The 121,399-nt window shown below is 42.7% G+C and overlaps 1 protein-coding gene across 1 annotated transcript; it reads right to left on the bottom strand.

Annotated features, from left to right (window-relative positions):
• Positions 1–7,307: 7,307 nt before the first annotated feature.
• Positions 7,308–110,642, bottom strand: FER1L6 (fer-1 like family member 6). The gene is made up of 42 exons (XM_009471068.2): positions 110,586–110,642; positions 100,828–100,904; positions 74,342–74,424; positions 71,688–71,814; positions 71,105–71,159; positions 70,878–71,009; positions 70,077–70,139; positions 65,590–65,668; positions 63,920–64,076; positions 62,646–62,832; positions 60,831–61,023; positions 59,429–59,778; positions 56,123–56,231; positions 54,141–54,321; positions 50,478–50,598; positions 49,072–49,172; positions 48,318–48,408; positions 47,416–47,535; positions 46,135–46,287; positions 44,604–44,790; positions 43,898–44,022; positions 41,803–41,937; positions 41,104–41,253; positions 37,073–37,183; positions 34,697–34,858; positions 33,387–33,570; positions 33,003–33,187; positions 31,320–31,442; positions 31,148–31,187; positions 29,269–29,384; positions 28,036–28,167; positions 26,874–26,999; positions 25,707–25,834; positions 23,693–23,863; positions 22,475–22,635; positions 19,449–19,591; positions 18,783–18,871; positions 16,634–16,732; positions 13,979–14,220; positions 13,471–13,634; positions 12,093–12,193; positions 7,308–7,932 (listed from the first exon to the last, which is right to left on the bottom strand). The coding sequence occupies exons 2-42, from the start codon at positions 100,845–100,847 to the stop codon at positions 7,752–7,754; spliced, it is 5,577 nt and encodes a 1,858-aa protein (XP_009469343.2). The 5' UTR covers positions 100,848–100,904; positions 110,586–110,642; the 3' UTR covers positions 7,308–7,751.
• Positions 110,643–121,399: the final 10,757 nt, after the last annotated feature.

The following is a 121,399-nucleotide window of genomic DNA, read 5'->3' on the forward strand; positions in this document are numbered from 1 at the left end:
TTGCTCAGAGCCCCATCCAGCCTGGCCTTGAATGTTTCCAAGGATGGGGCATCTACCACCTCTCTGGGCAACCTGGTCCAGTGTTTCACCACCCTCATTGTGAAATTTTTTTTCCTTATATCTAGTCTAAATCTACCCTCTTTTAGTTTAAAACCATTACCCCTTGTCCTGTCACAGCAGGCCTTGCTAAAAAGACTACCCCCATCTTTCTTGTAGGCCCCCTTTAACTACTGAAAGGCTGCAATAATGTTCCATGTAAGATGGATACAACTGTCTGTTATCTATATGGACAGCAGAGTGGGGATAGTTAAACATGAAAGGCTCTAGGGTACCTTTAGGTGAGCAATACGATTCAAAGGTCTGGGTAATGCCTTCCTTTTTCTGATATGTCCTTAATATATCCTGGGTGGTGGTGACCACCTTTCTTTGTGCTGAAATCAGATTGGAAGTGGAGGACACCTTGCACTTACTGCATGGTGCCAGGACTGGCTTGAGATGGTCTAATACATGCAATGTAAAAAGGGAGACCTCCAGAGGGTAGGTGTAACCCAGGTATTGAACCTCCAGATAAACTAACTTCTGGAGCTATGATCACATGAACATCAACCATAATGCCTTCAAAACTTTTCACTCTTTACAGGTGAAATCTCTTTACAGGTAAAATCTCCTCAATTTGTCCAGAATCTTAACTTTCAAGAAAGTTTGGGGGAAAAAAAAAAACAAACAAACAACAAAACAAACGCCCATACTAAACAAAAAATGCCCAACTCCCCAAATCCAGGAGATCCAGGCTATTTCATATTGGCCTTAAAAAACACAGAGAATTAAGTCTGCCAAGAGGCACAGAGCTGTCGAATTTGTTGTCTCAGAAGAATGATAACTGCAGGATAAAGATGTATACAGTCTATTTTGGAGCTTAGCTTTTCCCCCTTCCTTTGCTTTGTAGGATGAATTGTTCTGCCAATACACAAATTCAATATTCAGTACATTAATGCAGTCTAGCTGTGAATGGCCACTCAGTATGGTAATCCCACCAAAACTAATTGAGTACGCTATCCACTATTTCTGCCATTTCTATCTTCACTTTTTAAAATGTTTGCAAGAAGCTAAGAAAATAAAAAGGCTAGGATTTCAAAAAAACTTATCCCTTCTTCACAGACTGAAAACTGGAGGATACATTTTTGAAAGCAGTCCTTTCACCTTCATCCCAATTTAGTCAATAGTTAGGTGTCTCTACATGTGAACTTTTACAGATTTAATCAGTTCTTGATGCTTTTCATGGTTTGCACGAAAACCTGACTCTCTGTGCCCTCTAAAAAGGCAAAGAGGAGTCCATGGCAGAGCCAGGAGATGATGTCAGATCTCTCTATTTGTGGTGCTTTTCTGCACAGAGAATTCAAACACCAGCACCCAGCCTGACACATGGTCATGTCCCTGTGTAGGAAAAGACTGCTCTGTCTCTTGGGTGAAGCCTGGTTTATCCTGAAGGCTTTAGTCTCTCTGAATCATTTCAAGGATACAGGGTGATAGTTTGTTTTCAATATCAGTCACAATTCCTCTGGATTGACTGGCTGAGTTGGCTGTTCTGTGACATTGCTGGCATTTCAGACCTGGTATGGAGGTGCAAGCTGCTATGAGGCAACCATGGCTGTGCAACCACGGCTGTGCAACCACGGCTCTGCAACCATGGCTCTGCAACCATGGCTCTGCAACCATGGCTGCTGACTGATACATTTGAGAGAGTTGTGGTTCAGCATGAGCAGCTGGGGGTCCAGCAGCAAATTAGATGCCAACTGCTGCAATGGGGTGGCTAAAAGGTTGGGGCAGTCAGTAAAACCATGTATTTCCATTGGTCCCTTGAAAATGGGAGGAACTACGTAAATGATAGTCAGCAAAGCTTCCTTCCCCTGTGGAAACAAATTAGAAAATCTCTGATGAGAAGCACAGTGTGTGAGTTGCTGGAGTTTCTCCCATGTGCGAAAGGGATCTTCTGACACTCCTGCTCCCCTCTGTGTCCTGCTCTTCCAGAGTCTGAGTAATGCAAGGCCAACATGCCAGGCTGGGCTGGTGCAGCTCCTGAGAGCTTGCCAGCACCTCTCATGGTGGCTGCAGAGGCTCTCCCGAGTCTCCAGGCTTGTACTGGTGTGGGGGGAGAGGCAGGCACACACTCAGAGCATGATGGCTCTCAGCACAGGACCTGGAAACATTTGTCCATCAGCTAGGTTGTCAGAAGACACCCCCACCCCCCCCCCCCAAGCCCATTTATTTTGGGAGGGAGGCAGACATGCTGCCTGATTCACAGCAGAAGCAAACCAGCCCTTTGCCAAGGTCACATGAAGACAGGAGAGGGATGTACCTGCTGCCAAGGGGTCCATGCCAGCGCCAAGGGGCCACATGGCAAAGAAAGGAAAACAGATCTCCAGAGAAGGTCTCTGGAGAGAGTACTAAGCTGCAGGTGTGAGTGTAGCCCATCTGGACAAACCAGCCTGGTCCTGCGCGCTGCTGGGACGCTACCTCGCTGTATGAAATGCAGACTAGCTGCAGAACACACAGAAACTGGCAGGGCCCTGGGGAGTTCTGCAGAAAGGACTTTGCAGATGATGGTAGGCATGTCCTGGCTGGCCCAGCATGAGCCTGGGCTTGAAACCTCACCCTCCAGCACAGCCTCAGGGCTGCACCTTGCGGGAGCCGGGGCTGCTTGGGATGCTGTGGCTGTCCTGGCTCTGCTGGCCAGCTCAGCATCAATGGGGACTTGGTGGGAACTTGGCTCACAGGGAAATTAAGTGCTGCTTTTCTCTGTCTCACTCAATGGACAGGGAGCAGGAATTAGAAATGATGGGTTTTTTCCCCCATCCATTTTTATCTTGTGGTGTTTAAGCTCCTGAATTGTGGTGGCAGTGGAGGGATGCCTATGCTTGAGTTCTCCTGAGGCTTTTGTGATGGGCTGGGACGTTATGAGTTGGGACTAGCTGGTGATGGGTGCTGCACGTGGCCCCATCCTTAACTCCCAGTGAGTCCAGTGATCATTTCACACTGCAGTGTGTTCCAGATGAGCACACATAAACAGCTGGTCTTCAGCAGCTGGGCCGGGGTAGCTTTAGCGTATGCAGGTAAATGTATTTTTACTGCAGACTTGTGTAGCAAGAGTCAGGAATAGCAAGTGTGTTCTTTGGGAGCTGCTATACTGTGCAGTGTGAGACAAGATTTTTTTGTTGTTCTAATTAGCTACATAGAAATGCAAAATTTTCAAAAGAGGTCAATACCCGTAAGACCCACCTTTTACTGTCATGTATCTGGTCACCACGTAGCCAAAACAGTGATAACAGCTCTTTCTGTTCTTACAGTAGAAAATCAGGCACGACTGCGGCAAACTCCACTGTGTTGGTGTTACTGGTAAGTGTGTGCTTTTACTGGATGAGCTCAAAACTTCTACTGCTTCTTAAGCATTTCATGCTCTTGCTTGCCTGTAGTATTACCATGCCACTGTGTGCTCCTGAACGGAGCCAATAGAAATGACAGAGGTAAAATGAATAGATATTTTGCTCAAGGACTCACAATTCAGTAATCCATTGGTGGTTTTTTTCAGTATTGTTCCCTTTTACGGGAGGCCCTGACAGCAAAGATCTGATAGTGATTTTCTATCGCTTTCCTCCTGCTCTGTTAAAGTGAGCCGTTTCACGTCTCTGCTCTGCGATGGCAGTAATGTGTCTTCCTTCTGACTCATGTAATAATAATGTTTTATAAAGAGTTCATTTTAGTGTGCCCGTGAATATGCCTGGAACTGAGCTTTTTCTCTGCAGAGAACCATTCCTCTTCTCATGGTTTACATCCTATCTTGATTAGGTTCTGTTTTGTTTTTCCTTCTTATAATTCCTTCTTATAATTCCTTCAATTTCCTTTACTCAGATGTTCTTCAGCTGTATCACCAGAGCAAGGCAGAGGTCCATCTTCCCCATTGCCCCATCTCTACCGCTGTGCTGTTGGACATCTGCTGGTAGCATTTATAAACCTGTACAATATTTCTTCTGGTGCAAAGTTTTGCCTGGTGATTGAAAATGCAGCACATCCACCTACAACAATGGCCGCATGCGTGGGTGACACCAGGCCGCTATTGGCTCTGTGTCCTGATGTGTCCTGTTGAAAGCAGCAAGGCTTTGGCACCAATACAAGTTTGCAGGCTAGACCTGGCTTCAGTCTGGTCAGCACAACCCTCTGACGTGTCTGCCCCCCGTCACCCATCTTGATGTGCCCATAGGTCGAATCAGCTACAACTGGAGTCTAGAGCAGGAAGAGGTGATCAATGCCCAACTTGCTCCACAACATTAAATCATGGGACTCTGTTCCCACTCTGCTCCTTAAATACCAGCAGGAGATGAGTTTGCGTCTAAAAATCTGACACAAGGTACCTGAAATTACGCATTCAGAAATTATTACACCCCAAACTTGAGTCTGTCTTCAACAGTTCAGGCATAAGTCTTTCCCTCTTTCAGGTTTGCCCCCAAGAAGGATAACATCTGCTCCCACCTGAGAAGATTTTTGTATGCAAAAAGCAGTGTTTCTCGCTGCAAGCCAAACATCTCAAAGCAGGACGTGCCTTTTTAGATCAGCAGTGGTAGGCTATTATTTCCAAATATTTTTGGGATTCTTGGCTAGCGTTCCCATTCCAAGAGCACAATCTTATATCCACAGATCTTGTATCTGCCAATGGTAGCACTCAGCTATTTAATGAGCTATTTGTGGTCAGAAACTAGTTGGTAAAACTCCAAGTTGTACCAGCTGGCCTCAAAATTGAGCCGGCATAATTGCAGACTAATGTTGAGATAACTGCTCAGGATAAGGATCTCTTCTTTTTGTATGAAATAGATAGGAACCCTTGACAATAACTACAATCCTCGGTATAAACTTCACTCCCTATTAGCCACAAAGCCCACGTCATCATGAATTCACTTAAGATGCAAAACCGTAACATCTGGCATCTGTATGAGTAGTCCAGCATTGAGTGCTGCTATATTTTGTCTCTTTAATACTTACTGGCAGCCCTACCTCTCCAGCTACTTTGCAGCCATCTGGAAGATCATGAAAAGGTATTTGATTTAGCTTTGTCCCATAAGACAATGCTATCCAGCTCAGCCTACATGCGTTGAGCGTAGTGATAGGCAGTTTAAGAGTTGTGGAAGTGTTAGCTTGCTTGCTTTTTGGCTGCATGATGCCCTTTTTAGCCCAGACTGCAGGGCTATGCAGGGGTAAGGGGACCTCGGTGTTCAGCAGTACAAGGGGCTCAGGAATGGTTGTTCTGCAGGGGATTGAAGACCCCAGGGCAGCAGGGGAGAAGGAGATGGCTATTTGCACTGGGATGCAAAGAACAAAGGGGGACAAGGGTCTTTGCATGGTCCCTGCTCATCCAGACTCAGACCAGGACTTGGAGGGGGATGTCATTTCAGCCATCTTGTCCTAACAGTGCTGCTGCCACTGTGTGCTTGCTGCTGGGGTCCAGAGCCAAGGCTTGGTCCTGGGGCCATGCAGGAGGACCCTCCGGCAAGGGCAGGGTACTCAAGCCACAGTCCAGTGCTTCACACAGTCCATGGCAGCAAGGGCAAACAAGCAGAGTAAGGACAGATGGACACAGCAGCTGCCATGCAGGATCAGGCCTACTGCCCTGACACACTGGAAAAAAATCAGAGGCATTGCCTTTATGGCTGTCACAAGGTACTCCAGTCGTCACAATTCATCTCCCACGTTTTGCACCAAAATAATTTTATTGTTTGCTCTTATTGGAGCTTCTAAATTGCATTTCCAAAATTAATGGTAGGGTGACATATTGGGAGAAATAACATTTCCTTTTCTGTTTCATACCAGCTCAATTCCAAAATAGCACAAAATTGAAAAATAAGGGGTGTCAGAGGACTGTGTCACACATGTTGTGTAAGCAGAGACGGCACCAGACGAGGGCCCAGTGCAGACGGATATGAGATGAAGAGGGACTCAAGGGTGGTCAGCACCTTTCCACATCACTGTCTTCCATTGCTACGTTTAACTAGTACAGATTCAACCATGTAATTGTGTTCTAATTTCTCGGTCGTATTAAATACACTTCTAAAGGAAAATAGCCCAACAATGAAATCCATCCAGTGTGGTCCTTTGCCACATGTCTAGTTGTAATGTAATTACTCACATACCTAAATACTTTAGTTATATTTATTTTATACTCAGAACATGAAATTTAGAAGAAATACTGAGTCAGAATCTGCTGGATGGGGTGGGGATGGGATGCTTTCAGCCTGCCTTTAGCCATCTGCCTCTGTCATCAGTGGAATGAAGAAGAGGCACTTTTAGAGCAATTCATCCCATCCAAAATAAGCCTCTAAAATGCTTTTTAAATGTGAAATATTTTCTCTGTGGAAGTTTCACTGACATCTATTTTTCAGAATAATGCAATTACCTGTGTTGTAGGCCAGAGGGGAATACAGAGGCTCATTGCACAGCCCTAACAGGCCAGGTACAAGCAGTACCACACAAGCTTCCCATAGAAGTGGCCTCTGAGAATGATGCAGATGCCTACATTTCTATTCCTGAGCTTGGTAAAATTATCAGCATTTTTCGGATTTCTTTTTCTTGCCTTTTGATACTTTAAAATTTGCAAAGGGTGCTCGCACTTTGTATGAGCAGAACATGATGGAAACCATTTTCTCAAAGGTCACCTTTGCAACATGTCTAACCATGGATGAGACTAGAGGAGATTTGTATAGCTACTTCAAATCATATTCACTCATTTTAAGAGCAAGTGGGGTCATTATTTATCAGGCCTTTCCTTGTGCATGACATAGGCTGCAGCATTTTCTGTATTCTTAAGTAGGATGAGGATTTTCACATTGACAACTGTGTAAGGTTTTATTCCTTGTTTTCTTTAATCCTTCATGATTTGTTCCACTCTGCAGCCTTTTTCTTTTCCATTCCTCTTTCCCTCTGCTCGTCAAGCAGCAGGATGCTCCCTGTTCCCTCTCCTTTACAAGGATCATTTGCTACCGCAGTGCCTGTGGCTGAGTCTTCATCTTTCTGATCCCTCTCCTCCAGCGACCTCCAGCACTTTCAAACTGCACCTGAAAAAAGTTCTTTCCATCTCTGCTTCTACCTCCCCCCATCACCGACACTTACCTCATTTATAAGTGTGTGAGATGTCCTTATAGAGCACAGAGCACCTACGGAGAGGTGCAGCGTGAATTCTGCACATGACACCAAATGAGACAATTTAACCTTGGATTTTTTTTTTTTAATAATCCTTTTATCTCAAAATAATCATGCTGTTATAAGGTCATTGAAAAATAGTTCAAATAATTAATTACAAAACTATGCAAAGACTGAACTATACATTTACCTTTGTGTACAGATTTTGCTCTTAATATTTAATCATTTGTCCACAATTATAAAAACTTGACTGACAAATCAATTTCTGCATAGCATTAAGGGATTTACTTTCAAACTCAATTTTAGGTGCAGAATCAAACTTTCATTGTCAATAAAGCTGCAGCAGCATGTTAATGAAAACGTACATTAAAGCTGGGTCTGAATGAGCAGCCAAAGAAGATATTAAAATATTCTAGGAGAGCTCCAGTTTCTGATATGAATAGTTATGTTTTCTTTTTACAAGGAATGAGATGTGTTTCAAGTTGATTAATTCTGTATGCCTGACTTTTATTTTTAACTGAAGTGTTTGTTAGTATATGATTGGCTACAATGAGAGCCATAACCTATGCTCATCCTACAACTATCCTATGACTGATCGCACCTGGCAGCGTGTAGATGAAGAGCACCAGGAAGACAATGAGAATAAGCAGAATTATGCCGATTATGATGTACTTCTTGTAATTTCTCCAGATCAGGTGATACAAACACTTGAAGGGATTTACAAACCAAGAGAAGGATGTGTCTGGTCGGCTAAAGGGGAAGAAAGAAAAAGAGAAAAACTTTTGTAAAGGCAGATCCAGCTATTTGCAAAGCTACCCCACTGCAAAATATATATTTGAGTCTAAAAAGGACCTTTAACTCCTGGGAACACACTAAAGAGTTTAGAGGGAACTTCCACGAGTTTCACATACTACTGGGTCACTCTTCTTCCATCCGTTCCCAAGTCCAAGCTCCACACACCACTCAGAATGAAATTGCAGTTCACACTTCATAACTACTCCAATTTAAGGCAAGATATGGGGTTCAAAATTACAGACAAGATCATGACAAATCCTAAAGAAGAAATGCAGCCATCTTGAACTTGAGTACAAAAGCTTTCTAATCGTTGCAAGGAATTTAGCACTGCAAAAGGAGTAATGAGCCACTACAAAAATTTGATTGCTCAGTGATAGTCACAGTGCCATAAGAGCCAGAGCCAGCTCAGGCCTGGCATATGGCCCAAAATGGCATATTTTCAGAAGGAAATTCAAAACAGGCCTTCTGAAAACAGGAGATGAGATGAAGCCTGAAATCTAGGTAGTTTGCCTGGGTACATAAAGAAGAGCCACCTTCTTCTGGTGGAGAATATCTGCACGCCACAATCCTAATTTTATTCCAAACGTTGCCCCATGTCGTATTCTCCTCCATAACCAGGTGTTTCTTTACACTGTATAGCAAAGCTGGCTGCATACAGAGAGGAAAACAATGTTCTCCTTAGGAAAAATGTTGGCATAGTGTCTCCTCTGGCATGCCACCCAGTTTGGGAGGTCACTATGTCTCTGACTTCAACATCCCTACCCCTGCGATGAGCTGAGGCAACATCTGTCAGCTTTGTATGATGGGATGACCTGCAGAGTACAGTGGTGTGGAGCAACATTAACACCTGCAACATTGGGCACAGGTTATCATCTTTCGCATCCGAGCTCACTGTAATTGTGCAGATGGTGCAGCAGTAAAGAGAATGAAATTAAGACTGAGGGTCACAAAAAGCAACGGCCGTGTCTCACTCCAGAAAGCTGTTTAAGGAATTTAAGCAATGTCTTAGTTATCTGGAGAATTCAGGATTCAGCATGTGGAAGTGAATGCCACTGTGACAGAAAGTCTATAAATCTAAAAGGCCAACTGAATATCTTTTAATTAAAGACTGTGTTTTTTACTGGGGTGGAAATGACTCAGAAATAAATCAACAAATAAGCCCTCCAGGTTAAAATGAATTACTAAAAAATGGATACTCTAAAGAATAAAACTTACTGAATCACAGACTTGAGTAACAAAACCATTAGTCTGCATGTTCCAACTGCTTAAGGGCTTTTCATAACCTTTAAACACAGGGAAAAAAAGCCAGACTCTTGCTTGTCTAATTTGCAACATAGGCAATAGAATTTGGTAGCAGTTATAGCAGCGTATTTGTTATAACAGAGTGCATCCAGAAAAGCATCCTGTCTTGATTGGCAGAGATGAAGACATGGATAACCTCATGGTGCTTTGGCCAGCAGGATACTACACTCACTGCACCTTATTTCTCAATTGCATGTTTCTCTTTAGTTCCCAGACATTTAATCTTTGTCCACCTTTGCTTTGGTACATTAAAGAGTCTGTTACCATTTAGTAGCTCCTAGAAGATAATTTTGGTTTTGAAATTATTTTGTTTCTTAACTTAAAAACTTAATTATGCAAAATAATCTGAAAATTTCTCTGCTCCTCTGTGTGAGTCTACATGATTAGCAAAAAAAATGTGAACCTACAGTACTAGCATAGAGATATGGAGGTCCTGACACAAAGCCTCTTGAGATCCAATTGTTCCTGAAGAGAACTCACTTGAAGTGCAGAAACAGTTATCTGTTCTCTCTGAGTTGATTTTGACTGCTCTGCATGTATGAACCACATATTCCATCACTCGGGGGCACTGAGCTGGTACCAGCTTTATGTCTTAATGTCTTCAGCTATGAGTTTATTTTCTTTCCAGTAAGTGAGTGTCCAGCTAAAATAGTATTTACTATCCACATGCTGATATTGCTTTAGTAACCTTAGGATTTATTTTGCCTAACTTTAAAACTTAGATGCCCAGCCTGGTCAGTCATGTGGGCTGTCTGCATGTGTAGAGGAAGGACCTTCTAGAGGACAATCCATCTCTTGCCCCAGCTCCCATCTTAAGATATATGTGTTAGGTAAATGGGATTCCTAATTTTAATTTAGTTGAGGCATACATCTCAATTAAGAGTAGAACTGGGTTGAGGCATGTGTTCACTGTGTATTTTGTCATAAAAACCTAGATGTGGAGCCTCTGTGCAAGATCTGGAGGAAGACTCTGGTTTTGTGGCTTCTGGGTCAAAACACCTCCAGGCTGGCTGTGCAGCAGAAAAGGGGACACCAGGCTAGTGACAACCTTTTGGCCCAACAGCACATTTGCAGATAAAATACCCTTGAGGTGAAAATGCAGGGAGCCCTGGAGCCCCGGAGCCCCAGGCTACCTGGGGTGCATGGGCTGGGCCTGAAAAAATGAGAGGAAAATGAGAGGGTGCCTTTGCACGTCCTGTTGACAACCTTCTGGACATGTAATCTTTCTGTTACACACTGCACTCCCTCTTAAAACTGCCTAGGCTGATTGCTTCCCACCAGATGTATTTCAGAGCTGTCCTAGTCCTCTCTTCTCTTTAAGACACTGCTTTAGTTTCCATTATTGGGAATCTTTCATACAGACATCTGTCAGGCATAGATCATCCTGCCTTTGAGTAAAGGTGTTGGGTGAAATGATTGATTGAAGTCTTTCCAAGGCTAATTTTCAACAAGTCTCTGATACATCTAATTTTCAGGCTACATTTATACCCTTTGTAGGGGTATTGGCAATTCCACCTTTATGCTGTCTTTTCCTTTTTCATTTTATCCCGAGATATATTTCAAACCAACAAAATTAAACAGAATGTGCAATGATTGCCATTATGATTAGCAATTGATTTTTAGAAGCTTTGGTAGCAGGAAATACAACATCAATTTCTCTCTCTCTTTTTTTTTTTTTTTTTTAATCTAGCTCATTACTTTAGTAGAACAAAGTACTTGAGCCAAAATAGATTAGAAGTACATTTTTTCTGAATGCAAAAATCTCAGCTGATAATATTTTTTTAATGTGACAAATACTGAAGGACAAAATGCTCCTCTTCTAGGTCATCTGCCTTTGTCAAACCACTTAAAATGTCCTCATTAAAAAGTCTTATGATGAAAAATAAGCATCTTCATTCTTTGATCATGAAGGACCAAAAAATTAGAGATAGATTTGTTAAAGTTGTGTCATTCCTGTATGACCCGATTTTCATGTTTTATGTGCTTTATCTGAAAGTGATTAATTCCTGCAAAAATAACTAGATGTAAGCATAAGTCAGTTTTCCATGGATATGTAGCAACTAAGACACCTTTAAATGTGTACAGGTAATTCTTAGAATCATAGAATCACAGAAACACAGAATCATTTAGGTTGGAAGAGACACTTAAGATCATTGAGTCCAACCGTAAACCTAACACTACCAAGTCCACCACTAAACCATGTCCCTAAGAGCCACATCTACAAGCCTTTTAAATACCTGAAGGGATGGTGACTGAACCACTTCCCTGGGCAGCCTGTTCCAATGCTTGACAACCCTTTCACTGAAGAAATTTTTCCTAATACCCAAAATTCTTGTTTCTTAATACTAAGACTCTGTCTCCTAATGGTCATATTAAAAAAACAACTAGACAGAGGAAATATTTCATACAGTCATTTTAAAGCACTTAAACATTAATGGCTTATAATTATCCTCTTAATATAATAAATATCATCCATCTATGCATAAGTTATGATGGTTTAAGAGGTTATCACGTGCCAGGTCAGCTATGGAATGAGCCCACATATGAACTATAGTTGAGGACAAATGGGCAGATTTATTTTGGCTCCCAGAGGAAGGCATTTCTGCTAGCCTGGAAGGTGCTGCCAGCTATGAGTGCCAGCTGCCTCCCCTGTCATGAGGGAACCCACTGATGCACAAGTTGCCAAACGGCTTGCTCAAAGTTACAGCAGGAAAAAGGAGAAAAGCCAGGAGAGGAGCAAGGAGACCTGCTCTTCCCCGTCTCCTGCTGAACACCCCTGCCCCAGCTTGTTTAATGAGTGTGCTCCTACTCACTTGGGTTTTTCCAAGGGCTCAGGCTCCTTTCGAGCTTTGCCTACTGGATTCTTCTCAGCTTCTTCTGCTGTGACTAAGTGAAACTCAGCTTCCACTTTGCCCTGGATCAGAGAGATGATATGTAAGCATCCAGTCCTGGGTTATTATAATTAAATCACAGCAGGATTCAGCTTGTGGAGAAATTACGAAATGAGCTGAGGGTGAAGGAATTTGATTAAAGAAAATAAGAGGAAGTCTTTGCAGATGAAGAGAAAGCACAAAGCAAAACCCAAGCACCAAATTCCTGACTTATGCTCAAGGGCCATGAGGAAAGACAGGTAGTATGTTTTCTTCCAGACTCATAAATACCTTTTCTGTAACTAACCACTAATCCCAGAACTGGGCTGCACGGATGCCCAGGTTGGGGTCCAAGATCCCGAAGTGATCTGTGCAGAGTTAACTATTGGGATTTACTTCATGCCTAGATACATGCACTCCACCTAAGAAATAGAGGAGCAGAGCTGTCTTTCATTTACACTGAGGATCCCTGTACTGCTGTAACAGTACAAAGAAGCCTTAAAGACAGGGAAAATGGAGAAGTTGTGTTAAACACTGAGAATTTCAGTGTAGCTCCAGATTATACACAGAAAGCACTACAACATTATGAAGAGAGGCTGCAGCAGAAAACTCTGAGATAAATAGCTAGGTACACACTGAGTAAGATTTACACCCTGCTGCAAGCTTTGTTACGCTAGAGGCTTCAGGTAAATGAAAACTTGTGGGACAGTATGTATGTTCTTCTTAGGATGATACTTCTAACATAACAAGTCTTGTAGAGTTTGGAGGAAGCTGTCATTATCCTTCGCATTCCTTTATACCGATTGTATCCTGCCACTAAACCAAAAAAATATTGGCTTAGTGAGCACACTTCAATAGGAAGAGAGAACTGTGCTCTTTCTACTTGAGACGTGTCACTAGCAAGGACAATAATGGTAGACTCCAAAATCAGTTCCTTCACCCTGGTTGAAGTGAGAAATAAATAGAAGAGAAATAAATAGAAAAGAAATAAATAAGCAGGTGAGATTCCTCCCAGGATTTCCTCAGCTGACATAAAGTTGGCTGGAAACACCTGATTTTCCACTCTACCCATCTGGTGTGCTGGGAGACAAACAGCGGAAGAAAGCAGCAAAGAAAAAGTACAAAGTGCTCTGGTTGCCTGGGATTATCTGAACCAAATCTATGGCGGACCACTGAAGCATTTGGAGGAGTCCTATGCATTGCCAGTGGTGGTGGTGGTTCTTCAGATGCCACATGCAAAATTAGCATCTGTCTGTCTCAGGAACTCAGCAGAGCATATCAGCCCCAGAGAAACGCTGTTCATCTGTCATGAGCTGCCTACCGTGAGCTCCCCAGCTTTGACAAAAGGCCACCAGCCTCTGACTCGCTTCTGCTGAAATATGGAGATCTTTTTTTCATCACTTGCTGCCACAACCGTGCCTAGGTCACAGCTCTTGGCTGTCTTTGCTGCTCGAGGGAACCCATTCAGGTTCAGTTCAAGAGTTCCTGGAGGGAGAAGTAAAGTGACAACACTCAGAGACCGGACAGATATGAACACGCTCAAACAGCAACTTCCAGGTAAGATACATGGAGCAATGCAGCAGCTTGGGCCCAAGCTTCGTAGCCAGGGATCTCTCTGCACCACAAGCCAGTCATTTGTATTGCCCAGACATCGTCTCATCTGAGTTCCTAATTATTGCCTCTCCAAGAAATGTGTAAGTTTGCAATGTGGTAGTTCAGAGAAAAACAAGCAAAAGTTGGATCTCAAACACCTCTTTGTACATACCACTATAAAATACAGGTCTGGCAAGTCCTCAGGTGAAGTTCAGACAGATCCATTGCATACTTACCCAAGAAATCATCTGAAGAGAGTCTTTCGAAGTCCCACACCTGCAGCACCAGTTCAGCAGGTATTTTGCGCTCTGTTTTTTCCAAGGAAAATATGTTTTCTCTTTTACTAACCACCATTTGTTTCTCTGCTGGGAGATAGCAGAACGGGAACACAAAGCGCCAGTTGAAGTTGCCCTCTCCTGTCAAGGAGTTGTAATGTACGTCTGTCTCCTGCTTGTCCTCTTCCAGGCCCTTTATCCACCTATGGCAAGAACATAGTGCAATACACTGCTGTCACGGGGGGAGCTGGAGTTGTGGTTGTCGTTATTCAGTTACAGGCATGATAACGTACTAATTCCTCCCTAACCAGTACTAGGTAACACACCGTTCAGGACTGCGACACACAGTGACAGCCCTGGCTTGGGGATCTCAGCTACCTCCGAGCCATGGCAGAGGCTGCAGCAGTGGCCAGTGATGATCAAAATTTGAGAGTGAGAACGTGATTTTTATTTAGATCAGACCCCAAAATACCAGTTGGCCATTTACTATTGGCCAAGACGTCTGTCTTGTTTGGGACAGGCAAAGACAGCATCATTCCTTTATCCACTACTAACCGCCCTGTATTCATGTTGTGCCACACTCATAAACTCTGTGTCAATGTCCCAAGACTGATTTAAGTGCTCAGTATTAGAGTCTAAACCCTTTGCAGTTGCAGTTTGGGAATATAAATATGCCATAAATAAATTAACCTGTCTCCTTGTTTTTTTCTGGTGAGTTCCTCTTGGTTTCTGCTACAGTGTGCACAACATCTGATGTGCAATGCTATGTTACAAAAGGACAACACTTTCCTAAATATAATCTTCTTTTCTGAAGAGCTCCATCAAGGTAATGATCCACCTAGATATGTTTTAGTTCTGAAGATGATTTATCACAGCTTGAGTAAAGATTAGCATTTTTGCGCTGCATCCAGAGTGGCTCTTCCCCTGCAAGCCCCATTATTTCAAAAAGGAATTGGGAAAATCAGTAGCAATCCCAAGCACGGCACTATCCCCAGCGCAAATCCATGCCTGGTGACAGATTCAGTGCCACACACAGTGTGTGAACATAATGAGATTTGTGTCTTCATCATTAAGGCACAGAAGCAAAAAGTTATCCACTCCTGGCTTTCCCTGTCAGACCGCTCTGGCATTGATAGTGATGTCCTCATGATATCACACAGCTTAGCACAAAGGCTGGCTCCCTATTTATTTCCTCAATTTTGTGCTCTCAGAGCTACTCTGCTACTGCTCTGAGCACGTTAGTTTACTGCTAAGTTGGTTATATCTCTGTGAACACCAGTGATTTCAGAGTAGCTCCTCTCAGGGAACTGCAAGGGAGGTTTGCTCAGCCAGTGTGGGCAATAACCACGCTTGCAGCACGCTGGGGGCCATAGGGTTGTATTAGTGCGTGCTTCACCAGGGCTAATATCACCTGCTCCAAACGAGGGGTACCACTCCTGGTGCCCCACACAGCTTGGTCAGAGCCAATGCAAATTTCCCTGGTAAAATGCATGTAGATATACCCTACACAGGAGTAAGAGCTGCTACCAGACTGCCCTGTCCTTATGCTTACTTTGGATTTCTTATTATGTTCATGTGATTTTCAGAACCTGCAAAGTGGAAAACATCCTCCCTTCTCTGCTCCATCGGTCCCAGTGTTCCCTCCTCCAGCTCTTCGCATTTGGTCACTGGCAATACTGCAACAGCTTTTTAGGGAAATTCACTTTTCCATATGCCTAGTGCTCTACAAATTCAGATCTTTCCAGGACTTCACAATGACACAATTCATACTGGCATATTAATCTCACTCTCTAGTGGTGGAAACACGGCAAGAAATCTAAGACCGGTCTTGCACCTGAGATTTACAATACCTCCTACAACCACTTATGCCATAATTTTCCCCCACCCCCCTCTGGTACTTGTATTCAAATCCTGCTCAGAAGCAGCAAGCGCAAAGCAGTACTGCAAAACAGGCAAGTAATTTTAGAAGTAACCTTCTATAATCTCAGGAAAGAGCTGGTTTGTGTGTGAAGCTCCCCTTTCACTCTCTTTTCATTTTATTTATGTGATAGGGCTTACTGATTATACCAGTAACATCTGTGAAGCTGTCACAGATGTTTTGGCTGCAGCAGGAATGAGGTGGAGAGCAGAAAGTGCCCACGTGATGTTCTCCTCAGCACAGTCATGGTCATTCACCCACACATGCTTCCCACATGAGGTTAGAGAATATTTCCAATAGAAATAGCCTGGCAAACATATGCTTCTTGCTTCTGTTGTGGTCATAGTTACCTTTTCTCTGATTATATCAAACCTCTCTGCATCTGTGTAAACTCTTACAGTTCAAGTTCTGTAAGTGTTTGATCTCTGTTAGCTAAACTGTGGGCTTGGTTCTCTTCTTGCGCCATCTCTGCCTGACTGGGAAGTAACGACTGGTGCCATTTTACAATTACTTGATTTTAAGAGGGAAAAAAAAAAAGAAGCAGTATCCAATATAGATGAGTAATATGGGCAGGCATTTAGAGCAAAGTGCCAAGGTCACAGAAATAGCTTATCAGATATTCTTACAACACAATTTTTTCATCTGATTTTGAATGAAATACTACAGGTTCTTTTGAAGACAAGTCCTGAAGAACTTACCCTTTTACATAGATATCACTTGATTTTTGCCCCGTAAAGATATTTTCATCTTCTAGAATTACATCCTCGGTATTCCAGATTATGACCCTCAGTTCATAGCTGAAAAAGAAAGGAAAGCAGGCCTGTGTATACTCAAGCTCTGGTCAGACACTAATGTATACCTCTATCAAATCATGCTTTTATAATGTGAGAAATGCTGTGTTTGTGCAAAACTCTTAAAATATCACCAGCCTCAGGCCTCTTCTGTTTACAAAAGTCTAGTGATAGAGTGGGGATGGTGGCTCCTCTCAGCCCTTGGAGCATGCTGGACAACAGCGGGGTCACAGTCAGCTTTGGAGGGATGGAAAATTCCTTGCTTTTATGGGCCTGTTCCTTTTCAACTCTTTTCACAAAAATGCTGCAGTGAAACAAGGCAAAGTTGATCTGAACAACATCATCAGAGCAGTCTCCAAAAGAGTGAGCAGCTTGCTAATAAAAAACAGAGCTCCCTGGGAGGTGCTTTTCGGAAGAAATGCCCCAAAACTTTGTATTTGGTACAATCCAGTGCATTAAAAGGAAAGAGAAGCACTGTTTAGGGATATTTTCATTTAAGCAACTGCAATCAGCTGTAGAAGCAACAGTAAAAGGAATTAAAACTTTCCTATCCTTTCCACTCCCTATAGGAAGACATTTATGGTGACCATCCAAAGCTCTAGAAGCTTGAACTGAAATACAGGTCTTGCAGGTGACATAAAAAATTGATACTAAAAAATTTAGGTAGTCATTGTATGACTGCAAAATAAAAAAAAAAAAAAAAAAAAAAACCAAACCAACCAAACAAACAAAAAACGTGTCTGAGAACACCGACATATCATTTTTCAGATATGACATGTGGTATCTTGGAAATAGCCTCAATCTCAGGTGTGAAACAGTTTGCCCCAGAAGTTACCAGATACCCTACATCATGGAGCTCTGAAGGAGATGTCAACCATGAAAACCAAGCCTCTGCACTAGCCAAAGAAACTTTCATCTGCAGTGCTCCGTCAGCTCCTTGTTCAGTCGAAGATCGTCAATAAGAAATGTTTCACAAAGCGTCTGAAGTCTTATGGAGCCTGGAGTCTGTTTTGCTGCAGCAAACATGCATTTCTCAGCAAAATGTGTAACTCATGTTTGCATGTCTACTTTCTTTCTCATAATTAATGGTTTGACAATATTTTTCCCTGCTTTTGTAGGCTACAAAAACAGCAGCAACATTTTGGTTTTGTGGGCATGATTAGTTTTAAATCTTTTTGTATTGGAAAGTGCTTGTTGTTAAGGTCCTTTATAGAAAGGTCTGGTCTGAAGAAAGTAATTGTTACACAGGCTCTTATTTTTGTCAGATCTTGGCTTTTGTAAAAGGAAAGGAAAAGAAACAAGTTTTTATTACATTGTTTCTTGTTGAAACATAAATAATACAAGAATAGCACCTGATGCTGCTTCAGACATAAAATTCTCAGGAAAGGCCTTGCTAAAATATTGGAATAAAGTGAATACAGGATGGGCTGAGAACTCTGTTGCTCATTTTTGTGTTTCATTTACAAACATTCAATTAGCTTGAAGAACTATGTGTAGTGTTGCATATAAAGCAGCATAAGCATCTGTGTGAAATTTGAGAGAAGGTTATTCCCAACGTATCTCTTCTTTCTTTTGCTGCTTTATGTGTTTCTTGATCTTATCTTTGAACGAAGTGCTGGAAATCTAATAGGTGTAATACCATTGCATCAGACTGAAGATCTCAACCAGGGTCAAGTAAGTTATCTAGCTGAAAGACGTAGTGAAATCAGAATTACTTCTTTCAGCTCAACAAGTGGACGATAACATCAGAATTATTAAGGGACTCTTGCCTCTAGCCACCTGCAATCTCTATATGAAAAAGGTGTATCTTTCTAAAAGAGGTGTGTGATAGCCCTTAATGAAAAAATCACCAACAGTTCTTTGAGTTGTTTGATGGAGGAGACCAAACTAGATGCTCTCTTTTGACTTGAAGTCATGTGAACCTAAGAAATCTTTTCTCAGGATCACAGAAGGCTGTTTGTGATATTTCTTTTTATAGTTCTTTCCAGACACTTAAGAAAGACTCAGTCTTTAAAGATTTATACCACTGTGCTGGGAGGAAAGCATAGAGTATTACCCTTTGGGTTTTCTTGGTGAAATGTCCACTGGGGGTCCTGGCAGAGGCATATCTTTAGGAAACATGTCAACCCACATCTGTACACGACCCTTGAAAACAAAGAGATAAACATCTCTGTAACCCTATTTTAGAGAGACTTTAAAAGGCTTTAAATGTAGTTCTGACATCCAAACCCACCGCTTCCTCTGTAAGCACCAACCAGCTCACTATCCTGTAAGTATGATTTCATCTATAAACTTACTATACAATATATTTTTTTCATACAAATATTCTATCAGTCTCTCAGGAATTTTTGGTGAAGTTGGAACTGAGCTCGAACATTTGCAACTTCAAGGTAAAATCCATATAAAAATAGGATGTGATGAAAGGAAAAAAAAGAACCAAACCCAAATACAAGCAGAGTTTGTGTTAACTTAATAAACTAAAGCATTTAAAAGAATGAAAATATGCAGTCACACCTTGTGTGATTACTGTGCATTTAGGTAACTGGCTGTATACATATATGTGTGACAATTTCCAGGTTGATGCTGTACAAAATCTCATATATGGTACAACACTGGGATGCTGTCTCTGTAAGTCTGCAGGTACAAATAGAAACGACAGTAACTGGAGGAAAGGAAAACTGCTCCTGGGTCTGCCATCACCACCATCTCTGAGCTGCTCTACCTGTTCCATTCCTGGCTTATCCTTATGGTAGAGAGGCCGAGTCTCAATGTGCTCTGGGACCAGTTTGTTTCCAGCTCCAGGGATTTCTTCCCAAGCATGTAAAACCTTCAAGGAGAGATGCTCATACGATTCAACTGGCTCCTCTATAGGAAAGAATAAAACAAAAAGAACAAAGAGAGCTTAATTATAATGTTGAACCACTTGGTAATATGTTCCATTAATTATTAAAGATGGTCATTAAAAAATCTGCTTGAGTTAACAGGAAGGTTTTATGTATCCCAGCTAAGTAAAGAAGGGTCTTGAAGATGCATTTAGTTCTCGTAAATTAGGGTACCCGCCAGGGTAACTAGAAGATTAGCACTTAGGCAGTAGTTCATAAAACACGGTGAACCATTTCACTATTACAACAGCAGCTTCTAACAGGAAGGTGGAAGAAACCTGTGAACTACTCTTTTTACAGAAAATTGCAAATGTGAGGCTTTTTTATGGTTCATGAAAGACAAGGAGACTTGGATTTTGATGGAGCTGATGGTAAATAGGCACTAGGAGTTGTATCGACACCTCATTTTGCCTTGTGATGGCAACAGCAAACACTCCCCTGGAGAACTGAATCACACCTCAAAGGAAGAGGGTTGCAGGCCATGGGAAATAATATGTCACCTCCTGACCAGCTCAGCTTGGCCACTGGAGGAAGGGAGATGCCAGAGAATGGCACCTCAAGGAAGGATATTGAAGGTAGGGTGAGTATTGGAAAGCAGAGAAAGCCTTTTGAGCTCTTGAGATTCTCTTTCCTCCCTTTTTGTGTGGGCTCCACACAAAAGGAACCCAGGCTTTTGAAGAGGGATGTCTCCTAGATTAGGACAGGAGTACCCAAGTGAGAAGAAAGTTAAGACTTCGTTCTGTCAGCAGTTACCGCTTTTCCTGCAGTGTTGCTATCTCTGAGTTGCTGGTAGGAGACAAAAGGTTTGTTTTGGATTTAAACAGTAGGTATTAAACCCTTCCTAATGACTCAGAGAGGGAGGAAGGATGACCCCGTGGTTATGAGTCCTAGCTCCCTCTTGTGCACTGACGTGTTTCAGATGTGCTGTGTTTCATCTAATTTTAGCCAGCTAAAAACAAGGTCTTTAGCCTGAGCACTCAAGCAGCCTCAATAGCAAGGACAGATTGTCCCATGATAACACATAGTCACCCTCTGAAGATGCTTACTTCTTCCCATTGGCTGCAGGTAGTCCTAGACTACCTGGGAGTAGTGGTCAGGCAGTTGGACTAGATGATTGTTGTAGGTCCCTTCCAACTGAACTATTCTATTCTATTCTATTCTATTCTATTCTATTCTATTCTATTCTATTCAGTTTCTGTGCTCCTAGAGCAAAGTTAAATTATTCTTTCCCTTGCAATTTAAAGCTGGATGTAAGGCCCACAAATGTAATTTTCTCCACCTGTGAAGTGGAAATGGTACTGCTCCCCCTTTTTGGTACTCCTGTGTAGCTCAAATCTGTGGTCTTTGCTAGTTTTATAGACCCGAATGATGACCAGCACAGGAACCCAGCAGGAAATAAGGACCCAGATGTACTTGTCAGAACAGCAGTCTGGATAAGGATCATGCAGAAGACTGTATGCTGTAAACTATTTCTTTATAACTTGTTGAAAAGCTTGTGTACATAAGTACTTTGTATTTTGCCATCTGGTTCTGTATTTCCTTGCTTTTGATTTCCATCATCTTGTCTGATGTTGGTTTGTCTGAAGCTCATTTTAGTGAACCAGAATTTTGATCGAGAGATCCTGTTGCTGGCAGGCTCACTCAGTCATCTGCTGGTGAAGAAAACAAACAGCAATATTGGAGTCATAAATCTCTCTCAGGCCAAGAAACCAGAAATGGATCAACACTTCTCCCTTCATCAGTGCTACCTGAGCAGCCTTCCAGTTGAGGTGTGAGCTATATTTTGTAGCTGCCAAGGGGAATTTGCTCAAAGATGAATAAACACAGATAAGGGATTAGAGGTTTCCCTACGCTGCCATAGCGTCCACTACTGTCTCCAAGACCAGCTCCTTTTGTTCCCCCTTGAAAGCCTCCATCCTCACATTTCTTTTCCTTACCCTAAGTATAAAACTGAATCATAGAATGGTTTGGGTTGGAAGTGACCTTCAAAGATCATCTCATCCAACCCCCCTGCCATGGGTAGGGACATCTTTCACTGATAGCTCTGTCCCACTTCACTCCTATGTGATACGGACACTCAACTTCCTCGTAGCTTTGCCCTCTTTTTAATCTGGAAGCTCTGAAAGTAGGTTCTATCCTGCCCTCTGGATTCATGGACCCCACAGGTACCTGCATTTACACAGTGCTGTGTTAGTGCTTCAGAAGAGCAGTCAGAGTGGTAATAATCAAGAGGACAAAAAAATGCAACAGAGAGGAAAACCAAATAGGTAAGGTAGGACTGGCAGGTAAGTGGCCTGGAACTTAACTGTGGTCAAACAGAGGACTTGTCTGAGTGTGAGTTACTTCACATCTGTATTTCCCTTCCCCCTTCTTCTCAGTTCTTGGGTCTGTCTACACTAGTGTTTTAGTTTAGACAGGGAATGAATTTTTGAAAAGACTCTCCCTGAGTTCCCATGCTTTGATTTGCTGTGTGGAAGGATCTCAGAGCATGCAAATTGGACTCCTTTCAGAAGAAACTAAGCCAGAAAACATGTTCCAAGAGGGTCCCCTGCACTCCAACCAATCCTGGGCATCCCATCCTTGGGATCAGGCAGGAGCTAGTCCAAAGTATCCCCAGCACCTACCATGGGGATGTCAGGTCATCAGCAATACCTGTCTCACCCTACAGATTCTCTGCAATTAAGCTACAGCAATAGCTAATATAGACACAGCATTCATCGCCACAGCTATATGAGTATTTCAAAGCAGAGACAGGTTCCAGTAATCTGACTTTAGAGTGCATAGCACAACAGGGCCCCAGATACAGCTTGGGCAGGATCTTGGTACTGCTACAATGCAGTTATAGAATGATGAACTACTTCCTTACCGTTCTCATCTTCTGTGAAGACTGTTTGTCCCTTAAAGACTTTTGTTCCTACTTGTATCTCCCCTGGCCGCATGAAGGGTCCACTTATCCTATAGTCCTTACACAGCTTAGTGAGGATCTCGCTTGGTTTGGTTGCATCTCGCCATGCATTGTACCCTTCTCTGCAAGGAGGGAATAGAGACTGAAGAGAAATGGGTGAGGTTTTCCTTCAGCAAAGTGCACTGGCAAATCAGGACTCCCCATGCAGAGATTTGCTTCGTGGTCAGTGGCCCTGACATCTGCTCAGCCAAACTTTTCCTTTGACTTGTCCAGCACTACTTCTTACTTGAGACACCCACTCTGTCTGCTCAGGTCCTATGGCCAACCACTCTTTTCTCTTAAAACACAGGAGAAGTTGAGATAGTCTTACCCACAGCTTAGATAAAGTAGCCCAGGCATTGGCATGCTCCCCAAGAGGAAAAGGACCAAAGCTCGTTCCCCATTCTACCTAAAGGATTCAAGTCTACATGTTCTACATGTTGGGGTTTGGTCTGTGCTCCTGGATTGCATTGTCACGTTGTCCACTTTTTACTTATAGATAAAATAGAGGAACAATCACAGGAGAAGAACCCCAAACCCACATCTCCCAGGTCAGTGCTCCACCCCAGGGCAATGGAGTTATTTTAGTCTGACTTTCTCTGCATTAATTAATCTTTGCGCACAACGTCCTTGAGAGCACAGCTATATGACAGGGACCAGGAGCTCAGCACCGCCGCCCTGTGACTCATCTCTGTTACAGAGGCCATGCCAGCAGCCCCGCTCTGCTCCCATTCCCCCCAGTGCCACACCAGTCCCAACAGCCTTGCTGCAATCACTCCAGTTGCAGCTGAATAATGGAGAGCAGAGTAGAGCCCTGTCATAATTTCTCTGACAGATTTTTTTCCATTCGCCCTTTATGCCTGTCCAAAGGCAGCTTATCCAGCAGGTATGTTATACATAGGCTGTTTACTATCTAAAATACTTGGTGAACAAACAGTGTTGTTAATTTTAAGATATCCACTTCCTACTGAGGCGGCAGCTACCCAAAGCCACTGCTAAGCACTTTGATGAATGTTAATTAAAATATCTCCTGTGACACTTTCGTGCCAGAGAAAGCATAATATTTAGCCACATCTGGAATTTCACCTTCAAGTCAAATCATTCACTGTGTGCTCTGTTGCTGTCTGAAGATGTACTTACATTTCATATTGACTTTGTAACCCACAGGTAGCTCGATGCCTGCTGTAGAAACGATTTTCCAAATCAATTTTAGTCTCTCCAATGAGATCATCTGTTCCCACGAAGTCATGGTCGTAGATCAGGACTGTGAGCAAGGAATCCTTGGGGAATGTAGCTTGGATTTCAAATGATCTACAGCAAAAATTGATTGTGCAGTCAAATCAGTTTTGAAGCCTAAAAGACTAAGTTAATGAATGCTGTGCAAACAATGTGTGGACGGTCTCTCTTCTAATAAGCAGTGGGGTTTTTTTTGTACTGTTTTTTGTTTCAATGAAATATCTGAACATATTGGAAACACACAGTGCAAAAGCATTTTCTTTCTCCTGCTTCCCTGCCACCCCCTGTACAGTTTTAAGATTGCTCCTGTCCACAGTAGACAGAGCAATGGGACAGAGCAATGGGTCAGCTGCAGTGATTTATCCTGAATCCAATAGAGGTGGAAGTATGGAAATTACAAGGCTAACAAAGTTCTATGTAAGAGTTCTGACATGCTTTTCAGAACCCTTAAAAGGGACATCTGAGTCTTTTCTGTTTTCTTTCAAAAGCTCCAGGTTAAATATTGATATAGGAATCTGGGGGCACCCAACAAAATGATCAGGCAAAAGCTTTAAACAAGTCTCAAAAAAGCAAAGATCAGAATTCCCTTTTCACTCAGTGTATTTTTCAGAGACAGGAATCATTGTCGTTGAGATATTTAGGGGAGCTGAAAATAGAAAAGTGATTTTAAAAGGGATTTGACAAATTAGTGGAAAACAGGACATCCTCATCAGCACAACACTGGCTCCAGATTTCTCCAAAGCACAGGTAAAACTGAGCTTTGTCTCCTGAAGGACGAGTTTTGTCCTTTTTCTCAAAGTGACCAAAGTCAATTTTGTAGCAACAGCAGAGCAGTTTTTGGAGGAGAGAGAGGTTTGGGAACGGTCTGGGATTGCTAGAAGTTGGTGGTGCCATGCTGACCAGGGCTTCTAGGATGATGAGAGGTGGTTATCATGACTGATGCTACGGCTGCAAAGGAGTTGCTGGTCCAGTCACCCCAGTGTTGCCACTGGCAGCAGCAGCAAAGACTATCCAAATGAACAGCCCATTCCTAACCTTGTCTAAAACACACACAGTGGCAATTTCCCATTCCATCTATATGCATCTATAATGGCTATGCTTTACAGTTTATCGTAATGGTAGTTCGGTTGCAACCTCTACTAAGGAAGAGCTTAAATCACAGACACTGAGATGGCATGCTACGGAGGGACCACTCTGGTCTTGTCTTTTCTCTTTACACTTTTTTCTTTAAGTATCTGCTTTTGCAGACAGGACTAGGGGGCTTTCAGTCCAATATAGCATAGATTCTCTGTCTTAAGTTCTTACAGAATAACTCCATCCCAATTCAAAACATTTTCAACCTTCTTAAACCAGGGAAACTTACTGGCAAAAAATCACAGCTATTAGCATTAGCAATATAAATAAGTATAAAGCATTGATAATACAAAGTTGATGTTTACTGGCAGCTTGCTCCTGGCTCCCCCCATTCAGAAGACTGTGTGGCTTCAAAAACCTAGGTTTTTTGGTCTTAGTCCTAAAATTACGAGCTTTATTTGACACTCTGTTCAACCTGAAATAACAATAAAGATTGTGAAATCACACCTTACTGTGCTGATATTTATTTCAGTTTAAAGTTAACAATTCCATTAATTTGCACAGACAAGATCATTTGTTGCCTCATTTCCTCTGATGCATCATTTTACAAAACCTCTCATGGATTGCATTCCGTGATGTCTTTTGACTGCTATGAAAATGAAATAATTTGTAAGCATACAGGATGACACCAATTCTCAATCAACATTTTAACCAGTAGAATTACAAAACATCCAAACAGGCAGAAATCACCATATAACAAACACTTTGTAATAGTAACAGCAACAGTGGTGGCAAGTGATAAAGCAGAAATCACCCCTGAATTAGAAAATAAGCCATCACTGACCTTCCAAATACTGGGTTTAGCTGCTTGGGGATGTAGTTTTCCCTGTCTTTAATTTCTGTGTTGCCCAGTCTCAGCACAATGTAGGGATCTGATTTGCCATCTGGATCAGCTGGGCTGAGGTTAAACGCCTGTTAGGAAGAAAGACTGCACCCTCAAGAAGCTTGCTTAAATGCAGCATGGTCATGACACAGGAATGTGGGGTTCCTACCCAGTCCTGGATGTTCTGGAAGTGCAGGGGCTTTACTTGCCTTGTGTAATATAAAATCTGGCATTTAGCTTTTCAGGCTACTGGGAAAAGATGATCTGGAGGAGAAGAGAGTTTGCAAAGGTGGAGCAGATGTAAGTGCTGTCCCACAACTAAGATGGAGAAAAGAGATGAGCAGGAGAGGCAACACTGAGGAAGAATCTGGCTGCACAAGTGCATGTAAGGTTCAGGAAACGTTTCCCAAAAATATCAGTCCAGACCCTTGAACAGTGCAAAACAACTCTTCAGACTGTATTTACAAGATGGCTTGGAAGTCTTTATATTCAGGAAATAAAGCAACCTCTTCTTGTTCCTCTCTTCTGTTTTGTTTGCCATTGTCTCTTTGCATTCCATTCTTCCCCTCTTAGATCACCTGCAACTCTTTCATTTCTCTGAAATACCAGCTCCTTCTACCCCTTTCACTTCTCACATCGTGCTCCCTCATCATCTTGTCCTCTGTTTTTCTACCTCTTTCTCCACCCCATAACTTATTCACAACACCTACCGCTTTGATTACATGCAATTCACAGCACTCAAAAATAGGCTCCCATTTTCCCCTTACTAAGAAGGCTTTGTTTAAATGTCTGTCATTTTGAAATAACTCTACTGATTAAAACTGGCTGCATTTGCATAATGTGGCTGGAACAGGTTGTCCATACTATGTTAGTTATGTTTCTAGCCCTTTCAGTCTGAACAAGTAAAGTCATTCTCCAGTCTTGTGATTTATCATGAGGAATATGTAACATTTTCTATTCTGAACACCCATTTCCACAACATGAAACATTGTCTGAAATATGACAAAAAAAATTCTACGCCATGGATGAGGATTTTCAGAGGCTTCACCGCAAAGACATTGGAGGTAAACTGAGTTGAAGAGAAATGTCCAAGTTATTTTAAGGTTAAAAGAACATCTGTCTACTTACTGCCACAATATAAACCCTGATGAGGACTTTGACGGAGTGGTTTGGTGGTATCCCTTGCAGGATGCGGGGCTGCCCTCCATCCAGCAAGCTGCCATCCTCAGGACTTGGGTATATGCAGAAGGAGCCCTGGTAATACACTGTCTTTTATCTCTCTCAAACACAGATCAAGTGCAATGCAAAAACAGTCCTCTGAATGCAAATAAAACATCGTTCATGCAGCCTGTGCTGCAGCACATATATATACACAACATATTTTGTGGTACCACTCAAAGGGAATAAAGGCTTCAGTGAACTAAACATCATCTTTTAAAATGTCTTTGTTCTATAACAATGTACTATCATCACATCTAGATGATTGCAAGAAGTAGTTGCTCTTAGCTCTCTATTTTATTATTTAAAGGACTAACACCTGCAGGTGTTCTAAATCTAGTTTTCTTAGTATTGATATCCTAAATATAATATTTGGCCCTTAACTCTATATTTGCAAATTAATAATTCCACTGAGTTAGTTTCACAACAGTGTGACTGGAATCCAACTGTATTTTTGCAGCCACTGTACAACTCATATAAATCAATATTGACTCATGCTGCTGAGTAGCTCATACTGCCTGAGAGTAACTAGCAAGTCATTTGAACAGAAATTTGTGCTGCAAACTGATTGAGGTATCAATGAGTTTAATCAGTTCCTCTAAACTACAAAGTGCTTGAAATCCTACTAACATTATTCATGCTTTGAACTACATTTTCAGATTGCCTAATGGTGCCCCGGATCAGGCTGTGCAATTGTTTTCAACTGGAGTAGCTGTAAGTGCCTCCATTTAAATTACTGAATATTATATATAAGGTGCTGTAACTGATAGTGCGGTAATAAAGTTGCATTAGCAGAATCTGGACTACATAATATATCTCTTCTTCCCCTTCTGTGATTTGAAACATTTTTGTAATTCCTTGTTTCAAAACAAGAGTGAACACCTGGTGCTGGATGCTGCTTTTATCTATTAGATAATGGGAAAGGGAAAATATGACTCTAGATGCAATAAAAGAGATAACTATTTACAGCAGACTGTCAATGTCTTTTTCTTTCATCTTTGGCATAGCTGAAATATGTGTGAAAACATAAAGTCTATAAAGTATTACCCATTTAATCAACATTAAATCTCACCTTAAATTTTCCTATTATTCTGTCTTCAGAGTCAGCATGAACTTCATCATTAGATTTTCCTCTTAAGAGCTGGAAAGTTTTCACCCAGTCCTCAAAGTTATTAAATTCACTCTCCAAGTCTCCTTCATAAATCTTTGAAAATAGGAGAATGCTTATTTTTTGTGGTGCAGTGAATATATTTATAGCAACTTTTTTATTACGGGATGACTAGAAATCCATTTTGACTCAAAATACAGATTTTAATAAAACCAAGGTTTCGCAAAAATCCTTGAGGAAAAAAAGTTAATTCCTCACTTAAAACAGGAGCAGTTTTGTCTTTAAGCAAAGTCCTTCTCGACTACTGGAATAGCACGTTAATGCAGCAGGTAGAAGTGGCTCTAGAAGGGCCAGAATGAACATTTATAAGCACAGTGTGGATGTGCTGCTCTTTGCTTTGGTTTCCTCTCAGCAATGTGCCTTTGATGTACTGACCCATTCTGTTATGTTAATATGTCAGAACATGAGAGCAAAGTGGACTCTAAAAAAGTGCTGTGGGGACAGAGCTTTAGGATATGTAAAAAGGCCAAATAATTTTAAAAGGATGTTTTTTTCTTTCAACACTCTCCCCCTGTAATTTATGAAGTGTTATTCAGTGTGAAATAGAAGGGCCTAGAGTAGTGCCATCTCTTAAAAAATGGAAACAGTGGTGTCAAATTCCCTGTTATTCACCTACAATCTAATCCAAGCAGTCCTAATCTTTTAAAACTTCCTCATCTCTCCAGTCATTTTGCATAACCCATATAGTTTTCTTTGAATTCCTTCTGTCGTTACCCAACCAAATCTAATGTGAGCTGAATATTACCTCCCCATCAGGGAGGATGCACTAGCAATTGAAGCAATGCTTTCTATATTCTTTTTTAAGTCATTCTTAATAGGCTGTAATATTTCCAACATGGAATTTGGAATTTCCAAATTCAGTGTTTTATAGGTGACCGACAAAACTGAATTTTCACTTAAGTCTCTCTGGGTGTGTCTAAACTGGTAAATTGAAGGTCTAAAGCCAAGCGGGCCACATCCACCCTACAAGACCCCAGTTTCCTCTGCGCCCCATGTGCTGATGTGCATGTCACTATCGTTTTGTGTGGTTTATTCATTTCAAAGTGTCTGAAATAAATGTAAGGAGGGTATTGTTAAACTCAGCTTTGGGGAGACAGTGAATAACAGCCTTATGCCTCAGCCTTACTTCTCTTTTACCTGTAGCGTTGCTAGGTTTGGAGTGTCTTTCTGTTTCCTTTTCAACGTCTTATCCTTCTTCTTTTTGTCTGGATCCTCTTCTATGATCAGTGCAATGTGGTCAGAATTCTGCTTATCTGCAGAGATTTCATGACATCATGTAGGTTTTCAGTGAGTAAAGCACATCAAACGTTTCAGAGAAGGATGCAAAATACATTTTGAAGATTCTCCCTCATTCCTTCTCTATTCATTCTTCTACTGCCAAGCATAGGGTCCTCTCTTTTCCCACCACTGCTTCCAAGCAGAGAGGTGGCATTTTATCCCCTCTGTGGCTAACAGTCTTCATGATGAGCTTGGTGGACCAAGTGTGATGGTGTCCTGTATCAGTCCTTCTCTGATGGCCATCTCCCAGAAAATCTTTTTCCTTCCTTTCTGACTCCTCCCAGGTGCAAACTAACAAATCTTAACAGCTTTCACATAAAATTTAAGGCTTATTTAAAACTGGAAGCCATTATTTAGGTTGACTGGTACTTCAGATCTCAGGTGATCCAAGTCCTTCTCTGTTCAAAGGCATCACAAAATAGAGTGTATCTCACCTTGGGAAAGCTCAGTGGTATGAGAAATGGGAGGAAGTCTCTGACCAGCCTCAAGCCAGACTCCAAACATGGAGAGGGGACTTCCCAACAAATAGAGGGTGACCCCTCAAAAATGACACTGAGATGGTTCAGTTCTTTGGCTGAAATCTGGATTTTGAGTTCAATTTACTTTCATTTTTTTGAGTAGTTCATGTGTGCTTGGTATCACTAAATATTCAGAAATATATATATATATATATGTATTATTATATCAGTTCTGTCTTGTATGTATAAGGCTTATAATCATAGGTGAAAATATGTAACAAAAACTATCAGAAGATAATTTACAAGATCTGAAGTCATAGTCAAAACCAATATGCCACAATTGCCTGAAAAGCATGTGGGTGGATGTCACAACGTCAAGTAAATTTCTAATTGTAAGTGAACATCACACCTTTGTAGAACATTTTCTATCTAAATATTTCCTCCATGTGAACAAGTGAGTTTCACTCAGAAACTGATCTCTGCCTCATCTCGCAGCAGCCCTGATGATCACCGAAACACTGTCAGCCGCTATTTCCAGAATGATACCATCTGACATTTAGGTCGTGTCTTCCATCCAGAGCAATCTCAACACCTCCTTTAAAATAGAAATCACCTCAATCACTGGTGAAGTGCAGTCAGTTCTGGCATGGGAACATGCTATAGCAGCTCTGTGTAAACAGTAAACATTTGTTTTCTTTCCCAGTCTGCTCAAGCAGCCACATTTGTCAAAAAAAAAAATAAATTATAGAGTTCTGTTTGATTGTGGGATGACCTGTTAAGCCATGGAGCATACATGTATGGATACATATATACATGCACATACACCAAGCCTATTTCTGGCCAATTCTTTTAGGTTCTTTTGCAAAAATTTTTCCACTAGAACCTGAGCTATACACAAAGCTTTTCAGCTATGGAAGTAACACACATGACTACGGAGACTCGTAGCAGAAGCTGTTCCTACACCATTGATCCTGAATTGGATTCAGAATTGAGAGAAGCTTCTTTTTCTGAACCTGTTACAACTACAATCTAAGATTAGGATAATCTCCACCGTCTATTGTTTAGGACTACGACTTTGCAAATCTTTGAGCAAGAGATTTGAATGACAGGAAACTCATGTTAACCCAACACTGCCTGTGGATTTTTAACCTACCCACCATCTGATCAGCTGTAGAGGAAAGAATCCTTTACGCTGGCAGTACTCTGTTACCAGACATTAATTGTTGATGGTAAAGTGATAGTAGTACAAAATAATAGAAAAATGCAAATAATTTACTTACTGTCTTCAGGTTTTCCCTCACTGGAAAGAATTCCTTTTGCCTTTCAAAAGAAAAAGACGATGGACAAGCTCCTCATTATGAATGTAATACAGAAAAGGAATCATTCAGCAGTAAATCTACTTTTAAAACATTAAACAATCCATGAGAGTTTTGGGCATGCTGGGTGACTTACCTTTTGTATTTTGAGCACAGAAGCATAGTATTTTGACCACCAGTCAATAACATTTTCAGCTGATTCTTCTGCAATTGTTCTTTTTCTCTTCTTTGTTGACCGTTGGGTTAATCTTTTCATATCCTACCAAAGCATGGGGAAAACACTGTTGAACTCTAGAACTGATTAAAACTAATCACCTGACTCATGACATCAAGCATGAACAGATGAAGAAAATTTCAACCTCCAAGAGCTAAATAAATTACAATATGAATTAGTGTCTCTGTCTTTCATTCCAAGACACTTCATCAAGATCATCATATTATTAAAGCTATCCCTACATTACCTACTGATGACCTCAAAACTTTGAACATTTGAGACATTGCCACAGGAGCAACCCAGGCAACAGGCTACATAGAGGAATAGATATCTACATAGAGAAATAGATAATGATGTTTTAAGGGATCTAAACATTCAGGTACAAATTGGTTTCTTCCACTTAAGTCTGCAAGTATTTTAAGAACTCCCATTTCTACTTCATTGCCTTTTGGAAGGAGAAAGAGTCCCAATAGTTGCTGCAATTTGGCTGTTCTCTTCCCACAAAAAAAAGCTGAAATCAGATACTGAAGGCCACCTGCTCATGTGGCAAATCTTGCTAACTTCATTCTTGCCTAAAGATTGGCCCTTGTTAAAGAGAGTGTTTCATCCTACACCCTTGCAGAGAGTTGTCAGCTTGGCTGGGGAGGCCGGAGCAAAGATAGATAATTGGGAATGATAGATAGATAAGTGGGAATGATAATTAATATGATGGAGATGGTTAAATTACAGGTGTCCCTCTAGACCTCTTTTCTTACTGTACTTCGCTGTTGTACATTAAAATTGTTCTGTACCAGATGAAAGATCCAGACTGGCACGTACATCTAGGGAACAAGATATCCCTGCAGTTTCTTTGACCTCCTAATTATGAAGGATGCTGGAAACATCTGACCACTGAAACATCCAAGGTTAAAGGAAGATGCTTTATGTAGCTGCAGAAACAGCTTCTGAAATGAAACTCAGTCCTGCATTTCTGCTTTTATTGTTGTTAATAAAAGAGTGATTGTGATAGGGGAAACTACAGAGAAAGGAGCGTGTGCATCTGAACAAAAAATAATGTGCACAATCTAGAGCATATACTGTACTGTAAACACCATGCTGACCAGATTTGCTTTGTTTTCCTGTATTTTTTTATCTGCTTCTACCCACAGACTGACACCAGTTTTATACTTTGACCATAAGATCTTTTGGAAACAGACTCACTGTTCCACGTTTGTACTGCATCTAACACAAGGGGGCTTTCATCCCTCCCTAAACACCATGGCCACAGAAACAGTCATTCACAGTGAGAGTTTTGCAATTAAGTAGATCATTCAAGGCCAGGAAGAGCAAAAATCCTAATACTCCAGTAGTGTTTGCCCATGAGAAGACCATCTAGCTCAAAAGGAAAGAAAGGAAGTATATATTAATGGAAGTAATGAAATTATGTGGGGTCAAAGTCGCATTGCTAACTAGTTCTCTCAAGGACCAGCAAGATAGCATGGGTGTTAACATCAGTACCCAGAACCTCTAAGCCTGAGATAAGTAAGAGATTACCATTTTACAAGGAAGGGCTAAAGTCTGCAAGACTGCAACAGAAAGTTAGCTGGCAGCTTCAGCTATACCCACCTTCTGTTTTCTGTCTTTCCCTGGCTCAGAGGCAGAGCGCTCTGGTTCAGAGGCAGGAACTGATGTGAGATTTGCGTCTGTCTCTACCACTCTACATTTACCCTGCTCCACCTCGGCATAGATGTGATCAGCTAAAAATGGTTCTTCCTGGGATAACTCAGCAGGTTGGGATGACTCAGGTGAAGCTGAAATTGAAACTTTGCAAGTTAGGTAGGATTTTATCAGAAATGTTATCATCACATTGGTGATCATCAAATGATCATATCAATATGGGTTTGACCCTCCGTTCAACACAATAAAGCGTATCTTCCAAGTCCGTGCCTAGTGTTAGACCTCTGAGTCGGTCCTTTGTCTTTTTATTTGGGGTTAGGATTGGACATTTACCTTTCTCAATTTCTACAATGTCTAGTCTGTTTGGTGTAGCTTGAGGACCCAACTGGGTCTTACATAGGAATTGTTTAAGGCAATTGATGGTGTGCGTTCCAACAAGAGTACTCCTCCCAAAGGCTCTCCAGTCGACCACGCAGATGCTTAGTGGTGGATGCAAGAGTTCATTTTCAGGCAGCTCCTAGCGGAGGAGGACAAACAGCAGTATGAGAATTGCTAGAAAATATAGAACACGTACAGAATATGTCGTGCACAGCAATGAGGCTTTTACTCTTCCCTCCCTTCCCCTCCTCAGCTATTAATATACTCAAAATACAAAATGCATACGGCATAGGAAATATAGTTCTGTTCACAGTTTTCTGCAAAGTCTGGAGAAAGCCTTGTCCTTAAGAATACAGCATGGACCATATGGACTGTGCTACTGAGTTGAGTCCCATGCTGTCATATACAAGCATCTCTTGTTAGAATAAACTGAGAGAATCAGGAACATTCAGAATGAATGAATACTGTTTTGGAAGTTGTGAGTCTTTTAATGCCACTGCTGGTTTGTTGAAGGCTATTAACCCTCTCTGCCTCAGTTTGCCCAACCATAACATGTGGACACTGGGTGGTTACATGCTTTATAGAATGAATTGCAAAAGGGAAAACAGCTCTTTGGACATGTGACATACAATGGAAGCTAAAAATACTCTAGCAATTGTACTTCAGTATACAGGTTAGTGTTTTGAGATCCTTTTGTCTTACAAATAAACTCTCTCGATGCTAGCAACTAGAGCAAATCAGATTATTTTTTTCTGATGCTGACCTTTGTCCACTGAAAGTACCAGCTCCTATAACCCAGCCAACAGGCGATAATTAAATTTCATAACAGCTAGTGTTACAATATGAAAAGGTCCAGAGCTCATGAGCCAGAAATTATCAATCCCCATAATAGCCCAGTAACACACAAAGGAAAATTAAAAGAATTGAAAGAAAATAAAGGAAACTGAGCACTACCCTGCAAAAAGGGAAAGGAGGAGGAAAAAGATACAACTTATCAGTAAAAATCTGATTGCAACATATTTCCTTGCCTTTCCGTAAGCCTACTTGGGATATAACATGAGGAACATCATCTTCTTTTACCATACATTTGTAGCAAAATTCTTTTAAAGCATCTTCAAATCAGTAGCTTTTGCATAAGAACTGGTGTCTCTTAGTATTTAATCAAGACACAGAGGAAATTATTTGACAAGAAAGGAAGGAAATTAGTAATTAACACCTTGCCTAACCAGAGAACAGACAGGCAAGGAGCAGCATGCTGTACGCACCACTTCAAACCAGTCTGCAAGGCCACTGAAATTGGGATTTTTCTTGTAGCTCTGGATGACAGAGGATTTCACTCCTTTCCCCGCACATTCGATGAGAACCTGGGGGCGATCTACAGAGAGGAGCTGGACTTTCTTCAGCTCTCGAACACCCCAGAACAGGACCTGTGGTGGGCAGAGAGAAGCGTCAGTAGCCTGCAGAGACCCCTCAGTCTGGGGGAAGCTACTACTGGGATCCCATCACCTCGTATCCCTTTGGGAATGCAGGACTACCAGAAAAAAAAAACCCAAACAACTTAAATCTGATATCCAATAACCATCAGGATTATGGTGGAAGTTAAAGCAATTAATAACATCCAATTATTATCAAGGAGTTATTGCCAACAGGAAGCCGTAATAATCACGTTTGCAAGTGTTGTCTTTTCAGCAGGGCAAGGGGACTATTCATCTGAATAGCAGGGGCTCGGTTTGTTTAAAGTGTCAGAGCTGTTGAAGGAGCAAACAAATCCCATACAAGCAGAGGTGATTCACAGAGGTTTGCCAGCTGAGCTAGCCCTCAGGTCTGCAATGGATGGTGGGAAGTCTCCAAGCAATTTTCCTTCAAAGGAGCGTGCTCCTGGTCTGGAGGACAAGAAGGAGAATGGGTCTGTAAAACAGGAGTCTGCAGGAAAAATGAGACTATACAGCACACACTGGGGGGCCCTGAAGGAGAGGGTTGGGGCAACAAGAGATGGTTACGTTACCATTGGTGAGAGAAGCCGCAAGTCTCATGAACCTGAAATGAAGACTGAAACCAAAAGGGAGCATGGGGAGCTTTGTGGACAACTTGACCGCTGGCAGGGCTGGGGATTTATGTGAGTCAGGGAGTGGCAAGGGGACACTGGAGGGGTGTGAAGATCAGCAAGATCCTGCTCTGTTGCCGGAGGTTCCTGGTTAAAATTGGGGCACACTTCTGTAGTTACAATGGCTCCATGGCCTTTTCCACCAGTGTGAAATACAGTTTACAATGTCTTAACAAAAATAGTTGTGTTATATTCATTCTGTGTTGTTTCCTTGCTGGATACCCTCCAGAGTTCATATTTCACTATGTATACATGCACTTCAACTATAAACCTGTTGTTGTAGCAATTTAACTGTCTGGATCTGGATGCGATTTCCCTGATTTTAAGGCGCCCAAGGTATCAGACTTAGGAGTGGAGTTGTCCTGGGCTCCCTCCAGAAGCAAAGGAGACAGAGATGCACTTCGAAAACATAATTTAATCTACTTAAGATCTGAATCACTCTGGAAGGATTGCTGCTCTGCTCAGCTGCCCAAACAAGAAGCCTACAGTGAGGATGCTTCTAAGCTGGGTGCCTTAGAGCTGGTTGGGATGGATGTCACAGCAGTGTAAAATAGAAAATGGACAAGCAGCACAAAGCAATCGTACTGCAGAGGCAGTGGGAAGGCCTTCATAGCACAATACTTAGAGGAACACTTAAGTTTAAGGATTTAAGTTGGCCCGCTCGCATCAGTAGAGTAGCTCATGGGCTTATTTGCCTTGAAGGGTTTGGTGTAAAAAAAAATACTGCTAACAAAAACTCTTTTCTATGTACAGAGAACAAGAGTTTAATTAAATGATACAGCAGAGCTAACAATTGTTCTCTCCTTTTCAGCAGCTCAGTTGCTTGATCTTTGAAGGCAAAGCTGGAACTGCTTCTGGGCTCCCAAACAAGTATTTCTGGGGAAGGGCCACCAGGTTATGCAAGCAGGGTCTGACTTGGCACAGCTAAATGGGCAAATAAGCAGCTGGTGTGAAGGCTGCAGGATGAGCGACAGGGAGTGGTGAGGCTGGGCAGCATCTAGGCATTACACTGACATGAAAAGCTGCCACATTTGCCTGCTTTCTAACATAAGGGGACTTTGGGCCCAAATGGGAGCTGACTGCTCACAGGTGCAAGAGAGGACGGGAGAGAAGTTGCAAACTTTTGTACACAGGCAGGTCACATCGCTTGGCTGAAGTCTGGGACCCAGAAAAAGCCTGGGAAGTGACTGATGTAGAACTTCACCTCCAGTGAGGTCAGCTGCAAGGGGAAGTTCTCCATCTCCTGCAGACACTTCCCTGGGCTGCACAGAGCTCAAGTCCACCAGCCACGCTCTGCCACAGGAGCAATCCCTTCCCAGCAGGTCAGGACTGAGACGTAGCCTTTGCTGGCCGCAGGTGGAAGCACTGCCTCACGTGCCCAGCCTCTGAGAATCGATCTGATCTGAGCTTACCACGTCTATTTTGGTATCCATATGCTATTTTACATGATTACAGGATTTTAAAATCATCATCCCTTACTGTTAGAGTTCAGTAAGAGAATAAAGGGAGATGAGATCTGGAGATGGAAATAACTCACCTCCACTCTGTACTTGCTTAAAACAGGTCGGATGTTAGCTGGGACTGGGTAAATCTGGCCAACATCTGGTGGATCCAGTGGGGGAAGTCTGTCTGGATCTGACTCAGGAATCTGAAAAATTAAGCAGTCAAAACCTAGGTTGTTTTTTTGAAGAATAAAACCAGTATCAAAAGTATCTGTGAATGGTACATAGAACACACCAATTTAGTGCAGTTTTACAAGACCTGTTGCAGAGCAGAGAGGTTGTGCTGTGAGAGGAGTGTGACCTGAATTGCCATCTGTCATGCTGTGATGCTAAAACACTTGGCAGGAAGAGTATTCAATAGATTGGGTTTATGTACCTTTCTAAAAAATGTCTCCTTTGTCCTAGCAGGACATAGCCTGCCCTAAAGACATGCGTGTACTGAAGCATGGTAATTCCATTTATTAAAAATGGAAGGCATGGTAATTCGATTTAATGAAAATCCTGTGCAAAATTGCTTAGAAGATTTTCACAGGAAAATTCTAGATCTGATTTTAGTTAAAAAAGGCTGGTGAACAGACAGTACACATCCCCTAAACCGCACATTTTCCAGACAGACATAACGCTCTTCAGCCACTATGGAATAGTGGTCCTGCATCATTGCATGCTGTCAGCATTTGTAATTTTGCAAATTGCATCTCCAGAGTTAGGGCTGGGTCTTCTCTGTGCAACTACTAAAATCTTGCGGCAGGCAGCGCTTACGTTCTTTGTGTGTGATTGCAAGTAAGCCTGCCCCACATTCAGGAGCTTATTTGGGCGTACACGACTGCCCCATGCCAGGTGGGTGGGAGGAGAGCACACTCCACCGCAGCTCTGAGGCTTGACCATCTCTTTGCCTCTTGCTGTGCTCCAGGCTCTGCTGCCTGTTTGGTTCACCTTCTGTGGGAAAGCTCCCTGGCTTCATTTCCCAATCCCTTCCTAATTTTCAACAGTGTATTTATGACCTTCTCAGTTCATGCAGGGCAGATCTGAAGCCTGGCCCAATATAGCAAATTTCTACATGAAACAGCTGAAGCCAGGACCTGATGATCAGTCCTACCAGAAGCTCAAGTTGTGATAGCAGAGAACAGTGGGAACACAGGTTTCATGGGTGAGCTAACAACCTACAGACAGAGCTCTCCTCGGCTTTCACACGAAGTATGGTACATAAAGTGTACTGTACGTATGGCTTCGGGGAAAATGAAACACAACTTCTGGAGTGCTTCACCGTTCCTAAGCTAACTTGTCACTGTTGAAAGGTGAAGCAGCTGAGATACAGTTCTCAAAGGACATGTGAAGTTGAAGCTGTCTGCTTCTTTTAACTAGGCCATCTGTCTGTTATCTGCAGCTATGCCCAGTTGTGTGGGAGTTTAATTAGCATAAGGGAGAAAGGATGTGTTCCCTGGTACCTCGTAGGTGAAGGAGGAGATGGGTGGAAAACGTATCTTCTAGCATAGCACCTGCAGCATATGTGAGTATTCACATAATTAACAGCAATAATTCACATGCATAAGTTTACTGCTTCTTATCAGTAAAAATCCAAAACAATTCATTTAATAGATTTCATGGAACTTGAGGCCAGAGATCTAGGTCTAGTTTTGTTGTTCTCCAATGTATCTGGTTTCTATCAGCCACCTCTGTGATGCTGTTTAAAAAGCCAAACAGAAACACACAACTTTGTGAACAATAACTGCCTGTCTAGAAATCCACCTGTTTGTTTAGCTTTAATTATATTCAGAGCTTCCAACTCTATATTAACGGACATTAAACGCTCCAAAAGTTTACCCCATAATAGATTAATTGGTACTTTAAATAAAACAAGAGGCAAAGACCACCTGAACCACATCACATACCAGATGTCATGTCCCTGCACACCGTTCACGTCTCGGGGTACCCACTGTCATTGCATTATCTGACTTGGGTACTGATGATAGGTGATCAAGAAAAATATATTAATCTGCATGATACAGTGACTTACGCATATGTAATTTCTAAACTGCACCATCTATTTTAATTTTTTTTTAAACTAGGACATACATAGCTATTTGTGTCTCCTCTTACAGCTGTGAGAAGGGATTAGTTCCAAAGGACATGGCTCAGGAGAGGAAGGCTGCCAAGATCTCACATTTGAGGACGGAACTGCCTCGTAAACAGTTTTATTAAACTGCACTCCAGGACTGCAAAACCTAATACTGATATCAAATCAAGATTTCCTGGATCTTCACTTTTGTTCTTTTTAAGCATTGCAGTTAACTGAACAATTCTCCAATATATTGCAAGGAAGGTCCCCAGTTTTCCAAGATCTAACAATCACTTGTTTGAGAGTGCTTCTGTATTACACAGTGAAACTCTGTTAATGTCAGTGAAATTAGCTTGGTATAACTCAGAAAGGATTTTGCTTCGTGGCCACAGTGAAACTGCACAGAACAAGAGGTGAAGAATGATATAGCACTCAAATGACAGTAGAGGAAATAATTAACCACTAAGTGTGTTTTCAAGGGGATTTTGCTCTTTTGATTAAAAAAAAAAAAACAAACCCTCAGTAAATCGTGAGCCCACTTTGAGCAAAATCAAGATTAGTCTGTATTTTTTCAGTCTACTATTTTTCTAAATGCCAGGATGCTTAGTTATAAGAATAATTTTATCCCTCCAGCAAGACGCAGCATGACAGCATTCATTTTGAGAAAGGAGCATTCACTTCTTATACAACACTTCTTCAGCTGAACCAAATGGTACCTGCAGATCAGAGTTATCAAGCACAGTATGTCATAGGAAAGGTTATGGGCTCAGAATGAGCATAAATCAGTAATGAGAGATTTTTGTTTCCATCCTCACGCAGAGCATCATCAGGAAGCCCCTGATGTTGGAAGGAGCCACCAGCACATCAGCTCTGGGAGTGCTTTGAAGCCTCGCAGATGTTTATATATATCTTTTCCTGAAAATTTATTTAATGTCCATATTGCTATCATCTGCCATGTGAGACACTCTAGAGTGTTGGCACTGACAGGAGTAATACAGAGCATGAAAATAAGGACTGTAGGGTCTTTACTTAAAGTTCTTGTGAACTCTCTAGAGAAGTCTTAGGGGTATATTTGGATATATCCCCGAAGAAGTGCTGCTTCCTTTGTCCCAAAAGATGGCAAAACAAAATACAATGTTCCCTTTGTTCACCAAAAAGTGGATTTCATGAAAAAAGTGGGAAAATTATAGCTAAGGTACTAGACTCTGTCCCTGGGTACTCACCTTAATGAGGAAATGCTCCACGTGATGTCATATTTCTGGCTCTTACCAAGAACATAATTAGCCCATCATGCTTAAAAGCCTGTTTTATCCTGGGAATATCTCCAAAACGTGTCACAGAGTTCCACATTTTTCTTATTTCAGATTTCAGAATAAACTGCTGCAGGTTTTCAGCAGAGAGGTTTCCTCTAACTGGTGGCTCTGCAAATTCCACTGAAATTCCTTGAAATCCCAGGCACAATACACCCCACCGACACATCCGCTGGGCTAGCCCCAGAGGTATGCTGAATTTGCCTTTTGTCTTGCAGTGGGAAACCAGCGTAACATTTCTCTTAATATGTTGGGGGTATCTGAAACCTTAGTCTCCCTAATCCAATCCTTATTATTCACCGCTCCCTTTTACTAAGAGGGAAAGTAGTACTGAGAGCTTTGGGGCTGCTAAAGTCAGGGCCATGTGCTACTCCAAAGAGCAACTCCTTGCAATGGCAGTGGGATTTTCACAGTTGTTTCTCAGGCCAGAGCCTAATTTTGGGCAGGGCAAGTAATGGGCAAATGAGGCTCAGAGCATGCAAGGGGCTGGCAGTGGTGTATGCATGGGCAGTGGCCCCTGTTCCCCTGGCAGGGTGGAGGCAGTGACAGAGGTTGCATGGGGACTATGAGGTCCAACAGCAGAATGATCCTGCTCCAGTTGCAATTCCCACTAATTCAAGAGGGTGATGGGCCTTGATGCCACGGCTGCTTTTGTGAGCCAAGGGTATAAAAGTGTAATGGTCCAGAAAGTCTAGTTTACCTCCAGAAGCTCAAATGTAGCAAGAAGGTCTCCTCCTGAAAGATTTCCACAATACACTGGGTGGTAAGAAAGCTTAGGTGGTTCATAGTTTTGATCAGCAAGTCTCACCACAGGGGCAGCCACTGTAGACCCAATATATTCTGCTTTACCCTAAATAAAGGAGAAGATAGGTGTCAAATGCATTTGAATTTCACAGCTGTCACAGGAGCCAAGATGACATAGAGTTTAGTGTTTGTGAAAAAAAACTTCTCCTGAAGTAAACAACAAAGTAAAATGCAAGACAGCTATGAAAATGAAGGAGTTGAGTATTTAGTACTTCTTCAAACCATCCAAAGTTTCTGAGCTCTACATTCAACCAGTGAGACTGTGTCAGAGTTTGCATGGTCAGAGAGAAATCCATGTCTCTCCAGACTTAGACACAATATTTACACTTGTGTGGAAGGGAGGTGGGGACAAGATGCTTCTGATTTCTCCAAGCCAGTCTTCAGGAGCAAGGTTCACTTGGGAAAAAACAAGGCCACAGCTTTGCAAGGACATAAAGTGAGTCTCAGGGCTGTTTTCAGATGTCAAACTGCAAAACACTGAGTTCCATTCAGCAAGGTCATCCATTTAATGCCTATTCAGTGACATAGCTTTGTTTTCACACTGGCAGTAAGATGTAAGAGCCCAGGGTTTTATTAAGAAGGATCTCGAGTTTACCACTGCATCGTCATCGTACAGCTCGATGACGATCTCCGGTGGGAACTGAGCAATCTCCTCTCTGTCGCCATGAAGCACAATGCTGTTGAAAAGCAGCATCTGGTTCCAGGTGGGGGATAACGTCTGAGAAATGATCTAATGAAAGAGAGGAAATGTTTAATGAGCTATGAACTGGTTGGTTGGGAGTCCTTCAGCAGGATGTGCTGATCTGCTGGTGACGTCCTTTCCCACAGCCTGAACAATTCCTTGTCTGAGACACCGCATTTTTCAGCAGCTATTCCCAGCCAGAAGAATATGATTCTTTCACTTTGAGGCCAGTATCTCTGGTGTCTTCATTTCCCTGTTTGCCCCACAGACCCCTCAAGGGCATATCAATATATGACCACCAGTCTTTGTAGACAAAGATCAGTATTAAATTTAGAGGAAAGCTGTTGGTTTAGGAAGGCAGGCGCATGCCCGATGCTATTAAAACAAAGCTTTTGCCCTACACTGAGGCCAGTTTTCACTTCTCCAGGGTACATTTTTTCAATCTTGTTTTTACTTCAGTGTAATGACACTGAAGTATTTACACTTTAAAAAAGAAAAAAAGAAGAAAAATGTAATTTAATTAATCACTCATAATAAATCAACAATTTTTAATTTGTTTTAATTTGGCTTATGTGGATGTTTATGGCATTTCATCATAGACAATGTTTTAAGTGTCTCAGCAGGAAATACATTTAACAAAGATAACATTTAAAGAGGAAAAATATGCCAACTGCAAAATGACTCATAACCTGCTATCGTTCTTTCAAATGGAAATAAGGCTCTTGACTACAGTTTATTGGCACTTGGCTAACAGTCTTCTAAAAGCATGCAAGTTATTGGCTGCAATATTTTATTCAGGCAGTGAATAAACTTAACACTTCTGTGCCTATAAAATGCTATTTTTCCTGGGCCAAATTCTACTTTCCTGAATCTGGTGCCTCTAAACACTAACTTCATTGGCTTCATTCACCAACTTTTATTAGAAGTTATGATCACATTACAGGAAAAAATCAATTTATATCCTTGAGGCAAAAGCAGCACCGTCACCTATGACTTAGAGCAGAGAAGGGTTTTTGCTTCCCACTCCCTTAGGCACATGCTACAGAACTTGCTTCCTAAGAAAAGAAGGTGTCAGAGGAATGTTAGAATTAGTTAAATTAAAACAGTCTTCTTGGAGTTTTCCTGGGGAGGGGTTGGATGGAGTGGTTAAATACTTTTTCTGAAGCAAGACCATGTTTGGCCCAGCAAATTCTGCTTGTGGCACAGGTTTCAGAACTCCCAGTCCCATTTTAACTCCAGGGTAGTTGTAGAGGTCTCAGGACCTCTGAAAGTCAGTCCTCATGTTCTGTGAGAGACCATCATCCTGCTCATTTACCAGGGCTGTACTTCAACCCTTCTCGCTGGAGCTCTGTAGAAGTTCCCCCTTCTCTTTAGAGGCTCCATCAAATGTCTACAGGAGACCATTTGTCCCCTGGAGATGCCTGAGGGAGATGTGAAACCACTCCCTATGGGCACATTTTTGCAGCATTTAAGTGATGCAGAAAGTCTCACACCTCTCTGTTTTCAGCTCATTTCAACTTTGCCACTCTAAAACCACCAGTGTGCTTCGCCGAATTCCACCGCAAAGAGCTGCGCTCACTCACATGGCTGCAGAAGCCATATAAAGGTCTTCACTCTTTGCTCAATCATTGCACGCATAGACTATGGGAAAAGAGAACCATGAGGGTTCATCTTCATACCAAGCAATGACAACAGTCCAAACTTAAAACATATAGAAAAAGATATAGAGAAAGGTAGTTCACTTGCTGCAGAGGCCCAGCAGCCCCAGAGAATCTGACATCTGAAGGAGTTAAAGTAAACTAGTACTACTGCACCTCATGTTAGAGTAGCGGGTTACACCTAAACTTTTGCCTTGCTTGCAGCAGACTGTCAGGAGTTGCCCTTTAAGAGCAGGCATCTTACTTTTCCTGCTAGGTAACTCTTTGCAAAACCAAGAATTTTCCTTTTCGTGGATTAATTGGGAAAAAAAAATGTGTTTTCTTTTACTGAAAGAGACTTTGGAACTTACCTTTGTGGTCTGGCAGCGTGATGTGAAAGTAACTTTTGCAAAAGGATCGGAAAGTCCAGTGCTGTCAGCTGCAATGAGCCCCCTTGCCTGATACATGTGGGCTCTCAGCTGGAAGAAGTGCGGAGCTACATGATCACAAAGAAAAGAGTAATGTCAGCTTCATGGAAATGATGCAGCACACAGGTACGAAGGGAAGATTCACCACCCGCCATCCAACCAAGATCTGACAAGAGGAACTGTTGCTAGCACTGTCTAACTGATGAAACACCTGAGACACTCAGAAGTTGTGTAAGACTTCTGTATTCACTTGAAATCAATGTCTGATGTAAGTCTCTACTGCAAGGTTGTTAACTGACAGTTTTTATCTCCCATCACTGCTTTATCTACTAGGTGTTCAACACAGTAGCTTCATTAGGAGAACTGAAAGATGCTTCCTTGTTATGAGGAGACAGACCCATGGGACAGGGAACAGAAATTGCAAGAGGACAGGTCCTTTCTCTCCCTGACATCTGCAAAATGTCAGTGGCAGGACTGATGACTTGGCAATGAAACCAGCCTTTTCTGATCAAAAGATGCTAAGCCGTGATCATATTAGAACAGTTGTTCTAAACAGAGGTTTTGCAGCCCTCTGAATTAGGGTTTTTGGGGCCATGTGCTTCTTACAAGCCCTCTTAATTACTAATATGGAGAAGAAACAGTGCCTTACTTTTATACAGCAAGCAGGCAGGTGAGGGCACCACGCTGTGCCCTGAGCTGGTGTTGGATGGTATTTCAGTCTCATATCCTATGGGTAAATTCTCCATGATGTTATGGGCAAAGCTGGCAGGTCCAAGCCATAGGTAGATGTCCACCTTTGCCTGCACAGTCCAGCCCAGCGGGCGCTTGCCTGGTAACTGAAGAAAAAAAATCCACCCATCACCAACAAACTCAAGAAAGAGAGATGGCTGTATGCTGAGTCCGACAAAGACAATGTGAAATAAAGGAGCATTCAGTGAGTTGATATACTGAAAAATGGCATTTCTCCACAGTGAGTGGCCCTGAGACCCATTTAGCACAAGGAAATTCTGTGATTCTTAGGGAAGAAATGAGTAATTTGATTGGTTGAAAGTCTACATAAATGGTGTACTGGCTAATATGCAGAGGTTTGTGCAGACTAGCTAATAGCTGCAAGCGTATCAGTGCTGGCTGGTACCTTACTTTTCCCAGACTTCAGCCCATTTTATATTTCATGCAGTTTTTCTGGTCTCCAATAGTTAGTCCTGTGTATTACTAAAAATATTACCCCACTAGGTAGGTCATAAAACATATTCCAGTATAAAAAGTTATTAGTCTTGACAAACAATGCTACTATTTCCTTCCTCTCCCCTCCCACTTCATCTAGCTCTGCTTAGCTCAGTACTTAGTATTATCTGTTCTTAAGGTAATTCTTGATAACGAAGGGGCTGGAGAGTTAACTGGTATTTTTTTGGTTCGTGCAGGCAAATGGTACGGAGCTTAACAAGTACCTATGGCAACTATCAAGAGCTTAGATATTTCTATCTGCTCTTTAGTTGTGCTTTATGGGAGTGCTCCCAGCAGCTCCAGGTGAAAAACCACTAAAAAGACATTATATAAAGTTACTATTGTCTCGTGTTTGGGCTTTTCTTGCTGGCCATAGTAACAATTACATTGCATAACATTCCACTGCTAGGTATTACCAGTCACACTGCCTTTCTAGGAGTATATCCACTAAGACTTTCGTTCAAGATGAATAATCCCATAACAATATTTTGGACATATATTGCACGAACCTAGGCACATTTTAAATAGCAAGCATAAATAATTGCTGTATTACCTCTGAAAACCTAGGTTTCCTTGCTATGTGTGTTGCTGCATGCTGACCTCTTACCAGTCTCCTCCCAGATTTTCATGCGCTGCATTTTGACGTCTTTGCCACCAAATTGGTTGTACCTCTTCTATCTGTTTATGTATATAGCTACAGATAAACAATGCTATAAACTTGCCATAACAAGTGAGAGAATTAATTACACAGACACCAAAAGCCTGGCAATGATACAGTGCTTAAAAAAGGATAAGCATAAATATAAGTAGTAAACATTAGTAGATGGTGGATATAAAAGTGTACACATTTTTAGTATATTACAAAGATGAGCCTGTAAAATACAGTCCCTGGAAGAAATCTGAATACCGAATCCTCCGCAGGCATTACTTGTGTTTGCAGAGCGCCCCGGACTTACTTTCAGGAAATGGGTTTTAATCTTCCCACAGTCCTTGCCTCTCTGCTCTTTTGATGGGGAATAGAGTATGTTTTTTGCTGGGATTCTTGCATATGCAATTCTCTTGTTGCTGCTGAGCATCCAGATAAACACATCAGGCACTGTATTCTGTGGCTGTTAAATGACAAGGAATATTGAACTAAAACTGAATTCTTTCTATGAGCCACCACCATTATTTTTTGTTAAAACTCTCTCTACCAATAGCTGATTCCCTCATGTCTCCTGTGGAGTGCCAGATGTGCACCCGGAATAAAAGAGTCTTCATGTTTTGCAGTCCAAACCTCCATTCCTAAGCACAGCTGAATGTAAAGAGCCTTGCAGAGTAACTAAGGAGCACCCACTCTATAAATCATTTCAGGAGAAACTAAAACTAAAAATCTGGGTACAACTCTGTCTCAGGAAATAACTTACCCACAGACTGCATAAGCTGAAAGTAGATAGCATGGAAATACCATCAACTTCATGTATACCAGCAGACCAAAAAGGACCAGGGCCAAACTCAAGCACTGGCACACGATCATCTATTCTGCTTGTGAGGATGCGCCATGCCATGGCCTTGCCCTGCCCCAAATAACGTTTTCCCAAGGAAAGCCTGAGGGTGGTTCAAAGCAAAGACCAGCCCCGGGGCTGTTCCCAGGAGGCACTGTGAGCAAGGTCACTCTGTTTTGGGAAGGAAGAGAATTTGGGCATAGGATGCAAACCATGCCAGGCTGTGCCACTTGCTCTCTGAGCCAGGGAATAACCATGGCCCTGTTTAGTTTGCTAGCACAGAGAGGTCTCAGAAAGACAGCACTCCACTGGCTGGATTTTGGTCTGACCGAATATGGCTGTTCTGCTGTTATTCTCAGGCTTAATAGTATGTCTAAGCAGTGTCTGCACAGTGAAGTATAGTATAGAGACCCCTGAGCTCATACCAGTCCATACAAGTGGAGACATGAATTCAGATCAGAAAGCAGGCTGTCTCCAAACCACTAAGACACATATGGGAGGATCGTATTTAAAAAAAAAAAAAAAAAAGAAAAAAAAAAGACTCTCCGTACCTCATCCTCCCCATACCACATATCCCAGTGTTTCCTATACCAGCCTGTTAACAGCTACATTTAATGCAAAACAGAATTAGGTCCAGATATCCAAAGCAGAACTCTTTGGATTACCAGGTCAGGAGTTATTATTCACATGGGATTACGAAAATCAAAGTCAAGCTCTGGATTTTAAATTTATCTGAACTTCTGTGTGGATTACCTCATCAACCAAGAATCGAATTTTATCTATAAAGCTCTGAGTCTCACGCATCATTTCATCCAGTGGCATCTTCTTTTTCTGCTGCTGAACAATTCCCTTGGCATCACTGGACATTGTTTCCTGCAGTCAGGAAAGACAATATGTATTTTTTATGCATTATCAAGTAATTTGAACTGGACACAGAAGGAGAAAAGTCTTCGATTCAAGTTGAAAAGAGAAGATGGAGACACTTGGTTCAAGGTAGCAATTACCTTCTTTGTCACAACAGAAAGTGATCAACTCTTTGGAGCTGAATAACATAAAATGTGGATGTCCCCCATTTTCTCTTTGTATGTATACCGCATGTATGGAAGTCCTGAGAGACATGTGATTAGCACCTAGAATTATCAGGCCTCAGTCCTGACAGAAGTCCCAACCAAATTCTGTGCTATAAACAATAAATAAAGCTAATAAACATTCAGACGACCTCCACCAAGTTTGGTTTCTTCTCACTGGTTCCCTGGAGGAGGTGACTAGGTGCAGGAATATCAAATGCCAGACTTTACTAGTCTTGAAGTTCAGCCCCACCACAGTAATTAAATGCCTAACAGCAGTGTTAATTTGGTGTTTTTCCACTGAACTCAGCATCATCCCATTTTAAGATGCGTGGAAAAGAAAAATCAACTCATTATTATATATATGTCGCATTTATATTTAAAAACATGTTCTAAGTTATTTTAGGGTATCTTACAACTCTGTACTAAGAACAGCGGGGTTTATTAAAAAAATGCTCTTGGATACTATACTCATATTAATTACAAAGCATTCCAGTATGATGAAATCAAATATAAATTAAAATTTATACAACCAGTGTGCTTTCAGTTAACATCATTGCATCAATGCTTAAAGGAAAAAACACATACCAGTTCTTGCTTGAACAGCATGAGTCTCTTTTTGTCCAAAGCAGTGTAGTTCAACCCTTTGGGTTTCTTTTCAGCAATGGTAATGAAGGCCCTAGGACACGAGAATAACAGGTTCTTTAAATGTGTTATTTTTTTAATGTGAGCTGCTAAAATACACTGAAATGAAATGTTCTCTCTCTCTGCTGCAGTACGTGAACCAGAAGACAGAGATACTGAAATTCTCTAAAATAAATATTGAGCACCTATAAGATTCAAAGAATAGAGTCCAAAAACTCTACACCACATTTCACAGAAACAGGGTTAATATCTAGAAATTAAGGTTTATATCTATTTTGAGCCCAATCATGTCATCTGACACAGAGCCCACTGGGTGATTTATCCCAGCATGTGGAATCCTTTTTTTTTATCTTAACTTTGTCCTTTTTTACAGTATGTTTATCACACACTTTATTAAATCCTACTTATCACATATACATTCTGTTCTTAGAGTCCAGAAAGCCAAAATAATATTACAATGATTGGCAGTAGTCTACTGTCAATACTGAATATTGGAAATAACGATAAAGTATTTTCTCTGTGTAAATACAAACTGCAATTTGGAAAGGCCTTTGCTTTTATAGCAGAAAAAATAAAATATATATCTCAGTAAGTTTACTGTACTTTTTTTTATTATCATCAGTTTCCTTGTCTAGCCTTGAATTTGTAGCCAACATATAAAGTCAATTTTCTGTATGCCTCTAGTAAATGTAGTTACCTGCTTTGATTGATAAAATCATTTAGGGTCATCCTCATTTTCTCCTCAGATGCAACCTCTGAAACCTTGATTAAGTCCTTTGCTTGCTCTAATGATTCTTCCTGCAAAAAACACATGAAAAAGCCGTTATATAAAAGAGGACACTTTGTCATTCTGCCAGTGTTATAACACCATTATTCACCATATGACTAGCAAGAATGAGGCAGGCGACTTCGTAACCTGAAAGAACAGGGCCTTTGGTACATCACTACACTTGAAGTGCGCAGAGAAAAGACTCCAGCAGCATGATTTATTTTGACCTTTCACTAGTGTCTCCAACTACTAGTCCAAGCTACTACTGCTTGGAGCAGCTTTGTTTTCTCACTTCTTTGGTGAAGATCAGTTGGTGGGAAACATTCTCCACTAGGCAGGAGGAAAAACTGTAGTTCTCCTTGGTTCTGTTTCCATCCCTGCTGCTTAAATTTAGCAAGTTGCTGGAGTTAACTTCTTAAACTTCAGTGGGCACCTGAATCCATATGCAGGGTCTACCACAACACCTACTGTTATCATTGAGAAACGGAGTCTGTTCTTACAAACTAAAATAAGTGCTTGGATTTCCAGCAAGGCCTGGGGGTGCTCAGGTACACTGACAAATATATTTCTCCATATATATATTCAGATGTTTTATTTTCAAATACCTGGGTTTGAAATGTTGACCTATAAGCCACTGTCTTCTCATGATACAACCTTGCATGAGTATGACTTCAGTGTTGTTGCTCATGAGGTATATGAGGACAAATGAGGGATGAATCAGACTCTTAATCTGAGTGTTCAGAATTAAAATATTGAACATTAGAAGTCACTTTAAAAAAATACTACTACTTTCTTGAGACTGTTGATAGTCAACTTTCAACAAGTGTAGGAAAAAACATCATTATGGGAAAACACTATGACTAGGGCACCACAGTGACTGCCCATGAGATGATATGCCACTTTGTCTCTATCAATGTTTTTAGGAAAACTGAAACCAAAAAGTGTCCTTTAAAGAGTCTCCAGCATAAACACAGGTTAAACCATGTGGTCTGGGCAAGAAGACATCAGAGGAAGAGCCATAAGAGACAGAATTATTCTATATCTCATATTTGAATTGTTTGACTGTTCTTACAAAGAATAGAATGTTTCTGAGAACGAAGACAGCCCTATAGCCAAAAAAAATTAATTGTGGACAGGAATACTTGACTAGTTCTAATAGATCAAAGCAACTTGGAAAAAAAAAAAGAGAAGGGGATGACATCAGCTACTCTTTCACAAAATGAACAGCAAGGAATACAGTTGGGGGAAACTTTGAAGGCCTGTTTTGGGGAACGTGACCTCTCACTGCCATACTCTGCTGAATACATGAGCCTAGGAGGATGGTTGCCACTTACCAGGTGATCCGCCATTTTCTCAAGAGTGTTGGAAGAGTACAGACGAAAGGTCTGGTCGCCCCAGTAGCTCTTGACACAGATACAGGGCTTCCTCTCATCGTATGGCAGGTACTGGTAGTTCCTGTGAAAACAAAGTACAGAGCAGATCATAAAGGGGGAGGTGCAGGAAAGAAAAACTAGTGCTCTCTCACAGCACAGAAACCAAAGACATGACAGGATGTGTTCACATGTGCTAACCAGTAAATACTCGGAAAAATAAACACAAACATCACTTATGCTACCTGTGAGATCCCTGAAGAGAAAAAGCTTGAAGTCAATGGATCTAATTTCAGTGCTTTCCAGAGTGGGAGAAAAGCCAGGCAAAGAGGCACGCAGAGAAGCTCTGAAATACTGTTAATGGTGGGAGGCAACAAGGGAAAAAGGAGCAAAGATTAAAATCTGATCACCTCTTCAAGAGCAATGGCTCCACACACTGCACAGCGGGAGAGGCATGGCAGAGTCTCACCACCACGTTTCTTTCACAGGATGCTTTTTTTCAGAAGCAATAGCTAGTGGAGATTGACATTCCTTGGCAGAAGCTGATCTGCAGGACACTGCTTAGTAAAAGTGATAATAAGGAACTCATAATAACTCAGTGATAAAATGCATATGCTGCTCTCTTTTTTCTGACTTTTTATCTTAGGTCCAAGTTACCATATTGACTCTTTTTGTAATGCTGCTTTCTTCGGGTGTTCAGCTGTATGAATGTCTTGTACTGAAAAAAATGAGCAAGACACCAGCATAATCAGAGGCTCTGCAGTCTTTAATGCACACCTGCCACAAAGCCTGATGTTTTGATTAGAGTTGTGGCAGACACTATGTCAAAACCATGTACCTGATAAGCACGTTGTCCTCCCTTTATATAAATACTATAGCCCTATGAAACACCATGCTCAGACATACTGGATTTAACACTAGAGGTGTCATCGTTTTCCTTACTAATCATGGGACAGTGGAGAGCTTTTTAATGGATACGAAGCTCTATAAATTGCTTTATGTTCTTCTGGGAATGGCTCTAACCCAATGCCACCAATACATGCTCTGCAGCTGAGAAGAGGCTGTACTGGAGAGCTATTTTCTGGTGTATACTTGTGTCATGGTTTAACCCCAGCCAGCAACTAAGCCCCACACAGTTGCTCGCTCACTCCTCCCTGGTGGGACAGTGGAGAGAATCAGCAGGGTAAAAGTGAGAAAACTTGTGGGTTGAGATAAAGACAGTTTAATAGGTAAAGCAAAAGCCGCACGTGCAAGCAAATCAAAACAAGGAATGAATTCGCTAATTAGTTGGCATAGTAGGTGTTCAGCCCATCTCCAGGAAAGCAGGGCTCCATCACACGTAACGGTGACTTGGGAAGACAAACGCCATAACTCTGAACATTCCCCCCTTCCTTCTTCTTCCCCCAGTTTTATATGCTGAGCACGATGTCATATGGTGTGGAATATCCCTTTGGTCAGCTGGGATCAGCTGTCCCAGCTCTGTCCTCTCTCAAATCCTTGTGCACCCCCAGCCTACTCATTGGCAGGGTGGTGTGAGAAGCAGAAAAGGCCTTGACCCTGTGTAAGCACTGCCCAGCAATAACAAAAACATCCCTATGTTATCACCACTGTTTCCAGCACAAATCCAAAACATAGCCCCATACAAGCTACTATGGAAAAAATTAACTCTATTGCAGTCAAAACGACCACAACTTGCCTTGTGACCCTTCAGTATTTCTCCACAGAAACTGCTTCCCTAAGTAATAAAGAATAAAACTACCTGAACCTCCTGCTCTTCATGATATTGAACAACTGGCAGAAAAAAATGGTTGCATTTTCCATTTCCTCACAGCGAGGTGAGCATTACTCATTGAATTCGGTGCATAGCAGAGCTACACAGGTCTCGGGAAATCATTAATTTTGGTGGTTTCATAAGAAGGAAAAACAATTTAACTATGTCCCAATGCCAGAATGTCTTAACCCAAAATTCATAGAGCTTATGAATCTTTTCATAGGATTTACTAAGAAAATTATATAGCCATGAAATAACTTGCATGGAAGACAACTTTCATGTCTATTATTCCCTCTATGAGAATTTTGGGGAACCACTTTTTCAGTGTTAGTTTATTCCTGCTATACACTTTGACATAAATGTAGAAAATTCCTGGCAATTTCATGGTGTCTGCTTTAGAATTCTTATTGCTCTGCCTGCTCCTTTAATTTGTTAGTGGTTTTAATCTCCAAAATGGACTCTTGTTATTGTTTTCTATTGTTCATTTATGATTCTATAATGCAGAATTTATCTAAATTATTGGATATCCCATTAAGTACTGATCAATACTAAAAATATCCAGTGATGTGACCAGTAAGATGCCAATATGAGATGACAGTCATAAAGTCATTAGTTGGTATCTGCGGCTGGCCAAACTGTTTTAGATAGCACAGGAGAGAAAAAAAGATGCAGCATTTTACATACATTTGAGGGAAAGGGATCTTTAATGAGAGAAAACTTTGTTAATATTGGAGTGAGCCAAGAAACAAATAGCAGAATTGAAGAATGATTCATTCTTTTACAATGATTCTTTAAATCTAAATTCTTGTTAAGGGAAAAACTAAAAATCTCACAGTCTTTCAGGGAGGATAATAACGCAGCATGTACCCAAATCTGCAGTCCTGTTAATGAGGAAGGCAACTATCTTTCTGTCAAACATTGGTTTTTTTCCCCCTTCTCTTTAGTTGTTTGCTGCATAAACAAAAATTTCTGCTGTGGTATTTTCATTTTTGTTTTCTTCCACTAGCTCTTATTCAATCTGATTGAGCCATTCATTGCAAGAAAGGATGAAAAGTGCTTTCTGACTTTAGGGAGGTCCAGAAACCAAACAGATCCAGGCTGATATTTCCCACCTGGTCCTTATATCTGTAAACTGCTTGGCAGTGCCTGGCCTTCTAATGAAAGAGGTACCTTCTAGTCTTGGCACTCAGTAATATCAGGGATCATTCTACGTACCAAAGCAACAAAGAAAATATTTCTTTTTATTAGCATGTTTGAAATGAATTAAACCTTTACACTTCTGTTTATAAACAAGGCCATTTAGAAGAATTGTTTTCCATGTTTTCATCTGTTGCTCCATTCTTTTTTTCAAGGATTATTTCCTCCTACTTTTGTTACTACTAGCTATTTAAGTCTACATCTATAATTATTAGCTCTGGAAAGTGTTCTGGGAAGCTGACTCTGTCTTGACCAGATCTCAATATTATTGATGTGTTATTCTGCTTCTAGAGCTGGGCACCAGGTGGATGTTGCTTGCGTTCAGAGTATGGGACCCTAAACTACAGATAGCACTGAAAGAGTTCCACTTTCCTATAGCTTTCCAATGTATAGTTGGTATAACGCAGCCCTTTTAGAAACACCAGATGTTCAAGAGCCCATGAGACCAAGATCAGGAGATGAGTGTAAAATGGCTCAGAGCCCATTCACTTCAGTGGAGCCTAGAAAATTTACTGTTGTGAAAGATGTAATTGAGGATTTGAAAGCCTCAATTCCACACAACCTGTTTAATGCTGCCAGGGTTGATTAATGAGTCCTGCAGGATTATGAAATAGGAACTAGAGTCCTGCACGATAAGATTTTAAAACACAGATCCTCACCTGTTCCCACCTGTGATCAGTGGCTTCTCAGGGGGTGTGGTGGATATCAGGGGTACTCCAAGGTCATGAGAAATTTCATCCTCCCCCTCACGCAGCAGGCTTTCTTCTGCTTCTCCATCACATGTCTTCTTTTTCCCTCCAGCTCCTAATATCACCCCATCAGTAATATTTCCAAAGTTACCTAGAGACACAGGGTTACAAGTGAAGAGATGACTACTTGGAGGTGGTAAAACCTGAATGAGGTTTAAAAAAAGAGAAAGACTAGTCATACCAGTGGAAAATCTTTGTTCCCTCCTGTTCATTAGCTGTTCTGGCCATTCCACAGTTTATAAAGGTCCTTACAGGGTATGTTTGTCCCAGTGACTTTTCAGACTCCAGGACAGTGCTTCCTTACCTGCCCTATGTGATATATACCTAGTGTACTAACCCCATCACTTACTGATACCATCCTCTGGTTGCTGGCCCCCAGAACCTTCTGCTTTTGCTAAAGACATTCAGAAGCAAAAACAATAGTGCTGTTGATATTTCTAGATCCAGGAGCCCCGATATGTGTTTGATTTACACAGTAAATGTATGTCTTCTTTACAACGTATGGATGATCATTTCAAAGTCTGATCTCAGAAGTGCTAAAGCTCATTTTCAGAAAAGCAAATTTTGCATAGTAGGGTTGCAGAGTTAGTAATAACAATGCTTTGAGGCCCCAGCTTCAAGCCTAATGCCAGACAAGTCCGCTAAGGGTACAGCTGTCTCCTCTGATAGGATTTTGCCTTAAAGGGCAATTATCAGCACTGGGAAAGAGGTACATCCATCAGACTGGTAATTACAGATTTCATTAGAGACAGGCAGAAAATATTCCCTGCAGGAGAAGGATGTGCTGCATCACCCCATGCGACATCCTGATCTGGACTTTTGGTTCAGCCTTTCATGTAAATAATGGCCATTTGCCAAATTCAGATCCAAATTGCAACTGCACAGGTAGCTGGGAGATGTTCAGGTCCAGAATTCAGAGCCACATTCATCTTTAGTATTAATTCTGACAAGAATCAGTATAATTTCTTGCCCAGCTGTACAAATGAGTTTCTTGTCATTCTCAGCTCTGCTTCCTGCTAAGTTTCAGCAGGAATCAATACCACTCATTGATTGTCCTGTTTGTCACAGACATCTCTCCCTGCACACATAGCCTTACAGCTGAGCACACTCAGGTGCACAAGCACAAAGATGGGAAATGCCAGGGTGCTACTGTGCACTTGGACTCTAAGTGGGGCTAGTACAGAGATAAGCAAACCCTTGCAAGAGAAATGAGACCAATTCAAGCTTCTCTCTTAAGGGAAATCCCTTCTGCTCTGAAAATATCCACTCGATGTTCATGAAAATGTCTTCATTTTCTCTTTAGTCTGCCCCTGGGGACAATTCAGCCCCACCATGAGGAGGTCTCTCACACAGTACAGTCCTGCTTTACTCAGAAAGAGGACACGACTTACCAGGAGGATCTTAGAGGTCAAGCTGGTGCATGCATTTTGAGGCTTGGCTGTACATCACCCCCATGCCACACTCACAGACCCACATGTAGCTCAACGGGGTTGGCCAAGATGGTCCACATGGATCCTCCTTGCAAAGGGGCTCCCTCACAGCCAAGGATTAATTGCAATGGGCACCACAGAATGAATTCTGTCCTGAAGTAAATTATTTGAGTTTGGTCTCCCAAGAGACTAGGAGGCATAAATATTATACTAGGTGAGTTGCTGTATATAGTGGGTGAGAGGATTTGTATTAATACAGGGCATCTGGGAGCAGAGACAGCTAGGCATCAGTATGCCCAGCCGGACTGTTATCCAGAGAAATGATGATCAGGGTTTAATTCAAAAGTAAGCCCTACTCTGAAGCTGATTCCTGAGCCCTGAGGCACAGCTGTCAATAACACGTAGCATCCCCTTGGTCCTGAGACTCCCTCGCTGCTTTGGAGAAGAACTTAACACACTTACCAATGGAAACCTCAAAGGTTATTGGCTTGTCCCCAACCTTCCTATCAATCATTGTGGCTTCAAAAAATGTCCCAAAGAGAAGGAATTCCTCGAATTTCTCTTCATAGATCTATTGGAGAAGAAGGAGGCAGAAAAATTACATTTATTTTAGCTTCTACTCTTTTTTACAACACAGAGTCTTTATGAGTCTCTAGCAGCTGTGGTACTGTTGTAGATCTATCAGTCTGAGGTGGTCAGTGATGCACAATTTGTAGGAAGAAGTAATACCTCTTCTCTGAGAAACTGATATGATTGGAAAAAGAGGTAAGCTTGTGTGACTTTGGTCTTGCCAATATTGTCCAGTTATATCATAACTGGTTACATGAAAGTCATTACCCCTCACTTCATACTCTGCCTCACTGCTATTAAAAGATTTCAGCATCTTCACATGCTCTTATACCATCATTCAGACTAAACATCTATGGCAGTTCAAGAGCAGTTTAAGGGCACTCTTTTAGTGCAACAGCAACAAAATATCGCCATCCCGATATAAGTCATTTATCAATGAGTGTGGCAGTAGTCTTCCTTTGCATTGCAATAGTAAATGCTGCCATCGTAATGCATCTAGGCAGGGAAGTGCTTGCCCAGCTCTGCTTTCCCCAGGATGACTTTAACCTACTGCCCATGCGTTTGTACTATCAAGACTTTGACCTTGCTCAAAGTCAAGACTTTGACACTCAGCTCCCAGTGACACCTCTAAGACACAAAGATTTCTGGTATCCACATTTTAGATGGCAGCCCTGTGCAAAAGCCTACTGAAACCAAGCAGTCCTTCATTTTTTTTATCCTGCTGTGTTTTAAACCACAGGCCCAAAGGTGGGGTCTCAGTGTGAGAGGGTACGGTCCTCTGCTCTTTGCCTTCCCTGGCATCACAGCACAGAAAACAGTAACCCAGTAACCTTGTTTTCAGCTTTTGACAGAATTTGGAAACACAGGAACCAAAGGGTCTCAGCACAGCAGCACACCCTGAAAAGTGTAATGACCTTTTGTGGAGTTTTAAGGTTCTGCTAGGCTCTGTTTAAATCTACTGGAGACTCCATATCTGCTTGTCCCTGGCACACACTCTCACTCAAGGAAGGCCAGCTGACACCTCTAGCGCTCTTGGGTCATTAACAAAACAAGCTGTTAACCCCAAACCAAGACTAAGCTCAAAGGAGATATATTTTACGGTTTGAGTTCTCCCCAGATTTACACCCTGACTGCCAAAATCTCTCCAATGTAAACCCTACTCATTTCACAGCATGGACATGAGCATACTGAAGCCCATTAGGCAAGATCAGTACTAGCTTCTTTTGCAAGAGTGAGGCAATGAATAAAACATCACTTGCATATGAATATTTCTTTCCCTGACTTCTGCAAAGCAGAAACAGCTTTTGACACAGCCCATGATCATTTCATTTTGAAAAACCTCTGCTATACACAGTAAAAGGACATAGGTCTTCAGTGAAAGGGTTAGCAGCATCACATATCAAAGCTAACACCACAAACAGGTTGCAGCTCCAGAGTAGCTTTAGCTTCCCTGCGCCATGATTATTTTCAGCATGAACTCAGAGCATAGGGTGCCTAATAAAGCTGAGGCTCAGAAACTATGACAAACACATCTATCTCCCATTATAAAGAAAGCAAATTGCAAATGTTTAATGTCTTGCTGCCGGAATAGGTCAATAAAGTTGTGCTGTGGGGCTGGGTAATTTGCCTCTACTGTCTCAGAGGCTCTATGAGACATTTTTCGCCTTATTTGTAATGTCTCCAGTTCCTGCTTTTCCTTTCAGAGAGCTGTAATACAATTACTGTGTCTACTGTAGCATGAAATATTACTGAATGTCAAAAACAAAAGAATATCAAGCATCATGGTATTATGTTGTTGCCTTTTACTCATTCTGTGTTTGAAACTGAGGCACAGTAGCCAGAAATAAATCTTTATTACTAATATTAATATTTATTGGTGTTACAGCAGAGTTTGTTCCTCTACCTGGGGTATTTAGCTAGAACCTAAGACCATAGTGTTTGAGCCTCTCACAATAATGGATTTCTTCCATATAGAGGAAAATCTATATGGAAATAAATTTCTTCTCATGTCAACTCTATTACAATCTTCAGAGAAGAACTGAAGGACAGAGGCAATTTACAACTATATGAGTATATAAAGCAAGAGCAGGGCACAGGTTCACAAAACTGGCTTGCAATTACCCATGCCATTTCTCTGCTAACACACTCCTTGACCTGCTCCAGCTAGCACTCATGCAGGCAATGGCAGGGCACAGGCCAAGGAAGAACACTTGTCAAGTCTAGGCCTCAAGACCAAAGAACAATTTCTCCTCTCCTATTTACTTGTAGAGATGGAGTCAAAAGACCAAGAATCAGATCTAATAAAGGACATGAGTGCCTTAAGCACTGAGGTGGGAGTCCCACTACAAAAGCCAAAATTTTGATCAATGACGTACTGAAGTGAGAAGAAAATTGGTTATGAGAATATTTTTCTTCCTATTTATTGAGTAAAAAAAAAATAGAGCGTGCGTATGCACCAATGTGTAGTTGCTCCCAGACAGCGATGTGATGGAGCAGAGAATCAAAGCTCAAGTATTGGCTCAGCACCTGAGCCCACATACCCTGCCACAGCTGCACAACCTTCTCAAAGCATCATAGCACAGATCTTCCCATGATGTAACACAGTACCACAGGTGGAGTTAGGACAGTAATATCAGTTAATACCAATTAAGACTGAGCACATGATTTGCAGCCCCTCACCTAAAGAGATTAGCAATCTACAACTACATTGACAATGCAGGGTTAAAGGAGTAGAGTAAAACAGGCTAGGCTGTATCTCTCTGAATTTGCACAAATTCTATCTCAGTGATTCCCTACTGACTTCAGTTGACAACTACTGATTTTCTCAAATGAATGCAGGAAATCAGACTTCATAATTACCAGCTGCCCCCATCGACTCTCTGTCATTTAGCAGATATTACATCATATAAGTTTCTAGTAGGAACACATGGATGCAGCTAGTGCAGAAGGGACAATAGGACAGACTAAGTTTTATGGAAACCAAGTCCTACTTGAGATTTTTTTATGAGTTACAGGTACACATGAATGCTCCATTTGTGCTGCATTATTATGGGAAGGTCCCAAGACTATGGAGGCATGAAGAAGCGGTAGGAAGCACAGAAAAGCAGTATTACATGGCCTAAACCCAAATACACACATCAGTGCCATCCTCGGAGGTTTAGGGACACATGTCAATCAGTCTCTTAATATCATACCAACCTCTGAAGGCACATCAAAGGGCTCGACTTCCACTTCAGTAGAGTTCGTCTTATCTGAAGGAGAAGCTGACTTTCGATCCTCTCCTGCTTTCTCAGTTTTGTCTTTTCCTTTGGGTGCTTTGAAGTCTTTATCTTTAGATGGCAACTTGATATCCTTGATAATACTTGAAAACTTCAACTCACGGGCTCCTCCTGAAAGTATCTCCACAGCAATCTCAATGAAGAGACGTCCCCTGAAGGAGACCCCTTCTCCAAAACCTTCGTTAAGCTCCTGGTAGTCATCCATGAGGCTGTGGTTCCTGGGTGAGCCATAGAGATTGATCCAGGCAGGCCCAAATGTAGGCAAAAACCCTGGAGATAAAGCACCTTTTATGGCATTTCTGTTAGGTGTTAGCATGCTCTCCTCACTGTCTGCTCCAAGAAATCTCGCCTTTTGCACACCAAAAGCCAAACCTGGACCCATTTCTATGCAGGTGGGGACCACCTCATATACAGCATTGTTTTGCAGGGCAATTCTTAGGCACTAAGGAGCCTCTGCCAATACCCAACCAGGGACTCCGCTGCTATGGAGCTCTTTCTCAGAAGGTGTTTGTACCACACGTGCTGGGGCATGAGGCCTATTGCACCTCTTGGAAAAAAGAGCTTGCTCCCATAGACTGAGGGCTGGGACATGGTGGGAGAGGAATGGAGGCTTTCTCACCGAGTCCAAACTGTTCCCAAGCCCATGTCACTACTCAGTTTATATGTTTTCTCCTTTATTTTCTGATTAAGGACTCAGATACACATTTGAATTGCCAAGTTTAAGGAGTTACTGTGCCTTTGCTGAGCTGTGATAACTGACCATGTTCCACACGGAGATCACACAATGTAAATAAGGCTATATATGTAGCCTCAGCCATCAGTGAAAAGATTCCAGATAGTGAGCTTTACCTCACATGCATGAGGACAAACACACTAGTCCATGGTACCTCCTTGAGCTATGATAGCACCCAGCTGAGCCTTACCTAAACACTTTGCTCTTACAGGGTAGATCAAAAACACAAGCCTGCTCTGCCCATGATTTGCACTTTATGTTTTCATTGCCCAACAGAAACTCGCACAAGCTATAAACTTACATCAGTCATCCCTAATGGACTAGAGCAGACTATTGCCATGGTCACAAAGAAGGTACCAAATTATGTAGCAGCCCTGTAACAAGAAAGGCAGTGGCAGACCACCATGCACCAAGCACAACTTGATATAACTTCAAATTAAGCAAGAGAAGGTCTCTCAGAACCAACAAAAACTATGACAGTTCACTTGACCTCTAGGCATTCCTACAATGGGATTAGCCAGTGCCCAGATCCCAAGCAAGTAGTTTTTACTTTAAGGGCATATTCTGGAACAGACATTTTCCCCTTTACCTTTGTCACCATCTTGTTCATTTGATATTTTCTTCAAGTCAATGAAGTGGGTGGCTAAGGCCACATCATTCATGCTGCCTTCATCCCAGACCTGGATTTTGACTCTTCGGCAGAGTGGAGGGAACATTTCCTTGAAGATAATCTGTTCATGCCATACTGGATCTGCACAGTTCTTCTGCACTGTTGTGCGACCCTGAAATGAAAGTCCAGCAAATTTAATCTGACTCTGGGGTCAGACTCTGGAGAATGGCAATGAGTACAGTACAAATTGCACTTAGCAACATCCTTCCGGTCATTTTTAAAGCACAAATATCCTATATTGAAAGTACTTTGGCTTTTCTATTAGCTTGTTTATTTTCCCTTCCATATCTAATAAAAGACCATATTATGGCTAAAGAATTCTCACCTGCACACAGCAGAGCCTGGAATAAGATCTAATTCTTCAGGGCCCTTATGCACAAATCATATCTGTGAAGCCAGACTTTGGCATTTCTGCTACAAACTGCACATCTTCAAATGGCTTTTGAAATACCTGGGTAGTAGTAATGCAGTGCAGTTTGTCTCATAAAAGATGAAATTCATTACAGCTGTCAAGCTGCATGTACCAATGGAATTACCTTAAATGGGGCAATTTATCCAGTATAAAATATGATTACTGTGGCTCATGTTCTGGACATATGCCTGTGTGCTAGCGATGTAGAGACCAGAGTTATTCCTCCTAGTCTGGAGGAGATGGCAGGACTGTGTCACAGTCCGTGCAGCTGCAGACTGCGGTAAGCCTTCTATTTTCACATTTGGTGGGGAGAACTGAGTCAGGAAACCCACCAACGATACCTCTAAACCGGTATTTTACACACCAGTGTGCAAACTCACATCAGTGACCCATTCTTATGTCTTCTTCAGCCCTCTATTAAACCTGAAGTAGCTGCATGCATTGGGCTGTTTTAACCGATACTAGTTTGAGATGTAATGCTTTGCAATTTAGATTCACAACAAAATATGAAATCAGCACCAAGGGCCTCATTCTCATGCCTGCAATATCTGTAAAGGACTAACTGGAGTTCTCTGTAAGGCTTCCTTGCACACAGAAAGCATTGCTGGCTTAAAATCATTTCCAGTAGGATTCTCTCCTTATTTACACCAATAATCAAGACAAGCTCCCTGACACGGTGTTTCATGGGTGTACCCCAGAGGAACCAGGCCCCTGGTCCTCCTCTGCACTCCTCTTCCACCGAAGTCAGAAGGCCCCACTCAGCAGCTTTCTGTAGCACCATGTTTGATGTTGAAGGAGCTCTGGGAGCAATGAAGCTAGGCAACACTGAGACAGAGTCTACTCAAATGCCGCTTCTTGTGCTACCCACAGAAAAGCTGCAAGGGTCCTGAATTACAGCAGAATAATTCAGAAGTCAAATACACAGCCCTAAAAATCCAGACTGAACCATCTTTACTGATTTCAGCCCTGCTTCCTTTTTTCACTCTAGGGAGACCAGAACATAGCTCTTACCTAATACCACACTGGGTAATTCACTGTCTTGTAACTTGATGTTTTAGTAACAGATCTACAGCATTCTCTTTCCCCTCCTGCTGCCTGACTCTAACCTACTGCTGTGAGGCTGATATTAGATCTGCTGGCATTAAGTGTTTCCATTACTTTATTCCTGCATAATTTAAGAACTGAATTTTTTCTTTCTGATGACAGAAATATGTGTTTTACTTATGTAACTGTAAGTTAAAGGACATCAGCATAATCACCTGCCTCTAGCACAGCTAATAGGAAAGAAGGCCTACATTTGTGATCAAGAGGATCCCAATTACCATTTGACCTGCAAACATGACCACCACATAGGGATCCACAAGGTCCTTACTGTCGCCTATGAATGCTTTGGTGACATTGGCCATGATGCTAGAGTTCATCTTTGGAAGTCCTTCTGCTTTGTAAATTCTCACATAAAATCTTGCCCATGGTCTTTCAGATGGAAAGCCTTTGGGGATCAAGAGGTTCCTGAAAGAAAAAAGGAGCCATTTCCTTAAAATTGAAAACTCAGACAATGAAGTGATATTTTTTCCAACAAAATTGTCATCTCAAGTTAGCTTGCATCCTGAGAAGACACAAAAAGGTGCATGAATTTTCTTCTGTATCTAAACCAAAACATTTTCTGGTTACCATAAGAAAATGATACAGCATTATTCAGCAAGCTTGTCTATGTGATAAAGAAGCAGGTCCAGTTAGATCAGGTTGCTCAGGACTTTGTCCAGTAAATTCTGGATATCTCCAGGGACAGAGATTCCCCACTATCTCTGGGACTCTGTTACATTTGATCACCTTCATAGCAAAAAAAAAAAAAAATCTTCTATCTGTTCTGAAATTCCCTTGTTCTAACCTGTGTCCAAAGTCTCTCATCCTTCTAATGTATTCCTCTGAAAAGAGTCTGGCTCAGCCCTCTTCATGTAGGATACGCCTTAATGTGCTCTTCTTAAGGCTCAAGAAACCACCCCACCCCCCCCACCCTCTCACCCCCACCCCTTTCCCTGTAAAGCATGTGCTCCAGCCCTCCATCGTCTTGGTGACTCTCCAGGGACTTGGTCCAGTATGTCAGTACTGACCAGAAACACTGCTCCTATAAAATGTAAAGTATGCCGGCAACATACTTTACCACCTTGAACTTCTGTATTTTACAAGCAGAATGCTAATGCACTTGAGTTTGTTTAAGGATATGGAAAATATCCATGCACACACATCTGATAGAGGAGAAGAAATAGCTTTTCCCCATATTTTTTCTTCTTACTTCACTGCTTTTCAGAAATATTTAACTGGTTTCAGATCAATGAGCCTTCTGTCAGGGATAATCTGGCACTTAGCCACAGGGCATGGTCAACTCTATCAGCTGCAGAGAAGTGACCCTAACATGCCCTTCAATTTAGTTGCGAGGATTGTAAAAAACTCTCTTTGAGCACATCAGAACAGTCAGGTGTACAATGCTATCCTGCTATTAACTCTGAGTTAACAAGGAAAGGACTGAAAGGGGGGCAGAGGACTCTTGAGGTACTTAGTAAAGAAGAAAGCAGTAAAAAAGAAACCATTGCAGTACTTTTCAATCTGCTCCTCAGTATCAGCTGTTTTCTGCGTAGCTTGTATCGCATCACCTTTCCCAGTCACACTGATGTCACACTTCAAGTATCCCTTGGCTCCTGTCCTAATGTCAGCAGGGTCTGTGAGAAGTGCCCACTTGTCACAAAACTGATGACCTGTAAGATGGAGAAACTTAAACACCCAAATAGAGGATGCAAAAAATGCAAATGTTTCTCCTCTCCACTCCCAGAAAGGGCAATGCAAACAACATTTGTGCTTTCAGGAGGATCATGCTGAAGTACACTTTCTTACCAGGAACATCTAGAGGGTCCAAAATGTTGTGTGACCAAAAAGGCAAAGGATTGATCCAGAGCTCATCAGGAACAAGCTCATTTTCGTCAATGGTTACTAAGATCAGTGACTAAAGACCAGTGGAAGGTTGGGTGAGATTTCAGCAGCTGAATTAAGGCTGAGGCTTTATGAGGAAAGGCCAACTTTTTGATGAGAACTGTCTGAAGATCTCAGAACTCTCTGGCAGAAAAACCCTTGCGGGGAGCTATGGCCAGGTGTAACACTGGCAGCCAGCTGAGAAAGAGAGGAAGGAGGATGGACAGTCACCAGAGGAAGAAGCAGCAGCCAGAAGCAGGTTCAGCTCCATCTTTCCAGTGGGGAAATGCACAAGACAATTCACCCACAACAGCCCTTGCTGCAGCCCTGCTTCAGCAACCTCCCTCGAGCAAGGTCCTAAAAACCTTACATTAAGTCCTTGGCCATGACCTTGGGTGTGTAAAGGAGTGGGAGGGAGAGACCAGAGTGTACCAGGGATATGAGCTCAAGATCAACCCTCAGACACTACCCTCCTGTAAAAGTATGAGCAGGAAATACAGGACAGAATTCAGAGGCTAATGCAGTCTGAGTGCGGACGTAGACTGCTCACTTCAGTCAGGCCATTTCTCTCTGCTAAGTCTTGCCGGAGCCCTGAAGAGAGAGTGGTCTGAATGACTCTACACTTTTGCTGTAGCTGGGTGACAGCTATAGCAAGTGCCCTAAATATGTTCATTCCCAAAGACTGAGAAAAGACCAGGTCCTTGAGTAATTATGAAAGAAAGATACATGTTTTGTGGATGGTTGTAAAAGAAGGCCAAAAAAGGGGTAGGTGATCTTTTCTTAGCTTCAAATTTCAGAAAGCACTGGTCAGCTCTGAAGATGGCAGGTGACCCACGGTCACCTCTGTCATCTCCTTCTCTCTCCTGTTATGGTTTGCTCCTTCTCCCATCTTGTGCTCTCCTCACCATTCCTTCCATGCTTCATCCCGCTCTCCCTTCCCCCACCCCCTCTACCCCAACACATGCAGCAGAGCTTTGGATGCACTGTAACAAATTAGTTGAGGTGGGTTTGTAGAGCATTCAGCTGCCCACTCTGACCCCCTAAAGAAAAGCCATCCTTGACAAGTACTTCCCACCAATGGGCAGATTATCAAGGCGTTTTCAGTGTTGAACTTTCTTCCAAAAATTTGGCTGGTGCTCTGGTATCCAAATAGGAAAACATCCCTTCCAAAAACATTGTTAAGTTTATCCTTCGGCATAAACCACAAATATCCAAGTGGAAAAGCAGCACACCTCCCTCTCCTCTCCTTCCCTGCCTCACATCTCATTTAACAACAAAAAGGGCAGAAAATGCACCACTCACCTGGCTGACCATACACAGTCCCCAGATCTACTTTAAAGGAGCCTATCAGCACACTCCCAATCAGTTTGTTGTGCATAACCTGTTAGAAAAAGGCTGGTTAAAGAATGTCACTATCTCTCTTCCCAGTCAGCATAAGAAAGAGCAATCCAAACAAAGATCATATTTGGTTCAGAGGTAATAAGCAGCGACATCCAGCACTACTCAAAACTGGGTGTACATAGCCACAGCAGATACAACAAGCATTTGAAATCTGTTCTTTACCAAATATTGTTTCAATTTAAAAACCAATATAGTTGCATCCAAGTGGAATCACACAGGTTCATCTCAGGTCCCAGGACTATATAGAGCAGGAATCAGATGGATGTGTCTTCAGAGTAGATGCAGTTATATTACTTATCCTGGCAGTTTTAAATAAATCGTAATGAATATAAACACATGGGGCATCATTGGTTTCACACTAGGCTGCAGAAATCATATCACTTTCTGTGCAATAGCTGAATTGCCATAAGAACTGAATACACCCAGAGGAGAAAGAATTCAAGTGTTTCTTTGCAACACTTCAATGTGCACATAAACCAAGAGACTCAATTCTGATTTACCTCCCATAATATTAATGAAATCAGAGAAGAGATATAGATGTAAATGAGATGGCAAGCAGGCCCCAGCAAGTCTGTCTCCTTATCCTTCCTGCCAAGTAATGAATTTAATTTAATTTAATTTAATTTAATTTAATTTAATTTAATTTAATTTAATTCAAACTTAATTAATAATTTCCTTTGTCATGATTCCTGGATCTATGTACTTCTGTGCCTGGTTTTCAAATACATACATGTGCTTCACTTTACAGACAAGGCAGAGGCTAGCAACATCTTCTAAGGGAAGAATGGCTCTAGAACTGTATTTCTCAAAAAATATATCTCACCTGGTTTCAGAATAGCTTAAAAGATTGAAACGTATTCCTTGATTGTGGAAAAGCTTCTGAAAGCAGGCTGAATGGTCTGGAACACCTTGGCTGAATTGCGAAGAGAAACTAAGCCCATGGGATTCAAGTTCACAGAAGGTAAATCTAAATGTTGGAGCTAAACAACTAAGCCTCTGAGAGCATTTTAGGAATTTGGAAGACATCATACCCTGCCTTTGGACCTAGATAGGGATACAAGACTTCTGCAATTTTGGATTGGATTTGTCATGTGACTTCATTTTGTGCATTTTTCTTCAAGACCAGGAGAGATAAGTTCCAAAGTAAAGATCACTGACACCTTCATCAAGATCTACCAGAAAATTCAGGAGGCTTCTTGTTGCAACATAATGTCATTCCGTGTTAAAGGCCTGAGGCCACTGTGACCTGTCATTTAGGGAATACATTCAGTTGTCCTTGGTAACTCCTCACTTCAACATGGAAGGAAAATCAAAAGCAGACAAAGGAGCAGTTTTATTTTACTCTACTATTAAAGCTTAAAAATTAAGCAACCTTCATGTGGGAGAGGAGCCAGTGTGAAGCCAATGCTTCATGCACTAGTGTTGCTTTTCCTCAATCCCTGATGCTGCCAGGTCCCATCGTAGTGGTGAACCCTCGCTCCTATGAGGCTGGACTAGGGCACAGGGTGGTGGGGAAGAAGCCATGAAAACTGGTGGGTTTCATCCTGAAGCCAGGAAGAATTACAGCTTTGGAGGAACTCCATGGAAATAGGAGCTCACCTAAATCAACTCATCCAACACAGGATGGATTGAAGGGGGAACAAGGCTGTAGCCTTTCTGTAGCCAAAAAAAAAGAGTTTCTTTAAGACCAGAAACAAGAGGAGGATATGTGGTGAGTCCAAGTTGGTCCTGTCTCATTGCTCTTTGCATTTGCTCTCCAAGGCATGACAGCATTTTCAGAGAGTGTTAAATGTGTAAACCTCACTTCTCTGTCCTTGAGATTTGCTGTGTGAAATGTGGTGCCCTTGGGTAAATGCCCCCTGTTCCCCCTGAAATGATGGGGGTTTCCACTCCCTGTAGTACACATGTTGCTTTTAACTGCTGAGGAAATAACTCACTGCTTCTATTAAATCCTCTGCATCTTTCCTGGTACTTTTTTCCCAAGCATATTTTTTCTAATGTAACACAGCAAGTGAGCATGAAGCTTATAGCAAACATCTCTTGTCTTCGCTGAGAGGGAGCATCATATCTACATCACATCTAACTGAAGGTTTGTGTCTTTTCACACTTGACTGACTCTATAGATCACTGAAGGATTTTCTTCAGATTTTCTGAATGAGGACAAGGAGGTACAGTGTTAAACTGGGGAATATTTCAGTACTGGAGATACAGGTCTAGCATGACAGGGGCATCTCAGTTTTACTGTGGCATTACTACAAGGTTGCTGGAATGCACTGGAAGATATTAATGAAGAAAAAAATCTATTAATTAGCAGGTGCTGAGAAATCAAAAAACTCATTTTCCCCTCAAATGTAGGGTTTGAATACAGTTAGACTAACTGCTGAACTGATGGACAACGGCACTAATCTTTTTTGTTTTCCTTGAGCTTCCATATGCAGATGAGTTTGTTTTCACAGAGGAAGCTAATTCAGTGCATGAGCTGGTAATGGAGGCTGCCAATCCTTGTTTCTCCTTAAGTGAGATTCATACTAAGCAAGTGCTGTGAAACTTTCCATCCCCCAGCAGTTCCTTCACTCCCAGCACACGTATTTCCTCTATTGGTTTCTATTCACTTGATACATTGCATTCTCCAAAACTATGTTGCAAGGTAATGAATCTCTGTTTTCAGTAGCATACATGAGCATTGCACTAGGTTAGTTTGATTAAAAAAAAAAAAAAAAAGTAATTTTTATCTAGAAGGCCTTTAATTTCTTAGTGTTGCACCTTCACCAGCTATAAACCAAATAAGTTTGCTGAGCCTGATGAAACTACACAGATTTACAGCAGGTAATGGTGACACATTTCCCCACACCCCCAACACACTCGGAAAGCTGGCACTCTCCCCTCCACCACTGGATATATGGAATCCTTCAAAAGAATGTGAGATCGGAAAGACTGGCCATATCTTGGAGAAAAATAACTGTACATCTCCAAGCAGCAGTAGCTCACAAGAGTTGATGCCTCGGTACTGTGCTGATACTAACCATGTCAAAAACACATATGTGTTATATCACACTGTGATATAAGTCATAACAGTGAGACGATATCTATTCCCATGCAAAAGATGGGCCATTGTCAGCCTGTAGTAAACTCCGTCCTCAGGGATAAGTGAAGGTCAGATCTGCAGGTACCTTATGTAGGTATGAAGTTCATATATTTGAGATGTGCATGTGATGTAGTGGATTTGGACTGGAGCTTAGGATTCAGACTGTTAATTTACTACCAGCACTGAAAACATAGTTGTCAAGCTGGCCACATGTAAATTAACACTTTTTATTTCTGTAGCTGGGAAAAGTCACTTTACGAGCAGCTCAGCAAAGCAGGTACACAGTGAACATCTCTAAGAGGTTTTGCACAGATGTTTCCTATAGCTCCCGAGCACTGCCTCTCTCTGTCATGCACAACCAGCACAGACCCTTTCCTGGTGTACTTTTTTGAAATGGACAAAGCATTTCAGGGAAAAAGAACCTTTCCGAGGCCAACAACTCACTGCTCATTTCTCTGGCCAAGTGGTGGGACTTTTGGCAGTAGAAACGCAAAAAATAGCTCATGAATGGCACAGCTTGTGATATTTCTAAGTAAGTAATACAAATACAGTACTGTCCAGAGTCTCCTGAGATCTTCCTTAATTCCTTAGCAGTTTTGCTAAATGTGGTGATGAACCTCAGGAGCCTCAGGTAAGATAATTAGCAAGCCTCCATGGACCTGGCCTACCAAACTGCAAATCATTATCTAATTCCCCAAGTCCACGAGCATGTGTGTCTTCATCAGGGCTGTTCTGAGGTGTCACATAGCTTCGCTGGGACTTTACTTGCAGCGAGCAGTGGGAGCAGCACTGAACACTTGGAGCCCACTCCCATGCTAACAGCAACCAGCCACTGACACTCCCAGACAGCCCGAGAGCTGCTGCTGAGGATAAGGTACCTGGAGAGCTTAGTTAGAAACAGTTGTATCATCTGAGGAACTGAGATAAGCCAGAAGTTTCAACTCAGTCATTTGAAACAAGTGGCAGCTTGAAAATTAGAGGGATGAACAATGCTAACAGGAGTTAACTAAGCTGAATTTTCTCATTCTACCTTGCAGATTGCCAAGCCAGCAATGAGTGTCCCTGAAAATATACACTTAATCTTTCTTTAGGGTTACGTTCCTTCAAATCATTGCCCGCTGCCTTTTCTCCTTTTCCTCTCACCTATCCTTTCTCTCTCCTATACTTCATGCTGACTTTATAGCACTCTTGGTACCTAAAATTATTTTTCTTTTTAATTACATTAAGAAAAATCATTTAGAGCTGAAGTGACACAAGTAACAATGACCTTTACTTACTGTGCTAAGCTTTCCTAGGTACTTACAGAGATGTTGATTATTTTGTCGAACAGGAACACCTGCGGTCCAACGAAATCAAACACAAAGTACTGTGGGAAAAGGGGACAGCAGATCAGAATCGTCCTTGTGCTGGTAGCCAGAACTGTCAGCAGCAAGGTATAGCTTTTTGGGTTGCCGCACAGAGCCCTGGTGAGACTCGGAGGAGGTGGGGGGGCTGGGGAGGCAGTGGTGGACACAGCAAAACCCTTTTCTTGCTCCCTGGCTCATGTCTGCCATGGCCCAGACCTGTTTTGTACTTTCCTTCTTGCATGGCTGCACAGCATTGCCCTTCACAAATGCCCGTGGCCCTCACTGTGCATCAGAGGGTATTATCAAAAGGGACAGGAGGCACGAGGAAACCCAAAGGATCTTTTGTTTTGGGGAGTTGTGTTGGTCTCATTTGTCACCAGCTGGGACAAATACATGTCAGGGAAAAGCCAAAACAATGAAGTGGTAGAAAGGGGGGGGGGGGGGGGGGCAGTTTAGACAAAGCTCCCAAATGGATCATTTGAAAAAATGCAGAGGCAGTGGTAGTAGGGCAGGATGCGGTGGAGGGAGCGGGGAGCAGGATGGACAGAGATTGAAAAGAGAAAGAGCAAATAGACCTAAACCCAAGGGAGTTATTGCTGGTGCTTGGCCAAGCTTGAAACTCAAACTGCTCCTGGACAGACCTCCCTGCTCAGACATGCAGGTGCTACAAGCTTAGTTCATCCCCTTTTGAGCTACCAAGTGGTGAAGGCCACCCAGAGCCATTGAATAAAGTGCCTTCTTCAAGAGAAAGCACCTACCTCATTGTAGAAAGGGGCATTTGTGCCTTCCTTTACTGTCGTTTGCTTCTTCTCGTCACCTATCTCGATGATCACCACAGGGTCAATGTTCTCACCCACCAGCTGCCTGGCCTCGATGATGGTGATGGCAATCTGTGGGGCACAAGGACACCGCACGCACTCCTGGGCTCAGGTGCAGCCTGCCTGGGGATTTCACAGGCACAGAAGGGCCGTCAGCCCCTGCTCACCTGGTAGTTCTGGGATTTCATCTCCTCTTCATGAATTCTGGTCACCAGCTTTGCCCTGTTTGAATGACATAATGGTCATTGGTAATAGGGAATGGTAATAATAATGACATAATGGTCATTGGTAATAGGGAATTGGTAATAGGGAATTGTTTTGCATCCACACAGACCAGTGCAGCTACCTGCCATGCATGGGAATGATTTCACTTGTTGATCCCATCAAACCTGACTCTGTTCCTCCCCTGTATGAAAAAAACAACTACACAAGCTCTTGGCTATAGAGATTGCTGTCCCCTTTGGCTCATTTTCATTAGCAGAGTTCATTAGCACAGTTGAGGCACTCTCAGCATCCATTTCAATCTCTCCCTGCACTGGATAGCGCCTGGTGACAATCTGTCTTGAGGTGATAATATTTTGCTGACAAGTACATCCCACTCTGTCATTTGGGAGAGTAGGAGTGAAGGGCTCACTGCTGTCAGCAAATGGATTTTCTGTCAGCAGATGTATTGTTGTAGGGCAATGCCACTCCTGAGAAGGACAGAAAAGGTGTTTTGGGGGATGTTAGGTAAGGTACACCAAGGAGCACCTTTTCCTCTTTGGGCTTAAGGGTCCAAAAACATTGGACAGTGTGTCGCTGGTCATTAAGTCTTCCTCTCCCTCTTCTTGTCTTCTGAGAGTGTCATGGTGAAGATTTGCACTTTCATCATGATCACCTGATGAAGAAAACAATCAAGAAAGTAAAACTCACCTTTGAGTTCTACTAGCAAAAAGCTAACTTTGAGCAGATCAGTGAATTCATCAGCATGAACTGAATATTTTATTTATTAGGGTATCACAATCAGAGATACAATAGTGGTTTGTATTGAGCAGCATTGATTACAGCAGCAGCTCCCCTCCTGTGCAAAATCATATACCATATAAATCGTGGCTGTAGCTGCTCTCTTCACCCCATGTGCACCCACAACAGGCACATGCACACTAGTTGCATCCAACTGCCCCATCTCTCTAGAGAGATGCTAGAAAGACAGCGGGACAGGTTATTGCTGGGTTTTGCACGTATTACTTTGCAGCAGTGAGTCTGCCATCCATGGTTTGTCATAACAGCGACACACCAGTCCCTTCCAAGCGACCAAAGAGAAGCCTAGCTTAGAAATCATTTCTCACCTTTCCTCTTTGCAGAGATGATGAACTGGAAGATCAAGAACAGAAAAAGAGTTGAAGAGCATGATTCATGGGATCTCTTGTAGAGAGTTATACTCAGATGAGACAACTTGCTTCCAGAAGTGCTTATTTTTCTTCCTGACCATAAAGAAAATCTCAGCAACTAGCTCAGATGTACACATTGACATTTGGCCAGAGAAGCCCTTCTCACACTGCTCTGCTTTGTCCTTCCGGTCTGACAGAAGTCCTACCAGCATTTCTGCCCCTTGCTGAACCTGTCTGTGTTCAATACCTGCCTTGGGAAGGGAGCTGTGTGTTTTAGGTGAAAGTTTAAAATTTGGGTGCCTATAGTTCATTCCAGTAGTTACATTTATAAGCAAGAAATGTTCAGTGACTCTGGACATAAGTTATTTCTGGTCTAGAAGCTGTTGAGTGGTACCTGCAACAGTAAAGATGACTTGCCCAGCAATACCCAGGGGCTTAGGTGACCTTCATCAAACAAAAGGAAACACATCCAAGTGCATTTTCTGCAAGTATTCTACGGCACTGTGCTCCCACTACAAAACTAGACAAAGGGTTATAATAGTGCTTCCTTGTCTCTTTGAAAAGGTATGGTCACTTGGGTGTTTAGAAACTGGTGATGGCAGCAAAGGACCATCCATTGTACAGTAAAACTCACTTGGATATCTCTCATCAGGTCTGAATGTTCCTTTTTCGGCTGGCTTCCACAAGCCCCTACTCCGAGGCGAACTGCCAGACAGGTACAGACAGACACAACTTTTGCTTGTGTTGCAAGGCAGCCAGGCATGAGCCAGCTCCATGAAGGTTCCTCCACTAGCAATCTCATATAACACATGCTCAATGAAGGTTACTCCACTAGCAACCTCATATAACATATATGCTCCCCGACTGCCCCTCTGGCTCTTGTTCAACCGAACACAGGGAAGGTGAACTTGTCTCTGTATCTGTGTGGGCATAGCCTGATTTTCAGCCCTTGAGGCAAAGGCATCTGTCTATAGTTTTGCATCTGTAGCACCAAGTTCCCATGACCACCATACTGTAGAGCATGGTATATTTCATGGAGCGTAAGATAAATAAACTCCAACATATCTGTAATTAGTAGGAAGTTTAATGGTCTTTAGTTTTTTTCTGCTCCAAAAGCCCAAACCCCTTGCTGTAAGGACCAGAGGAGAATCTTTTTAAAAGTAGTGCCCTAAATGATGCTTATGGCACAAAACATGTGTTACTGTTTCTGCCCAACAGTGAGTCAAGACACACATGGCTGGTTTATTACAACACTGTAATTCAAGGGCTGCACTAAACATATTGTAGTCCATGTTTTCAAAATTCCGTGCAATTTGAGGCATGAGACTGCAAAATAAAACTACAGAAGGTGAGGACTTTGTTGTGGCTGAACTACAGGTTTTGCTGAATGGGAGGACTGTGGTGACAGGAGAAAAATGACAGTGGTAGGATGTGCAGGGGAACGTATCCTTAGCCTGGAAACTAATGGTGTATTAAGGGAAAGAAATAGGAGACTCTGCATGTCTTATGGCTATACACACATCTGTTAAAAATAAAAAATAATTATGAAAAATAAAAAATAAAATAAAAGAACTGCCGTACATTTAAGAGGAGAACTGCTGCTAAGTAAAGCTCCTAGCTTTATCAAGCCAGCCTGTCCAGCCATCAGACCCTACTCAGGTTGTGTTCTTATGGTTTCTAGAAGAAGCAGATCTTCTGGAGGAATTACACACCTGTAATGAATTATCTATCTCTAGAGTAGAAAAAAAATTTCAGAAATGTGTCATCTCTCTATGGTAAGAGTCAAGCTGACATTTTTGTTTTACTCTACCAGATATAGCAGTCTGAACTCACAGAATCTGAAGATGGACTTAACGAAACAGTTAATGCAAAAAGAATTAGCTCTCTGTTTACTTGGGAGCGATAAGGAGTTTACTGCCGGTTGTATCAATACTAAGCCCTAAAACACAATTCAAATGAGTTCACATGAAATTAGATATAATATAATCCCCCACCTGCTCTTCCCTGTTGCAATATTGATTTATGAGGCCTTACCCAGTGCATCTTTATTTGCAATAGTCAACCCTTTCTCGCGTTTTTTCTTCTTCTTCAGCTTCATGCCAGCAAAGAGTCCCTTTCTGAAAAAGTAAAGCAAAGAAGTCAATGCAATATCTTCAAGGCCTTTGCTGTGCTGGACTCTAACTAAACTCAAGGAGCTGTTAAGAGGGAGTTTTGATTTCCAAGTGAGATCATTATATTCTGATTTTCCTTTTATTGAAAGCAACAAGAGAAAACTCTGGGTTTATGCATCATCTAATTTTGTTTATTTTTAAAATTTGGCTGTGTACATACTGAGAGAAGAGCCAAAACTTCTTTTCAAACCAAGACAGCAAGAGGCAAAGAAAGGAAATCCAAGATAAGTTTCCAAACTACTGACTTCCCACACACATAATTCTTATGCCTGTGACAAGACTAGAGATAAAAGCTTCTCATAAATTAGAGGTTCCAGATCAAAAGCAGTTTTCCAGTGAACTAAGATAAACATTTGTGTAAACTTCCCTGATGAGGACACCCACTGTGTCACTGGCACATACACCACAACTGCTTTTGCCATTTATTTAGTTAGTTCTCACTCCCTTCCAGCAGCAAAGCCATGAACAGGACTGGACAAGGGTTTCTCCTCAAGCTGTGTTACAGAGATGCTTCAGCCCAGCATCAACCCCAGCTACCACTGCGTAGGGCTTTTCTGCCTCCCACTTCTTTCTATACTGGATTAGGGAATTGATCCAGCTTAAAACTAACCAACCCAGTTAAAGCTTGATGAGGTCATTCTTCAGATCATGCCTGGCTAAAGTGGCTCTGTAGCCTCATTAGAGCTTCCTCATTCCTTGCATTCAACTCAATTTTAGCCACAACTCCTTGCCAGGAGCCTACCATAGTCATCCAGGAATGAGTTGCGTTCGTGGGGTGAGACACAGACAGGGAAGCATGGTCCCTGTTTGGTTGCCGTCACAGATAAAACATGTCAGGACATTCAGCAAGGACCCACGATGCAGTCCTGCTTCTTGGGAAACTGACGGCAAAACTCCCCATGGCCTCAAGGTGGGAGGTGGTACAGCTGCCGAGCTGATAAAGATAAAGCACCTCTCCCAGCAACAGCACAGGCCCAGGCTGGCTGTTCAGAGGTCTGTGCTGGTTGTCCTTTTCCTATTTTACTCTTCCATTGGTCCTTCAGCTCTTCAGTGAGTAGAGAGAGCAGAGAGAAAGAGCAGATGTGTTTTGTAGAGTTGGTTTTAAAGAGGGGGGTGAAAGGAATTATCTCTACAAATGTGATACAGTATTTTCCCCTCAACAAAGGGTCTCCTTTTTCCTCCCATAGCTGCCAGTCCCTCCTTCTTGGTTGCCAGCCAGCCTCATCCCACTAAATTCTTTGTTTGGCCCATGTCGTGGTTCAAGAGCACCAGTCCTGCAATAGGACACCGCTGCTGTTCTGACATTTTGCAAGCACAGAACGAAGTATGACTACAAGACTAATAACTTCAACAGCTTCCAATTCACGCCTGACCTACTGCTCCAGCTCCTGCTCTGCCATACCCTAGAGCCGAGGCAGGAGCTGATACACTGCAGAGAAGGAAAGCTGTGGGAAGAAGACAGAACTTCTTCCCCTTGCCCCTTAGCAGGGCTCAGCACAGCACCCCTTCTTAGCAACGTGGAAGAGAAACACCATTTTCTGCATTAAAGCTATGCCCAGAGAGCCCCTTTCAACCCAAGATTTTGGAGAAGGGGTAGGAAGCAGACGGCTGTCCTGCAATTGCCTCCTTGAGAGACTGAAGTGGGGAATTTAGCACAGTTATCCTTACACTTTGGGAAAGGACTGTCTGGTTTTTGTTTATCTTCATGTTTTTCTTATCTTTTTTTTTCCTTTTAAAAAGTGTGTGTTTTTAAGCTGCATGATTCATCATCCAAAGGGGAGTGGGGAGTGGAAATCAAATCTCTGGGCACTGGAGCATGCAGTTTAATTTTTCCAGGTTTCTGGAGGATTGAACCAGTGTTTAATAATGACCCTTAGAGTCTGCACATGTCTTTTCTTGCTGCCAGTCAAGGTCTGGTAAAACAGTCACAATAATGCAGGAAACATACACAAAAGTTCTTCCTTAATGGTAAACTGGGCAGTGCTTGGAATAGGAGTGGGTGATAATGCACTCTTGGCTTTGAATGCCTGAACTAAAACAAAAAAGAAGATATGAGAAAAGAAATCAGTAGAACCAAACCAAGCTTGAGAGGCTATTTTCATTAAATAAAAACCTGTGGAGTTACCATTTTGGATTAACCAGACCAACCTGACTTATATTCAGAAATCCAAGGTCATTGCAAATGATTCACTTGGCTTTATTCGATGGTAAAAATGTAAATCCCATTGTTGCAGATCTTACCTGCTTGCTGAAATCAACATAGTTCAGATTTCATATTATATAGTAGTGAAATACATGGTTCTATTTGCAGGCAATTTGGTCCTTTTCAATTGAAATGCCAAGAAAAACATTTCAGCATATCTGAAACTTCATTTTGAAATGTTGAAATTACATGGTTTTATATTTTGAAAATATACTTCTTTACACCTCATTTTGAGAGCTGAAACATTCACTAAATCCCCCGCAAATCTGTGAGCAGTGGTGCATTTCAACCCACTTAGAACTTCACTTTTATATAGTATATTGCTCTGTACTATTTTCCCAATTATTGGTCACATTAGTTCACGAGGAGTTCTCTGTGGGCATGATTTCATACTACAGTATTTCCAAGGAAACAAACACGCCACATATTTCAGAGGGAGAAACAACCTATGCTGCTCAAGAATTTTGTGCTATTAACTCTACTGACAAACAAGCCAGGTGGTGAGAGTGGAAACACAAAGGATTTAGTACAATGGCAACATTTTTCAGGTTCTCTGTTGGCCACAAGCATGCAGTGATAAACGTTCAGCACATTTTTTTTCCCCTATCATCAGAAGACTTGTTTGCCTAAATTGCTGTAGGAATAAAAACTTACCTGGGGAAGCACACAGCCCAACTAGCCCAAACAAGCAGGCACCTACGAGCTGAGCAAACTTGATAGCAATCAGTGCTCAAACATCTGAAATCGACTGCAAACTCGAGGTGCATTTAGCCATGGAGGAAAAGTTACAGCAAACGGGAAAGGGAAGCTGATAACATTTAAAAGTTGTATTCAGAGCAAGCAAATTAAGTTTACCAGCCAGGCCAAAGAGGAATTTCAGCAATGCTGGGCATGATCGCAGAAAATGCACAACTTCCATGTGCCAAAGAACTCCAAAACCCAACCAGTACGAGTGGAAATGTAGTACCAAGACAAAAAATGGCTCAAGCAAAGCAGGAGTCAGAGGGCAACTGGAGGGAATGGCTATTAATAAAGCCTGACATGGAAACCGGGCCATCTTCCATGATTTTTGTGTTTACATAACACCGCAGCTGCTTAAAGAGAGAACTGCAGAAGGTGCCATGGAGTGACAGAAAGAGAAACAGCCAAGCGTGAGATAACTCCACAGGTGCCAACAGCAAAATCTGTCTTTGAAGCAAACCAGATTTCAGTCTCATCTTTTTAGTCTGCCAGAGGTTTGGGCACAGAAAGGCTTCAGGGTGCGTCTGAGCTCTCCTGCGCCCCTGGCCCCACCGGTTACCTTCGCCAAGGGCAGCTGTGACCACGCAGAGAAGAGTCCCTCGAAAGCACTGGAGAGGCAGCAAGCACAAGCCACCTGCAAGGCCCAGCCATGGGAAAGGAGGAGAGCATGGGGTTGTTCACCAAGGTGGCAGGGCAGCGTCCATTATACACGGGATTTGCCAGAGAGAATCTTCTCTGTAAAGGTCTAAGCTAAGTAAATGAAGTTTTCAGGGAACTGAAGGCATCAATCCCTCACAACAGAGAGGCTCCATCACTTTGCTATGTAAACTGCTTGTTGTCTAGTGTCAGTGTACGTGCTCCAAATACTGTGCACATGGGTAACATCCACGATGCTTAATAAAATCATTTAGGCTTCTTAAAAATGTTCTGTGAATATTCTTTTTGCGACAGAAAGTTTGTTCTCTTGGAAAGACAAAAAAAGTAATCTTTCTTCAAATTTCCCCAAAGAATGTTTCTTTTTACCACAGCTTCGACATAAATTCTGCTAAAAACTTGAAAATTACTCCTTCCCCTCTCCCTGAGATTGTGAAAATTTTCACAGGAAAATCTTGCCAAGAAGGGAAAGTTTCAGGCTTCCATGCAGTTTCACAAGATTTGATAATGTCCCCAAAATTATTCACACCCATCTGTTATCCCTGAGCCAGGCATAAAACTGTGTGCCACCTCTAGGTAGACCCCAAAGATGTCGTGAGGAAGTGTCTCCCATGTTCCCCACAGGACCTCCTGACTGTCAGCAAGGCACAAACATGGCACTGCAAGAACCTGGGAAGTCAGGAGAGACTTGGGGTGCAGAAAAAGCCTTTCATCTGTGACCCGTGGTGAGGTTGGAAATTGTTAGTATCGTGGTAGTACTGACAAACTTCAGTGAAGATTTAGTCCCCATATGCTACATGATACACAAATACAGATAAGGATTTTGTTCCTTCTTGGAGCCAACAAGCTAATTTAAGATACAATAAAACAAATTCATGTCCAAAGAGAAGGTGGAGGAAAGAGTTCCTACAGGCTAACAACATGCTTACCTTGGAGGTCTCCCATTGTAAGTGCCTTGATTGGAAGCAACTAAAAATCAGCCATCAGCTAATCAAGAACATTGCTTAGTTCAAAGAGGACTGAGTCTCCCAGCTCCTTCCACAAGGGAATTGTAAAAAATTCTGGAGTAAGGACAACCTTGTGCATAGGTACAATGACAATGTGGGTCCTATTTTATGACTGTGATTCATTGAGGTTTCCCTGATACAAATAGTAAATGAGTGGGACACCAACCATACCACAGCATTTGACTATACTCAGACTGTGTCAGATTTGCACCAGAAACCTGTAAATACAAGGGTTCATTTCCCATTATCAGTGCCACAGGCCCACTGGCTCTCTTAATTAATTTTCATACTCTTTGAAAAAGACTCACAAACTATGTTCTACTCTCATCAAGATCTATCCGTGGCAGCTTCCAGCATTCCAGCTTTGTTAGCTTTCCAAAAAATCCTTTCATGCCCTTTCTTTTTCATTTAAGCTGTCCCGTCATCACAGAGGCTTCATGATCACTTCTTGCACTGCATAATGTTCTCTCAGATATCTGATAATTGCAATTTGCAGTTTAATTTAAAGGAAAGCTGGCAAAAAAAAGCACTTCAGAGTTGTCAGCAAGAGAGTACAAGTGACCTTTCTAAATACTGAATCTCCTTGGAGTCTTTCTACATTGTTTAAACTTAGTTTCTTTTCCCAGCAAAACCCTTCCAGAAGTCCTCAGAGTACTGATGTATGAGGAGAATAGCTTATTGCTGTGGGAATGGTCACACATCATCCAGAGACAAACGGGCACTTCTAGGGTACAGGTTATATCTGACTCACTCTAGACATTTGCTATAGGATGGCAGAAATCACTTCTCCATTGGTTATAAAGTCAGAAGAACAACCTGAGCCATCTAAACACAGGAACACGTAGCTTGAGGAGGGACTTTCTGTTCTCTTTCACAAGGCCCCTCTCAGTGCAGCTTTCTACCTCTTGTTCAAGCAAAACCCAGTCTTGGGCTTAAACTGCATTAGACCGAGATGATTGTCAAGGCCCATTTTTGTGGGATGCCCTTCCCTGGTGCTCATGTGTGAACTGCTCATGGTGGGCACAGAGGAATGAAACCAGGGAGGTGGGAGTTGGGGATACTTGGAAACATAGAGGGCAGACACAGAAACAAACCCTTATCCAGTATGTCTCCAGAGACCATCCAGAAGTCCTCATGGGGACAGGGTGAGTGAGCTGCCAGTGTGCTTCTGGCAGTGGAAATTCCTTATTGGAGCAGCTGCCCTGCTTTTCCCCCCTCCAAGTCTCTTCCTCCCTGGAAGCAGCAGTCTCAGCAAACTTTTCGGCACCATCAGAATGATTTACTTAGGGATGATCAAAGGTTTGTGCAGCTCAGATCTGAGCCAGCTCCAGTGCCTAAGGATTGAAAAGCTATGGGTACAGTGACTGCCTTGACTGAGAAAGCGTTAGAGAAAGTGCAGAAAGAAGAAAAACAGCTTTCAGCCTTCTTGCACGTGAATGTAAAATTTGTTAGGTGGGTTTGTATCTTTGCATTTTGTTATTTGCATTTTGTAAGGTGGTTTGTACCTTTTGCAGCTCCTTAAAATTCTTCCTCTTTCAACAAGACTTAATTTTCCAAAGAGTTTTGCAGTAGATCAACCAGTATTGCACCAGGTGAATAATTATCTCCACACAATTAGTTCCAATTTTCATCAAACAAACACAAGCAAAAAGAACCTAATTGTCAAGGTGATAAAAATGTTTTATCTTTCCTTTTTAAATGCAAAAACATAAGAAAGACTATTGGCTCATTTTATCACTTCCACAATATGTACTAGTCAAGGAAATTGAAAGGAAAAGTAAATTATCTCATAATTTAAACCACTCATCCCGAAGAGTAAAACATAATTACAATACAAAGATGGAGCTTCCAAATAAAAAGCCTAATCAATCTAAAACTATAATGCGAGCATAATTGCTTAATTCAGAAACATTTTTTATTAAGCTAGTACATCATTTGTGATAATAAATAAAGTCCCAGGGAAGAAATTTATTGCATTACATTTAATTGTCAAAGTGGGTTGAATAAAATAGCTTCTGTGTACTTGGTCATATGGAAAGCAAGAAACACCTTAATGAATGGTTAATGATGTACTCATTTCATGCATTCTTCTCTCAGGATTACAGAAGTTAAGGGAAGATTTTTTTCTGTTTATTTATTTAATTTATCTCCTTTGTCAGTGCAGAGTTGCTTCACACAGTATATTGTCAGATAGTTTATCCTGATTCAGTAATGAAACTCCCTTTATCCCCAAATCCGTTATTTCTGCTGTGGTTCTTTCACAGCCCGGAGCTCTCACTAGCTGTCTTAACTTGTTTCCATTTTTCCTGATTTCCCACTGGTTCTGCTGTTTTGACAGGTTCAAGTATTTGCAATGGAAAAGCTTCAGCTCCTCAAGAAGGTGAACACACAATGCTGTATGACAAGCTGCTGTTTAAAAGCCAGCTGTGGCACACACACAGGCAGCAGTTCTGAAGCCTGGGGTTTTTCACATCTGTGTGACGCTATGACATTATGTGTCTTGTCTCAACTATTAATATCTCATCAGCAATAGGAAAACAAAATTGCAATGTGACAATACAGTGGTCAACGTTAGTTATACACTAAACCTGTATGTTCAGTAATAGGCTCTAAATTAGCTATTACAACTCAGGAAAGAAATTCTGCTGTGTTTGTGGATAATTCTCTATAAAACTTTGGTTTATTGCACTGCAGCAGTCAAAAACTGAAATCAGGCATCAGGAAGTGTAAGAAATGAGATAAAATTATGATAGGGAACTATCATATGCCACTAAATTACTCCATTTTGGCTACTGCTTGCTGCTCCAATTGACTCCTCTTGAAAAGAGCACAAAACTCAGCAATGTGCAGAAAACACTGCTCAGTGTGATCAGAGGAGGGTAACGGCTCCTGGCAGAGTCTATTCAGCCTGGAAAAGAGATAATAGACTGTGTTTTTAAAGTGGTGCACCAAGGTAAAAATAATCAAGCATGCCTGAGAAGTGCTGAACTCAGAACCAGCAATCAAGATCAAGGAGATGGTCCTGGAGTCATCACTGGTGGGCTCTGAAGTCACCAGCTCAGTGTGCAGCTTTGGTCAAAAAAGTGCTATGTATCATCAGGATGGATACTGGGGAAGAAGCCAGTGATGTTGGTGAACCCACAGGGGATCATAAGACTGGATCACAGAATAATTCATGTTGACATCTCAAATACTGTGTGCAGCTCTGGTCTCCACATCTCAAGAAAAATAACAGTGTTAGAGGAGGCACAGAAAAGGGTGGGAGAAGCCACCTCATGAGAGACTGAAAAAGCTTGGACTCTTTGTTTGGAAAAGGGATGACTAAGTGGGAATAGGATCAAAGTTTATAAATTTAAGCTTGTGAATAAGGTGAAAGCAGAGCTGCTTGTTACTCAGCAAAACCCACAACACTAGAATGAGGATGCACTTGATGAAACAGACCTAAAAATACAAAAAGGACCAGACAGGGATGTATCCATTGACACTCATGATAAAAATGTTCTGGATTCTGGGGGGAACAGACCACAGAAAGTGGCCAGGCTCATGTCCTCTCCCTGAATATCACCTCCTTTTGTCACTGCTGAAGACAGAGCACCTTGCCAGATGGATACTGGATCTGACCTCATAGGGCATTTCTCATGTTCTGATGGTTCCCTGATCATAAATACCAGATCTGTGCATGGCTGGGTCACCTGGCAGTCATGCTGGATTTGAATCAGGTATGGGTTCGTTATCACATTTCTGTTACAATGATCAAAGCACACAACACAAGCTTTTGCCAGAATTATACCTAATCCAGCATAAAGCCTGACAGTGAAAAAACTAATCCATTCTTGGAACACACTTGAACAGGAAGGCGAGTTCATCCCCAATTAGCATGGCCTGATGTGATCACCCTGTTCTTGAGAGGAACCTGGATTTACTGTATTGTCTAACTGCAGCTGAAGTGGTGGTTGGAAATGAGCTGTAAAATAATGAGTGACACGGAGAGATGAACAGAGGAGTTTCTCAGTTTCAGTCCCCAGACCACAAAACAGGAGCACTCAATGACATTATCAGGCAGCAAGTTTAAAACAAATGAGCAGCAGTGTTCTTCAGTGAGACACATAAATCATAAGACACATTGCAAGGAAGGTTGTTGAGACCAAAGAATTCAAAGAGATTTCAGGTAAATTTATGGAGTTTGGGGCCAGAGGGTCCGATATCCATCCAGCTCATAAACTTCCTAACTGCATGAAATTGCTAAGGGCAGATCACTTGCTCATACCTCTTACACTGACCCTTTTCCCAAGTATCCACCCTTGGCCCCTCTTCAGAGGCAGAAACTGGGGTGAAGGAGACCTTATGGTTTGACCCAGTTGCCTCCATGTTTTTAGCATTCTAATTAAAAAAATATTATTTCCCTAGATGCAGTTATATGCAGAAAGACTAAAAGACGATCCAGAAGAAGAAATACCATGCATATTCAAACACACTCTGAACAACACATGCATGGGACCTTTGCAAACACTGGCAATTTACCCAGGCACATACAGCCTTGGTTCTTTCAAATCCTGTCCTTTCTGCAGAAAAGCAATAACTTTTTATTGACACATTTAGCATCCTCATACATCATGAGTCATGACAGCAAAGAAGCCACATCCTGAACAGGTGCAAATTAGAGGTCCTATTCAATGACTTTTCTTGTGTCAATGCACAAGAGCTGGGTAACATATCTATTAAATAATAACATATGCCCACAAAATAAAGAATGCAGTTATTACACACAGGGGGTTCTTTTCTCCTGTTCCTGCACCTCTTAGAGTCCTTTCCTCTCTCCACAGGGAGCTTGAGCCATCACCTGCTGATCTCGAAAAATCTTCCCTTGACTTTGTGCAGGTAGAAATGATTAAAGAAAGCACAAGGCAGTATGGAACAGATAAATACTAGCAATAATAATCACATCTGCCAGGAGCAGTTAAACAAGCATTAAAGGACTTGTTTATTTTCTTTTTCCTTCAAGAAGAAGTCTTTAAATATAATTAGCTGAATTTAACTCAAACCTTGGAAGAATTCCCTGAGGGTATTAGACATACCTGTGCGCCTGAGGTGCCACTGCTGAGGGCTCCATCCTGCTGTTTTTCTTCCAGTCACTACCTTTTACATTGTGAACAGGCTCTCCAAGCTCATATTTGCATTTAAGATTGCATTTAATTTTGCTACTTGCTGGTAGCAAATGTGGTGCCTGGTTTGCCAAGTTGGTAAACACTGAACAAGAACAAAGACTTATCCCTGTACGAACATTAACTCCTCTCACTCTGTAGAGACCTGCAGGAGCAAGCCAGTGAGCCACATGCTGCCCTCAAGCAACAGCTCCAAACTAAAAGGACACCAAGATTTTCATACCCACCAAGACACCTTGAAAAGGTTTATATTTCAGACAGACTAAGCAACCACGCTCTGGAAAAACAGGCCTATTTTAAGTATTCATGTATTTACACCCAGTTATTATTTAGTAAGAACATCATTTCTTCTTTATTTTCTCACTTTTTCTACCTATAACTTGCCTGACTTCTCTCTATTGCAGCCCAAAGTACAAGGCTATGGGTTGTGGTTCCCCCTTCTACTCCTCCCACCTCCCCAGTTAAAAGGCTTAATAAATGTTATTTTTAGTTAGTAAACTTTCACATTATTCACAGCTCTTGCCTCCAGTCTTGTATGTACAGCTACTTCCTTGACATTTCCTCTTGGACAGACTCCAGTCCTTGCTGAGAACAGGTTACAGAGGCACAAGACCTCTTTTGTTCTGCACTTCCTACAAGACCATTTTCACGCTGTTAACCCTGTCTGATGGGAACTGACCTATAGAGAGGATACTCTATTACCATGAGGATGAACATCTCTTTAAGGACACCTTTGGAATTAAGTATTTGAACCTCAGCAGAGTGGGGGGATTCATTCTTCCCAAGATACATAAATTCCCTGCTGTGATGAAGCACCCATAGCATGTGAGGCATCAGTAGTTTTACTGGAGTGAGAAACGCAGCAGAGAAATGAAACGACATTAGGCAGCTTAACCCAAGCGATCAGCCAGGTTCAAAATTCTGCATCCTTTTGTTTCTTTTGGGTGACTTTTGGGAAACAGCTGCCTCTGCAGGTCAGGATGATTTTCTCTGCCTTGGTTCAACAAGGTACAAGCTTCCAGCCTAACCATCCAGAAGCTGCCCTGCCCTTCACCAGCACCTCTTGTTTGACTTGAGCAGTTGGGCAAAGCTCTGCTAAGAGGAGAAATGGTAATTAAATCAGATATCTCATACGATCCTATATCTTTAAAAAGCCTATGCAAAATCCCTATTTCTCCAGTGGAACAGAAAATTAATTGCTTTTTTTTTTTATTCACCCTTCTGAAGTTCACAGTTAGCCCTAAGTTCTTATTCTGGATTCTTATGGGGGTGCTTTTCTTCAGTTTCTTTTCTTACTTTCTTTCATCTTCCTTCTGTTTCTACCACAAACAAGCCACCATAAAAAAATAATAACAGAAATCACCAGCAGGACATGTTTTAGGTTTGGGTGATAATGTGCCTATGTCCCAGGCAGTTACTCTTGCTTTAGCTTTCTAATTCCCTAAAAGGCTTAATAACTTTTTCAGTGAAAAGCATGAGCTACACTAAGGAAGGGTATAGCAACGTGTATAATAGCACTTCTAGTCCAGGCGGACTTGGCTGACAGCAGAACAGTGTGGTCTCTGGGATATGTCACACAACACTGCCACTTCAAAGCACATTCACCAAAGCCAGGTTTTAAAGCACTGTTTCCAGATGAAACCCTGAACACCGTGAGCAGCCTGTGAGCCCTCTCAGTGGAGGGTTGTTCACAGTCTGGTAACACCCAAAAAAACCACCACCAACAACAAAGTCCAACCCCATCTCTCTTGCAGGGCTGAATTCAGAAATGATTCATGACCAATACAGAATGGTTTAACTACCTTACCCTAAAATTTGCAACTGAATAAGCTGAATTGGCAGTTCTGCTGGAAAAAGGCTGATCAGTTTTGCTCACCAGCATCCTGGCAGGCAACCAAACACTCCTTGTGAAGGCTGAGAGCCTCCTTGCCAGGCTGTGAGCCACCTACACCAGCTCTATCCCAAACAGCGTCTTTCCTAAGTGCACAAAACTACCTATAAGACCTGAAACAAGCCAGCAAGCATCCCTTTTCCTCATCTGGAAACAGTGGCTCTAGACCAAGCACCCAGTTAGTACCTGAGTAGCAAAAGCTGAGGCAACTTTTTAGCAGCTGCTCTGTCCTAATCAGGACTTTTTTCTTTATTTTTTCTTTTTTTCTTCTTCTTTTTTTTTTTCCTTTTTTTTTTTTTTTTTTTTAATTGAGATGGTAACAAAACCAGCTCTTGATTAAAAGGTCTAAAGAGGAGACACTTTGTTGGGAAGAAGGAGAAAGTAGAGAGTATGTGTGTCTTGACTGTTTCATTTTGTATAGGAAATGTTTTCAGACTTACAAAGTTCAATGTGCAAAGAGCTGTAAATCAGCCCCCAGGCTACATGGGATGCCTGCCTTGAGCTGCCTACAGGGCTTTTTTAAGAGGAGGTTTAATGCTGAAAGACACGGATGTCCACATGTACACTGCTCCTCAGTCCGTGTGCCTGCAGACTGGCAAGAGTTGGCATAGAGGAGAAGTCCCACTGACTTTTATAACTAAGTGTAGTAACAGCAGGGAAAGGCTGCGAGGGTGATACCTCCTGTTCTCATTGCTGGGAAGGACCACGTTGCTATGCTTCCAGCTGCAACTGCTGCTCATGTTTCCCAAAGTTCATGCTTCCAGAGCTGCGGTGCAACAAATAGGGCAGAAGCAGACTCCATATATGTGTCTATATATACACGGAAATCAATCCATGTTTGCAGAGCACCTGGTACAATGGAGAGTCTTGTGCTAGGCACTACCCTTTCCTTTTATTATTAATCACTAAAAAAGTGATGGCTGCTCTACAGAAGGTACGTGCTGAATCATTGAAATCAGGCTACATGATGTTTCCTACCTGTACGAACTTTGTACCGATAATTCCTTTCCCCCCACCCTTTGCCTGTCTTCGCTAGCAAAACTAAAAGCTCTTCGGGACAGAGACTGTCTCCGTCTGCGCACATAACCTGGCCCAAACACAGTGGGGTCCTGGCCTCTACCTGCCATCGCCTCAAGAGCAGTGAAAAATGTCACCAGAAGAATTCTGGCTATTGCTGTGGCACACAGCAAATGCCCTCTGTGGGGCACGGTGTCCAGGGTTGGGATAACAGGCTTCAGGGAGGTGGTAGCCAAAACTGAAGCTGTCTTCAGCAGGTGGTTAACAGCATCATATTGAAATTGGTGTGAAATAAAGGGGGCTGGTTCTAGCTGTGGTGTTAACACAGGAAAGTGGCAGCAAACAGCGCCGCCGGCACCCTGCCTTCACCATCCATCCATCACAGATCGCAAAACACTCACATCTCAAATTGCTGCCTGAGAGGCTATGTTTCCCTGAGCCTTGCTGCTTTTCTCCCCTCCCCTAGTAAATCCATCCCCAGTAATATTTGTTGAATTCATTTTTTGCTGCTGTGCTCAGAGGCCGACTGTGCTTTGCATCTCCCATTGCTGTCCAGCAGAAACACCCTGTGCGCCGGGCTGTGAGTATCAACCCACTGGCCACAGCACCGATGCCTTCGTGCCTGCTGTGCAAGGCGGCACGGGGCAGTAATCTGTCTGTCTGATGAAGTGCTCTGTGCCACAGGAACAGCTGAACAGAAAGTGCTGGGGTTTCATTTTATGAATCTGGGGCTGAACAGAAAACTCCCTTGTATTTATAAAGGGGGTGTTCCTCTGAGCTGCCTGATAAACTGAGGTGGGGACTGTGCCCAGCACCAAGTTATAGGATGATTAGGAGTGTAAAGGAACAGAAAGCTTACATGAGGGGAGGTTTTCAATAGTCAATATGTTAAAAAAATTACTCAGCCCCTCTTCTCTCATAAAAAAAAGCAGACCAGTCCTGGGCTAAGCCAGGTCTCCAGTGGAAGGGAAGGGATAAGAAGAAAGTCAAGATATTGAGCCTATTTCCAGGTTCACTCCTGCCACATTCATAAAGTTATGTAGCTTTGGGTGGCCTGTTCAGTTAATGGATTTAAAACATTTACCTGTCCCATGGGAAAAGCATCTTGAGGCTTCAGTGTTGTTTGAGAAGTGCTCTGATCAAAACCACAGTATTTATTGAGATGGGCCAGTGCATCTAAGGAAAGACTCCCTTGAACAAAATGGTTCCTCACAACTACTATAGGCACTTAGCGATTCACATGTTTTGTTTTGGGTTTCTCTAATGGGTACAGAATATTTTTCTCAATCACCTTTGAAACCCTGAGGGACCCAGTGCCTTTTGCTCTGTGGGATCTGCACTGAGCCAGATGGTCCCAAACTGGACATGTTGCTGCCAAATGCAAGCAGCTACAAATAGGAGCTAATTCTTGTTGTTGTATGTCAGCAAACCTGAACCGCAAACTGTCTGGTGCTGGGGGTCCTCAAAGTGTTGGAATAACATTATTTAAGAGAACGTGATACTTGGTTAGAAAAACTGAGAAGCTTAAATAGGCCACCTCCTCAGCAGGTATAAATTGGCATGTTATCTCAGTGACTGAGTGGCCCGAGAAATGGGGTTACTGTAATTTTAGAGAGAGGAATCTATGTGTTAAAAACTAGGCAGAGGCATCCAGCTAATGATCCAGCTGAAAATAAGTAAAGACGTTTTAGGAAGCCTACTATAAAAAGCAGAATTTGACTTTTGTAAGTGGTGCCGCGAGAAGATCGTGGGCCAAGAGAAGTGCAGATGTGGAAGTATCCGTACAGGCCCATAGCAGGAGCATTTTCCCGATGCTTCCTGCAGCTCCGGCAAGCGTGTTGCAGGGTGGTCAGCTAGGGATGGAGAGCCAGAACTTGCTGGCTGCGGCAGGTCCTGGCTGGTGTGGGGCAAGGCTGTCAGTTTACCCTCAGTGAGTGCATTTCTTACTGGATATTGAACTGATGGATGTTTGATGTAAAGGAAAATATTTCAAAATTGATAAATAAAATAAATGCTTTGTGGAAGTGAAATATTACATTCAGTGCCCTAGCCAGGGCGACCTTGGCTTTGTGATATCATCACAAGATGATCACATCACAGAGAGGCCCTGCAGAGAGATCTAGACAAATTAGAGAGCTGGGCAATCACCAACCGTATGAAGTTTAACAAGGGCAAGTGCTGGATTTTGCACCTGGGACATGGCAACCCTGGATGTACTGGGGAACGAGAGGCTGGAGAGCAGCCCCACGGAGAGGGATCTGGGGGTTCTGGTCGATGGCAAGTTGAACATGAACCAACAGTGTGCCCTGGCAGCCAAGAGGCCAACCGTGTCCTGGGGTGCATCAAGCACTGCGTTGCCAGCCGGTCGAGGGAGGTGATGGTCCCGCTCTACTCTGCACTGGTGCGGCCTCATCTCAAGTACTGTGCGCAGTTCTGGGCACCACAGTCCAAAAAGGATATGAAGCTACTAGAGAGTGTCCAGAGGAGAGCCCCAAAGATGGTGAGGGGTTTAGAGGGGAAGCTGTACGAGGAGGGGCTGAAGTCACTTGGTCTGTTCAGCCTGGAGAAGAGGAGACTGAGGGGAGACCTCATCGCAGTCTACAGCTTCCTCACGGGGGAAGGATGAGGGGCAGGCGCTGATCTCTTCTCCCTGGCGACCAGTGATAGGACCCGAGGGAACGGCAGGAAGATATGCCAGGGGAGGTTTAGGTTGGACATTAGGAAAAGGTTCTTCACCCAGAGGGTGGTGGAGCACTGGAAGGGGCTCCCCCAGGAGGCAGTCATGGTGCCAAGCCTGACATTTGAGAAGCATTTGGACAACACCCTCAGACATATGGTGTGAGTTTTGGGGTTGTCCTATGCAGGGACAGGAGTTGGACTCGATGATCCTTGTGGGTCCCTTCCAACTCAGGACATTCTATGATTTTATGATCTCTAACTCAATCTTTTTGCACTTGCATTACTAGAAATTTTTATTTTTAAGAAGAGAAAAACATACTGAAGTGCAGAGGGAGTCGTATTCTGGAGTCCTGAATTGTAATCCCAACTTTGCCTGAAGGCAGCCAAGCAGCTGCTGGCAGGTCTCTGCGCCCCTGCTTCCCCTCCCACCTACCTGCTTGTACAGCGAGTGCTGCAGAGTGGCTCAGGCAGCACAAAGTGGCTCACACCCCTGCTAATGCCTTTGGTTCTACTTTTGCAATGTCATAAAAACCTACTACATCTATAGAAGTAATGAAGCATCAGTGACAGGCTTGGGTCTGTGCTGGTCTGAAAAAGAAACCCGCTCAGCCAGCAAGGCAGAGCGAAGCCTCATTGCCAGGTGAACCAGGAGGGGTCTATAATCAGCCTATAATCAGTACTGATACCTCACTTAGTGCCCTGTGGGTGTAAAAACAAACCCGGGTCTCCGTCCTGGACAGGAACCACTCCTGACCAAGCTTTGCTCCCGTGAAGTCAGGCAGACAAGTATCCCTTACTGAGCCATTTCTCACAAGCAGCAGTTCAACCCTTCACAGGCAGTGCCAGATCTCAGCATTCAAGCCTGTGTTTTGCAGCTCAGCTGCGCATCCTACTTCTCCCTGAGGGACTTGTTATTTTACAGTACTCCCAACATTCTTAATCTTCGACTTTCCAAAGACTGTTGGCAAGATTTGTCAGCAAATGACTGTAGAGCTAGAAGAGGAAAGGAATAACAAGTCCCATCTGAGTGAACTTAGTGCACAATAATACTTAAGGTTTGGACATAGTTATAGGATCAGTCCCAAGTCAGAAGTTAGTCTCTTGTCAAGATATGAATTAAGCCACCGTGGTTTAACTCCTCTCCCTCCCTTCCCTATACGTGTGTTCCCTGTCATCAAAGGCTGCCTGGGCCATGGATATGAAACATCCTTAGGGCTGCCCTATTTTGTATGAAACCCTGTCTGTCCCAAAGGCAGAGCCGTGAGGTCTCCCGTGCTCTGATGGGGAAACGAAGCTCTGCCTTCTGCTCAGTACAGATATTAGGGCTCATGGCTCAAAACTACAGCCCACCAATATGACCCCCAAACTGCTGGCTGGTTCATCACTCTCCAGTGATGACATAAAATATGCTGTGAATGCCAATTAAGCAGTGACATTTGCAAAGATGCTTCTGTTGTATCAGCACATTGTTTGCACTGGAACGTAACTGTTGGCTATTCAGCAGGGAAGTATTAATCCCAAATGAATCCTTTCTGGCATAGGAATAAAACCAGACTGTTTGCTGTAGGAAGTGCTCGGCATCTGAGCTCATCACATACACGGTGAGATTCTCTACCATGAAGTTTAAACACTGTTCAGGAGGCCAAGCATGTTGATTTCTATAAACAAAGAGGTGTCTGAGCACAAAGCAGCTCAGAAGTAACTCCACCTGGCAGAGAGCCTTTTTTCTGTTCCGGCCTCAGAAAGGTTGTAGCTCGCCTTACCAAGACAAATGTAGAGGTCCAGCAGCAAGAGACCTGTTGGGCAAATGCAAGGACCCTGATGGGCAGATGTGTAGGATAAGGGATGTAGGTTGCCCTCCCAGAGTTTTACCAAAAGCTACTGCCAATTCTTGAGAACATAATATAGTTGTCTATTTACAGCTGCCTATGTATGATATTAAAGTCATGACTTTTGCATTGCCCATGTGCTGACAGCACTTTTTCACTTCCTATGTCCCTGTGATCCTACATCACCAACATTGGATCTCCTTCCTTTTTAAATCTATCCTTCCATCACAAATCTGTTCTTATTGTGCCTACTTCAGTCCCAGTCTGAATGAGTAACAAGACAGTCGTTGACCAATGTAAAAGATGCTCCTAGATGAAGAGGCTAGTAGCAGGTGTTTCTGACATTTCTTGAAACAGGATGAATATCCCACTTCTCTTAAAGTGCTAAGAATTCATTTATTTCTGGCTCAGTGGGGCTGTGAAATGCTAGAGCTTAACAGTCATGTATTCCAGAATAACCTCCTGTTCTGCAAAACTTTCAAATTAATCTTCAGTATGATTTTAGAGGATTATCTTCATAACAGACTTATATCTCTTGAAAGCCAGAAGAGCAGATGCTGCCTTCAGCATTTCTGTAGATATCAAGTTTAAACTCAGCATTTTATGAAATAGGTGGTACAGTAATTGTGTCCAAGTTCAGACAGCAGTCATTGCAGGGTGATTTGATTTTCCCTATGGATAATCTGTACACTGCCAGGCCAAATAAACTCCTTCCTTCTCCAGTCCTGAACTGGTCATGAGAGAGAGAAAAAAAATAATATCACCTTGAACAATTATTTGTAGAGCAGTAGGTTATTGCCCAAGCCAAATCCCAGGGAGCTTCCAAGGGCTACAAGCAGGACACAGGGCTGCTGCCACTGAGCGCCAGGTGACCCGCTGGGGGTGCTGGCCAGGGAGGTAGGAATGGCCAGCCACAAGTACACATGCTTCACGCTGGTGCTGCCAAATGCCTTTAAACTGGACTGGAAAACGGTCGCCACTGGTGCTGCAGCAATTCAGTTTCCATTTGCTACCAGAAAATCCAAACTTGTAAAAAGAAACTCTGCAACCAGCCCAGACCTTCCACAAGATCACCCTTTCATTCAAAGTCAGCTGTATCTTGCAGATGAGAGGGCCTGAAGGTTTCCCAGACAAACATCTCCTCTCTTCACTTTCATCATAGCCGTCAGTATAACATCATTCATCAATATTGCTCCTTTGCTTTACTTGTGTTGGAAGGAAGCTGTTCAAACAAAGGCTGTATAAAATGACTAGAGTACTACTAGTGACTAAAATAAACATCTTTATGTTGCAATATTTGCTTCCCATCAATGTCCCTGAGAGCATCCTGCCTTCACAGGGTGCAACTCAAAGGAGTTTGCTGTTCTGGGGTATGATTCACACTTTGTCAACAATAAGCACATTTGGTTGAACCAAGCACTTTCGGTTACTGCAGTATTTCTCAAGGTGTTTGGAAGCAGCCAAGTTCCAGCAATTGCCACTAACATTATTAGTATCAGAGATGAAAATGGCTGGTTAAAAATAGCTGTCTGCAGAGTTTGGCAAGAAGCCTGTCTCCAAACAAAAATTTGGAATGAACCTCCTTGCAAAGGATAAGGTCTGCAACCCTTGTTCTTCAAATTTCATTCATATTTTACTGGGACTATTTAATAAAGAAGAAAAGCAAACAAACAAGAAATAAGATACAGATTATTATATGAAAAAAACATTGTTGGAAGAATTACTGATATACCCCCTTTTGTATAAACATACAGACAAATAATTAATCTTCTATTCATAGAATCATAGAATGGTTTTGGTTAGAAGGGACCTTTGAAGATTGTCTAGTCCAACACCCCTGCCATGGACGGGGACATCTTCCACTAGATCAGGTTGCTCTAAGCCCCGTCCAACCTGACCTTGAACACTTCCAGTGATGGGGCATCCACAACTCCCATGGGCAACCTGTTCCTGTGTTTCACCAATCTCATTGTAAAAAGTTTCTTCCTTATGTCCAGTCTAAACCTACCCCCTTTCAGTTTAAAACTGTTGCCCCTTGTCCTGTCACTACAAGCCCTGGTAAAACATCTTTCTCCATCTTTCTAATAAGACCCGTTTATATATTGGAAGTTCGCAATAAGGTCTCCCTGGAGCCTTCTCTTCTCCAGGCTGAACAACCCCAATGCGCTCAGCCTTTCCTCATAGGAGAGGGGTTCTCGTGGCCCTCCTCTGGACCTGCTCCAACAGGTCCATGTCCTTCTTGTACTGGGAACCCCAGGGCTGGACGCAGTGGTGGCAGGGGACTCCAGGTGGGTTCTTGCAAGAGCAAAGTAGAGGAGGAGCATCACCTCCCTTGACCTGCTGGCTACACTTCTTTTTATGCAGCCCAGGATACGATTGGCTTTCTGGGCTGCAAGCGCATGTTGCTGGCTTGTGTCCAATTTTTTATCCACCAGTATCCCCAAGTTCTTTTCCACAGGACTGCTCACAATCCATTCATCTCCCAGTCTGTATTGACACCGGGGGTTGCCTCGACCCAGGTGCAGGACCTTGCACTTAGCCTTGTTGAATTTCACAAGGTTCGCACAGGCCCACTCCTCAAGCCTATCAAAGTCCCTCTGATGGCATCCCTTCCCACTAACAAATCAATTCAGCTTGGTGTCATCTGCAAACTTTCTGAGGGTGTTCATATTACTGGAGGAGGAAATCAATACATCACTGAAGTCATTTTCCATATCCACTATTTCAAAATCATTTTTTCCCTAGCACAATTGATTCACTTTTCCTTGCGCTGCAGCCCCTAACAGAGCTGCTGCGCTCTAGTGAATAGGACTATTGCCCCAAACTTGAAATAAAAGTCACCCACTATGTTCACCATTGCTGAGGCTGAGGAAGGGAGCGTCTCACTCCATATTAGCAGGCAGGATCCCCCCTAGCAGACCAGGGAAGACAGACAGGCTCTTCCAGACAGCATTTAACAGCAAAGGCTTATCTGGTATTATGTGAATTGTTTTCAGGAGGAATACTTCCCTCAGTGACAACAAGCAGCCTGGATCCTATATAATACCTAAAACTAATCAGAATAATCCCATCCAGCCTCCTATTGCCTTTCTACTGTGATAAGCCCTTTTCAGAAGACTCCTCCTTTTGTTTATTTTAAATGTATTCCTCAGTAATGCAGCAGAAATATCTGTCTGATAATAACTACAAATCCTTTCTTCTGAGGATTTCAGAGAGCTTTGCAAGGGCAAGCATGGACTCATTTTTAAAGATGGTAATATCAAGGAACAGAGAAGTTAATGGTCCTACAGAGGCTAGGCTATAAGTCATAGCTCGCAGTTCCTATCTGCTTGTCCAAAAGGCAGGATTATTTAGGACATAGTTGAGGCATGTGAAAAAAGGTAAGAAGTGAAAGCTGATTTTAGCTTTAGAAAGGATTACTTATTTTTGTCACAAGCAATGCATTACAGCAAGTCTCTTTTTTATCTTCTATAATTCCCTGCCACCGACAAATCCTCAGTATGAATGAACATTAGCTGGAGCAATGTGAGACCCTCTGGGAGAGGCAGTACAGCCATTTGCTCTTGGTGGAGAGACCATCCTACAGCATCTTTCTTGGAGAAAGCCACAATGATGTACAGCAGGCTTTTTGACCCCTTTGCCTTCAGCAGGGCCACACCAAAGCCTGGTAGTTTTCCATCTGTGGATTCCATTGTAAGGGACGTGCTTTTTTCAGCCACTTCTACCAGGGCAGTGTTTCTGACAGTGTTGGCTAAACCCATCATTTTAGATCTAGCCAAAGCCCGGAGCTACAGCTTGGAAGAGACACAGCCGATGAGAAGAGGGTTCAGACACGACTGAGTTGCCTTGTATCAGTACAGATCATTAACTTCAGGAAATGCCAAGTAATTTCACATAATATGTCTGTTGTTGCAGGCTAAATTTAATCCAATTATCTCCTGTTTCCTAAGAGTATAGAAGTCCAGAGCTACTGCTGATCAGGTACAGCGTGTATGTCTCACCCTCAGTCTGCATGTACAGGTTGGATAATGGTTCTTCCAGGCTTTTTGCATGACTCAAGCCCACACAGCCAGAAAAACAAAATTTTAAAATATCCATTATCACAAAAAAAAATTGGGTTCTTCAGAAATTCTATAAAACACACAGAAAATCCACCTCATCTCCTCAAGAGGCAGTAAGAGTAAAAAGCTAGCAGGAAAAATATACTTTGGTTCAATTTTGATATTTGCAAAGGTGCAGCTTAAAAAAAGAACAAAAAAATCCCAGGAAACAGGACTTCCAGGGTGACTTTCACATGAAAACAAAGTAGGAAATATGGATCAACATTGAAAAAGAAATTTAGGCCAGATGCTCAGTTGGTGTCAAGCAGCACAGTCCCTCTGACAGTTTCCCCACTTACACCAGCTGGATCCCGCTCAGCCACCTGGCCAGCACTTTCATCAAAAAGCATAAGAGGATAAAGACAAAAAGACCCCATGTAGTCACAATATGGGGTTTATTTGAGTGTGATCTGTTGCCACACATCTAGACACCAGTGACAGATTCATCTCGCCTAACTTCAGATATCCAGAAGTAGGCTGCTACATGTCAAGTAGACATCAGAAATACATCCAAATGAATCAGGCACCAGAAGTGTTCATTTCTCCCCATCAACTGGGAAGGGAGTCTAGACACTTGAGACATCTACATTTGTCCAGGTTAATCCCACCCCCATGTGGCAAGCCTGAGCAAGAGGGTATAAAAAGAACAAAAAAAGATATATCAAACTTTCTTAATGAGACAGAGAGAGATTTCAAATACAGAGAGATTGTGTAGAGAGTTTTGAGGCCAAAAAAAAGACGGTTTTGTAAAATCCAGGGGATTTCACCTGAGAAACCCAAATGTAATGGTTTCCCTGCCTTTGCACTGACCCGCACATAGAGCACAGCTCATCTCTTTATGAACATGATCAGTTTAGCTCTACTTCAGGGCTCTACACAAGTAACCTGATGTCAGCATTTCTCTGGGTCGGTGAAGGGGAGACAGCGGTGCGAGCTGTTGCCCGCTCATGGTTGGAGTCAGCAAATCTCCCCACTCCAAAGTGAGATTATCCATCATTCTGTCCTGATGGAGGAGTAAGTGACTTTGCAAAGCCTGTCTGTGCCACAAGTGCTTTGGTCCTCAAATGCCACCTGGTGGTGCCTCTTCGAAGCCCCATCGGGTCATTACAGGCATCCTTTGAGGATAAAAAGGGCTGAGTTGTGTCCTGTGAGCAGCAAGCTTTCTGCAGGAGATGCCTACAGTCCCAGTCCCCATTGAATGTATTTATTTGATGGGCTTGTAATAAAGAGTTTAAGGCAGAAGTAAACATTGGTTCAAGTAACATAAAATGTAACAGAAAGGGATGATGGGGAAAAGCTGTATCAGAACCAATTCAGCGAAACTTCCCTGAGGTGTGCACAGCACATGTGCATTGCAGGCAGGACCCAAGGCTGGTGTTACACATGGGAGTCAATGCATGTTTTCCAAGTCCTGTCCAAAGACCTCACCATCAGTCACCTTTTCTATCCATGCAATTCATTTTAGTCAGGTGAAGTTATTCCGTGATACTGTTAGCAGCTTTAGGAGCAAGACCTGAATGCCAGCCTCCCAGAGCTTTTACAGTAGCTCCATAATAAACAATAAACAGGCAATAAAATGAAAACAACTAGCAATAAAGAAGTAACACGGAGTTGGGAAGAAGAGGAATGACTTGATTCAAAGAGCAGCGGTTTCACCGTTGGCAGGGGATGTCCCAGTGATTCACCGCCACTGAGTGTGCAGCAAGTTGCTGGTTGTCACAGAAGATCACAGATGTTTTTCTGCATTCCCCAAGGGAAAGTGGACTGGAGGAGATCCCCTTCTCCCAGGACAGCTTTCTCCATCTGCAGAGAGTGAAACCAGGACACTGCTGCCCTGGACTTCCCAGGTCACTTGCTGGAGACACAGGCTTGCTCTCCAATGCCTGTACATCACCCTGACCCATGAAAAAAGGATTCAAAGCATGTAATGAGGAAAGAGGAAGAAGGCTGCATTTTATGCAACCTTGAGGCAAAAAGCGTTCTGGAGGTACTTGCTCAAAATACTTCAGAGTTCCATTGATTTTTTTATTTGTTTGTTTGTTTCTCGGTGGAGAGCAATTTCTGGGCCTCATAAGCCATCACACTTTATCCAGGTGCAAAAACAGAAGCAGGAGATTTTTCTGCTGTGTTTACAGGCTTAACACCAGGAGCTACTTCTACACAGACAGGTCATACAACCCTCAAGCTGGATTTTGCCTTTCCCAGCAAGCAAAACTTGCGTCCATAGCTCACAGCTTGCTATGAATTAAGGGCATCTTCAGCAATGGCGCAATACTTAGAGCTCTAAATCTGAACTCTCAAGTTTTTCACGTGCCAGAACTTTTACACATGGGAGCTGGGGATGTGCTGGCTTGAGCAAAACTGCAGGCACTGAGAGCATCCAAATCCCATGCTCAGACATAGTCAACCAAGTCAGGAGAGGTCAACCTGTGACACTGAGCAACGGAGCCCCAAGATGCCAAATGCCATCATGATCCAGCTAAACAAACCGGTGCCCCAGAGCCCTGGCAGATGTTCATTTCGTGCTTACACATAAGGACTACATTGTGCCATTAGGCACAGGGCTGACGAGAGCAAAATGCTCCCCAGGGAGCTTGTGAGGCAATTCTCCCCCTGCCCTTCCCTCAGCAGTGGTGCAGATGATAATCCATAGCACAGGGCAGAAAAAGGAAGGATTACAATTCCCTGAGCGCTTACAGAGAAACCCAAACCCTCCTCCAAAGCAGTGTCAGCATAGTCGGGTGCTTCTTGCAGCCACCCAGAACTTGCCAAGGGGTGGCCCCGCTCCTTCCTTGCTGCATGTCGTGGGGTTTTTCTGACAAACTCCCCGTGCCTGCCTCAGCCCAAAGCTGCCTCGCGATGTGGGTTTCCTTCCAGTGCTGCACACAACACAGTTGCGTGCCAGCAGCCTCGAAGTGTTCAGACTATGGGGTGGCAAAGAGATGTACACAACTGGGAACAACTGTGCTTTGTTTTCAATTGTAAAATGATTTTTAGTTTCATTTATAATAATTGTGCAATTCTTTAAAAATCAGTCAGTTACACCTTAATAAATAGCTGAAGTCGCATCATTTATTTTTAGTGGATCAAATCCTGCTGTCAGGTATGCTGATGGCAACTCTGAAGCAATTACTTATTTCTCTAGAGCTATCCCAGAACTCCACCTGAGATAAAATCAGAATCAATAGGTAGAATGTCAGCTCTGATATTACCCTTATTTCTTTAGTACCCATAGAAACTAGATTCACTTCCCAAGTCAAAAGAGCAGTAGATAAGAAAACAAGACTATGAACTGAATGAAATACCAAATACTTCAGCATCCTCAGAGTAAAAATCTATTGATGTCAGAGTGAGCAATCTAAGCAAAGAACCCACAGGAAATTGATATTAATATTTTTTAGATTGGATTCATGTCATTGTGTTATTTCACACTTTCCTGTGAACAATTCAAATTCCCAAGCGGTTTACAACACTTAGCATTGTTGCAACTATGGTTTCTTAAAAATCAGCTACATCAACTGAAATGAGATGTATCTAATCCATGAAAAACAAACCATTACCACTTTCCAAAGCTAATAAATTGTTTCGAGTCAATTTTAAAAACCCTGAACCTGGGAACTCTCTGGTGCAGAGACTAATCCAACGCCACAGGCATCTGACAGAGACAATTTCTGTTGTCTGCAGGATCAGACCCACAGGACAGTAAATGACTTTTGGGCTCCAAAACCATGTAGCTGTCTCAGCAGAACAAATCCATTTCAGCAGAAGGAACAGAAAAGTTGATCTAAATCTTACCAGACCTAATACTAGATTAGTTTTAGTACATTTTCCTAGACTGTTTCAACGACGGAAACAAACTATTGAAACAAAACATGGTTTTCTCTTCACACACAAAACCTTGTGCAGTTGTCCTAGAATTTAGTACAGGCACAAATTAAGATTTGTCACTACGTTAAATTTATTTAACCACCGCTATTTATTTACTATTTAGATAAATGAATTTATGGTAAATTCTCAGGCAAATGTCCTAAGCATTTTGGCCAAGCTTTGGTCTCAGTTCCACATCTCTGCGTCTGTAGAGACACTACAAAATCCATGAAAAAGTTCTGGGTTTGGTCTATTACAGCCAGGGCAAAATTTGTTTGCTAGTATCACATTCAGTTCTAATGCAAAAGAAGGCAGAAACAAGAAAATACACTGTAAGCAAGACATCCTAATTATATAATCTTATTGCAAACAGAAATACAGAAACATACAAATAAACATGGTTATATGCATACATGTACACTCATAGGCACAAACACCCATAGATTCCTCTGTTTTCTTTCAGCAAAAAGCCAGTATCCTTTCCCTATGAAAAACAAGTGCTTCACAAATTAGAGCTAATCCTCAGCTCATTAATTGGATTGATTTCAGGAAAATAAGATTACTTCCAGCTGCTGCACCTGAGCATTGATTTAAGTGTCAAATTTTGCCCTTAGATGCATCCCATTGAAGTCAAAAGAAGTTCTCACTGGGTAAAGTGAAGCATACATACATCTACCTAAGAAACATGGCATGTTGTTTCTAAATACTTCTTCAAGACAGAATCACAAAACTGCAGGGAGAGATACCAGTTATGTTAGACCACTCGACGTGTCCATAGAAACCACTCCCATACATTCGAGCCCCAAAGCTCCGGACTAGGGCGCTCCGGCTGATTTCTGTTCTCCTACTTGCACTGCTTGGTTGATGCATACCAAGTGTGAACCAGGGTAATCCCGAAGACACTACACTTCTAAAAAATAGTGGACAGGAAAAACGCTAAAGACACAAAAAAAATATGCTTGCCAGAGACATTAATATTCTCCTATTTGCAGTTCAGTAGAATTAATGATCTTTCCTTAAAGACTTTTAAAGTATTAAAATAATAAATACAAAACTTTCTGACATAAGTGAAACCCTCACGCAAGCACCTCAATGTTAAAAGCCTAAGTCTTTAAGTATTTCTAAACCTCATTTTTCTCACTTCAGAATGTCTTATATTTTCACTGCCAAAAAAAAAGGAAAAATAGAAGATACATTACCTTGGCTTTTTTTCCTCCATCTCCTGTGCTTTTCTGTTGTCCGGTGTCAAAATGGCCTTCAGCAACTCATCCAGCACCTGCAAGACACACCACTCTTCTTCCCTTGGCTGCCATAGGGATTCTGCCTGTGTTTCTGATTAACCCACCGAGATATCCGCCACAGTAGGGTGAGGCTGTTTAAACACTTAATTATATACATGACTCATTCTAGATAGGTTTTCCCAAAGCACTGAAGTGTACAAGTTAGCTGCTTAGCAAAGCCTTGCAAAACTCTGTGATTTTGGCTCATTGTGCTCCTTTACAAAGACATTTTTTCCTCCTCCTGCCACGAGTGGGTTCTCCCCACTGCTACGGTCAGGTGGAACCAGCTTATGACTCAGCCAGCATTTTGGCTGATAAAACAGCTCCAGAAACACAACAGCGTGATGTTCTGGGGTGCGACGATGTCAAAGTGGGGTATGTGTTTTCTTTCACAGGGCTTCATGCGCTTCAGGTATTCGCTGCACTAATAATACAATTTCTACTCCTTTTCCACATGCGCAGACCCTCTCTCAAGACTTGCCAGTCCAGACTACTCTCCCCACTGTACAAATATCCCAATGAGATCAATGGGAGTTTGGCCAAGATATTAGAAACTGGTGGAGTGGATAGGCACAAGAAAAACCTCGGGAGCTGAGTTCCCTCCAGGGTTCAGAGATATTGCTCCCTGTATGTCCTGCATATACAAAAAAAAATGTTTTCATGATGAGGACAGCCCAGCATTAGAACAACGTGCTCAATGAGGTTGTATAGTCTCTGTCCTCACAGGTTCTCAATACCTTGGTGGACAAAGCCCTGAGCAACCTGGTCTGTGCTCATGGCTGAGCCTGCGCAGAGCAGGAGGTTGGACTAGAGAGCACCCGAGGGCCCTTCCAGCCTCATTTCTCCTGTGATCCTATCCTACAGTCCTATATCCTGATACTGGTAATGGTGTCTGCAGGTACATCAGGATTTACAGCATGGGTTGAGGATGAAATCTGATGCCTGTAGCGACGTTGATGTTACTGTGACCGCACAAGTCACACATCCTCTCTGAACTACAGCTTATGCAGCTGCAATATGGGGATGATTCCAGTTCCTTATTTCCCTGGGGCATTTGCAAGCACAGTATAAAATTTTCAGATTATTCATACAGGAAATTATGATCTATGGTGTCACAGCAATACAGCAAATGCAACATTTCCATTAGTCCTTGGAACAACACAAATGCAAACTTTGGGACAAAGCACAAGCATATTTTAGGCAATATTTTTCTTAACCTAATTAAAAAAAACTCAACATCAACCTGCTGACCAAATACAGAGGGTGTTGACTAGCTGATCATTTCATCTCTCATATATAAAATATATACAAGCTTCACTGTGCTGCACAGTTCTGTAAAAGTAAACCTGTTTCATGTATTAAAAAATGACATTCACACAAGAAGATAAACAAACTGCTGCAATTAATACAATTAGCACAAAAAGAGGAGACCTTGCTACTCAGTTCAGTAGCTTTGCAATTCATGTTCAAGTGTTACCAAAGACTTGTGTTGAGGAGCAAATGGGGAAGAAAAGAAAATCCTGATCTCCTGGCAAGAGGAATGTCTTACATCAGGAAGGTTAATTCAGGTCTTTCCAAACAGAAACTGCTCTACATCTTGGTTAAAAACAAGTTGTGTCACAGGGACACAATAAAGGGCATCAACATTTCTTAGGATTTTTTTTTTATTTTATTTTCTAAGGTTTATGGCTGGTTTAGCACTTGGCTAGTCAGCACAGATGTTCTAGGTGCTAAGGAAAACACACATGTTTTGTGCCATCTAGCTTAGACATTTATCATTGGTGGGGTTTCATGCGGTAATCTGAGCCAATTTAAGAGCTCACTGCTGCTGACAAGGGGTGGGGGCATCACTGCCCCTTATCAATCCCCTCTTCTGCTCTCAGCTGTATTCTGACACCAACTGTAGCAACGCTGCTCTGAGCCAGTTTAATTCACTAATCCACCAGAAACAAGTGGACAATTTGGAACTATCTTGCAGGAGGAACCAGGGAGTCTGGAGCCAGGAAGAAAGGAGGGAGAGCCATCACGCAGCAGGGAGCAGGAGGAAGGACAGGAGGGAAGATGGAGCCATCAGGTTGGCTCAGATGCTGATGAAAGCACAATCCAGAGTACTTGTTCTAGATTCACAAGTTCCCTGTGAGGCCTATGAAGGTACCAGGAGAGCTGTTTCTTCCTTCCTTCACCCAAAGATAAGTTTATCCTAACAAAGTAGTTCTAGCAGCTGTCTGAGGTAGGACTCTAGGTACCTCTAGGTGGGTGGTCATCAGGACAACAACTGGAGACAGGAGAGGACCCAGGTTCAGAAATAAGGATGCAAACCACTTCTGCCCCAATAGGGGCAGTGCTATCTATGACGCTTAAGGACATCCAGCTTGGTCTGCCTTCGCTGCTCCAGAAACGTGTGGGTGTCCTATGGATCCTGTGCTATACCTGCCAGCCCTTGTGGGTGGCTGAGCTCCCTGGCATCTCTAGTGGTACTAGATGCCTGTGTTTATACAGTTCCCATTTTGCATGTGATACAGGAGATTAGGGGGATTGAGTGTGACACACTAATTTTCAGTAGGTAATGCTGCAGGGCTGATTCTGAAAACTGATTCAAATACAACAAAATATGGAAACTCGATTTTTTTGGAAAGTCATTCCAAGCTATTTTAGTCAGTCCAGCTCACACATTCAAGGGACTGTGCCTTTCACAGTGCTGGGCTCTTTCACTTTGTAATTATTTGGGGCGTTTTTCTGGAGAACAATCAGCTCAGTGGATGGTATAGTCATCACCGATCATTACGATACAGAGCTGAGGTAGTTTCCTTCACATTTAGGATACTGACCCATCTTAAGGAGGGACAATTATCTCACATGGTGCCAGCCATCTATCAGGGTCCAGCTGCCTGTGATTCACCACTCCAGGGCGCTTCTTAACGTACCTGGCCAGAGGAGGCCAGCGGAGCTGTGCCTCACTGCCCTGCACGGACTAGAAAGGGGCTTTATGAGCTTAAGGGACATTAATCTCACCCCAGGTGTTTTTATTTATCTAATTCCCTGGAAGAAGCCAGTATCCTGGTTCTGTGGGAGACCACTAAAGGTTTTTCTGCACAGGGGGCCCAGGGGAGTTAACCTGAATTAACTTTTAAAGGGGACAAATTCAACTGTATTAATCTCTGTGTAGAGACACAGGGTCAGAATTACTATGACAGTAATTTGATTTGGTTTGCTTAAGTTTGGAAGTTAAATAAATGAAAGAGAAATGAGGGACACTTCAGTGCCCTGGAGGAGGTCACCCAGGAGTTCAGCGAGGTCTGTCTGATCCGTTTGAACACCCCGGGGGCAGCGCAGGCTGCAAAATACTGTGAGCTGAAATTGGAATTTTCTATTGGAAATCCACAGCGGGATCCTGCTGTCCTCTGACAGTGGGATTTGGTTTGGTATCAATTGACACTAATAACACAAGAACAACACATGAATATTTTTTTCAAAACAGCTACTTGATGATTAAACATGGAAAACGTTGTGTGTTTCTATAGGGGGGGGGAAAAAGGCAGAAGCAGTCTGTCTGAACGCACCTCCAGCGATGCAATGCTGATTGCGGAGAGCTCTCTGGCTGAGGGATTACGTGAGCCCAGGCATTTTCCTGCTTCCCGGGGAGGTGACTTCTAGAAAACGCTGTGACTCAAGTGTTTACCCACTAATATTTCCTGAACCCCTGACGGAGTGAGTTGATTAGAGAGTTTAGATGAGATTAGCCAAAAGGTGTGGCTAGCTTTCATTATACGGTTATCATTATTAGTTTGAACAGTGCCATTACGCTTGCAAGCGAGAGTTTGAGTAACGTGTAGTGCGCTGAAATGCCGAGGAGAAGCACGGTCTGGGTAAAGCACATTGCTCGACAGAATTGGGAAAACAGGCAATGAGGAAAAGGGCTCCACCCAGGCAGATGCAAAGCTGGCAGATGTTCTCATACACCTCAGAACAAATGGTTTATTGTGAAAATTCACTTGGGGATTTCATTACAAGGACGTTTTGTTTATGTCATGTCTAAGAGTCCCTTTTGTGAATGAAGCATCCATCATTTCTTCATTTTGTGACAAAAAGTATTATGCCACTCTATACACCTAGTTTAAATATTCTGTGCAGTATAATATTCTGTACAGTCCTCCCAAAAGAAGCCAGTAGAAACTGGCAGGGGACAGAGGAGAGTGACTGAGGTGACCAAGGGCATGGAGTAGCTTCCAGACAAGTTACAGCTACAAAAATTAGGACACTGATACTTGGAAAAGACAAATGGATGGGATACATTACAGCCTCTAAAATCATTAGTGGAATGGCAAAGATAAGCAGGAAACACTTGTTCAGTTTCTCACTGTAGAAGCTTTTTGTATAAGATGCATAACTACAGTGTTGAACAGATGAAGCAGTTCAGCTGTTGCTACTTAGCGCAGGACCATGTAATGTTGATATACCAGCACAAATTCGGAGTAAAACTACTCTGTTCAGAGCACAGAGGACAAGGTCTCAAATACAGTAGGTTTTTAAAGCAAAGGTTTTTTAAATTCACAATTAATAAATCATCATTTTTGCCTTCTCTAGCATTTCAGACTTCTTGGAGAAAGTTGCTGGGTTTTCATGAATAAATTCAGTCCTGAAAAGATGGTTATTGATGTAAAAGGATTGGAACAGACACAGTTACTATAAAACCATTTTCCATGCACTGAAATGGAAGAAGAGTTCTCATGTAAATTAACTACAACCTGCCATAAAAGTTTGATGGCCCCTTTCTCTCTGCTTTCTGACAGAAACCCCCGAGGCACACAGATGACACCTTATGCTGCCTAACTGAAGCTGGCGTGGAGTCTGGAGCGTACCGGCGAGGCTGCAGCCCATCTCTGCCCTGCCACAGCCTGGGCAAAGCGTAAGCTTGGGCCACCCTTTCCAGGAAAACTTGTGTTAGAAGTTGTTCAGGCATGAGGTCTCCTGGAGGTCCAAGCCTTCCAGAGAAGGGGAGGTAAGGAGCAGCCCTGCCTCTTTTCTCTGAATTGGTTAGCAGAGATAGCAGCAGTTATGGCAAGAGGAGTATCTGCTGGGAAATGATGGCAGGGCACACTCCTGAGAAACCCTGCTAAGGGGGCTAAGCCCCCCAAGGGTTGGATTTTCTTGGTCTGTAGCAGCTGAATTGGGAGGGAAGAGAAGGAAGAGCAAAGCACTTCACCCCAGCACCTCTGGCAACCACAGCTCCCCAGCGTGACTTGCTCCACAGCTTGCCTAAACCTGATGCCTAAATCTTGCCTAAACCAAACATTATTTGTTTTGACACTGTCTTTTAGTGCAATTGGTTGGCCTGGAGTTCTTCCGCTGGAAGAGGCAGTGAACATGATGTCCACCCCCTCCCAGGCCACTCTGGGTTTTATAGACCTCTACCATGCCCTCCCTCATCTCTTTTTCTCTTCAAAAAGTCACAAAACTCTGTTGTCCTCAGCTGTTTCCTATCCTTTGGATTATCAAAGCCGTTCTTTCTGAACCATCCCTGCTCCCCAATAGCCTTTTTGAGGGGGGAAACTTCAGCTTCCACCACCACAAGGGTTTTAGGAAGGGCCACCCCCCTTCATTAGCACCAGCATAGCCTGACCACAAGGGAAGACATCCCCATTTCCAAATGCACAGCGAAGAGAGAACCAGGCATCTATCACACAACTGCAGGATGTGAGTCACAGCTGATGTGGAAGACAACCATGGTCAGAGAGACCACCACAGTCCTGTCCTCCTCTATGGCCCCACTCTCCAGCACCCACAGCAGCATCTGTCCCAAGCCCTACAGCAGCCACGTGGCCACCAGGATGCTTGGTTCCTCCATCCACAGGCAGCTACGTGTCAGAGCAAGTGATGTACCTGCGTACCCTGTGGCACCTTACCCATCATGAAGCCCCCTTGTCCACCGCAGGAAACTGAGCACCACATTCCAGCACAAGTTATGGCAGGGCCAAGGAGAAGGGCTGTACCACTGTGAAACCTATGGGCTGGAGCACGTGAGACTGCTCAGCAAAGTCTGCTCCCAGTGACTGCAGCGGGACCGTGGGTGCTCAGCACCTGGCAGGCCTAGATGCTGAGCACCCAGGGGCATGGGGGCTATGTAGTCATGATGCTACTTTGGGCACATTTCTGACTCCCTGACATGACAGCCTTAAATGCTCTGTTTCCCCCCTGCCCCCCCCCCCAACTTGCTGTGCTTAAGCACCAGGAAACAAACATGGCAAAAGTCTGTTATCTCTGTAGCCCGTGCTGTAATTCCTACAACACCGGTACCTTCTCTCACGCAAACCCACCTACTACATGACTGCCTTACAGCAGGAGTATTTGTAATTCTGCTGAAAGCACACACAGTACTAGTCTCCAGAATACTGTCATTTTTGCAGGCACAGAGGCTCTCTTTCATTTTACTTCACTTATCAGCTTACCTCCATCTTAAAACAATCCATTTCCCCTCTCACCCACAAACCTAACAAAAAAGGTGCAAAATGAAGACAGCCACACACAGGTCAACTTTAACATAAAAAGAGGAACTTGATTCTGCTGCCAGATTTCCTATTTTTCTTCTGCTGTTTTCTCTCCTCTTCCCTCTGAGAAGGGAGTTGTGTTGCAAGTCACACAATTTGCTGGGTCGTGATCCACCTAATGTAGATGACAGAGGTGAGATTCATCTCTCCTAACTCCAGATGTCTGCAGAGTAAATGTTCACATGTGAATTACTCACCTGGAGCCTCTTGGTCAATGGAAGTAAAGAAGAATTTTGAGAGCTTGGCTGACCTAACACACTTCCAGAGAGCTCATGCACGCGTGGACATCTACCAGAGGAACCCCCAAGATCTTCCAGCAGGCTCAAGTTTAACATTTGCAGCCACGGCCCAGGAAAGAGGGTAGAATAAGAGACCCCATAGTGCTTCCCAGTCTTGTGTAGTAAGATTACACTTACTGGCATAACAAAAAGACATATCTAATAACTAACACCATGAAGGGAGTAGCTCCTGTTCACATACTGCCGTCAAGCTCAAGACACCAGATCGCCCTAGTCTTGCTACAAATGCAGTCTCCCCGTACTGTATTAGCTGACACCACCCAAGAGCTCTGCAATGTTTGATTTTGGCATCAAGTAGAAAGGACATCATGCAAATATGCACCAGACTGCCCTGCCCTGCAGTGTGATCACTGACACCTTATCCGTCTGCTCCACAGACAAAGTTCAACCACATCCTTCACGTAGTTTTACTTAATAAAATCAAATGTAGCCTACAAAGGCTTGTACCTGGATACCCTACTGCTGTTACATGAGCACTTCCCAATGGTTTGAAGGTATCATACAAAGATGTCTCTGCTTCACATGCATCCCTTTCTCACTTTTACTTACAGCACGGAGAGACTGGAATTTACATGGCCGTATTTCTCCCATGTGAATCAAATAAATTTCTTCTCCTCATTTGCATTCTTACAGCTTCCCATGCAGCTCAGACATAGATGTTTTGGCTTCCCTCTGTGATAAAATTCTGCACAAACCATTCAAACAGTTGCGTCTGCACAACTGTAGTTAAAAACATGATAAAGTCAGTTTGCTTTCTTCTTCAGCTGTGTTGCATTAGAAAAGCGAAAGAAAATTTTTTTAGCAACTGCACTTCTTGATATCCCGTATAGATATGCTCTGTTGGTTTATTCAATCCACAAGTTTATTCATTTAAATTGAATCTGAAATCCTGTGGGCGACATTTTTATGCTCATATGTCAGCAGATGCCTATTTTGCTTTTTTTACTTCAACAGAAACAAGTTTATACAGAATTTTCTCAGCAATGTCCGTAATACAAATCCCACCTCTAGGCAAGCTTCCAAGCCTCAGCTGCTTGGTCATATGCATGAGGGAGTGTTTTGTGCTTTAAAACCTTACACAGCATTGCCCACAGTCATCTTTCATTCTCCTTTCCAAAATTCATCTTATTACCCTCCTCGGTTGCCCCTGAACCTTCTTTTCTACAAACAAGTTGCTTTAACATTGCCCATGGAGTTATTTGTATACCTTCTCCCCATTTCCATGACCAGGTAGTTACTGCATCTATAACACCACGTGCTTCTTCATTTGTTTAGACCTTATTCCATAGTATAGGCTTGATAGGGCAAAGACAGCTATGCCTTTGAAATGCTTTTGATTTTGGTGTGAGTCAGACTGAGCCCCTGATTATACCCCATGTCTTTTCTCCTTTTTCCTAATTTCTGCATTAAACAGACTTAATTTCTTCTATAAGCACTCATGAAACAATCACTTCTCCTTGTTAAGTTAAATTGCCATTAATTCTGATTTTCCCAGCCTCATCTTTGTTTCTCTGTGTGTGTAGTTATGGAGAATACATAGCGTCAGTGCCTTGCACAGCTCCCCCATTACTGTTCCAGCCTCAGCTTTGTGAGCATTGCTTGGAGTATGCATTTTTATCAATTTATGGACACCTGCCCACAAATTTCCATAATAGACACGGGGATTCTAAGCACATCGACTGCTAATGGATTTGGAATTGCTCCATGTATTTTATCTGCACCGCTTCGCCTTCATAATACCTGTGGGATAATTTGTAAAGCAGTTGTTATATTATCTCCTTATTTAATTTTCTTCTGTGATGTTTCAAACCAGAATGAGACCAGAATGGTGATGTCTTCATATGGCTCTGCTTCAAAGCTGCACGCAGGTCTTAAACAGGAGATTACAGCAGTAATAGGTAGCAGTCTCTCTTCCCGATGCCCTAACATCATTGCAGACCAGCTCCAGAAACCAAAATGTAACAGAAGGCCAGATGCAGACAGCCTCTTCAGCCTCCAGCATAGGTACTACTGTCCCTAAAATGCCCAGTCCCCCAAACACTGTAATTCAGAGCCCCTAAAATAACTCCCAATAGAGTTGATAAAGACTTCTCAGGTGTGGTCCCACTTACAATATGAGGTGCCACTCTCCCCCTCGTTTGATTTTCTAGGGAGGCAAAGGCTTCTCCTGTGAACTGCTCTCTGCTCCGTACACTGACTGTGCAGCTGACCTGGGCTAGAAAACACTGACGCTGTCTCTGAATTGGCAACTTTTGATTCTGCTGATTCAGGATTGGATTTGTAACCAAACAAGCTTTCCAAATGATTATGCTAACTTGGGCATGGCAAGCATCTTCACAAATAACCACACTGGCACATCTGATAACTTGGCCCTGATTTTAGGCATCCCAGATGGTGTTCAGCTCTCATTAGTTCTTGCAAACTACTCAGTCAGTACTATCTCAATTCAGTTAAAGAAAATTATGGACAAATGTTACATTTTCTGCTACCAAAGCAGCAAGTTGGAAGGGGGTTTTCCTAGTGAGTAGGGCACAAGGTCATTACTTTGACAGGATCAATGCTAGAAATTTTTCACAAGTATTTCCGTGACCAGGTTTATCTTGATTTTACCATGATTTTATCATTAGAGGTTTTGCAAGATATCATAGCCTCCTTTTGTGTGTTTTGTTTTAAATAGCCTGAGCTGTAGGAACAACATCACCTGAGAACCTTAGCCTTCTCTTAAATACTCCCTTCCATTTCTAGCATGATTTGGCTGCAGAGAAAAACCCATCCACATGTGCAGCAAAACCACCTACAGGCTGAGAAATCAAGAAATAACTCAGAGTCTTACCTTTTGGGGCACTCCACCCCTGGGTGTTTTGCAGTTTTTAATGGTCCCACGTGTGCAAATCAGTCCTAAGAGGTCAGAGAATTTGACACAATTATTGCAAATTATTCAGGCATAGCATGGGGAAGGGGAAGGAGATATAATGCAAACTCCCATCTACAGTTCTGCCAACAGCACTCAGTTTTTCCCCTTGCAATGGCAATTTTTCAGTTCTTAGCTTCCTTTTGATTGTCAGCCCATTGAGATCGTTATGTGGTCCAGCTTCTATAGCATGTATCAAATGGTAGGCCAGGTACAAATATAAAATTGAGTTATAACATGGAGTTTCTGCCAAGCAGGCTGGTGTGTCAACACCCCTGTACACTGTGTGTTCAGACCAGGTTGAGTCAATATCAAACACGCAGCTAAATTTCAGGAAGTATCTTGTTATTTCAGTGCTGCAGCCATGAGAATTTTCCTTGTGCTTTTGGCAAATGTGTCTTTACACAGTCATGATTTCAGGTGCAGCTTCAGATGGGAATATGCAAAGTCAGGACTGTGGTTTCTCTGGCTCCGTGGACTCACTTCCCTTATCAAGGCACAGAGGAGACGGCAAGGCTGGCAAACATCACCCAGCAGAGTCACGAAATCATAGAATCAATGTCCTGAGTCGGAAGGGACCCACAAGGATCATCGAGTCCAACTCCTGTCCCTGCATAGGACAACCCCAAAACTCACACCATATGTCTGAGGGTGTTGTCCAAATGCTTCTTAAATGTCAGGCTTGGCGCCATGACTGCCTCCTGGGGGAGCCCCTTCCAGTGCTCCACCACCCTCTGGGTGAAGAACCTTTTCCTAATGTCCAACCTAAACCTCCCCTGGCATACCTTCCTGCCGTTCCCTCGGGTCCTATCACTGGTCGCCAGGGAGAAGAGATCAGCGCCTGCCCCTCATCCTTCCCCCGTGAGGAAGCTGTAGACTGCGATGAGGTCTCCCCTCAGTCTCCTCTTCTCCAGGCTGAACAGACCAAGTGACTTCAGCCCCTCCTCGTACAGCTTCCCCTCTAAACCCCTCACCATCTTTGGGGCTCTCCTCTGGACACTCTCTAGTAGCTTCATATCCTTTTTGGACTGTGGTGCCCAGAACTGCGCACAGTACTTGAGATGAGGCCGCACCAGTGCAGAGTAGAGCGGGACCATCACCTCCTTCGACCGGCTGGCAACGCAGTGCTTGATGCACCCCAGGACATGGTTGGCCTCTTGGCTGCCAGGGCACACTGTTGGTTCATGTTCAACTTGCCATCGGCCAGAACCCCCAGATCCCTCTCCATGGGGCTGCTCTCCAGCCTCTCGTTCCCCAGTCTGTATGTACATGTACTGTGTATCCACAGTCGTCTTTGTGGATCTCACCAGCCTTGCCCCAGTAGGCACCTCCTGGGCCCATGTTTGCACTTCACACCTTTTTCCCCAGTAACTCAAATCTCTTCCTCAGAATCATGCTGCTGTTGCACAAACACAAGTATTTTACATCTCCCTGAATGGCCTCAGCAACTGCTAAGTGCTGGTGAGTGTCTCTTTTAGCAAGAGTGATCACTCCGTAACGACCCCACTCAAGATCTGGGTGTCATCTTCTTAGGACTCATTCAGACCTTTGGAGAGACATAGCTCCTGTCCCAAAAAGCTTAAAAATCTGAGGAAAATTAGGGTATGCTTCAGAAGTGCTCTGACATATAAATAGACAGCGTGGCATGGCCTTCTCTTCATTGGCTTCACTTTTCATATCACTCACATATAAAACTGTTTTACAAAATGACAAGGTGGAAGAAAGAACTCTATTTTACTAAAAAAGAAAGAGCTCAAGAAAACAGGAGGTCAGGAAGGCCACACAGATTGAGCCCAGACCACTCAGCTCCCACTTTAGAGAACAAATGAGGTAACCCACAGCTCCACACCGAGTCATAGAAGACAGCAGTGCAAAGTGGAAATATCAGAAGCACCAGCGTGTCCCCAAGGCAGGTCACCACCACAGCCCTCGGAGATGCCAGCAAGGGACAGTCAACCCAGGCTGTGCTCCATGAACGGTGGGACAGAGACTGTCCCTTTGCTTTGCGGTACCCAAAACCTGCCCCAAGAGACCCTGACCCCAAACACCCTGACCCTTAATAGAGCTAGTTATAATGACCAGAATCCTGTTCATTCTCACCCTGGACAATTTTGTTCTTTCATTTTGTGGCTTTTAACGGCCTGCACCAAGCTGTCTGAAACGTGGGTCCGAGCTCTCTGTGGCAGCATCTTTTCCCTGCTGAGAGTTCAAAGAATAGACGAGAGCATTTTGGCCCCAGGGCTTTAATCCAGAGTTTTAAGCCCAAACCAAGGGCTGAAGGGAGCTTGTATGTGGCATACACTACTCCGCCTCTCTTCAAACACCAAATATGCAGTCTGGTTGCAGGATGAACTGGTTTCACAGTGCAAGTTTGACGTCTTCATTCCAATCACTGCCTCAAACTATGCTAAAAATACCATGAAAGGCAAAGGTAAAAGAAGAGATGATTCATTTTATACAGGACACTTCTATGCTTGTTTTATAATACTCTCTGAGATGTTAAAACCAACAGTTCATTGACCTCTGTCAGACTGTCAGAGACAGGAAAATGTAGCTGCTGCCTCAAAGCACCCGCTACCCAGGAAAGAAAAGAGCATATGAGAGATGAAGCATCTCCCTAAGCTCCCTGTGATCTGACTCACTTTATTAGGAGGGTTTGATTTTTAAATGGGAGGAAATATGCTTCCATTAAATTGCCTTTCCACACCAAACAACACATGCTGCACAAATTATAGCCCTTGTTAAACAAGGAGGTGCACAAAAAGCTCCATTGCTTCGTGTCAGTTATTCTGCACAAAATGAAGTTAGTGATAATATTTGCTATTCTGAACTGCCGTAAGTCACAGCGGAGATGTCTAGTTATGGAACACACCAACACTGCCAGGACCAACACAGAAACAACCCGCCTCCGCACAGCATCAGCACAGGTTAGTGAAGCACAGAAGCCAAAGACTTCTGTCTTCCTGATTTGGAAGGACATTTTTTGGCCTGCAAAGGAATTGCTTTATTTTAAGCAGTAAAAATCCACTGCACTGGGGATTTGAAAGCTGGACAAAATAGGCATCTAGCAATACAAGTAAGAAAGAGAAAGAGGACAGAAGTTTTCTGTCAAGTATCTCAATAAATGTGAATTTAAATCTTTTTTTTTCAAGAGATTTAGATTAGTTTTTTGAAAGGTACTGTATAGGCTGCTAGCCACACTTTTCAGTTTGAATTTAGATATTAATATAATAAAAAGATATAACACAAATTTGAGACATGCTAAAACTTAATTAGTACGAAACAAACCCAAGCAGCACTGTGATAACCATTGAACCTGGAAATGCAGCTGTCAGTCACCTGTGGTATAACTAACTTGCACCAGCATTTGAGCATGTACAGCCTTTGCTTTTTCCAAAATCTCTGTAAAATGCAGACCTGGATTGCTCTCATATAGGGTTTCATATCCAGGGGTAGTTTATCAAACCATTTATACCCAGGAAATGGGATTATCTAAGAAATGTATAGCTGTCCCCAAAAGCCTGCCTCTTCTCTGTACAAATGCTTTAAAAATAATTAGTTGATTCTTCATGAAAAAACAGTAGACTGTCACATTTACAGAAAAAATTTTGCCCATTTGGAAAAATGGAGAAAATGGACTTCAGATGGAATTGGATTGGGGAAAAATTACTTCAGCTGGAATAGAAGAAAATTCAGGATCTGACTTTCTCTCGAAACAGCCACTCGCAGGAATTTCTGTGTGCAAAAATGAGCAATTGCATGTAAGAATCATAGATTTGCAGACCTCAGTATTTGTAGGAGTCTCTGTGAGAAAGCCTGCAGGGAAAACACTAGACTTTATTTTAACTCCTCTGCCTTCTCCACAGCTAACGTATTTTACGAAAGATTTAACAAAGCTCATTTAACTGTCATTATGTTTTCACACAAACACAGAACAGTATTGGAGGGAAGAAAGCTTGATGCTTTTTTTGTGAAGGATAACCAAAATCCTTTGTCACTTAATTGCTTGCTTTCTGAGTAAAGAACCATTTGCAGGCAGAGCCCGGAGCCCACCCGCGCTCCTCCTTTCCCTCCAGATGCCGCAGCAGCAAAGCCCCCGTCCTGTTTCTTAGGGATCCATTTCCACCACAGCTATGGAAACTCCGGTGCAGCAGCAGGAACACACACAGAGCTGTGGCCACACGCTGCAGATAACACTGTATCTTGGAGCATAATATATATATTCAGGAGCCAAATATCCCCTTATCAGAGGCTAGATAGAGCCAATTACTAATCTGAAATGACATTAATTTCCAAAAACTCTAGGCATCTAAAGTGCCTGTACAGCAATTGAAGCTTTCCATGATAAAGTCTTGACACTCAACACCTGCTGAGGTATTTCTACAAAAATATGGGAAATGCCAGGTCAAGCTGTTGTCTGATAGAAACCCAACCAGGAGGTGAGCCTTCTGCAGCCTGCCTGGATGTGCTAATCATGACACTATGAATTTAGGAAAAAATCAAAAGAGAAAGGGAATGTGAGCCTCAGTCTCTCCTGAACTTGTTCTTCTGCTTTATATAAATACTAACATATTAATAGGGCAGCCAGGACAGGGCTCCCCGCACCCATGCACGCATTGTACAGCCTGCAGCTGCAGCAGCCGCGGGCTCACCACCCTTGGCTGGGCCGAGTCCAGGCTGGTTCTCAGAGCCGGCAGACAAACATGTTCTCCAAAGAGAACAAAATAGAAAATAAAAAAGATCTCTGATCTCTGCCAGCCCCGTGCCTTAGGTGCTACGCTGCCATGGCACAGGATCGCCTGGCCCTGGGGCAGCCTGGGAAGGCAGTTCGCCACCAGAGCACATGAACAGGCAGTCAGTGCTGAACGTTGAGCAAACGCACCCTGGAAGAATTTGAGGGGTGGAGTCAGTGTTTTCTATTTTATTTTTAGGTCAGCTACTTCCAAAACCAGTTTCCCTACAAGAAAAATACAGCCACCTTTATTTTTTCTGATGGCAATTCCCAGGATGCCGGAGCTTTCCCATTGCACTTTATTCCCTCTTGGGCTGGTTCTTAAGGGCATCTTCACTAGCACAATTCTCCAGATTTTTTTAGCTTCAGGCTGTTCCCATAAAGCAAATCCATGGCTGGGCAAACCTTGAACCATTGCCTGCCCACATCTCTCTTTCCAGAATGACTGCAGCCTCTCTACCTCCAAAATCAGAAAAAACAGTTAGTGATCTCCTTGGCAGAGCAGAGATGACATGTCTGGTTGAAGACCAGTGTTACTTAGTCTCTTGTGTTTTTAAAAGCTCCAGTGGATTTGTGATATTGAGATAAATTCAGCCTCAAACCTCGCCAGCAGTTGCCTGAATAACTCAGGGATGCAAGGGTCCTTATAGATACAGGTTATCATGGCTGAAGCTACCCCTTGTATATACGTATCTGACCCATCATACAGCAATGACTGCAGCATGAAGTTAAATATCAGTTGTGGGTTTTTACCCTGATTCAAGTACACAGCAAGAATAAAATCCCCATTTTGGCTGACAGTGGGATAAAACTCTCCTGAAACCAGCACTCAGGAACAAACCTGTGGATTTTTCCCCCCATCTTTGGAAACATCAAACCATTTTGTCCTCTAATTTGCATTGACAAATCCTTAGTATCAACAACAGCAGAGCAGGGCACATTCCCAAGAACATCCTTTTAACCAAATATTTGCCAGAAAGGCAGGCCACAGTGTATTTTGTTTGTCTATTTAGAAATACACTTACTCTCTGCCAAAGAGCCATTTCAAACTATGCCATGCAAACACAGCTGTATTTGAAACTACCAGACACAGGAATTTGCAAGCTATTTTTGGAACTAACCTGGTTCATTGGAAGACATTTTGCCTCTTTTATTGTTACGGATCACATTACCTGGGTTGCTCCTGGTGAACTCGCTGTTGTGGTTACAATACCGGCTTTGGAGTTTTTCAGCAATCTTGCATTCAGCACAATTAAGAAATAAACATTTCTTCATTACAGTGTGATCATCCAGATCTCTGCTTTTTTCCCTCTAAAATAAAAGGAATTATTTGACCACCACAATGCCATATATAAAATTGATGTGATGGTGAAGCTGATGAATGAGTCAGTCCTAAGAGGCTGGTAGGGACCACTGTAATTAGGAAATCCCTTCACTTCTGTCCTCCTATTTTCATTCAGGTATTTACTCCTTATTCCGAAGTATCATTGTTCCAGGTACAGCCAGATAACACACAGACACAGCACTGCTGTTCCGCAAGTCGAGAAAATTTAGGGATTGCCTGGAGTTGAAGCCTTTTTGCCCTTTACACGTCTCAAACAGAAAAACCTATTGACATAGATGGTTACAATCTCAGTTTAGCACTTTGTCTCACCGACCAGCTCCCATGGGCTGACCATGGTTTGTGGCTGCTGCTCTGTCAGGTGTGGGCACCACGGGGGTGCCAGCGGGATAGGGCACGGCAGCAGCCCCGGCCGGGCATCCCTCCCTGCAAGGATGCTCCCATGGTGGAGTCTGAACCAAAAGGGTCTGGAGAAGAGGAAATTGGCCCCACAAATTTAATGCAGTTCCTCTTCCCTTGAAAAGCATCAGCTTCTAAAGATCCATGCAGGAACATGTGTTTGTGCCTCTAGACCCATCAGGACTCTCCCTGGGGGAGCAGCCAGTCCTGATCTCCGTCGGATGCCGGGGGACACACCGCGGCCTTGCGGCTGTCTCACGTGTCGTGTCACCGACCGAAAGGAAAGGACCAGTTCAGTTCTGCTGGGGGAGTGAAGAATATAGCCCCAACCAGTGTAGGATTGAAATAAATGCCTATTTTAGCATGATTTTATTTAATTTTTTTTTTTACCTTTCAAATTTAAATGTAGGCAAAATATTTCACAGTGGAATATACTTAGATGAAATCAGTGAATAGTTCAGCAAAAAAAGCCTGTTACATTTATATTTTTTCAACAGGTAAACGATTTGTCCAAAATATGTCCTTCAGATAGAGTGTCTCAGCTCCAGCCTTCAGCTTGAACTGGCTTGTTTGCAGCGGGAAGGAAATGGGGTGATGCTTCAGCCTGAATTTTTTAAAAATATTGTGATGATTCTTTCAGGGATGATCATAAACCATAACATACCCCTGAAACAAGCACTCTGCTATTAGTGTGAGCATTTTTTTCCTTTCTTAGATAAAATTGCCTCAACAATTTTCTGCTTAATTTTGTTTTATGCCCTGTGTTGAAAAAGATTAACTCCATTTCCCTAGAAAATACCACTTATCTGTATTCTCTGATGTGAGTGATAAAAACAAATTAGAGCTTGGTGCAGGCATGAATCTTTTTGCCGTCCTACGCCTTGCGCAGGACTGCAGATTGGTTTGCAAAGTTTTTAATCAAGTGAGGGTGAAATCTCTAGATAAATCTGAGCAGCAGAACACAGACAATTCATTTTTTTCCTGCTGTCTGTGTTCATCGCAAGGAAAAGCTGACAAAAGCAGAGCCTGCGGAGCACACCTGCGAGAGGTATGCTGCACGACAGCTAAATCTCCTCCTCCATAGCTGGCCATGCAGATGTAAAAACTGTTCCAGTTTTCAGAGTCTGAGATGGCAGGCTGTGGAAGTGAAATTTTACCTATTTCAGAATAAATAAAATATGATCAAAGGAAGACCTTCAAGTGATTTTTGTTTCCAAAGAAGGGCTCACAGCACCCTTAAATTAAACATCTGATACTCCTAGGCACAAACTGTCTTACTGTATTTCTCATACAACACCTTTTCAGCCATAATTCCCATAGCAAGGAATTATGAAGGGAAGAAGCACGATTAAAACACAGAGTACAGAATACACGTATGTGCTGCTGTCTCATCCACAGCTTTTCTCATGTGAGGACACTAAAAACATCCAAAGGGCATCTAACACAACACCAGCAAGAGGCCATGCACATCTTGGCCAATAAAACATTTGTGTGTTCTGCTCCAAAAACGCACCAGAGAAACTGGTTTCTCCTCAGCTTTGCCCAAGGCAGGTAACAGCCCAGGGTCACTGCGGATTACGCTGCGGTTTGTGGCACGTGCAGGCTGGAACTGAGCTCAAAGCAAGAACCGGGGGACAGCGTGCAGCATCCCCCTGGGAGGAATACAAAACACAGAATAGTATTTCTTACAGAGGAGCAGTCTCAGTCCCTGCCTGCACTATGCAAGCAAAAGAACAGCCCCATCCCTGCTGGAAACCCTGCCAGCTGCCCTCTGCGGCCCCTGCCAGACACCCTGTTGTCCCCCACACCTCGCTTCTGCCTGCACGTGAAATTCGGAATGCAAACAGGGCTGTGTGCTTTCCTCTCCAGCCATGACAACGTCAGACCTGAAATACCCTACGTCAGACAGCCCGCCCTGCGTGGGGATGTTTTAATTACCATTTCCCAGGGCCGACGTCCCAGTGGGCGAGAGCCTGGCACTGCCGTAGCTCAGCCCACGCCGTGAGCAGGGTCTAACAGAGCCGTCACACCGGCTTTTCCTTCCCATATCATTGCTTGAGACGTGACATTCAGGTAGGTAAATACACTTAAGAAAACCTCCGTGCTGACAAAGGCCATTCTCACCTCAGTGATCCTTGGAACCAAATATAATAGTATCACTATTGCCAACAGACCTTCGACTGTAACTCAGGTTCCCAAACACATTTCTATTTTTCAGCACCGAATATCTATTCGAACACATAAGACAGGTGCCAGCTCAATTTGCAATTGCAACTCAATAAATTTCTAAAAATTAAAAAGTTTTGTGTGTAACTTAAAAACTTTATTTGGATTTTTTTGTTGTTGTTGTTCAAAATAAAAAAAAACCTGCTTTATTCTCAAAATTTTCATTTCAGGTAGTTGTCTTCTTGGAAAAAGCGAGTGTCACGCTCAAATGATCTGTAAAACTAGGAACAGCTCTTCCAGAGCCTAATTCAGTGACTTTTCAACCTCTTCTGAGTAGATAACTAAAATCCATTTACAGCAATGCCAGCACCCTGTACAGCTCTTGAATACTTTGTAGAGAACTACAGCACCAGCATCAGAGCCAAAGCTTTATGGACAGCAGGTGTTAGGCAGGGATTAAACACCACGGGGAAGACAGTCACTTAAATGCTACCCCTTTTGCAGGCGAATACTAAACTCTCTGATCCTTTCTGAGTTACTGTTCCCATTCTCAGAAGTGCAACTCCATCCAGAAGCTGCTAACACAGATAATACCAGCTAATTTTCCTGTGCATAAAATCAACATACAAACCGTAGTAAAACCCTCTGTCTACAACAGCCTAATAGGTTTTAAAGATATAAATTGTTGTAGTATGACTATGCATCATATATCTGGTCTGGGTTTTAATTCCCATTAGTTTGCCGTCAGAATTGTCTGATGAAAATACCAACTTGAGCCCAGGGCAGCCAGTTCACAAAATCACACTGAGAAGGTAAATATTTACAGTAAAAAAGTAAGTATGAGATATGACAGTAAAATGCCATGAAGCTCAGCTGAAGTCTGCAGAGACTATGGTAAACTTTCAAATTACAATGACAAAATATTGTTCCATGAATCTGGCATCCTCAGTGCCGTACTCAGACGAGTGTTTCAGACCCGCCTCATGCTTTGAGTGCCCTCACTGCTGCCCAGCCTGGAGAACCTCAGCTCGGTTTCGGTAAGCTCCTTGCTGCCTTCCTGAGTGCTTTCAGCTAAATCCATTCAAAAGCTCAAAGGGCCTCTCCCTGACCTGCCATTTTAAGAAGGCCACATGGACTTCTTTGCATCTTTTCACTTGTTTCTTCCTTCATGATCATGACAACATAGACATCTCAACTGTCATTCAGCAACTTCACAGGTCTGCCCTTCTTTATCGCTACAACATGGATGAAGTTAAATTTGGCACCTGATACAGAAAAGACACTGTGCACGAGTCTTGGACCACCACAAAACCCCAGCGCATTGCTGACAATATTACTGCTACCTCTGTAGTTACTTATTGCTGTATCGGAGCAGCATGTCCCACATGGTGTTCACAGCATCACCAATGCCGGATCTTCTGCTTGCATTTGCCAGAGACGCCGGTGTTTGCCTGAGACGTTTGCTTTACACTGTCAGTGTGGCCAAGAGCAGACCGTACTATGGACTGTAACTTCACTAACTGCAATCGAAAACTTTCGGGGCTCTGCTGTGCAGAAAGACACCGGGGCATGGGATTGCATATTGCCATGCCCAGCAGCACCCTTCCTCTTCTCAGCCTCAAGCTCTTGGCCCAAAATGACTTTTGATAAAGGAGCAAGACCCAAAATCAAGCAGAAATCAGATCATCAGCCTTTTACTGACAAGGTTTACATAGCACTGCAGCCAGCCAGCATAATATGTGGAAAGCATCAGCTGTGTTCAGTGATGCCATCATAAACTTAAACCCAGCAAGAAGTGAAGTCACATACGTGACCTTCAAACCGAGCATAATCCTGTGTTTTGTGCCATTACAATCACTTAGCAAAGTGCCCGCTTGTGTGTTTTGCCACACCAGGCTGAGCCATCATAAATTGTTATAAGAATAATTTTAATTGACTGTGCAAAGTACTGAAAGAATTTGCAAGAGAAAGCTCTGGGGGTGGGAGGAAGAAGAGGTCAGCGTCTTCTGCGAAAGTCAGTTCTGTTTCCTTAAAATAATTTGCGTCCTTTGAAATTAAGAGAAGAAGGATCTGGACTGTGAATTGATGTTTTATTGT

This window comes from Nipponia nippon, unplaced genomic scaffold, assembly GCF_047370975.1.
Source record: "Nipponia nippon isolate SJK-2023a ecotype South Korea unplaced genomic scaffold, ASM4737097v1 scaffold_1, whole genome shotgun sequence".
Lineage (NCBI taxonomy): Eukaryota > Metazoa > Chordata > Aves > Pelecaniformes > Threskiornithidae > Nipponia > Nipponia nippon.

What these genes read in the sequence shown, in the direction of transcription:
- FER1L6 (XM_009471068.2), bottom strand. Translation starts at nt 100,847, where the DNA reads ATGGAGGAAAAAAAGCCAAG. An exon ending in CCTTTGATGTGCCTTCAGAG is followed by an intron (nt 56,232 to 59,428) that starts GTTGGTATGATA and finishes CTTCTCCAATAG; the next exon opens with ATCTATGAAGAGAAATTCGA. An exon ending in TGCCTGCTTGCTGTATAAAA is followed by an intron (nt 44,023 to 44,603) that starts GTAAGGCACTGT and finishes GTGATCATGTAG; the next exon opens with CTCCGCACTTCTTCCAGCTG.